We start from the raw sequence: 144,179 nt of genomic DNA, 5'->3' as shown, positions 1-144,179 counted from the left end.
AACAAACAAAACAAAAAGGATTTATTTTATTTTTGTGTATGAGTGTGACTGTTTTGCCTGTATGTGTGTATGTGTACCACATATGTTTTGCCCTTGGAAGTCAGAATAAAAAGTTAGATTGGCTGGAATTGGAGTTCAGGATGGTTGTAAACATCGTGGGGGTACTGGGGGCTAGACCAGGGTTCTCTGCAGGAGCAAGTGCTCTCAACCACTGAGCAATCTCTTCAGTCCCTGTGCCTGTCTTCTTACATGGGAGGTGGGAGTTGAACTCAGTTCCTCAGCTTGCACCCCAAGCTTTCCTCCTGGATGCACCTTTCCTGCCTGTCTCTTAAGGAACAGGACTTGGATAGGAAGTTGGAGCTTGCTCAGACCACATCCCTCATTTTACTGATAAAGATTCCGAGACTTGGAGCAGGTTAGTGACCACACCAATGTCATGCTACAATGAATGCTAGACCCTGTCCATAATCGGTTGTGTCTGATTCTCCTCTTGTCAACTCTTTTTTTTTTTTTTTGGTTTTTCGAGACAGGGTTTTTCTCTGTGGCTTTGGAGCCTGTCCTGGAACTAGCTCTGTAGACCAGGCTGGTCTCGAACTCACAGAGATCCGCCTGCCTCTGCCTCCCGAGTGCTGGGATTAAAGGCGTGCGCCACCATTGCCCGGCCTCTTGTCAACCCTTGTACTTCTCTCGAAGGTTGTCATCAGAGGACTACTCCCATGATGGAGCTTTGTCTCTCCTGTGGGCTTAGCCAATTTTTAAATCCATGTCTCACTTTTTCCCCCCTTACACAGATAGGTGTTTTTGCCTCAGATTGCCAGTGACTGTCTTTGACTTTCCAGCTGGAACACTCAAGCCTGACCAGAACCTTCCTTTATCCAGCCTGGGGTTTTCTCCCACCCATTTCCATCACTGCGGCGACAGAAAGGGATGACGGTTGCCTGCCTTGACTCTGAGGTTGGCTTTCTCTGACACTCAGCAGCTTCAGACTCTAGACTATCTCAGGCTCAGACTGGACCTGGGAGACTGAAGCCATTCCCTAGAAGGACACTGCTCTTTGCCTTCCTTAGGGTGATGATGTCTCTTCTACTCTCTGGCACTCACAGAGACAGCATTGCTGAGGCCATGAGAGCAACCGTTCCTGGGGAGTGAACCTAACCCTAGCTTAGCTATCTGTGCAGCAGGTGAGTCTACACAGTAATGCCTTTTGTGCCTTGACAAGAGTTCAAGAGATTGGCCGAATGGAAGCGTTACTATGATGATGACTAAGGTTAGGTACCAACTTGACTAGGCGAATGGATGTCAAGATAGTTGGAAGGAAATTATTTTAACATATTGCTATGTACGGTCTGGAGAAGGTGCTACAATACCACATATTCAGTCCCGAATGCGTGAATTTATTAAATATACAGGAAGACAATGTAAAAGACCAAATAACAAGTGACAGACAGACAGTAAAGCATCATCAAATTGGGATCTTCACTTTGTTTCACCCATTCCCACTGTCCAGTCACTCCAAAACTACCCACGCTTCGGCACAGTTGCTTCCACCTCTCCAACTTTGCTGTTAAGGCTCCCTCTGCTGGAAGCTCATGTCTCATCTTTTCTTGTCTCTGCCTCCTTTTCTCCTCCTTTCCCCTTTCTTGCTGGCAGGATCTCATAAAGGCCAAGGTGGTATCGAATCTATTATGTAGAGTCTGAGCTTGTATTTCTGACTCCCGTTTCTTCCTCCTGAGTGCTGGGATTCTCAGTGTGCGTCGCCACGTACAGCTGGCTCTGGTTTTCAAGATTGGTTCCAAGCATCATTTCTCTTCAGCCTTTGCTGAGCTGCTTCTGTTCAGAGTCCACTGTTCCTACTGCGCATGGGAGGTAGGCTGGGATTTTAGGGGGGTTCCTTGAGTCTCCAACAAGTGTTTACTGAGGTGTAGACTATTAGTGCAAGGTTGAACACTTGCTTTTCTTGTGGGAGTCTGTAGTCTTGGCTCATGCCATGTGAATAGTGCCTTTATGGTCACCCTCTGTGAGTCTGAGTCCCGAGATGCTGAAAAGCTTTTAGGTAGACATTTCACACTTGTTAGGACCCATTGCCTCAAGTGTGAACTGTATCCTGCCTGATTCCACTGAGCAAAGACTCTTGGAAGCTTGTACTACTGGCTTCGAGATGTGCCTTTTCTCACTGTTAATTTAGTTTGTGCCACACTGTAACACATCATAGCCACACAGATGACGAGGCACTAAATCTTCCACTGAGGATGAGTTGTCCTGGGACTCTCCGCCACACATCCCACATGCCTCACGCAGATTCCTCACATTATAACCTCATACTTTCCAGTAGTCTCATTGATGAACCTCACTTTGTCACGAAGGGTGAGTCTGTCCCATCTACCTTGTCACTCCTCAGTTACCAGGACATTGAGTTCTGCTGCCCAGCAAAGGCTAGTTTTCTATTTACAGATGTCAGACATCACCTCCAGAAGCCACAGTTGCTACCCATTGCCCCAGAAGGATGTTAGAACACGAAGCTGGTGTCAGGGCAGACTTGGATACCCTTTCTAAGGGATCCCTTGCATCAGTAGTTGCCTATTGAGTTATCTTTTCTCCGGGTGATACCTCAGATACAATGAGATCCACATCAGGCATATTTGGAAATAAGCCTGGCTTAAGAGTCTCATCCCCCCACCCCTCACTTTCTTTTTTCTTTTTGAGGCCTTAAACTCACAGAGTTATGCCTGCCTTCATCTGCCAAATGCTGGAATTAAAGGCACTGTGCCACTACCGCCCAGCATCCATACTTTTTTTGATAACCACCATGTGGGCATAGCTCTCACAGATCACATATGCTTATAAGAGTGACCCCTATCAAGATGGCCAAACCTGTGACTTTTTTGGGGTGATATTTATTTGTGCGTGTGGTATATATGTATACAACATGCATGCACACATGCTACAGCATCCATGTGTTCACAGGGCAATTTGTGAAAATTTGTTTGCTCCTATTACACGGCTTCCTGGAATTGAACTGAGATTATCAGGCTTAATGGCAGGTGCCTTTATCCACTGAGCTATCCTGCTGCCCCAGATGGGGCTTCTTACCAGAGAGTATAGTTCTCCCAGCGAGATGAAGTTGATTAATTAGGGGTTGTGCCATGACTAGTATGTTTGGCAACAAAGTCGGCATGCATCCATGTGTATACATTGAGCATTAACTGGTCTCAGTCAGTTGAGGAGGAGGAAGAAGAGGAGATGAAGTTAAGGGGGGGTGGGTGGGGGGCGTGTAGGAGTAGTCAGGGATGAATGTAACCAAAATACATTGTATCATATATATAATTCTTTAAGGATAGATACATTTTTAAGCCTGGTGGTTGGTGGCACACCCTTGTAATCCCAGCACTCAGGAGGCAGAGACAGGCAGATCTCTGTGAGTTCTAGGCCACCCTGGCCTACAAAACAAGGTCCAGGACAGTCAGAGATTTTACATAGAGAAACCCTGTCTTGGGGGTAAAAAAGAATAAATACATTTTGAAAACTTACAAATTGCCATATGATTTTTTTTTTCCTGAGGCAGGATTTCTCTTTGTAGCTTTGGAGCCTGTCCTTGAACTAGCTCTTGTAGACCAAGCTGACCTCGAACTCACAGAGACCTGCTTGCCTCGGCCTCCTGAGTGCTGGGACTAAAGGTATGCACCACCACTGCCTGGCTTGACATATGATCTTAACATAACCAATCTCCATGACAGCTCCCAGTGTTCCCTGAGTCCCATGTTCATGCCTCCTCACTAGGCTATGGAGGTGACGTATGACTTCTGAGGCTAACTTACAAAGACTATGACAGCTTCTGTTTCCCTCTCTTACTCCAGGCGAGTCAGCTGCTGTGTGGTAAGGATGTGTAAGAGGACCATGTGGTGGGAAACTGAGATCTCCTGCCAGCAGTTGTAGGAGTAAGGCCAAGCAGTCATGTGATGGATAGCACTACCTTGGAAGTGAAGTCTCCAGTTCCATCAAAGCCTTCAGAGGAATGCAGCCCTAACTGGGCTGGACCAAACATTTTCATCTCTCTGACTTTACTTTCTCAGGGCTGCTCTGTAGCTTGTGACTCCCCGCCCCCTTCTGAAGCAGGATAGTCTTATGTGGTCCTAGGTGCCCTCCAGCTCAGAGATCCACCTGTTTCTGCCTCTTGAGTGCTGGGATGAAAAGCATGTGACACCACCTGGCTCATTTTATTTTTTTCCTGTATCCTTAGAGGTAGTGGGATTTATTCTAGATTTTTTTTTCCCCAAAACAATCCCATGTTGATTCATTTACAAACCCAACATTTCCACTTGGTCAGTCTCATAGTCCATCCCCCACCCCCAGTGATTATTTCCATCCTGTCTGCAGATAATTATGTATTTCTCAATAACACCGGATATTTACTGCCTGTGATGTACTTAGGAGGAATGACAAAGAGGAAGAAAAGCAAAGATATTTTGTTCATTTCCTTTGTTTGTAGACGTATGGTATGAGTGTGTGTGGCCATGCATACACACAAACACACACGCACACACACACGCGCACACACACACACACACACACACACACACACACACTGTGCATGCAGTGCCCAAAGAGGTCCTTTCAGAACATCAGATCCCCTGAAACTGGAGTTAACCGTGTTTGTGATTGAACCACGAGTAGGGAACCGAGCCTAGGTTCTCTGCAAGAGCAGCAAGCGCTCTTAAGCACTGAGCCATCTCTTCGGCCCCTCATGTCCCTTTCTGTTTTATGGCCTGTGGTACTTCCTCCTGAACATTTATAAAACGGGAGCTATCTTTACTGAAACCCAGTCTCATGATTTCCCAAAAGTAGATGTAAAATGCCTTCTGGGAAAGGAGGATGCCTTCTGAACAAGGCAGTGCCCAGGTGACTGATTTCTATATACAAACATCTTCCAAGATCTGTTCCTGGAAACAAAACCAAACCAGACCTGGAGCCATATTACTAAGGTATTATTACTCAAAGGCTTGAGGTGAGAAAGCTTGGGGGATAGCAGGCTAAACAGAGTTACGTCAGGTCTTCCAGGAGTGTCTTCCTATCCTTGTGTGGAGACTCTAGTTCACACTTCAAGCCTTCTTGTCCATCTCTCATTTCCCGCTCAGGGCCACACCGCAGCACAGCTTCTTTATGTAAAGCATTCCACAGCGTCTTCACAAACTATCGGAAGGCCTATCAGTGCCCACATAAACATGTAACCCCATGCGGTCAGGCACAGTGGGGCATGAAAGCAGATCATCTCGTTTCAAACTGAAGGCAGTTGGGTTCAAAAAAGGTTAGGTAGGCAGTTAGCACCTGTGGTAAGCGGCTGCTTTGGGAAACATAGAACCGAGGCAAGCCTAAATAACCCAACCTGATGGCAGTGGTGTTTCTCCTTGTCGAGACCTTGGATTTGACATCATCACTCTCCTCTCCCATACCTAGGGTACTGTGACTCTCTCTCATTGCCGTCAGCCCTTGTAGATCGCACTGTCTGCACAATTCTTCTGGGCTCCTAATTCGTCATCATTGACCCACGTCACCTCGCTCATGTCCAGTTCAACTAAAGTATACTGCTAGTTTCTTGGCTTTTATTTATTTAAAGACAAGACAATCTTTGTCTTAGATTCACGAAAAGCAAGCCCCAAGCCACATCCTTTTAAATTTGAGTGTACCATTGTTCTTTATAATCCATCTGGATGTGAGCGGAAAGAGAAGAGGGCCACATCTTGGGATACCGGGAAGACAGCGGCGAGGGAAAGGGAGGCTGACGTGGCGCTCCCTTGCTGCACCCCAATCCCGAAGGTGCAGATTCCCCAGGAAAGGCGCGACCTACAGTCTCAAGAGAGAGCCTAGCAAAGGGTTAGACAGTACAAGGACTAGACACCACCGAACGCACAGCCCCAGCGCGGGGGGGGGGGGAAGGCGAGACCGGAAGTGAGAGGCGGGCGGAAATCCTCCGCAGGAGCTTAAGCGTCCTCTCTAGGAGTGTGGAGGTCTCAGCATCTTCTTGGTTCCCTGGTGGAAAGGACGCCCGAATCAAGCTCCTGGGACTCCTTACCTTTGGTGCCGGTGCACTGCTGTCTGGAGAGGATGGAAGACTAGTGTCATCACTGCTCAAAACAAAACAAAGCAAAAAACATCGACGATACCGGAGCACAGTAGGGCTAACTCGTCAACAGTTCCCTACCCTTCATTCCCTGAATATATATACACACAGATACATAATTTTATTTTAAATTATGTGTTTATGTATGTGCACACGTATTTTAAATTTTTTATATTTTATTATGTGTTTGTGTATGTGCACACATGCTTAAATTTTATTTTTAATTTGTGTGTGTGCGCGCGCGAGGTCAGAAGAGGACCCCTGGAGCTGGAGAGCTAGAGTTATAAGTGGGTGTGGCCACGTGGTGTGGGTGCTGGAATGAGACTCAGATCTTCTGTAAGGGAAGGGGAGTCTATTTTTCTTTCATGCGACACATGGAGGAAAACACTCATAGTCATAATAATCATAAGAGCATAATAATAATAATAATAATAATAATAATAATAGTAATAATTTCATCTGTGAAGCCTCTTGGATTTGAACCCAGGCTGGTGCTGAGCTTCTGGTCTGGACTCTTCTAATAGAACCAGCCTCTTTGTCCCTTCACATCCTGGGCATGAACCGGCACAGCTGTCCCTCTACTTCCTTCCCTGCCCCTACCCAGTGGTTCATCTGTTGATTCTGTTTCAGGTTAGCCAACTTTTATATGTTATCTGTATTTTCTAATCTAAAACCAGGGACAGTTGACACAACTGTAGCTGCTGAATCCAGAGAAGACAGAACTGTCTGGGTTTAAGAATGTGTAGCATCCAGTACAAGAGAGAGTGTAATGAATCTAGTTCATCTGGACGGCGGCTTGTCAATATGTATAAACTTCTCGAGGAGCTGCTTGACATTTTAGAGCAACATCAATTAATGTGCTCATCACTTTTACTCCTGGCTTCCCACTTATGGGAAATTTATTCGAAGCAAACAATACAAGAGAAAGGAAAAGCGACATTTCTGAAGTAACTGAAAAAGTATTTATTCTGCGCATCTGAGTATTTTGCTTGCCTGCTTGTCTGTGCAGCTTGTCTATGCTTCAGTTGGTGCTGATGGAGGCCGGAGGAGAGTGTTAGATGCCCTGGAATCGGAATTACAGTCAGTTAGGAGCCACCATGTAGTGCTGGGGATTGAACTTGGTTCTCTGGAAGAGCGGCCAGTGCTCTTAATCATGGAGCCAACTCTCCAGCGCTCTGATATAAATTTTACAATGGACAAATGTTGATTTTGATTGCTCAAGTTTCAGTTTGCTTTTTTCTAATCGTAACACAAAGATTTTCTTTTCTATCAGAAACCAGTTAGTTACGAATGCATGTCTAGCATGGGTATATGCCTCAGGCCTGCCCAATCAGAGTTTTCCAGCCTGGAAAAACATTAAAGCAGGAAAGGAGGAGCCGGGCTGGAAGGGTCCCAATCCTGTCTTCAGGACAGCAAGATCATGAATTTAAGCTTGTTATATAGCCTCTCGAGGCCAGTGAATTCGTTCACTAAGAAGCAATACTTCATGGAGTTATGGGGTGGACTAATAGAGAAGCAGGTGGAGTGCTCGCGTGCAGCCGTTGTTTTCTACCCGTGTGCCTCTTTATGAGCAGTGCTTCCCCTGCCTCTTACCACTGGGCCTTTCTGTGCTTTTTGTCCTCCACTTGCTCCGGTATCATCTCCTGCATTTTCCTGGAACTTAGGTTTCATGCTTTTCATCAACTGGAAGTTTCCCGAGAACAGGACTCTGTCTTATTCACTTAAAGAAACAAAACAAAACAATCCTTGGGTCTTAAACACAGTTCCCACTTCAGAGATAGTGCCCATCCATTAAAACAAAAACAAAACCAGAAATGAGGCCGGGCGGTGGTGGCGCACGCCTTTAATCCTAGCACTCAGGAGGCAGAGGCTGGCAGAGCTCTATGAGTTCGAGGCCAGCCTGGCCTACAAAGTGAGTTCCAGGACAAAAAAACAAACCAAACCAAAACAACAGCAACAACAACAGCAACAACGAAGATGAAATTGAAATCTAATATAATTATTATATTATAATATATTATAATACATTTTCCAGGGAAAGCTGGAAATTTTTTTTAAAAAAATTTCAATGCACTCTAATTTTATTTTTCAAAAGATAAGTATGGGGCTGAATGTCTTAGCAGTCAGAGCACTTACTGCTCTTGTAGGGGGCCAGGATGGATTCCCAGCTCTCACATGTTGGCTTACAGCTGCCAGTGACTCTAGTGCCAGGGGATGTGGACCATATTTTGGCCCCTGTAGGCTCTGAACACATGCAGTACATATAACTCATGAAGGTAAACACACACAGTAAATGAACAAATGAATAAGTAAATAAATCTTTAAAAAGTAAATAGAACCATACGGAATTAGAAAATTCTCTTCTAAAAAGTGGCTTATCCAACCAGTCCCAGCACTTGGGAGGAAGAGGCAAGCAGACCTCTGAGTTAGAAGCCAGCCTGGTCTATAAAATGGGTTCCAGGACAGCCAGGACGACACAGAGAAACCCTGTCTTGAAACACTGAAAAACAACACAATCAAACCAAAAAAATGGTTAATCCATGGGGATTACAGACCCTATTTTTTCTTAGTCTCAGACTCTCTGCCATGTGTGGTCACATGATTTCTAGGAACAGATTTATCTTCAGCCTTGTTTTCTGAATTTCCGTGTACTTTTCCTGTTTGTAGCTTCTCTTTCCGTGTAGGTTAGAACATTATTATGAAAATAGCCATTCTTTCCAGAGAGGTCAAATTTTCCCTCAAGATAACAGTTATCATTCTATGAGCCCAATAATTCCAGTGTAGAAATTTATACAAAGAATACAAAGTAGAGAGGGCTCCCTTCTTCCCTCTTCCCTCCCTTTCCTCCGCCCCTCCCCGTGTGTGTGTCTGTGCATGTGTGTGTGTGTGTGTGCATGCATACACACATATGTGTGGAGGACAGGAGTCAATGACAGGTCTAGTGAGCTCTGGGATTTGCTTATCTCTACCCTTCCCTGAAGTTCTGGGATTACAGATGTACCACCATGCCTGGCTTTTATACAGATATGGGGATCCAAATTCAGGTCCTAGGCTTGTATGATGATCACTTTGCCCACTGAGCCATCTTCCCAGCCTAAGAGGGATATTAAGATGCAGCAAGACAGTTTATTCATTAGGTGCTCTGAGATGTGAGTAAGGTCAGGCTAGATCAGAAGTCCTTTCTAATGGGTAATGGTTATCTTCTGATGCTGATGTTGGACAAATGACATTGATATTCATTTCTCCTCCATACAAGACGTCCTTAGAAACATGTCTGTCTGAAACTCAAAAATTCTTATACTTGGAAAAGATGGATTAGAACATGAGTTTAAAAACACTCATAGTGTAAATCTCTGTAGCATGGATTCTGATTGATATCAATAATAAACCCAGAGTCAGATATGGGTGTTAAGGCTTAAGATCAGAGAAGCAGAGAGGTCAGTCACTAGAGAGTTATTTTGCCTCTACTAATGCTCAGACCAAAAAGGTGATCCTGTCCTCAGATTGCCTCGTCAGACTGCAACTGTCTCACCAAACCTCAGACTGCAACTGTCTCACCAAACCTCAGACTGCAACTGTCTCACCAAACCTCAGACTGCAACTGTCTCACCAAACCTCAGACTGCAACTGTCTCACCAAACCTCAGACTGCAACTGTCTCACCAAACCTCAGACTGCAACTGTCTCACCAAACCTCAGACTGCAACTGTCTCACCAAACCTCAGACTGCAACTGTCTCACCAAACCTCAGACTGCAACTGTCTCACCAAACCTCAGACTGCAACTGTCTCACCAAACCTCAGACTGCAACTGTCTCACCAAACCTCAGACTGCAACTGTCTCACCAAACCTCAGACTGCAACTGTCTCACCAAACCTCAGACTGCAACTGTCTCACCAAACCTCAGACTGCAACTGTCTCACCAAACCTCAGACTGCAACTGTCTCACCAAACCTCAGACTGCAACTGTCTCCACCAAACCTCAGACTGCAACTGTCTCCACCAAACCTCAGACTGCAACTGTCTCCACCAAACCTCAGACTGCAACTGTCTCACCAAACCTCAGACTGCAACTGTCTCACCAAACCTCAGACTGCAACTGTCTCACCAAACCTCAGACTGCAACTGTCTCACCAAACCTCAGACTGCAACTGTCTCCACCAAACCTCAGACTGCAACTGTCTCACCAAACCTCAGACTGCAACTGTCTCACCAAACCTCAGACTGCAACTGTCTCACCAAACCTCAGACTGCAACTGTCTCACCAAACCTCAGACTGCAACTGTCTCACCAAACCTCAGACTGCAACTGTCTCACCAAACCTCAGACTGCAACTGTCTCACCAAACCTCAGACTGCAACTGTCTCCACCAAACCTCAGACTGCAACTGTCTCACCAAACCTCAGACTGCAACTGTCTCACCAAACCTCAGACTGCAACTGTCTCACCAAACCTCAGACTGCAACTGTCTCACCAAACCTCAGACTGCAACTGTCTCCACCAAACCTCAGACTGCAACTGTCTCACCAAACCTCAGACTGCAACTGTCTCACCAAACCTCAGACTGCAACTGTCTCACCAAACCTCAGACTGCAACTGTCTCACCAAACCTCAGACTGCAACTGTCTCACCAAACCTCAGACTGCAACTGTCTCACCAAACCTCAGACTGCAACTGTCTCACCAAACCTCAGACTGCAACTGTCTCACCAAACCTCAGACTGCAACTGTCTCCACCAAACCTCAGACTGCAACTGTCTCACCAAACCTCAGACTGCAACTGTCTCACCAAACCTCAGACTGCAACTGTCTCACCAAACCTCAGACTGCAACTGTCTCACCAAACCTCAGACTGCAACTGTCTCACTAAACCTCAGACTGCAACTGTCTCACCAAACCTCAGACTGCAACTGTCTCACCAAACCTCAGACTGCAACTGTCTCACCAAACCTCAGACTGCAACTGTCTCACCAAACCTCAGACTGCAACTGTCTCACCAAACCTCAGACTGCAACTGTCTCACCAAACCTCAGACTGCAACTGTCTCACCAAACCTCAGACTGCAACTGTCTCACCAAACCTCAGACTGCAACTGTCTCACCAAACCTCAGACTGCAACTGTCTCACCAAACCTCAGACTGCAACTGTCTCACCAAACCTCAGACTGCAACTGTCTCACCAAACCTCAGACTGCAATTGTCTCCACCAAACCTCAGACTGCAACTGTCTCACCAAACCTCAGACTGCAACTGTCTCACCAAACCTCAGACTGCAACTGTCTCACCAAACCTCAGACTGCAACTGTCTCACCAAACCTCAGACTGCAACTGTCTCACCAAACCTCAGACTGCAACTGTCTCACCAAACCTCAGACTGCAACTGTCTCACCAAACCTCAGACTGCAACTGTCTCACCAAACCTCAGACTGCAACTGTCTCACCAAACCTCAGACTGCAACTGTCTCCACCAAACCTCAGACTGCAACTGTCTCACCAAACCTCAGACTGCAACTGTCTCACCAAACCTCAGACTGCAACTGTCTCACCAAACCTCAGACTGCAACTGTCTCACCAAACCTCAGACTGCAACTGTCTCACCAAACCTCAGACTGCAACTGTCTCACCAAACCTCAGACTGCAACTGTCTCACCAAACCTCAGACTGCAACTGTCTCACCAAACCTCAGACTGCAACTGTCTCACCAAACCTCAGACTGCAACTGTCTCACCAAACCTCAGACTGCAACTGTCTCACCAAACCTCAGACTGCAACTGTCTCACCAAACCTCAGACTGCAACTGTCTCACCAAACCTCAGACTGCAACTGTCTCACCAAACCTCAGACTGCAACTGTCTCACCAAACCTCAGACTGCAACTGTCTCACCAAACCTCAGACTGCAACTGTCTCACCAAACCTCAGACTGCAACTGTCTCCACCAAACCTCAGACTGCAACTGTCTCACCAAACCTCAGACTGCAACTGTCTCACCAAACCTCAGACTGCAACTGTCTCACCAAACCTCAGACTGCAACTGTCTCACCAAACCTCAGACTGCAACTGTCTCACCAAACCTCAGACTGCAACTGTCTCACCAAACCTCAGACTGCAACTGTCTCACCAAACCTCAGACTGCAACTGTCTCCACCAAACCTCAGACTGCAACTGTCTCACCAAACCTCAGACTGCAACTGTCTCACCAAACCTCAGACTGCAACTGTCTCACCAAACCTCAGACTGCAACTGTCTCACCAAACCTCAGACTGCAACTGTCTCACCAAACCTCAGACTGCAACTGTCTCACCAAACCTCAGACTGCAACTGTCTCACCAAACCTCAGACTGCAACTGTCTCACCAAACCTCAGACTGCAACTGTCTCACCAAACCTCAGACTGCAACTGTCTGCTTCCACCTTATATTCCTCTTGCCACCCAGCCATATCACTCCTGTCTCCACCTCCCAAGTGCTGGGATCACCTTTGTGTGGGTTCTGTTTCTCTTTTAGACAGATTCAATCTTGTGTTGCCCAGGGTGGCCTTGAACTAACAGAGACCCCTCTGCCTCTGTCTCCCAAGTCCTGGGATTAAAGGTGTGTGTCACCACCCCCTGGTCTCTAGGGGCTTAGCTTTGCACTGTGATCTTCAGACAAGCTTTATTTGTTAAAACATAAAACAAAACATCACTGTAAATCTCATTTAGAATGCTCAGATCACAACTATCAAAACTACATTTACTCCAAAGACACCCAGTTCCCTGGTCCTGAGATAACCTGTTCAGTTTATGGAACAATTGAAGTTTATAGAAAGAGTCTGAAGTTACAGAGTTGTAACTAGTCTTTATTTATTTATTTATTTATTTTGGTTTTTCGAGACAGGGTTTCTCTGTGGCTTTGGAGCCTGTCCTGGAACTAGCTCTGTAGACCAGGCTGGTCTCGAACTCACAGAGATCCGCCTGCCTCTGCCTCCCGAGTGCTGGGATTAAAGGCGTGCACCACCATCGCCCGGCTGTAACTGGTCTTTATTAACTATCTTCAGTTAGGTTTTGGCTACTCATTATCTTCTCTCATGAGGGTTGATGCGGGACTGGTGAAATGTCTCAGCAGTTAAGAGCACTTGCTCCTCAAAAGATTCAGCTTAGTGTTTGCAGAATGATTTGAATTTTGAGCTCAAAAGGCTATCAAAGATGAGAAGGAGAAAGTAAACTCCCAGAGGTGGTGTGGCCAAGCAGACTAAAAGCATAATCTCAGAGAATCAACTTTCCCTGGAGGATTGCCTTCATTATGCCTGTCTCTTATTCAAGTATCTTCAGTGTCTCTCACTTGAATCTCTAATATAGTTTATTCTTTCAGAGTCTGGTTCAATAGATTGTCTAGCCACGGAGTTTCTCAACATCTAACTCAACTGTAAGCAATAGATTGTGTAGTGGGAGCTGCGGGCTGCGTTCCTGCCGCCCCAGTTCCTGGGCCGCCTGGCTAGCTTATGCCCCAAAATAACAACACACAAACTGTATTCTTTTAAGCACTGCTTGGCCCATTAGCTCTAGTCCTTACTGGCTAATTCTCATATCCCAATCAACCCATCTCTAATAATCTGTGTAGCATCAGTCTTACCGGGAAAGATTCAGCATGTCTGACCTGGCGGCTTGCTTCATTGCATCTGCTCCAGAGAGGAGTGGCATCGCATCTGCCCCAGAGAGGAGAGGAAATGGCATCTGAGCTCACTTCCTCTTCCTCCCCGCATTCTGTTCTGTTTACTCCACCCACCTATGTTCTAACCTATGAGGGCCAAGCAGTTTCTTTATTATTTAACCAATGACCTTCCTCCATCAGATTGTAATGGAGATTTCTCTCCCATCTGCCAATTCCCGAATAACTACTCAAAGACTTAATATTACTTATAAATGTTTGGCCAGAGGCTCAGGCTTATTATTAGCTAGCTCTTACATTTAAATCAAACCATTTCTATTAATCTACCTATTGCATGTGGCTGTGGTGTTACTTTATTTTCTAAATGTCTTACTTCCTCGGCTGCTGACTGGCATCCCCCAGACTTGGCCCTTCTTCATCTGTATCTCTGTTTGGATTTCCCACGAGGCTCTATCCTGCCGTACCATAGGCCCAAGCATCTTTATTTATCAACCAATGAAAACAACACATATTCACAGCATTCAGGATCCCACAGCAATAAATGTCAAACATTTTTCTTGCACGACAGTGGGTAGGGTGGCCTAGGGCTGTATTCCTAGTACTTGGGAGGCTGAGACAGGAGGATTGTTGTGAGCTTGAGATAAGCCTGGGCTACATAGGGGGTTTCAGGGAAGCTTATATTGAAGAGTGAGACTCTGTGTCTAGAAACAAGACAATTGTGGTCGTTAGAATAAGATGGCCCCATAGGCTCATATAATTTGAATGCTTAGCATGAGGGAATGGCAATACTTGAGAAGGAGTAGGAGATATGGCCTTGTTGGAGGAAGTGTGTCACTGGGTGTGAGCTTTGAGGTATCTAAAGCTCACACCAAGTCTCCCTTTCCACTAGTGGACCAGGATGTGGCTCTCAGCAACTTCTCCAGAATCACGTCTGCCTGTGTGCCACCATGCTTTCAGCCACGATGATAATGGATTAAACCTTTGAAACGTTAAGTAAGCCCTCAGTGAAATGCTCTCTTTTATAAGACTTGCCTTGGTCATGGTGTCTCTTCAGACACCAGTTTTGAAAAGTCAGTATGGTGGCATATGCCTACAGTCTCAGCACTTGAATCAGAAGGTGGCTAGTCAGAGTTTAAGATGATCTCCTGAGCTATATGAGACTCTATATCAAAAGCCAACTCTCCCCTCCCCTCAAAAGGAAAATTCTTGTAGGCTATAGTAATTTTTTTCTTTATTTTGCTGGTACGCAATCTTCCCTCGCCTCTCCTACCCCCTAGGAAACCTAGGAAAAAGGAGCTGAAGGAGCAGGGACTTCACTCTGGGAAGCTGTCAGAATGACACTTGTTACTTAAACTATTGTCTCCTGTCTTAGTTACTTTTCTATTGCGGTGACAAAACGCAATAGAAGGCAGCTCATAAAAGAAAGCATTTGAGTGGGCCCACAGTTTCAGAGGGTCAGAATCCATGATGGCGGTGCAAAGGTGTGGTGGCAGGAACAGCCGAGAGCTCACACTTTGATCTGTAAGTAGGAGGCAGAGAGGGAACTCAAAATGCTACAAGTTTATCAAAACCTCAAAACCAGTCCCTAGTGGTAGTCTTCCTTCAGCAAGGCCCCAAATCTCCTAATCCTCCCCAAACAGCCACCAACATAAGCACAGGTATTCATGACCAAACATATGAGCCTAGGGGGGACATTCTCATCGAAACCACCACAGCTCCTTGCAAAGGAAACGGTGGCTTAAAGGAGTCTGTGTGAGTCACAGAGATGCCGAGGACACCAGGAAGATCTTGGGGTCGGTCTAGCAGAGGACATTGCAATAGCTGCTTTTGCATAGGTGTGACAATACCCGACATAGTTTTAAAAAACATTTTAAGAAATTTGTTTAGCGTGTGTACATGTGTGTGCAAGTGCACACACACTCAAGCGTGGCATGGCAAACACTTGCAGGTCAGAGGTCAGTTTGTGGGAGTCAGTTCTTCCACTCCGCCATGTTTGCCCCAGAGATCCAACTCAGGTTGCTAGGCTTGGCAGCAGACAGCATTGCACCATTTCGTTGGCCCATAAACAGCTTTTAAAAGAAGGAAGGATTTATTTTACCTCATGAATTCAGGGGGCTCTAGCTGTGTTTTTCATTTGCCTCTGTACCCTTGGGCAGAAAATCATAGCGGGGGGCAGTGTATGGACTGAGGAGAGATGTTCACAGTATGGAGGCCAAGAAGTAGAGAGAAGAACATGACATCAGAAGTGATCAGGACAAGAAATAGCCCCCAAGGACATGCTCCCAGTGACCTACTTTTCTAATGAGGCCCCACCTACTTCCTTTCACCCCCTCCCAATAATACTGTCATATCGTTTATGATATGGAGCAGAACATAAGTCGACATACAATGTATTCCTTAATCATTCTTTATCTTATTTTTTGAGGCAGGATCTCTCTTCAAACGCAGAGCTTGATGATTCAGTAGAATGACTGGCTTGCAAACTTAGATCCTCCAGTCCTCTTTCTAGAGGGATTATAGATGTACATCACCAGGCTTTTCTTTCTCCTCCTCATCTTCCTCTTCCTCCTCCTCATTCTTTTCTTTGTAATGTGGGTTCTGAGAGAGCAAACTCAGGGCGCGATGCTTGCGCATCAAGCACTGTACTGAATAAGCCATCTCCCCATCTCAATACTATCATATTATGAATCCATTACAGTCATTCATACATTAGGGCAGAGCCTTGATTGATGTGGGATGCCCTTCTGTATGCTGTGAATATGTTTTATTACCATTGGCTAATAAAGAAGCTGATTTGGCCAACATCCAGGCAGAATAGAGCCAGGCAGAAAATCCAAGCAAAGATAAAGGGAAAAAGAAGGCAGAGTCGAAGGAGATGCTGGCTGCCACCGGAGAAGCAAGATGTGAGGTAACAAGCCACGAGCCTCTTGGTAAAATATAGAATATTAGAAATGCGTTAAGTTGTAAAAGTTAGTTAATAATAAGCCTGAGCTAATAGGCCAAACAATTTGTAATTAAGCCTCTGAGTGTTTATTTGTGAACTGGTGGATGGTAGAGAAACCTCCAGGGACATTTTATGATCTAGTTGTCTTTTAGAAATGCCATCATATATATCTCCAGACATATGCTGTGCTAATCTCTGGTCTTATTTGTTCTGATTAAGTTGACATTTTAAATTAATCATCACAGGCTGACATACATCCTGTTTATATATGCTTTTCAGATTGAGTACTTTTGATCAGAGATAGGTTTTTTCTTAATTTTTTTGATTGTTTTTATTGAGCCAAGTTTTTCTCCATTCCTCTTGCTTCCTCCCCACTCCTGTCTACCCTCTCCCATGGTCCCCATGATTCCAATTTACTCAGGAGACTTTGTATTTTTCTATTTCCCATGTAGATTAGATAAATATATGCCTCTCTTAGGGTCCTCTTTGTTGTCTAGGTTCTCTGGGATTGTGAATTGCAGGCTGGTTTTTCTTTGCTTTATGTCTAAATGCCACTTATGAGTGAGTACATATGATAATTGTCTTTCTGGGTCTGGGTTACCTCACTCAATATGATGTTTTCTAGATCCATTCATTTGTCTGCAGATTTCAAGATGTCATTATTTTTTTCTGCTGTGTAATACTCCATTGTGTAAATGTATCACATTTTCCTTATCCATTCTTTGGTTGAAGGGCATTTAGGTTGTTTTCAGGTCCTGGCTATAACAAGCTATGAACATAGTTGAGCACATGTCCTTGTGGTACAATTGAGCATTCTTTGGGTATACACCCCAAAATGGTATTGCTGGGTCTTGAGGTAGATTGTTTCCTAATTTTCCGAGAAATTGCCAAACTGATATCCAAAGCAGCTGTACCAGTTTGCACTCCTACAAGCAATGCAGGAGTGTTTTCTTTAGCCCACATCCTCTCCAGCATAAGTTGTCAACAGTGCTTTTTTTTTCTGTTAAAAAGTCAACAGTGTTTTTGATCTTGGCCATTCTGACAGGTATAAGATGGAATTTCAGAGTTGTTTTGATTTGCATTTCTCTGATGGCTAAGGATGTTGAGCATTTCCTTAAGTGTCTTTCAGCCATTTTAGATTCTCTGTTGAGAATTCTCTGTTTAGGTCTGTACTCCATTTTTTATTGGATTATTTGTTCTTCTAATGACCAGTTTCTTAAGTTCTTTGTATATTTTGGAGATCAGCCCTCTGTCTGATGTGGGGTTGGTGAAGATCTTTTCCTATCATATAAGCTGCCTCTTTGTCTTGTTGACCATGTCCTTTGTTTTACAGAATCTTCTCAGTTTCAGGAGGTTCCATTTATTAATTGTTTCTCTCAGTGTCTGTGCCGCTGGGGTTATGTTTAGGAAGTGGTTCCCTGTGCCAATGCATTCAAGTGTGCTTCCCGCTTTCTCTTCTATGAGGTTCAGTGTGGTTGGTTTTATGTTGAGGTCTTTGATCCATTTGGGCTTAAGTTGTGTGCAATTCAACCGGACCAATTTTCATTCTTCTACATATTGATATCCAGTTATGCCAGCACCATTTGTTGAATATGTTTTTTTCCCATTTGATATTTTTTGCTTCTTTGTCAAAAATCAGGTGATCGTAGGTGTGTGGATTGATATCTGGGTCTTTGACTCGGTTCCATTGGTCCTCCTGTCTGTTTTTATGCCAATACTAGGCTGGTTTCAGTACTGTAGCTCTGGAGTAGAATTTGAAGTCGGGGATTGTGATGCCTTCAGAAGTTCTTTTATTGTACAGGATTGTTTTGGTTTCCTGGGTATTTTGCTTTTCCATATGAAGTTGAGTATTGTTCTTTCGAGGTCTGTGAAGAATTTTACTGGGCATTGCATTGAATCTGTAGATTGCTTTTGGTAAGATTGCCATTTTTACTATATTAATTCTACCTACCCAAGAGCATGGGAGAGCTTTCCATTTTCTGGTGTCTTCTTCAATGTCTTTCTTTAAAGACCTGTTCTTGTCATACAGGTCTTCCAGTTGTTTGGTTAGAGTTACTCCAAGATATTTTATGCTATTTGTGGCTATTGTGAAAGGTGATGTTTCTCTGATTTTCTCAGTCCATTTGTCATCTGTGTACAGGAGGGCTACTGATTTTTTTGAGTTAATCTTGTATCCTGCTACATTACTGAAGGTGTTTATGAGTTGTAGAAATTCCTTGGTAGAAATTTTAGGATCACTTATGTAAAGAATCATATCATCAGCAAACAGTGAGAGTTTGACTTCTTTTTCTGATTTGTATCCCCTTGATCTCCTTTTGTTTTCTTATTGCTCTAGCTAGAACCTCAAGTACTATATTGAATAGATATGGAGAGAGTGGACAACCTTGTCTTGTTCCTGATTTCAGTGGGGTCGCTTTGAGTTTCTCTCCATTTAGTTTGATGTTGACTGTTGGCTTGCTGGATATTGCCTTTATTATGTTTAGGTATGCTCCTTGTATCCCTGCTCTCTCCAAGATCGTTGTCATGAAAAGATGTTGTATTTTATCAAAGGCTTTTTCAGCATCTAATGAGATGATCATTTGGTTTTTTTCTCCAGTTTGTTTATATGGTGGATTTCATTGACAGATTTTTGTATGTTGAACCATTCCTGCATCTCTGGGATGAAGCTGACTTGATCATGGTGGATGATTTTTCTGATGTGTTCTTGGACTTGGTTTGCCAGTATTTTAGCATCAATGTTCATGAGTGAGACTGGTCTGTAATTCTCTTTCTTAGTAATATCTTTGTGTGGTTTGGGTATTAGGTAATTGTAGCCTCATAAAAAGAATTTGGCAATGTTCCTTCTGTTTCTATCGTGTGGAACAATTTATGGAGTATTGGTATTAGTTCTTTTTTTAAAAATCTTGTAGAATTCTGCACTGAAACCCCTGACCCTGGGCTTTTTTTCTTTTGGTTGGGAGACTTTTGATGACTGTTTCTATTTTTTTTTTTAGCAGTTATAGGTCTGTTTAATTTGCTTATCTGGGTTGATTTAATTTAGTTAGTGTTATTATCAAGAAGATTGTTCATTTCCTTTACGTTTTCCAATTTTGTGGAGTACAGGCTTTCGAAAAACGACGGGATGATTCTCTGGGTCTTCTCCATGTCTGTTGTTTTGTCCTCCACTTTATTTCTGCCTTTTGGTTAGCTTGGATAAAGGTTTGTCCATTTTGTTGATTTTCTGGAAGAACCAACTCTTTGTCTCATTGATTCTTTGTATTGTTTTCTTTGTTTCTATTTTGTTGATTTGGGCTCTCCGTTTGATTATTTCCTGTCCTCTAGTCCTTCTGGGTGAGTTTGCTTCTTTTTGTCTCCATCCAATGCTGGAGCTGCAAGTATACTTTAATGTTCCTATTTCCTGAAAAAAAAAATTCTTGCCCAGCAAGTGCTTTACCCATGGTGCTGTCTCCAGTACAGAACCCTTTTATCATTTAGTGTCTCCCTTTCTCCCCCTTCCCATTCCACCCCAGCCCCAGCCCCTCCAAACCGCATCAGCACTGTGATCTGGGGTTCAGCGAACTCCTTGCTGCCACCTCCCAATAATGCTGACTCTGGCCTCTGTATCCTTTCTTGTTTTCTTCTGGTGTCTTTGTTTGCCCATGTCATGGTTGACTCCCCCTTTTTCTTTAAGACCCCTTCTCTGGACTGTCTCTCTGATTACAATTGTCTTCCACTCAGACTAGATGCAAGGTCTTTCCAAAGCCTCATATCGTGTCATCTGGTTTCTGACATGTCTATATTGCATTTTAAACTGGTTTTATGTAATTCTTTTCCTTCATGAAATCAGAAGCTCCTCGAGATAGAAATGGGATCATGGTCTGCTTTGAATACCAGACTTTTCAGTGCAATGCCTGGCATATGATATAATTGCTATTTAAATAGGTTAATGGCATCTATTTCTTTTGCAGGACATTACCTAAACCTTTACTATCAAATTACATATTGGATCATTTTGACAGAAAGGCACAGAGATACAGCTATGTAGGAGATTCACAAAGACACCCTTGCCCTCAGGAAGGCTCCGTCCCAGCTATGCCCCAATAGACTTCTCACTTGCCCCACGGCCCCCTGTTGCTCTCTGTCTGTACGGTTCCTCTTCTCATCTTTGTTGTTGTTGGCTTCCCCTGCTCATCTTTCCTTTCTATCTCCTTCTAAATTCAGCTCTCAGTTCACCTCAGATTCTTCTTGTCTTGATTTTATCTGACTGTAGTTGACATTTGCAAAGGTAATAATCCAACAAGCTCAATTAAACTTTGCAGAAGCACATCACAGGCTGGGGCGTGGCCTCTGGCAGAACTTCTGAGCACCTCTGATCCAGGGAGCTAGGAAAGGGACTCTGAAATGTGATTGCTTGAGAGAGAACCCTGATAGAAGAAGAAATGACAGGGACAGACTGTCTAAGACCTCTTCTATTCTAGAACTGGGAACAATTCCTTGTGTTTTTGCCCTTCTTTATTCCTGAACAATTTAAGTTCCCAATCCTTCATTCCAGGAAGTCACTTCTATTTTCTCTACTCAGAAATTATAGAATTAAGGCATGCTGGTGCTGGGAGGAACCTTGGATTTTGTTTGCTTATGTGTGTTCTGTGTAATGTTAACCCCAGAAGACATTCCATGAAGAAAAGTCAAGATAGTCCAGCTCTTTCCTGGGATCCCGGCCCATAGAAGGAACACACTTCTTGGAGGTCTGCTTTGATTAGCAGGAACTCTGGTCCTCTGCACCCAGTGAAGGGCTTCCTTAAAGGGCTCCAAGGGCAACCAGCCATGAGCCCTTTGACGTTGTTTGCAAACTTGAGTCACTGTTATGTGAATATGTATGTGAGCATGCTTTCTGAGAGTGTCCATAGCTTTCAACAGATTCTTACAAGTTAATCTGACCTGAAAGAAATGGATAAGGACTTATATGCTACAGGGAGTTGACTGAGCCCCACCAGGGCAAATCTCTTTGTTCTCTTCCAAGTTAGACATGTTACGTGCTACGTTGGATGTCCATCCTGCTTATGTAGACAGGAGAAAGTACTCGACGACATGACCAAGTTGGAAAGGTCCTGATGAATAATCAGGGGCTTTGTCCTTTCGTTTTCTAGATATGTGTTAGTATAGGCCCATCAATTGGCAGCACATGGGGGAGGCTATGAATGTGTGTAGTGAACGGATACTCTGGAGGCCTCTGTTCTGCTTCATCTGCTCAAGTTTTAGCTTAATTTAAAAGTACTCTTAAAAGTCTATTAAAGGCAAACGAATGCAATCAGCAGGAATAAGAAATAAAATGTGATTTTCCTAAGGATACATACTAATGAGTACATGCAAACTTCCTTTGCCTTCCTCACTTCCGGCCACACCTCCACCCAACATTTCTTCGAGGCAGGGTTTCTCCGTGTAGCTCTGGCTGTCCTGGAACTCGCTCTGTAGACCGGACTGGCCTCATACTCAGAGATTTGCTGGGATTAAAGACGCGTGCCACTACCACCCGGCTGCTTCTTCCCCTCTTGTAATCAACATCTTACCAATTAGTCTACTTATTGGGTCAATAAATAAAAGTCCACATCTGATATTTTTTCTTAAATATTTATTTAAGAACAACCCCAGAGTTACTCATCTATCTATTAAAAGCTCGATGGACGCTTATACCAGATATCATGAACCTGTTTAAAATGTTACTTCTCCCATGAAAAAAATTGTTAACGGTAACTTATTCAAGGATGCCCAACTCTTCTGCGAGCCGGCACGGGAAAGTCCCGTTTCCGGTGTGCTTTTTTTGGTGAGTGCTTCGTCTCACTTCTGTACAGACTCCTCTTAGGGTTAGCAGGCTCACACACCTTGGGACAGATGCTCTAGTTTCAGCATCCCTAATTGGCCCTTCCTACCTGATGCTTGGTCCAGGTGGAGCGGGACGCCGCCCCCTGGTGGCAAGTGGGAGCCCGCGCAGTGCATGCTAATGAGCGCGTGGCGCTGCTCGCTGATTGGTTGGCGCGAATTCCAGCTGCTTTGCATGTCGGCGGGTGCGAGGGCAGAGTCGAGGGGCGGCGAGCATCCTGGGCCCTGGGCGCTCAGCTCTCGGCGCCTCGCGGTCCACGCCCAGGCTGGCTTGTGAACTTGGGGGTTTTCCCTTTTCGCTCCCAGTCGTGTTGTGGTCGTGAATTCATCCAGGGTCCAGAATGACGATCCGACACCAAGGCCAGCAGTACAGGCCGAGGATGGCTTTTCTCCAAAAGGTACCCCGGGTGTCCCCATCTGGACCCTGGCAGGTGGGCGGGGACCCAATTTGTGGAGTGTCCATGAGAAGATTGGGCAGGGGCAGAGGGCATCCCTCTAGGTGGGTTCACACTGCTCAATTGTACTACATGACTTTTTTTTTTTTTTTTTTGCTATATGTGGTTGCATTTAAAAACTATAATGATTTTCGCGTAAACTGTTTATAGTAGAGAATTTGAATGCAGCCGTGATGGTCGGCTGGAGGCCGAAAACAACCTGTTACTCACAGAGGAGGGTGCTTGAGGCTGCGCGGGGATATGAGAGAGCGGATATTGTTACAAGGTATCAGCTACTAAATGAATATTTCGAGCATTTTTCCCAATACTGAACAGCAGGATCCCCCTCTCCCCGTGTGTGTGTGTGTGTGTGTGTGTGTGTGTGTGTGTGTAAAAGACCAGGGAAATGTTGTGATCTGAGGGTTTGAGAACACCCCCCCCCTTTGAGGATGTATTTTCTGTACAGTCTGAACCTTTTCCTGTCGATGGCAAATGGCCAGCACAGGGTGTCTGTTCACGATGGACATGGGGGAGGTGGAACGCACCTATAGGGTGATGTGTCTGGGGACAAAGTGGTTCATTTTGTTCTGGGCTTTTGAGTTAGAAAGTGTGGGAAGGGACATGCAGGGGCTTAGGTCCCAGGTCACTTGTCTATCCCCCCTCTGGCTCATGCCACTTTTCATGGTGCAGTGTGAAATAGGATTATCCTACTGAGCAGAATTAACCCAATGCTTTGTGACAAGCTGGGTCCTGCCTTAAGCCCCTGGGATTTAGCAACTGAGTGTAGTTGGTGACTAACTGTCCTAATCTACAAGATGATAAAAGCAGGACAGTCCTGGGACCGTGGGGACATTCGTCATACCTAGTTGTCTTCAGGAGGCCAGGTAGCAGAGGTAGGTAGGTGTGAGGGTCATGCCGAGAACAGAAAGCCATATTGTCTCACTCCGACAGGTAAACAGTCAGCTCCCAGCTCCTAAAAGGACAAGAAGCCTGCCGTTCAAAAGTAAAGCATCACCTTTAGATTGTGCCCCAGGACTGTCTTCTCCTCCCATGCAAGACGACCTGGCTTGGAGGCTCAGAGTACCTGTCCAGAGCACTCACTCTCATTGAATCCCAAGCAACCTTTTCCTCGGCTTTCTGAGTGGAGTCTTGTTCTCCGCCGCCATGCCCCCAGTCTCAGCATATCTTATCTCTACCCAGCCCTCCTCGCCCAGTCCCCTCACCTCCTTTCCAGTCTGTCTTCTTCTCCCCTCCATTCCACCTTCCTCACCTCTATCTCAGCCCCCTCCCCTCTATTTCATCTCCCATTTACCTCTACCCTAATCCCCTGCCCAAACCTGGTCTTCCACACAGCCTCTGCTCTCAGCCAGCTGTGTGAACCTCATTGCCTCCCCACTCCTCTATGACGTCCTTTATACACATTGCTTTTCTCTCCCAAACTGAGTGACCTCTTTCACATGGTCCTCCCTATTGGCTTCCTGGGCTCATGGGATACTGTACCCCGCTTTGTAGCCTGGCTTCTTAAGGTCCCTAGGCCACTATCTCTCTGGCTCTGCCTCTTACCCAATTCCCACTCCTGCCCTCCCAGAGTAAGAGCACAGCAGTCCAGGCACTCAGAGCGGCCGCTCATGGATGCTCTTGTTTCTGTAGGAACCCCATACCCTTCCAGACATCCATGGGAACATTCCTTTCCCCCTCTGCCCGACTCCCACCCCTCTGTGAAGCAGGATCTTCTGATTCCAGCGAGAGCGATTTTCCTCTCTGGGTCTACGGACTCTGTCCTTCTCACCCACAACATTGCTTCCTGCATGCCCCGTGCTGGCAAGGATCCTGTCTGCATCCTGTCTGGTGTACACTTGGGTCCTGGGTTGGATCACAGAACCCCTTAGGTCAGCAGACAGAACAGAGCCCTACAGAACCTCAGGAGCCTGTGGTAGGAGATCCTCAGCCATTTCCCCCTGAGCTAGACAATCAGACTTTTAGAGGAAGGCCCGGACCAGCAGAATGTGGACCCAGGTGCAGGTACCGTTCCCCACCCATTCACTGTGTGCTATGAAGTGTGCTGTGTCCAAAGTGGCTGCAGCTTCCCACACATTATCTCACTTATTTTGTCAGACAGTGGCTACTCCCCCTTACAGAGAAGGATACCGAGGCTCAGAAAGGTGAGGCGATTTGTCAGTCATACAACCACAGGTGGAACTTGGAAACAATACAGGAGTGGGCCTGTCTGTGCAGGTGTGATACAGGGGGCAGAGTTTTCCTATGGTGTAGGACAGCTGAGGAGCTTGTGAGAAGGCCTGTGTGCTAGAGAGACACCAAGCTGAGAAGGGAAGGATAAATGGGAGAGTCTAGACAGGTAGAGAGAGAGAGAGACAAAGAGAGAGACAGAGAGAAACAGAGAGAGAGAGACAGAGACACACAGAGAGAGACAGCGAGAGAGCAAGACAGAGAGAGACAGAGACACAGAGAGAGACAGCGAGAGAGCAAGACAGAGAGAGACAGAGATGCAGAAAGAGAGAAAGACAGAGTGAGAGAGAGAGAGCGAGAGAGCAGGTACAGAGAACAACGTGTTCTCAAGTGCGGAGGCACAAAGACACAGGGAATCTGGTGCGTTTGAGGGTATGTTTTTCTGCAGCAGACATATTTTAAGGCACAGGAGGGGACAGAAAGGTAGAAGGAGGCAGAGGGGACAATGATGCGCTCTTCAGATGCCTCGAAAGCAGTTTGATCCCCTTTCTACACCGAGGAACCATGGCAACATTTGGACCAGACAAGTGACATGGCTGATTGGTAATTAAGATGACCACTGGGTGAGCCAGATGAGTAACGAGCTATCTTCATTTCCCCTGAGTTAAGCGAGTCAATTTAAGGGTCTCTATAACCCCTCATAACTCCAGGCACCCTGGAATGGGAGCTCTTCCCAAAGGCAGGGAAAATGATGCTGTTCAGGGGACCTTTTCTCCTCCCGTGAGTCCAAGGATTTCTGTCGTCCATCACCTCAAACTCAATGCAGTGTCTACAGAGAGTGCCCTTTAGCCCAGCTGCTACTCATCTGGGATATCAGGTCTTGTTCAAGGTGTGCTGAGGCCTGGCCTGGGTACGTGGCTCAGTCAGTAGCATGTTTGTTCAGTGTCATGAAGCCCTGGATTTACTCCTCCGTACTGGTTATGGTAGTGCGTGCTTGGACTACCAGCGCTTGGGAGGCGGAGACAGGAGGATCAGAAGCTCAAAGCCAGCCTTGGCCACTGTCTTAGTTAGGGTTCCTATCGTCGTGATAAAACACGAAAGCAACGTAGGGAGGTAGGGCAAGAAACCTAGAGGCAAGAACTGAAGAAGAGGCCATAGAGAGCACTGCACATGGGGTTGCTTCCCAGGGCTTGCTCAGCCTGATGTCTTATCGCATCAGGACCACAGCTCAGGTCTAGCATTACCTACCGTGAGCTGGACCTTCCCACATTAACCCTTAATCAAGAAAATGCCCTAAGCTGGGCAGTGGTGGCGCACGCCTTTAATCCCAGCACTCGGGAGGCAGAGGCAGGCGGATCTCTGGGAGTTCGAGGCCAGCCTGGTCTACAAGAGCTAGTTCCGGGGACAGGCATCAAAAAAAGCTACAGAGAAACCCTGTCTTGAAAAACCAAAAAAAAAAAAAAAAAAAAAAAAAAAAAAAAAAAAAAGAAAGAAAATGCCCTATATACTGGCCTACAGGCCAATCCCATTGACATATTTTCTTTATTAAGATTCCTTTTCCCAAAATGACACTAGCTTGTGTCTAGTTGACATAAAAACTAGCTATCACAGCTACGTAGTGAGTGCGAGACCTTGGCTCAAAAAGATAGGCACTACAGAAAGGTGGAGACCCGCATGCGAGGCCTTTACTGTGGGATTAGCTGACAGCATGTGGTGATCTGAAGAGCATCAGTGAGTCCCTGTGGCCCCACGACCCTTACTGTGGTTCTGGCCCATATTCCTCAGTGTTGCCATAGTCACCATCCTGGTCATGGGGATTCCTTGATGCCATGGCAAGGAGCCCTCTGTTAGGTGATTTGGCTTTTCTCCGTGGCTTCTGGCATCTCCCTTCTGCTTAGCAGGGACTGAGAAACAGAGGCATCAAGGAGACTGAGGAGGAGGAAGGTATCACTCTCTCATGCCATCCTTTGTGTCTGGTATACAAAATGAAGCACTGAGTGCCAGGTGCCAGGGATACCAAGGAACTTTGGGTCCAGTGAGAAAGACATATTGAATAAACAAGGAGACACGTGGTGCATGGTTGTAGCAGACGTTGCTGGAGGATGCACCGGTGTGGGAGAAGTAAGCTGTGTCTGGGATGGGGGGAGTCAGGTTTCCTAAGGAAGCTCGGAAGCAAGTTAGGAAAATTATTAATGCTTTGTTTTTTCCAGGAAGAGAGGAAGATGAGCAACATCTTAGGCTGGTAGGATAGCCTGTCAGTGTGGAAGACTTCCTGAGGCCGGATCACCAGGCCAGAGAGAGCATGGGGTGGGTGGGTGTTGCAGTGGGTGAATGGGAAGGCGGGAGGTAAGAAAGGCTCACAGCTGGGGAGCGTCACGTGACATGGTGAAGATCTAATGCTTCCTGTGTTTAATGAGATGCCGTTTGATGTCTTTAAAACCAGAGATGAATACGGTGGGTTAGTTTACATGCTACGGGGGTGATTCTGATGAGAGAGCTTGAGTGTGTCTTGATACTGGCTGCATCTCAGGAAATGCTGACACCAAGCCAGGGGCTGATGCATCCCAGACTAGCCTAAGAATCCCTAAGCAGTAGGGAATGACCTCAGACTTCTGATCCTCCTACCTCCATCTCCCAAGTGCTGGTATTATGGATGTGTGTCACCATACCCAGCTCATGTGCTGCTGGGAGTCAAACCCAGGGTTTTACCCAGGCACCCTACCAACTAAGATCCATCCCCAGCCCAAGTATTAGTCTTTCTAAAAGAGCTTTTTAGGAGGATTGAACATACATTTGAAATAGTGGCCCCTGGGGGACACTGGGCAGGATTCAGATATATTGTGGGTACCCAATTTGGGATCTTACTAGCATGGAGTACTAATTAGTACTCTATCATGCGCTGAACACATCACCAACAAATAATGATCCCCCTCAAAATGCCCATGGGGCACTCTTAGTTTAAGGACCAGTATGGACATGAGTGGGTACCTAAGCTCATCACTTAGGAGGGTAATCTGGAGAACACCCTGAAGACTCTGGACCAGCTAAGGCGGAGACCATAGTCCAGAGTGGGGTGGAGGACTTTCTAGTGGGGCAGGATTTAGTGCACGAGATGTGCAAGACACAAAAGCAGAATCAATAAAAGCTGGCCACTGCTGTCTTTAGCTGGGGTTGCCTGCAGTGCCTTGCTGATCTAAGAGGAAGGTGGAGAGAGCAGATTTTGGGTCAAGACCACCATGTAGTGGCCAGGCACAGGGTGCTGGTATATGTCTTTAATCTCCTGAGTTGAGCTGTGCATGGCTTATTTGCAAGGTCACATGCTCCTCGGTTAGAAAAACAACCCTGTGGTTTTGGGTCACTTTCCCCATCTCAATAAAGGAAAGAACTGATTATGACTGCCCCCTTGGGAGCATTCTCCAGTGCAAAGGAAAATTCCTGCCCCTGAGATCTTCCCCTGTGAGTGACAGCTCCTTAATTTGAGGAGCAGCGTGGGTGTTGTAGGTGGGATGTCAGAGCAATCAAAGCCATCGTTTCGGATCCCTTTATGATGCCGTGGGTCCCTGGCTCACCCGCAGCCAAGTTTCAGCCTGAGACATGTGCATCTCGGAGGCCAACTCAGGGTCATTCAGGGGCCCAGTAGTGGCCTGGTTTTATGGTGTTTCTGTGTTGCCTGGGAACGAGACCAGGCTGATGTTTCTTTATCTTGAGAGGCACTGGAAGCTGATCTTCCGGGGAGCAGGGTCTAGAGAGACGTCGGGCAGCATGAAATTGTACAGCGGAAGCCCCATGCAGGCTGAGTGGTTTAAATAACAGAAAAACGATTTCTCATAGTCCTTGAGATTAGAAATCTGAGCTCAGCCACGGCAGGGATGGGTTCCTCTGACGTCCCTCCTCTTGATTTGTAGATAGCTGTTCTCTGTCCTCGTACCATCTTCTCAGCTAGGGCATAATCCTCTTCTCATAAGGACACCAATTATCTTGGAGCAGAAGCTATGCATATGACCTCATTTGGTCTCTCTCTCTCTCTCTCTCTCTCTCTCTCTCTCTCTCTCTCTCTGTGTGTGTGTGTGTGTGTGTTTGTGCGCTTGTGTGGTGGTCATTGGGGCTGAATCCAAGGTTTTATGAAAGCTAGGTCATGCTCTTCCACCAGTCCTTGGTTTGTTCTTTCCATTAAAAATATTATTTTTATTTACATTTTTTAGTTTATTTGTGGAGGTGCGCCATCGCTCCACACACATGTAGAAGCAGAAGGACAACTTTTGGGAGAGAGTTCCCTCCTCACAGCATATGGCTCCCAGGAACTGAACTTGGGTTGTAAGACTTGACTGCAAGCACCTCTACCCACTGAGCCATTTTGCCAGACCCAGCCCTTGGTTTTTTAATACAGGGTCTTGCTGTGTAATGTAGGCTGACTCCAGCTGCTTGATCCTCCTGCCTCTACCTGTCGAGCACTGGGTGGAACTGCATACGTGTCCTCCCACACCCGGCCCTTACCATCTCTTTAAAAGACCCCACTTCTCAAATAAACTATATTCAGAGATGGTGAGGCTGAAGACTTCCACATATGAATTTGGGGAATAGTCTTCAACCTGTAACAGTCTCTCGGAGTTGGCACCACCAGCCGAAAAACTCTGTCAGTTTTAAGTGATGGGGGAGACCCCTCAGAGGGATTTCTGAGGGGGAAAGTGAGAAAAATTGATCGGAATCCCAGTGTGCTGACTTCCTCACAATGTTCCCTGAGGCGAGTGTGATGAGCCCCCTCCCACGGGCTTCTCCTTTTTGTGAAAAGTGTCACACCTGCTAGAAAGAAATCTGACTCCCTCATTGTGGCTTTTAAAATAGCTCTCATTATTCCTCCTCTGAAGGTTATTTTCAATTTCTTAATAACTAGGTTTTTTTTTTTTAATGCAAAGACTGCCGGCTACACTCGGTTTCTAACTTTTTTTTTTTTTTTTTTTTTGGTTTTTCGAGACAGGGTTTCTCTGTGGTTTTGGAGCCTGTCCTGGAACTAGCTGGTGTAGACCAGGCTGGTCTCGAACTCACAGAGATCCGCCTGCCTCTGCCTCCCAAGTGCTGGGATTAAAGGCGTGCGCCACCACCGCCCGGCCCTCGGTTTCTAGCGTCTAAGGTGGGATCTGGTCTCTTCTCCACCTTGTGGGCCCACGTTTGCATCAAACACCTTTGTTTCATTTAACAAAATGATTTTGAGGGTGGGGACGATAACTCAGTCAGTGAAATGCTTGGTTTGCAAGCGTGAGGACCAGAGTTCCATACCCAAAACCCACCTTAAAAAAAAAAAAATCCAGGTGTGGAGACACACAGTTGTAATTTGTAAGGGGAGGCATTGACAGGTAGATCCCCGGGACTCAGCTCAACATGATTGGTGAGGGAGAGGACCTCAAAGACAAGGTCGGTGTGTCTGAGAGGCAACGACCAAGGTTGTCCTTTAGCCTCATAACGTATACACCTACACACATAAACATACATGTGTGCATGCACGCATGCATACAAGTGTATACACACACACACACACACTTTAAGTGAATCTGGCCTTTCAGTTTTGCAGCTAACATGAGAGAAAAAAGTCTTGGGCTTTGACTTCAGAAAACTGAAGAGAACTCTGAGTTTCTGAGACGCACAGCTCAGAACCCTGGGAAGTTACACTAATAAGATATTGCATCACATGTTATGATCCCCTCCCACGTTTCTACACCTTTCTATTCATATGTTTTCCTTGGTCCCCTGACCAGCTCCGCTGGCTGCAGCTATGTCCCAGCCCCATCCACAATCTCTACTGGGGCCTCTGATTCTCTTCGTCTCTGCTACTTGACCCCTCTGGCCTGAGACTTTGCTAAGGCCTTACCTCACTGAAGGCCAAATACTGAAGCTCTGGGTGGATCTGATATGTAGGTGCGTGTGTGTGTGTTTGTGCATGTGCATATGTGTTTGTGTGTATGCGTGTGCAGATGCGTTTGTATGTGCGTGTGTAGAGACTGGAAGTCAGCCTTGGGTATTGTTCCTCAGGACCCATTCACCTTGCTTTTGAGACAGGGTCTCTCACTAGGATTTGGGGTTCACACGTTAGGATAGGCTGGGGAATCTGACTTCCCAGCTCTGCAATTACATGCCCAGAGTTTTACATGGATGGTGGTTCTGGGGATTGAACTTGGGTCCTCGTGGTTTTGTGGGTTAGCACTTTATAGGCTGAGCCATCTACCCAGTCCCTGGAATGCAATTTCTGTTCCTGATGGTACTGTGAGCTTGGCAAATGTCTTTGCAGACAGAAATGTGTAGTACAGGGACAGACCCTGATGCTGCTGGCTCTCGCCTTCAGGTTGAACTTTGGCCTTGGCTGCACCCCTGATCCCAGCCTGTGTCTTGAGATGGTTGTTTATCTGCAAATTCTAATTTTGCAATAAAGATGAAAAGCACCCGCTACCCCTCAGTGTTGAATGAGGTCATAGGCCCACGCTCTTGAGAAGGTGGGGGCCCTCCAGCTTCAGAGCAAGGTAGCTGAGGGGGTGGTAGCGGGGAGAACTTTGCAGTTCAGGGCTTCCCTGGATGATCTCTAACCTCCGCGGCGGCTGGGTTAGTCTCTCTTTATTTTATTTTTAATTTTATTTTATTGTGGTAAGACTTTACATGAGACCTGGCTTAAATTTTTGTGTGCGCAGTGCAGTGTTAACAACAAATGACCCCAATATTGTACAGCATGTTTCTAGGACTTCCTCTTCTTAGCTGAAATTTTATAGCCATCAATTAGCAAATCCCATTTCTTCTCTTAGTGCCTGGCATCCAGCAGTCTATAGGCTGCCTTTGCCTGTAAACGGTTCTTCGTATGAGTGCCCTGTCTACTTTTGTGTCTGACTTCTTTCATTTACCAAGATGAATTAATGTCCACTGCTCACCCGAATCCTTAACTATTGCAGCCTTGTCTTCTGGCAAGGGTACATCACATATTACTTATCTTTTAACTTATTGATAGCTACCTACATTCTTTCTTCATCTTGGCCATTGTGAATAATGAAGGGGTGAACTTGGGGGTGGGGTGCAGATTTCCTCTCAAGACCCTGATTTCATTTCCTTTACATGATTATCTGGGGGTGGAATGGCTGGATCACAGAGGTCCTTAAAGTCGATTTTTAGTTTTGTTGAGCAATGCCTATACCACTGTCTGAAGCAGCATTGTGATCACCAGAGTACAAGCGTCAGCCTCCTCATGTCGTCGTGCGGAGGCTCAGTGTTCTTCATTACCATCAGCCTGTTGGAGTGCAGCCTGGTCTTCACGACTAAGGGCAATTCCGCCCCCCCTCCTCGCAGAGTTTTGGTAGCCCCCTTCCTCTCCCAGTTCTTAAACCACCAGCATTGTCCTTATTTTTTTGGGTTGTAATTCAGTGTGTAATTTTGATCTCGTAAATACTACAGTGTATCCTAAGGCTTTCAATGCGTAACCACATTGAATCTTTGCGGTATCCCCATGATGATATAGATGGTAGGCTTTAGTTTATGAAGAGTCAAATAAATCAAGAAAATGTTCGACTTCAGCTTTGCATGTGTTTGTTTTGGATTCTGGGTGTCAAACTTAGGATGAATGTGTGCTCTACCACTGACCCCCAGATTTAGCAATTACTTAAGACTTCTCACTTTTAGACTGGAGCAGAGCTTTGAGCTGGGCTCTTGCAGCATCCAGATTTTTTGCTTTGGTGCTAGTAAACTCATTTTCGTGTAACTGTTTCTGTCACTCTCTGAGGACTCGTGGTGTATCTCTGCTGTCTAAGAGTATAGCTTTCACTTTTTTGTACCCTGCCAGAGCTCAATAAATATCTGAATTTGTTTCAGTGGTGGAGTTGTGATGTGGGATTCCTCTTCATTTGCTGTTAATACCATTGGTTAAAAAAGAAGCTGCTTTGGGCCTATTGCAGCACAGAGTAGGGCAAGGCAGGAGTTCCAAGCAGATAGAGGAGAAGAGAGTAGGTGGAGTCAATGAGAGGCCAGGTAGCCGTTGCAGGAGACAACTGGACAAATGGAACCTTACAGGTAGGTGATATGCAGATTAATAGAAATGGGTTAGTTTAAGATACAAGAGCTAGCTAGCAATATGTTTAAGTGATTGGCCAAATATGAGTAATAATATAGTTTCTGTGTGATTATTTCAGGTCTGGGTGGCCAGGAAACAAATGTCTGACCTTTGACTACAAAGTTGGATTTTTGTCCCTGGGTTATCTAAGCACAGACCTGTTGCTAAGTTCCAAAGATGCATTAATTGCATGCATGCTACTAATATAAATGAATATAAGCACGGCAGCTCATGCTCCCAGCACCCCTAATCAAAACCAAACCAAACACTAGAAATATGAAACCAAACACTCCAGAATTAGGAGCTTTTTGAGTATAGTGTGGTGCTACAATCAAAAAAGTTCACACCAAAAAAAAAAAAAATCCAAAACCAAACCAAACAAACAGAACAAAACAAAAAGCAAATACCATCACCACCACTTCTAACAACAAAACAAAATAACAACCAAAAAAAAAAAAATAACCACAAAAAACAGTTCATGTGAAAAAATAATATAAAAAATTCCTATGGTCACGTCAGAAACAGTACATGCAATAAAAATGAATTTTATGTTTAGACATAACAGGGTTCCATCTCTGAGATGTGCTGTGTATATGGAAATATCCCAGATCTGAAATTCAAAGTGCTTCTGGTATCAAGCATTTGGATAAGGGATATTCACCCTATATGTCTTTCTTTTTATAGACCATGTGCATATGCACATACATGTTTCTATAGATCACTCTAACACAGTTGCGTCATTAGATACCATACTGTTATCAAACCATATGCATCATGGAGGCACAAATTGCCGTAGTCTCATTTTAGAGAAGAGAAAGGACTCCCATACTCTTAAATGGGCTGTCCCAAGTTCTTCAGTTAAGAGAGAAAGGAATCCCAGGGTAGTGGGGGGAGCAAGAACTTGTTGGGGTTCATTTAGCTTCTGACCACAAGCACCTTCAAGCTGCAAAAAGTCCTGTTTATCATAGTGGCTGCACAGTGTTGGAGGAGATCTCCTTGGGTTAAGTCACAGGAAGGCAATAATAATAGAATCAAGTTTGTTAAATTGAGAAGAAGCAAGTGAACTGGAGAGCAGCTTGCTTTGGGCGTTAGCAAGGATGTGTGCAGGCTGGTCCAGGTGTGAGCAGCTCCCAGGCCTCAGGATCGAGCTGTGGACCAGGGAAAGGCTGAGGGGGTTCTTTATTCTCATGAGTTGGTTCCCTTCCTGAGCTTGTGGCTCCAGTTGCTCTTTAGCTGGGATACCTGTATCTACCATATGATCTTCCTCCTGCTCACCTTCTTCCTGTCTTTTAAGATTCGCTCTGGGAGCGTGGCATACGATCTTTCGGACACGGTCTTCATTGTATCTCCTTTTTTTTTTTTTTTTTGGTTTTTCGAGACAGGGTTTCTCTGTGGTTTTGGAGCCTGTCCTGGAACTAGCTCTTGTAGACCAGGCTGGTCTCGAACTCACAGAGATCCGCCTGCCTCTGCCTCCCAGGTGCTGGGATTAAAGGCGTGCACCACCACTGCCCGGCATTCATTGCTTTTTAATCTGTCTCCTGACTCTTGCTTTTTCTGTACTCAGGGCAGTCCTCTCCAGATAGTGTGGCTCTCAGCAGCGCTTTCCAAGAGTGCCAGAGCAGGAATGATGTGCCTGCTTCTGTCTTTCCCTCTTCCCTATCTCTCCTCTTAACCTCTCCTCTCCTCACCCTTCCTTCCTCTACTTCCCCTCAAGTCACTGGGGGCTGAACCCTGGACCTTCATAGTGTTAGGCCGGGCTCTAACACAGAGATACATTCCTAAACTTTCTTTGGGATTTTTCTTTTCTGGTAACTTACCTACATGGGTCAGCTAGGTCACAAACCTTGGCATCATGTCTGCATCTCTCACTCAGCTCCCCGATCTCTTACGAGTACAGCCATTTCTCACTTTACCGGAGTGTTCAGAGCCCTGTCTCCTAACCACCATCCCCACACTGCTTTCCTTTGCTTATTAATTTATGTATCTGATGCGTTTAGCATGACCTCCATGTAAGACACTCCTCCCAGGATTCGGAATGCAGCAGGAGACTTCGGCAGAAAAAGACCAGCCTCCAAGAACTGAATTTCCAGGTGCAAAGGGAGACAGCATGTAAACACTGTACGGAAGCCAATTGCCTTGTGTGTTAGAAGTTGAATGCTATAGAAAAAGCAACTGGGGACCAGGAGATCTGAGGGTGTAAAGTTGTAACGTTGAGTAGGATGGCGAGAGTAGACCTCCCAAAATATTAGAGGGAAATGTGAGAAACGGACCCTAGAAAACGTTCTAGTGGAATCCGCCATTCATCAGCTCTCATGCTGGGATGACTTGAGGGTGTGGTGACAAGGGAAGGAGCCTCACGAAATCTTTCCTGGACGGTTGCAGTAACTCTGAATAGACCATGGACCACCTCGTCTTTTTCTACCTTGGAGAAACCTCTTTCTGCCTCCATGTTCTTGTCTTTATTATGGGCACATTTCCAAAAGGCTCCCCAGAAACAGCTGCTGGACCAAAACCTAACTCAGGAATGGCGTGTAAAGCCCATTATGACCCGACCTCTGCCTGCCATTCCCACTTCAAACAGCACCTCCTCTCCCTCAGTTCTTTGTCTCCCAAAGTCCCTGGGCATTGCCCCCCACCCATGCCTCCCTCACTTTCTGTCTACCAGAATCTTTCTTTTTGAGGGCAGTGTGATCTTGAGCCTTTGTACATTTCCTGTGCCAGAATTCATCCCATTGAGGCCTTCCAGCTAGGGAGGTGTTTACAGAACTCACTTGTGGTTCCTGTTGTACCATAGCTGCTCAGTGTCCATTTGGCTCCTGGGCCAGGTTGGAAGCCCCTGGGTTCCCTTTGCATCTTCGGATCCTGCTTGCACTGTGGGAAGCTTCTGGGATGACTTTTCTATTCACCAGGCTCTTCCTGTTCTGTCTTGCAGATTGAAGCACTGGTGAAGGACATGCAGAACCCAGAGACAGGAGTCAGAATGCAGAACCAGAGGGTCTTGGTCACCAGCGTCCCTCACGCCATGACAGGTGATGTGGTTTTGTGGCTTAGGTCATGATTTGAAACAAAACCCACAAGGGAATTGGCAACCTTGAGCCCACACGATGTCCTGGTTGGTTTATTATGTTTTTGTTTGCTTGTTTGTTTGCTTGTTTTTGTCAATTTGGCTTAAACTAGAGTTATCTAGAAAGAGGAGACTCAGGTAGATTGCCTGTAGGCAAGGCTATAGGGCGTTTTCTTGTTAAGTGATTGATGTGGGCATGCCTGGCCCGTGGAGAGGGGACAGGCCACCCCTAGGTCCTGAGCTGTATAAAAAGCAAGCTGAGCAAGCCATAAGGAGCAAGCCAGTAAGGAGCTCTTCTCCATGGTTTCTGCTTCAGTTCCTGCCTCCAGGTTCCTGTCTTGGCTTTGCTTAGTGGACTATGACCTGAGATATATAAACCAAACAAACCCTTTTCTTCCGAAGCTGCTTTTGGTTAAGGTGTTTTATAACTGCAATAGAAACCTAACTAAGACACCTGCCAAACTGCCCACAGCCCGTGTTTCTAAGTAAGGCTTCACTTCTGTTATGTGTCATTAACAGCTGTGTTGTTGTTCCAGCTGCAAAGGTGGGATATATGGCTGTGTTCAGACCGCATTAGATTTACAAAACTAAAATGTTTACTACTGTTTGGCTGGGAAACCAAGGCTTTTGTCTTTCTTCTAATTTACTCCAGACCCTTCGGAGCTTTCCCATGGGGATGGAGCCCCTAGTTCCTCCTTGCAGGAGTTTTAAGGGCACTCCAGAGCATCACTTGGGGAGAGTAGTGTGTTGGGGGTGCTGGGTTTGAGCGTGAGAATGCATTTTGCTTGGTCTGTTGCCTATGTCCTATGATTAGGGTTTGTATTAGAGAAGACGTCATGGCAGGGCCTGGTGCCTGCAGAAGTCAACTGTGTCTCTGAGCCAGGGATTTGTGGATCAGCACTCTTGACCCTACCCATGGTCTGAGCGTGTATCTCTCTCTCTCTCTCTCTCTCTCTCTCTCTCTCTCTCTCTCTCTCTCTCTCTCTCTCTCACTCTCTCTCTCTCTCCTCCTCCTCCTCCTCCTTCTTCCTCTTTGTCTCTCTCTCTCTCCTTCCCTTCCCTTCTCTCTCTGCACATACATGAAAAGGATCAAGGGTCATCCACCTTGTATTTTGAGACAGGGACCCTAACTGGACTTGAACTTGCCTGTCTGTCTCCCCAGCCTTCTTGTTATCACACTTGGCTCTAAAAACAAAACAAAACAAACAACCACCCCAAAATGGGTGTTGCAAATCAAACTCGGGTCCCCATGTTTGTGTGTGAAACACTTCAACAACTGAGTGGTCCCCAACACCTTTACTGTGTATTCTTCATATAATACACAGCTGTAGAGATATTCTGATGGCTTTGAATGTGTCCCTGGTTAAAAGCAAAACAAACAAAGCAAAAAACCCACCAGGGTGGTTATACCTGTCCTACCTCACGGGTGCTGTGAGACATGGGGAGGGACAGAGCACTGGCAGGTGATCTCACTACTCATCAGGCATCTGCTGCCTGCAGGACCCAAGGGCAGCACAAGCTCAATCACATCTAAGCCATCTCTCAGGCAGAGGTCGCCATTCATGCGTTACAGCGAGAAACCCAGGATGGGGGCAATGTACCGTCAAGGGTTTCTCCCACGCAAGTAACCAAAGACCCACTGTGGCTTGTTGGGGCAAAATAGGAATTGATTGAAGTGCTTTGGAGTAGTTCAGGGGCACGTGGGAGAGTGGGACTAGAGTGGCCCTGGGCATCTAAAGGGTGGAGACCTTGGGGTAGGATTTTGTTGGGTATATCTGTTCTTCGCATTGTTTTAAGAGGCAGCTATCCTTGAAGGCATCCCGGTGACTGTCGGTCATTTTTGCCTTGAATTTGCTAATTTTGGACTAGAGGACCCTTCAGTGGGAAGTTCTTGGCTTGCTGGTTGGTAACCCCAGTGCTTGGCGTGGTTGTCTGTGTAAGGATGTCTAACAGAAGCTCACTGAGGATGTGGATTAGTTCTGAGTTCGCTTTGCAGAGAGCCCTAGACGTGAGTGGGACGCCTGGGGCTTAATCCCTCAAATACACCTTTCCTAGCCCTTCTCTGCCTTTCCCACTTTAGAGTGGCTATAGAAAGCCCTGTCTGAGACAAGGTGCAGGGATGAAAGAAACCCTGGTGCTCAAGGGCCCAGCATGTGGCCGCTGATTCACAGCTTGGGAAAGTTGGCAGTTTCCTCCTCCGTGTCTGCCAACAACCAGGATAAAGTTAGGGGTGGGTATGACAACCCCTGTTTGATAGAAGGGGCTATAGATATATAAAGAAGTCCTAGAAGGCTGTAGCTGTGGCTCAGTGGTACAGCTCTTGCCTAACATGGAGGAGGTCCTGGATTCAATTCCCAGTATTGAAACAAGGAAGAGGCTAAGAACTGAGTCCCAAAGCACTGAGCCCATTCATGAGGGACCTTGAATTTGAGTCTGGCTTTGAGACTTGCCTCCATCTTATCCTCTGTCAGTGTGTGTGTGTGTGTGTGTGTGTGTGCTTTCTTTCTGTGGACACGGGTTATACGTGGTTTCTAGATTTGGGTGAGGCTACCCATCTGCCCTATCTTCTCCTGAGTTCTACCTTCTGTAGAAACAGATCACGAGGAAAAAAAAAAAAAGAAACAGATCACGAGGGAGGAGCCCCCTCCCTGCCAAGGCAGAGCCAGTGATGGCAAATGTGCATCCAGGTTCTTTCACTGCAGGAAGCAGGGCTTCTGGGAACGGTTGGCTGTGGAGTCTGCACAGCCAGCCTGCGGGGCTGCCAGCACAGTCCCCGAGGTGCAGATGCTAGTGGCGCCGTAAATTCGTTTGGTCTATTTCAGGAAGCAGTTAAATGGATGAGAAAGCCCTGGGCTCCTTAGTGGAGAGTGCTAACCAGCCTGATGGCTGCCTGAGGCAGACTTGCAAGCTGCATGCCTTTAAAGAGAGGAATGGAGAGGAATGTTGGTTGATACACAGAGGCCTAGGATTTTAGATGATGAAGCGTCTTGCTTGGGAACTGCCAACTGGGGGTGAGTCAAAGCTGAGAGTCACAGGAGGTGAAGACATTGGAAGCAGCAGTGGTGGCGTGTGGGTACCGACAGAAAATGGTTGGTTATCCATCGCAGCCTACAGAATATATAAGGAAGAGGTGCAGGTTGTTCATACTTAACCACAGCTAGCTGTGTCAGATAGTTAGGTCCAGACAAGTAGGTCATAATGGACCTCTTTGGAAGGCTATAAAAGAAATGTCCTTTCCTTACCTCTGAAGAGGGAAGTATCATTTATGACGGCTAGCCGCAAAGATGCCAATGACAGGACCTTGAGTCTCTGACCTTTGGCATACATAGGTCAGTACCTATGCAGGTAGGGACCAGATTCTTAACTTTTGGGAATCAGGCTGAGGATGTGGAGAATGTGGCCATTGGCATTTACCAGGTAGTGTCTGATTTGGGGGGAGTTGGTTCTGGGCACCTTGTTTTTCTTTGGAGTTGCCACGTTCTTGTACAAGAGTATCTGGTAGTGAGACTAGAGGCCTCGGGCTGAGAAATGAGCTCAGAACTCCCACAGGTTCTACAGTTGCTCCAGACTTCTCTAAACGTATTTTTGTCTCCATCCTTAGATAAACCTAAATGCTCAGGGATGTGTAAATGGGTCCATCGTCTCTCTTGACTCATTTCTACCTGCCTCTTTCTCTCCTGCCTTTTGTTTTACACAGTCTTAGCTCTGTGCAGTGCCCCTCCATAACCTGAGACGTGCAGGGCCCGAGGAAAGAGCACAAAGGGAGCCCACATTCTACTTTCCAAAGTTTCGTATCAACCTACAAAACGTTACTAAAATAGGTCCCTCCTCCACTGGCATAAAAGTACCTTTGCACAAACTTTAAGGTCTGAATTTAGAATTCTCTGGCTCCTAAGTGTTATACCTAGAAACTTGGATGTAGGAGGACCATCACTGCTCTCAACCTTTCTTCAATTCCATCCCCAGGTTCTGGTTCACTCTTGTGTGTGCAAACTCCATTCAGAACCCTAGCTGACCTTGGACCTACTTTTTCTTCTCAAGTAGGAAGACTCAGTCTGTTTACTGTTTAATTGATGAGTGGTGGTCTTTAAATGATTTTGTGGTAAAAAGATAAAGATAGGGAATGAGGTAAAGACTGAGCAGGAGATAGAAACAAGAATTAGGAATTCAAGAGGACATTGACTAAATCGAGCGATTTAACTCTCAGCCTGGGCAACTTAGTAAGACTGCCTCATAATAAAAACAAGCAAATGAATGAATAAAAGACCATGTATAGTGGAGGTTAAGCTGCAGATCTGAATCAGGTCACAGGGGATCTGAATTGTGGGGTCTCTCAGGGATAGGATCACCACCAAGCAGTGAGGAGGCACAGCGTGGAGGAGAGTGTTGTGGTCCTGGGCTACATATGCTGAGAGGTCTTGGCATAGATCAATTACGTCTCTGTTTTGCAGGAGGTGATGTTCTACAGTGGATCATCCAGCGCCTTTGGATCTCTAACCTGGGTGAGGCCTTGGCCTATGCAATTACTGATTGCTGTGCATGCAGTACTAGAGGGGAAACCAAAAAGGAGTGGACCCAACTCCCAAATAAATACATGGAAATTTATTTTTACTTATGAATGCCCGGCCTTAGCTTGGCTTGTTTCTAGCCATCTTTTCTAGCTTAAATTATCCTGTTTCTCTTTAACTGCATTTGCCTCTGGGCTTTTTACCTTTTTTTATTCTGTATATATTCCTTTCTTTCTTACTCATGACTGGCTGTGTGTCTGGGTGGCTTGCCCCTGGCATCCTCCTCTCCTCCTTTTTCTCGCTCCTCCCTCTTCTCTCTTCCTTGAGCCTAGATTTCTCCTTCTATTTATTCTCTCTGCCTGGCAGCTCCACTCCTGCCTCACTATTAACTATTTGCTCTTCATCAAGCCAATCAGGTGTTTTAGACAGGCAAAGTAACACAGCTTTACAGCGTTGAACAAATGCAACATAAAAGAATACATCACATCATTAGGCTAATATTGCATAGCATAAACAAATGTAACACATCTTAAAATAATATTCCACAACAGAGGAGGCTTTGCAGGAGACATTAAGAAATTTGCATCTCAATCGGAGAGACAGGGCCTTCAGGAATAAAAAAAAAAAAAAAAAAAACTAGAGTCAAAAGCAAAGGCAAGGGCTGGGCTGACTCAATTGGTAAAATGCTTGGTGTACAAGCATGAGGATCTGATGAATTAAAGCTCCCAGCACTCATGCAAAAAGCAGCCCAAGTCTGTAAACCCCGCCCTGGGAGCTGGAAGTGGGGCAGGAGAGGCCCTGTGGGTTCACTGGCCACTGCTCTATCTGAAATGATGAACACTGGGTTCTGTGAGAGGCCCTGTCTGAAAACAGTAAGGTGGAGAGCAGTAGAGGAAGGGACCTGATGTTGGCTTCTGACTTACATGAATGTACATGTTCCTGCTCACACACTCATGTACTGCATGTATATATATATATACATGCACATAAAAATCAAATAATCCTTGAAAAAGAACCTCTTTCCCAGTCTTCAGGTCTTGTGTTATAAGGATAGGGTACTCTCTTGGAGTTTGGGGAGGGGGGGGCGGGCTGAGCCATGAGATTCGAGTTTTGGCCCCACTCCTAACTTTTATCTGGAAACCCCTTCTCCACAGAGGCACAGAACTTGGGCAACTTTATTGTCAAGTACGGCTACATCTATCCCTTGCAAGATCCCAAGAATCTTATCCTCAAGCCCGACAGCAGTCTCTACCGGTTTCAGGTGAGCTTTGACCTTGATCTTAAATGCTAATGTGGGGTAGACCAGTTGGCCTTATGTTCTCACAGATCCGGGATTTAGAAATGGTACAGCGGGCTAAGGTAGTGCTATCTTTCTCGTTCTAGGGCTGAGGGTCCATGAGGTCCCAACCCTGTGGGTAACCATGGTTTTCTGCTTTCTTTCGTAGACACCATATTTCTGGCCCACTCAGCAATGGCCAGCTGAAGACACAGACTATGGTAAATACTTCACTACTTGTATGCCTCTGCCCTTGCCTAACACACTGCTTATTTGCATGCTACATTTGGGTGACATTTGTCTAGCTGTCATCGTGACCTTTATGTCAGTTCACATCTGTTTTGGAAGTATCCCTGCAGGCTGGGATGGGGAAAGGGGAAGAAATCTAGTTGGCTGAACATCTGTTTCGACTACCTGGGGGTTTTGGAATATGAGAATGATGGGAAATACCATTGCTTTCTTTTCCAGCCATCTATCTAGCTAAGCGGAATATCAAGAAGAAAGGGATTTTAGAAGAATATGAAAAGGTACGGAGGCATATTCAACTAGAGTTTTATAATGGAATGGAATGTAGGTCTGAGCTATGATTCTCTATTCCCTACATTACTACATCTTCTATCCATCATTCGTTTATCTACCCACCTGTCCACCATCTTTCCACCATTCTTCCACCATTGATCCATCTATATCCATCTATCCATCTACCCTCATTCATCTATCTATCATCCACCATTATCCATCCATCCATCCATCCATCCATCCATCCACCCAACCATCATCTTTCATCCATCCATCCATCCATCCATCATCCATCCATCCATCCATCATCCATCCATCCATCCATCCATCCACCCACCCAACCATCATCTTTCATCCATCCATCCATCCATCCATCCATCCATCCATCATCCATCCATCCATCATCCATCCATCCATCATCCATCCATCCATCATCCATCCATCCATCATCCATCCATCATCCATCCATCCATCCATCCATCCATCATCCATCCATCCATCCATCCATCCATCCATCTTCCACCTATTGTCCATTTATCTGCCCATTCATTGATTTGATTACAGCTTACTGAAACATTCTTTTTCATGTGTTGCTTCTGTTTTCTCCTGCTGTGATTTAAGCCCTTGCCTTGGTGATTACTGGGGATATTGAGGCTACTCTGTTCCTTTTTTTTGTACTCAAATGATATAACTTAATATACATGATAACACACAGCCCTGGATGAAAAAATTTGAACTTAAATTTATGGTGTCAAAACAATAGGAAAGAGCCGGGCGATGGTGGCGCACGCCTTTAATCCCAGCACTCGGGAGGCAGAGGCAGGCGGATCTCTGTGAGTTCGAGACCAGCCTGGTCTACAGAGCTAGTTCCAGGACAGGCTCCAAAGCCACAGAGAAACCCTGTCTTGAAAAACCAAAAAAAAAAAAAAAAAAAAAAAAAAAACAATAGGAAAGACTTTTAAATTTTGGCTTAGTGGGTCAGATTTCCCAAAGAACATGTCTGAAACGTTGGAAGGTATCGTAGTTTTATTCTGTTGCTGTGATAAATATCATGACCGAAAAATCAACTCTGGAAAGAAAAGGTTTATTTAAGTTTATATTTCTAGGTTACAGTCCATTATTGAGGAAAACTGAGGCAGAGACTGAAGTAGAAACTATGGAGGAATAATGTGGTTTACTCTCTTTCTCACTGACTTATGCTCAGCTGGTTTTCTTACATAGTCCAGGACCACTGGCCTAGGAATAACACTGCCTGGAGTGGGCTGGGATTCATACATCAATTAACAGTCCCATAAGACAATGTCCCACATTATGCGCCACAGCCAATCCGATCAAGGCAGTTCATCAATTGAGAGTCCCTCTTCCCGGGTGTCTCTAAGTGGTGTAAAGATGACCACAAAAGCTAACTCAGTACATAGGTTGACATATCCGGCAGAGGGCAATAATCTTTACAGGTTTTAATTCTTTAAAAACTTGTCCTTACCCATCTACATCCATCCATCATATCAAGTCAGGGTTAATCTTTGGGAATTCTTTATTAGCATATATTAATAGCGCAAAATACTGGATTTCATTGTGATAGTTTCAGACAGTTTGCAGGCCTTCCTTCCTTCTCTCTCTTTATAGTAAGCAAAATTCTGAGCTGTACTCTCAGCTCTTTTAAAAGGTTTTTTTTTTTTGTTGTTGTTGTTTTGAGAAAGGATCCCACTGTACTACTCGGTTTGGACTTGAACTTAAGATCCTTCTGTCTCAGCCCCTTGAGAAGCTGGGATCACTGGCCTGTGCCACCGGGCCAACCTCACTTTCTAGATTCTGTTGTTGAATATACTTTCTACTGCCACCCTCCACCTATTTTTCTCCATAATCAGATTTAAGATACATTTCTCTTAATTTATTTATTTTTGACACAGGGTTTTGCTGTGTAGTCCTGATTGTCTTGGAACTCACTCTGTAGACCAGGCTGGCCTCAAACTCAGAGATTTGCCTGCCTCTGCTTCTTAAGTGCTGAGATTAAAGATGTGAGCCACTACTGCCTAGATTTGTTTCTTTTTTGGGGGGATACATTTATTTTAAACAAAGCAAATGAAGCCAAGGATAGTGATGCTATGGGAGACACTGGGCTGTGGGGAGCCAGGGTATCCTTTTCTGACTTGAGGCATTGTTCCTTGCTATTTGTGGCCCATTCTGGGAGACAGACTGTCCTCATTTTGTTTTTCTCTTCTAGGAAAATTATGATTTCCTGAACAAAAAAATTAATTACAAGTGGGATTTTGTCATTATGCAGGCCAAAGAGCAGTACCGGTGAGTGGAATGTAGTCCCAGGTCTTGTCTACATGCTGTCTCTCCTCTCTCCTTCTTTCCTTTTGTGTTATTTAAATTAAATTGGGGCGGGGGTATGTGGTGTGTGTGTGTGTGTGTGTGTGTGTGTGTGTATGTGGTATGTGTGGTGTATGTGTGTGTGTAGTATGTGTGATGTGTGTGTTTTTGTGTGCTCTGGTTAGAAGATAACCTTGGTGATGCACGGGTGCCAGCCCCCTTATCCCTTGAGACTGAACCTCTCGCTGGCTTGGGACTCTGCAGTTCTAAGTGATCCAGACTGGCTGGCCTGAGAATTCCGTGGATCTGCCCCCCCCACTTCTCTCCAGTGCTAGAATTACAAGGATATGAAACCATGTGTAGTTTTAAAAAATATTTATCTATCTATTTATGTGGGTTCTGGAGGATCAGACTCAGGTCCCCATGCTTGGGAGGCGAGCACCTTACCAATGAATGCATCGTCCCATCCCACTGTTTCCTTTGATTAAAACCAGACCATGGTGACCTCAGGACCCAGAACAACAAATCTAGGAGCTGAAGGGAGACCACAGTACACGAGAGTGGAGGATTTTGGCCCACAGTTTGGGGGTCTAGTCCATGATGGCAGGGGCCCAAGGCGCCTGGTCACATTGCACCCACACGCAGGAAGCGTAGCAATGAATGCTGGTACTTGGCTTGCTTTTGCCTCTTTGTTCAGTCTAGCCCATGTGATGGTGCCGTCTACAGGATGGGTTTTCCCACCTCAGTTAAACCTTTCTAGAAACGCCCTCACGGTCATGCCCAGATATGTGCCTACTAGGTAATTCTAAACCAGTGGCATTGGCAATTAAAGGTTCACCACCATGCCCCCATGGAGCACTGATGAGAGATCTCACTACTCCTTCAGCCAATGTGTTCCTGCCTGACATGTTTGAGACAAAGCAACACAGAGGGAACTTGCTAACATGCCATTGATATTTGCTTGCCAGACTTCATTTGGTGTTCACAGGTGCCCTCTTATTTTATATAAGATGTGCGTGGCATGAATGTGTCAGCCATGTTATCTTCTGTCTTTATCTCTTTAAGCTGGGAAACGGAGGCTTGAAGAGGTTAAATCTATTTGATCAAGCTTACTCGGTTGGTCTAGAATGATTAAATTCTATTCAGTGTACAGTTTTGCATTCCTAGTGGGTTCCAAACTGGTTCCTAAGCTGGTCCCAGGAATACAGAGATGGAATTGTGTTTATCTCCCCAGAGCCCTCCATGCCCTCCCCTCTACGTCTGTCTTCCAACTGGGATAATCCCAGCCACCCACACACCCTGACATAACCCTTGCAGGCACTGCAGCTCAGAGGCAGTTCTCAGTGGCTCCCACTTCCTCCTCCACCAGCTCTAGATAAATCTCCGAGTACCCAGACTCCTGGGAAATTCTCTCCTCTCTTCACTCCCAGGTGCAGTGGGATGGGGAATTCCTGAAAGGTTTATTTCTTCTGAGACACCAGCCTCCCCTTGACTCCATGACTTAACTCAAAGACTACCTCTGATTTCAGACTTAGGACTCTGTCACAAAACAAGATGGGCAGTGTGGGTTGACCCATGGGGTAGTTTTTGTTATGCCGAGCCCCTCCTTCTGCCCTCCTCCTCCTCTTCTCTTCCTCTTGTGGCAGTGTGGCAGCTTTCCTTTTGTGGCCCAGCCATTGCTCATGCTGCGCCTGACCCTCTTTTGGTGAAGGCCAGCACAAATCCCACCTGGTTCTTAGGGAAGGGGAAATAGACCCTTCCACCAGTGGAAATGGCATGGAGACAGTTCAGAACCACTTCAGAGACCATCCTTGTTTTTGCTTTATAGTTTCTCATAGTAAAAATGCGGTAGCCAAGTCTATATTTACTTCTTGAGTGTTCATGTAATGAAAGACTGAAAGAAACTCGAAGGCTGGGGCTGTTTTGACTCCCGGTAATTGGAACGTAGTGGGAGATCAATAAATCAATGAGTGGACAAATGCTGTTGTGGAGAGAAGTAACGTGATCGCCTAAATGACTTTCTCATTTACTGGCTATTTTGAATTGCGTCTGTCACGGCTCTCCTGCCATCGTATGTATCACATAGATGCTGTTGAGCAAAGCCAGAAAGGCCTGCTGGGAGCATTAGAGACTGGCTCTATTTACAAGACCGGCTAGCATTATAGAAACCGTGCAAGCCTCAGGCTTCTCGGGGTCCATCCTCCTGAGGAGTCAGCCTGGTTAACCTGGAGGAAAACCCATTAGGTTGTTACGGGAGAATGGGGGCAGCAGTGTTTCTATTTAATTTCCAGAGGAGGTTGGTAAAACACCCTGCCGAAATGGCAGTGCTCACCCATCTGGCTCTCTGGATGCTATTATGTTATTCACAGAACATTAATGGGGAAATAAATCCACCGGCTCTGTCGTGAGGAGGGTGCGTGCGTCATCTCACGTTGCCCGTTGCCTGGTAAAGCCGACGTTAATAAATGTGAGCAAGGCTAGTCCTGGAAGTGGGATTGGACGGTGCCCTTGGTGTGGTCATGAGTGCTTCTCCCCTTTGAGAGGAGGCGGCCTGCATTATTTCCTCCTGCAGCGGCCACGGGGAGATGGTTAGACAAAACAGGATAACCTTTAAGTCCTCAGCAGGGCTGAAAATAAGCTGAGTTGTCTCCAACTCACTGGAGGGACAGAGAAGGACAAACAGGTAGGGAGAAAATGGGACACTCTGAGACCCCACCATTGCTGTACCACATCTCTGCTGGGGACTGGCGTCTGCCTGTCCCCATGTTGATCATGTTGTTGGTCAAAGCAAGGAACCCAGTCTGAAGCCGGGGAGGTCACATTTTGGCCCACGTGGTCATCATCTCCGCTTCCCGCAGTAGGGAAGATGGTGACGGTGGTACCCGGAACAGAAGTGTGATGTTGGCAGCGCTTGCTGCCTGTTGTCATTATGGCTCTTGGGAGATGTCTGAGCAGACGGGGAAGGTGGTTTAAGGCATCAGGAACGGATGCTATCTTAGACCAAGAGATATGAAGTACTCCCGGCCTTGAACGTAGCTTTTTTTGTTGTTTGTTTGGTTTTTTGTTTTTTAGGACTGGCAAGGAAAGGACCAAAGCTGACAGGTACGCGCTGGATTGCCAGGAGAAGGCGTATTGGCTGGTGCACCGAAGTCCTGTGAGTACAGGTTCCCATCCCTTCTGAGCTTCACCACTCTCCTGTCTCCGCACTTTGCCCCAGCTACCTCTGGCTGCCCCGCTCACTAGGGTTAGAACTGGACTAGCTGGAGGATCTGTTCAGTGTGGGCGACCTGGATGAAGAGGCCTTGTGCTGTGTCTTGGAGGGGTGCTTGCGGCTTGTCGGTCAGGGTTAAGTGTTGCCCTGGTCTGAGTCACCGGAATCAACTCATTCACGAGGGCTTGGACATCTTCATTGTTGTCATTTCTTCCTTGGGAAAAGAATATAAGAAGAAAATCTGTGAGAACAGACGGTCTGCAGAGCCAAAACTGCAGTTCTATCTTTTCCTCTTCTGGTTCAGGTCAGCAGCTGGAATGGGAGGAAGATGGAAGGACTAAGCAGGCTTTCAAGCATCTCATTGCTTGGAGCACCTTGCTTCTTTGGCATTGGGACTTCTTTTTATTTTATGTGTGTGAATGTTTTGCCTCCATGTATGTATGTGTACCAGGCGCATGCCTGGTGCCCTCATAGGTCAAAAGAGGGTGTTGAGTCCTGTGGTACTGGAGTTACAGATGTTTCTGAGCAACCTGTGGTGTTGGAAGTAGAACCTGGGTCGTCTGCTAGAGCAGCCAGTGTTCTGGACGACTGAGCCATCTCTGTAACCCTACTTTGGGACTTCTAATAGTTCTAAGAGATAGGCTATGTGCAATGGATGTAGCCTGCCCCAGCTCAGTATTAGGACATGGCAGTCTCATTCCCCAGCATCCCGCTAGAGTGATCTCTGCTGTCTCAGTTTCCTCCTGTGTCAAGGTCATGTGCTCTTCCCTTGGGGTTACAGAAAGTGGGAGAGGGGACAGAGATTCAAGACAGTGGAGCATTCGGAACACGTGTCCTTTCTCCTCCTCCTTTACTGACCTTGCCTCCTGAAATGGCCAGAGATGCTCAGAACAGGAAGTGAATGGAGCCGGGGATGGTGCTAAAACCCGCCATCAACCCACCAGAGTCTGGTTATTTACTTACCTTTGTGTGTCGCTGACATATTTTTCTTAAGATGTTGCCACTGTGGCACATGGTTTGGATGTTGTGTTGCTGAAACAAGGTTCTGGGCTTGATTCTCAAGTAGCTTATTTGGATTATCTCTGCTTCAGGGCAAAATCAAATCTTAGGTGCCTGTCGCGGAGCCTCAGTGTCTCGGAGGCTTTGGAGTGGGATTGTTTTGTGAACTTCACATTGCTTGTGTGTTCTAAAGCAGCTTGCTGAGGATGAGGAGGAACGGTGGGTTCACACTTACTGAGCCGGCCCTGTGCCCTGTGGCACCAAAGCCGAACGCTATCCCTTTCAATGTGAGAATGACTTCCTTTGTGCTTCCTGTGTGCTCCTCCGTGGGTAGGAGGAGGCCACTGTGGCTGCAGCCCTTACAAAGCACCCAGTAGGGTGCTCAGTGAACTGCACAGGACCCCTCCCCCTGCCTTGGTCTCCTTACCCAGAAGGCCAGAGGAGAGAAATGCATAATAGATCGTCTAGGTCCTCCTTAATTTTCCTGGTGTAAGCTCTCAACCTCCACTGGGGAAGTGTCTGAGGGGGTCTTCACAGCCAGATACAGGAGTCCATGTGATGTGGTCTCTGCAAAAGCACCTTTCCCTGCCTCCTCCCATCCCTATCAACATGATATATCTTGTCTCCATGACCTCCTTCACCTCACATTTCCACTACTAATACCATGACCACCATCACCACTACCACCAGCGTTGCCACCACTCCCACAGTGACCACTACCATCACCGCCGCCATTACCAATACTGCCGCCAGCATGGCCACCATGTTATCATCATCACCGTCACCACCACCTTTACCGTCATCCCTGTTGCCACCAACATAGCAGACCTGAGTTGACAACTCACATCTCACCAAACATTCCGCTCTCATTCCTTTATCTACTCTTCGCAATCCTGTGTGGAAAGGCGTGTTATTCCCCTTTTACTGATAAACAAACTGAGTCTCAGGGATGTCCACCTATGCCTCTCATATGTGCTAGAGGATCTGAATGCACACGCTTAGTTAACTACGAGCACTGTCTCTTAGTCCCTGAGCTCCCTTTGCCTCCTCTGACAATGTCACCTGATGTCCTTGTGTATTTTAGTTCGCACGTAACTTTCTGAGTCACCGGTGCTCCATAAACGTAAACATTCGTGTTCAAACAAGCCTGGCCACTTTGTTAGTGTGGGGGAATTCTAGTTGAGTTTGATATGTTTGGGGCAGTCTTAAAATACAGAGGACAGGCCTGGAGACATGGCTCAAAGGTTAAGAGCACTGACTGCTCTTCTAGAGGTTCTGAGTTCAATTCCCAGCACCCACATGGTGGTGGCTCACAGCCATCTATAGTGGGATCTGATACCCTCTTCTGGCATAAAGTTGTACATGCAGACAGAGCACTCATGTATAAAATAAATAAATAGATCTTTAAAAAAAATGTGGAGGACACAAAACGCTCCACCTGTCTGGTCCCCCTCACTGCTGGCTTCTTCAGGAATGAAGCAGGACTGTGTCTGGGACCTGCTGTCCCTGACACCCCTAGAACACTCTTCACTTTTTGCTGGCCAGCCCAGGGAAGACTGTGTTCTATCCAAGGAACATCTCTGCCTGGAATAGAGCAATCTGTCTGACAAGCTTCGGAAGCCCTGGAGCCCACAGACTGCCAGACTGTCTCCAGGAGACCTAAACAAACCCTCAGCGCTATGGGAACAGAGCCAGCCGTAGCAAGCCGAGCATTTGGCTCCTTAGCTGCTGAGCAGGAGTTCTGGGGACCCACTGTGGCCACCTGGTAGATTAGAGTGTGACGTGGCCACAGTTACCAGATGAGCTGTTTACTTGTACATTACTCTGTAACCTTTTTTTCCTATTCTTTCCAATTTCTTGTATGCTTACATTGTTTGTGTGTGTGTGTGTGCACGTGCATGTGTGTGTGTACATGTGCATGTGTGTGTGTGCACGTGTGTGTATATTGTATATATGTTTGTTGTTTGCAGGTTTGGGGGCACACGGGTGTATGTGTGCACGTAGAGGCCTGAGGCTGACATCAGAATCATCCTCTGCTTTCCTACCTCATTCACTGAGTCATGGGTCAAATCCAGGGCTCGCTCATGTCGCTAGTCTCACTATCCAGCTTGCTCTAAGGATCCCCTCCCAGTCTTCTAAAGCTGGAATTATAGGCTGGCTGCTACACCCATCCATCATTTATGTGGTTCTAGAGATCTGGGCCCTCGTGTGTGCGCAGCAAGAGCTTTAACTACCGAGGCATCTCCTTCGCCCCTCATTTCTCTCGTTCTTAAGCCTTAAATTCCTTATTGGGCTTCGACCACCAAGAAAGGAGTGTTGGGCATCTAATACCATCTAGACATCACTGAGTCCGTACTGTGCACTTGTGAAGAAAGAGCATCTCTTCAATAGTGTCCCCAGAAAAGCATCCCTAGCAGAGGGTGAGATCGGACATGGATTCAAAACAGACTTAAGCATGATACAAACAGTATAAATGAGCACAGGGAGAAATGGCTTCCTTACGTAGTTAAGGACAACCTTGAACTTCTCTGCCTGCCTTTCTTACCCAATTTACGTATTGCTAGGGATGGAACCCAGCGCTTCATGTATGTTAGGCAAGCACTCTACCAATTGAGCTACAGCCCTAACCCGAGATGTGATTTCTTGCACAAACTGTTTTGAGGTTTCCCCGTGTCTTCACTGAACCACCTGGGCACCACTGGTGACTCAGTGTCTTCTCAGAGTACAATCCATTACTCAGGCCTGGTTTTCTGCGGAGAGGCCTTTTTGTGGCCTTGTGTTCTAAGGCGAGTTGTCACGTGAATAAAAATTCAACAAAGCAGTCTTCATTACAGCCACATACATAAAACTAAGAAGGTGTCTGCTCTCCACTTCCTGCTGAGGTTAAGCTAAATGCCCTGCAGTGGAGAGCGACAAAATAATTTAAGGTATAACCAATGTGATGGGACATTGGGAAGCTATTTAAATGATAGGGTCAAAGGTCATTCATTAACCCAGGGAAATAGTCTGAAATATAGTGCTGCATCATAAAACTGTATAGAACACTTGATAGATGCTGGTGGTGATTAAAAAAAGCAACACAATTTTTGGATGTTTATTGTATGGTTGGTGTTCTTGAGCCAGTGGGGATATCTGGCTTACGAGCTGGCGTAGACATGGTTCATGGTCTCAAGGACAGTGAAGGAAAACGTGACTACATCTGTTATGCAGATGAATGAATGAGTTACAGGATGCTGAGTAAGCTTGTAGAAGAAAGGAATCTCCCATCAGACCAGGCGCCAGGAGATACCTCCGCATGGAAGTGACGTCCAAGCCGAGCTGTGCTTGGAGCAGACTTTTCCAACTCTTCAGCCTAAAGCTATCTCCCCATTCAGCCTCATTTTTCTTCCCCTCATTCCTTGCTTCACTCTGTTTACAAAACAAGTAGTGTTTTGTCGATCCTCTCTGACCCAGGGGTTGTCCTGTGAGAGAGAACTAGAAGGTGCTCACGGGTGACGAGGTAGAAGGCCCTTGTCCTGGTGCCACCCTGGCCTGCTAATTCCTGCTGATGTCATTGTCAGATTACCAGGCATTTAGCAAATGGCCCCTTTTGTTTATGCCCAAGGGATCTAATTGAGATGTCACATCTGGTGCTCACAGCTTCTCCCGTTGAAGGAGGGAAACTCACAGCTCAAGCATCCCTGAAGGACTTTCCGTGCGGAGACACCAGGGCAGAAGGCATCTGCGGGCAGCACCTCAGCCGGTTGCCTTTAGTTCTTGCACATGGGCAATGAGCTCTGGATAACCTTAAATTAAATATCCACCCATGGACCAGAATGTGTATCTGCAGAAGCCCTGGTAGTCAATACAGTAGGATAAAGGCTATAGTAACTGCCTGATAGATGAATGGATGAATGAATGAATGAATGAATGAATGAGCCTCGGAGGCTTTCTGGGGGAGTTTGGACAGACAGTGGTTGGGATTACAGCTTCTTCAGCTGGGACTTAAGGGGTTGCTGCCCACAGAGAGGCCAAGAAGAGTACAGCCAGAGGAAGGTGTCTGGCTGTTTGGTAGAGCTGGTGAAGAAATCTGCAGGGGTGGGGGATGGTGGTGAGCAGGAACTGGAGAGGGTGGCAGAGCGATAAAGGGCAGAGGTGGCCTTGGAACTGGTTTCAGCTATGCACTTAATCCAACTGAGGCCCCAGCTGCCTATTTGCTGCCGTCTGTGGGGCCAGTTCAAAGGAACAGTTAAACAGCCACCTCAAGCCTGGAGCAGATGACCCCATGGGGCTACTGAGGCAGCTGGTGCCAGTGAAAGGGGCTGGACCGCGGCTGTAGATCACTGTGGGGTGAGCTCTGAGTGTGCACTGAGCGTGTATGAATATGGGTACATGTGTGAGAACCTGTGTAGATGAGTGTCAATGTGTAAGTTGAGGGGGTGTGTCGGTGTGTTAGACCAAACACTGTGAAAGTGTGAGTGTATGTGAGATCCGTCTTCAGTGACACTGGTGGGGGTGTCTCTGTAGCAGACATCGGGGGAAATCCCTGGAGGCAATTTTAGGTGAAAGCATTCGTGGGATGGCCACATCCTTCTCTTCTCCTTCAGATGAGGTTAGATCTTCTCGGGAGCTGATTGGGACTTCTGTGGTGTCCCTTTGTGGCATTGATCATTATTGTCCTTTATCGTCTTATGACGACTAAGGGATTTCCCCATCCCAAGACCGGAAATGTCCCTGTATATTTTCTTGAGCGGGGGGTACCCTCAAAGGAGAATTCTCAGGTCATACTCACTATCCTCTCAAGATTTAGCCCAGTGTCTAGAATACAGGTAGCATTGATCGTAGTCCACGGGTAACAGGGCGAGGGTGGGGACTCCATTCCCTCACCCTCCTCTCACACATCTTCTGTTTTGCTTCTCACCTCTTCCTGTATGGTCTGTAGGCCCCATATTTGCCTCTTTGGTAGCCTGCTGAGCTAGGATGTGGTATCTAGCAAGTCGAATACAGGGTATCCATTTTTTAGTGATTCGCATTGTGTGTGTGAGCAACAGACAGACAGACAGACACACACACACACTTGCCCCAGAAGGGGCATGGAGGTCAGAGGACAGCATTTGGAGCTGGGTTTCTCCTTCTATCTTGTGTCTGTCCCCCTAGGTTTCCCGCTGTGAGCTTTGGGCTGATTCTCCCACACTTGCCAGCCGTCATGCTGGAGGAGGGCTGTGATTACAGATGTGCACCACACCATCAGACTTTTTCACATGTGTCCAGGGCGTGAGCTTGGGTTTTCAGACTTGTGCGGCAAGCACTTTTACCCACTTCCCTGGCCTCAGTGACAATTATTTTGTATAAATAGTTGATATCAGAATTTATTTTCTATCAAGATCTATTTTATGTTCTTAATATAGATATACAATAAGTGTAAAATTATTGGACCTAGGCGTGGTGATATGAGCCTGTAAGCTCAGGCCGAGGCAGGAGGATTGTGAATTCTAGACTGATTTGCGCTGCATTGTGAGTTCAAGGCAAGCCTGGTACATAAAGACTGTTTCCCATGCTCCAAAATCCAAAACCAAAACCAAAAAATAACAACCAAGCAAGCAGTTTATTTCTCGACTCCTCCAAAATGGCTGGGATCTAAATTATTTGTGTTTATCTGAAGTTAACCAGATGTCCTAGATTGTAATCTAGCAGCCTGACCTCTGACTGAAAATGTTCTCAATTCTGCTGATGGGGTAAGACCTGATGACGAGAGGGCCGTCTCGCTGCCGCATAAAGCCAGAATCGTTAATAATACGTGCCGACACTTGCTTGTACAGAAGGAAGTGAAAAACCTCAATTACTGGTCTCAAGTACATGAGAGAGGCCAAGAAGACTGGGTGCCGGGCAGGGGGTTAACCAGAGGAAGTGGGCACTGACAGATTGCTGACGCAGGTTTGGTTCCACCTTCGCATGCGTGACCTTAAACGGCAGTCCAGGCCCTTATTCAGTGACAACTATTCTCTGTTGGTGGTGTCATGTTCTATGTCATAGTCTATCTTGATAAATCCTAGAAGTACCTTTCAGGTAGCAGGCATGATCTCTGCTTCTCAGATGGCTGGGCCAGTGAACCCGGATGAAGTATCTTCTAGCACAGTGTTCTCAACCGTCATAATGCTGCACCCCTCTAATACAGTTCCTCATGCTGTGCTGATTCCCAACCATAACATTATTTTTGTTGCTACCTCATAACTGTAACCTTGCTACTGTTAAGAATCATAATATGAACATATGTGCTTTCCGTTGATCTTTAGCAACCCCTGGGAGAGGTCGTTTGACCCTCCAATGGATTGAGAACCGCAGCTCTAGAGGTTTGGCACATCTGGGAAACAGCAAACTAGGAGCTGGAATGGGGTAGTGCACGACTCACGCACTCCTTGCTTCCTTCTCACCCAGCCCAGGCAGCAGCTGCAGAGTGTGGTGAAGGAGAATCCATAGGAGGAACCGGGAGTCTCATGTGCTAATTTCAGTGGTCTTACTGTTTCAGGGCTCTCCATCCATCCATAATCTATACCATCTGTCATCTATCCATCATCTGTCTGTCCACGACGTATCCCATCTGTCGTCCATCCATCCTTCTGTCTGTCCACGATGCATCCCATCTGTCGTCTATCCATCTATCCATTCTCCTACGGTGATGCACAAACATCTATCTGTCCTTCCCCTCCGTTTCTCCCTCTCCCCTCCCTCCTTCCTTCCCGCTGTGTTGAGTGCTGGGTATCTGCACTAACAGACAAATAGCCTTGGGGAAGCTCTCTAGCTCATTTGGGGGTTTATATACCCTCACATTTCCTTCTGGGCTAGACCACTGGCCCTTCTCAGCCTTGCCTCTTAATTGTCAGCTTGGCAAAGTTGATCAGAAACTAGAGACTCTTCCTGCCATGACCCTTTATTGTTTTCCTTCCATTCAGCCTGGGATGAACAATGTACTAGACTACGGCCTGGACCGCGTGACCAATCCAAACGAAGTTAAGGTAAACCAGGTAAGTTTGATGTGTTCCGGACAGGGCCTGGAGAGGTTCTGAGGTTGGGAGGGTATCCCCACGTCTATCTGTCTGTGAGGCAATGTTATCCCTCCTTGGAGACTGATGCTAGTATCGGGATCTGATTTATGGCTCTGTGGCCTAGGGGTCAAGGGAAGAGGAGGCCATTGCAAGGGTCCTGGGTAGAAAGTGGTCACAGTGAATGCATGAAGGCTGTAGAGCAGGCCATGTGACGCCTGAGTCGCTCACACTCTGGAAATCAAATGAGATTTTCAACCCAGTGTGTCATTGCTAAGGCTTGGCTCTAGGCATGAGAAGGGACCTGGAAGGGTGTGTCTGGGTGGTGGTGGGAGGTGGAAGTGCACAGTGGGGAGAGAAAAGAGCAGGATGCAGCCGTGAAGTAGCTGAAGTAACACTGCGGTGTGTGGAGAGGGACTTAAGAGTCCCCAGAGAGCATCACCTGGGGACATCGTTAGGACTCTTGTCCAAAATGACCCTTCCTTTGATACATTTGGGGCATATCAGCCAGCTTTTGGCTACCATTCTCCCAGCAGCCTCTTCTACATTTTCTTGTCAGATAGCAGATCACTGCCAAGGTCTTGTAGGCTCAGTTGCTATGGAGACAGAACCATCTAGTAAAATACAGAACCCGGGTGGGAGAGTTTTTTTTTTTTAATGGATAATGTACTGCTCTGGAAAACTCTCTCCCGTGGAGGAGGGGGGTGGAAGCAGCATGCCCTTCACTGGCTCTGACGTGGGTGGGGTGTGGGGACTGGCTGGGGCTCGGCTGTGTGGATGTGGGGTGTGGGGAGGTGAGAACAGGGCCTTCACACTGTCTGTTTTGGGGGGTGGCCTTGGAGCTGTGCTAGCCCATTGTAGATGCCATAGCTGGAGGACTTCTGGGGAGTGTGGCCAATGGGCCTTCTCCCTGAGGAAGCATCTTCATGCCCTCAGGCCACCCCGGAGTGAAAGAGCTGTGCCTTCCAGCTTTCATAAACCTGGGTGTGCCAGCCATTGGCAATGCTCTGAGCAGGGAAGTAGAGGCCAGACTGGGTGCATGGCGTAGCACAGGCTCATGGTGGCGGGTTCTGCATGGGCTGTGTTTTCTTTGCTGTGTACTCACCTCTCTCTCTCTCTCTCTCTCTCTCTCTCTCTCTCTCTCTCTCTCTCTCTCTCTCTCACCAGCTCTCTTTCTCCTGTGTGTGCACTCTGACCATTATGGAGCCGTAAGAAGAAGCATGACACGGGCTGCCCTTCCCTCTCCAGCAGCGCAGGGTCCATGGAATCCCTTGTGGAGGGCGGGGCTGGGGCCGGGGATGAGTGTTGTGACTTTCTCATGAGCAGGTGACCCTGTTTCCTCCTCTTCTTTTACCTGCACTGAGAGGAGAGGGTCACACAGAGAGCTTGGAGCATCTTCCGCGAGGCCTTAGGAAGGCAAAGGTTTGCTTTTCGTCTCAGTTCAGGGAACTCACGGTGAAGAACGGGGTCGTTTCAGAGAACGAGGAAATTCTTGACATCTGTTTCCCCTCAACAGAGGCAAAAGCTCATTGAGCGTGAGAATGGAGGCTGTTAGGCTGGCAGGTGTCCAGGGCCTTGGGTAGTCAGCTTCATCAGACATGAACACTGGGTGGCAAGGTTTCCCAGCCCTGGGAGGATCTGGTTGGTCTGTCTGTCTGTCTGTCTGTCTGTCTGTCGTCTCTTCTTTCAGTTCCTATACCTCAAGGATATACAAAAGGTCAAGTGTGTGTCTCCCCGCTCCCTCTTTCATTCCAAAGAACATTTGGCCCTACAGGGGGAACCCTGGGTAGGGACTGAGTCTGCCTCTGGGCCCGGTTGTGCTCTGAACTAACCCTTCTGTTCCGGGTCCTCCGCCCCAGGAGGGGTCACACTGCCATCTAGTGCTGCTCACGACGACAGGGTCACACTGTTCCCCAGCGATGAGCGGCCACACAGGCCCTAGGAAGGAACCCAGCTCTTCCAGTTTTGGTCAAACTCCTGGGCCATTCAGAGCTTGAGTTTCCTAATCTATAAAATATGCCTAACATTAGTTCTTTAGGGGATTAAGCAGGATCTTTTGTACAAGTGTCTAGAGTAATATACAACATGCGAGGTATCTAAGAATAGGTGTTATTCTTACCATCATAACGTTATGATATTGTGAGGGAGGTGGGTTATGGGGTATCATCTTTACTTATGTCTTTGCTATTATTCTGTTTAGTTTCGGTTAAGTTTTAAAGTTAGCTTACAAAGTGATGGGTTTTAGTATGCCCTTTTCACAAACACACACACACACTCACACACACACTCACACACACGCTCTTGATTCTCTTTCTCTGGAGCAGGGGCATTTTCATTTTGTACTGGGGCCGTGCAGGCTGTGAGTGGGTGGTACTGCCTCTCCTTGCTCAGGAAGTATTAGACAGACAAGTATCTGCTCAGATGTCCCAGCCTCAAATCCTGGCTCCCCCGACAGCTGCCCTTGCTCTCTTTTTTGTGTACATTGTACTAACAATTTCAGTTTCTGGATCTCCCAGTTTGCAGCCTCTTCCCCACCCCCTCTCTCTGCTCGCGTCCTCGCTATCTTCCCAGCTAGTGTTCCCTCACTTCTCCTTAAAGACTCCTACCGGGCTACCTCATCCCCAGCCCTCTGCTTGACTGTCTTCTGGCTCCCTTTCTTCTGTCTGGCAGAGATCCCAGGGCTTCTCAGGCATAGCTCTGACCCCTCTAACCTTCCCTGACAAATTGTCCCTAGCCTCTGAGGGCCACAAGATGTATAAACAAGTCTGTCGCTATTTGGGAAATCCCACAAGAAGATAACAACTTGTTAGAATGTCAGGAATGGAGATCAGTCAGATTCCCCAGGCAGCGTAGCCTCAGTGTGGGTAGTCCTTCAAGTGTGGGTATAGACTTGGCTTCGCTCCAGAAGAGACCACATCCAAGAGGAGGGTACATGTGTGAGAATTCCATGGTTAAAAAAAGAGCTGTTGTCCTGCTCTGTCACCAGGTGGTTGTCTCTGAACTGCACAGTGTGTGTGTATTTTTAATAACTTTAGCATGATGTTTTTATGACCTTTTGGCTAAATAATAATAATAATATTGATAGTTAGGTTTGCAAGATTTAGCAAACAACCCCCCACACACACGATTCCTAGTTAAATTTGGATTTCAGATAAACAGTGATAATGTCTTTCAGTATAACTATGTCCTGATTATTGCCTGGGACAATATTCTGTCTTGTAACAAGAGCTGATGTCACATTCTGCATGTGCCATATTTTAGCAACAGTAATTTTAACCCTAATTAAGGACCGTTATATATTGAGTCTCTGCAATATGCCAACTGCCTATATTATTTTTTTAGCCCCCCCCCATATTTTCCTTTTATAAATGAGAAACCAAAGGCTTGGAGATGTCAAAGAACTGTCCAAGATCAGATAGCCAGTAACATGCAAAACCAAGATTTTAACTTTTGTCTAGACCCAAAGCTCATATGCTTCTTTGAGTCACCCCCATCTCACAGGCCAGATGTCACTCCACCCCTTAGAAAAGTCCTGAACCTTTTCCCTGCACTGCCTCGTTCTGCACACAGGATCCACGTGTGTCACTCCTGAGGCAACTGATCCCGTGGACAGGTATAGGTAGGAGCTAGAACTAAAAGCTGAGATTCGCATGGACAAGCCAAGATAGAAGTGAGGATGCCTGGGATTCAGCTGGGTCCCATCATCAGCTGAGCATCCCCAACTCAAAATTCTGCCAAGTGTGAAATTTAGCACACTAAGATGACATCACAGGTGGGAAAGCTTACATTGTGAACCGTTGTTTGGGCTAGATGTGCCTTTAATTCCAGCACCCCGTGAGTTCAAGGCCAGTCTGGTCTCCATAGCGAATTCCAGGCCAACCAGGGAGATATCACAAGACCCTATCTCAAAACACAAAGTTTATTTTATGTATAAAATTGTTGGGAATATCTTATAAAATTATGCTTAGGTCATGTATAGAAGGTATAGACAAAGTATAAATTGATTTTCCAGTTAGACTTGAGTCTCAACCGCAAGATTCCTCATCAGGTATGGGTAAATTTCCAAAAATCTGAAAAAAAAATCTGAAATCAGAATTGCTTACAGCTCGCGTTATTTGGAGCATGCAGTCCCTCCCCCGTGCTGGAGGGCGCAACAAAGGCCGGACCCCAGAAAACTACTCGTAATTCTAGGAACCAAAAGAAAGACTAGAAACTGCACCAGGGGAAGCGTTCTGAAAAGATGCTAAAAACAAAGAAAGTGAATGATGTGGAAAAATGGTTAAAATTCTGAATATGGAGACAGTGGCTCCATGGGCAAACGTGTAAAGCCACAGAGAGATCAGCAGAGGTAGAAACGGAGCGTGTACATGTGGCTGTCACTTCCAATGACGCTCCCTGTGGGGCCTAGAGAATGCAGGACAGCCAGAGTCCTACTCCTTTCTTCTGGTGTGTGCACTGAGGATCCCTGAGCCACAGGACTGGCCGTGGGGCAGTGGATGATGGGAAGTTTGATGGGGGTCCTAGGGTCTCTGAAAGAGGGCGTCTAAGATACTGACTGCTGGGCATTGAACTAGCTGTGGATTGGTCTTTACACCATTAGTGGGATGAATCGTGTTTCCTGTCCTTACGTCTCATCTCATGGCTGGGGATTTTGCTCTGTTTGTCTCAATCGTAAATGGAAAGGCTGGACAGCGTTCCATTTTGCAGCAGCCTTCCTAGCGCAAGGCAAAGAGAGGCTGTGGTGAAGACAGCAGGTGAGGCCGAGAGAGGCCACAGGCCCATGTTTCCCGTGGCTCACTCCTCAGCCTTGCATATGGCGGAGGTGGCTTTGAATTTTGGTCAATGATTGCCCAGAAGTGACTGCGGCAGGTATTAATGGTGACGACCAGCCAGAGCCTTTATCTTCTCAGCGCAAAGTCAGTCATAAACTCTTTCTCCTTTGAGCTTTTTAATAGTTCAGAGAAGTGTAGATTGCTTTATATTTGCAGAGGGGTAACCACGTACAAGAGCCTAGCTCCTCCTTTAGCAGAGGTCCCATGTTGTTAGATACTATTCCGAGGAACCACTTCAAGAAAACTCTAACAGACACATTTGATTATAGTAATTTGAATGCAAGTCTATCCCGGTCCCCTGGTCCCTTTCTGTCTAGAGTGCTTGTCTTCTAAAGCAAAGCCCCATGTGGAGAAAGAATGGGAGCAAGGATAGGCGTGCTTACCCTGATTGCCAAGACGCTAGATCAGTGGTTCTCAACCTGTGGGTCGAATGATCCTTTCTCAGGGGTCACTCATCAGATATCCTGCATACCAGATATTTACATTGCAATTCATAACATAGCAAAATTGCAGTTTATGGTAGGGGGTCACCATGACACGAGAAACTGTATTCAAGGGTTGCAGGATTAGGAAGGCTGAGAACCACTGTTCTAGAGAGTCTAGAGTTGCTGAGTGTTTTTAGATTTTTTTTTTATAAGAGGTCATTTACAAAAGGTCTTTATCTTTCTAAGCCCCTAAGCACACCAAAGCCAGCCTCGGTTGGGTGTTTGTCAAGGATCTACCCTGTGTGAGGCAGGATTCTAAAGGAAGAAGCTATGCTCTGATGGTAGTGTGTACACTATAAAATAGTTACATAAATCAAACTTGTGATGACTTATGAGAGAGGAGATCAAATGTGGGAATTAAAAACTGAGAAGCTTTCTAACCTTTACTTGAGATACCGCCCCCCTTTGCACTGTCCCAGGAACAATCCATAGATTTCCTGTGAAAAGCAGTGATTGAAAGCAATCCAATGAGGGAAAATGATACCCGGCATGAAGGAGAGAGAACTGTGTTCTTGACACTCCATATTCGGCTTGCGACCTCCTGCACCTCTGAGTCAATGGACCAATGGCTCTTTTTGCGCTGCCTAAGGAGAAGCAGGGTCCTTCTTATCCTATTTCTTTTTGTTGTTGTTGTTTTTATTTTTTGAGACAGGGTTTCTCTATAGTTTTAGTGCCTGTCCTGGAACTAGCTCTTTTAGACCTAGTGGCCTCGAACTCACAGAGATCCGCCTGCCTCTACCTCCTGAGTGCTGGAATTAAAGGCGTGCACCACACCACCCAGCCTCAGCCTATTTCTAATGAAGATTTGATTTAATTTAGCAGCATCAACAGTAGGCAGCCAGGAATTACGAGGCTCATCTTTCAGGATTAGAGTCAGCACCAAACAGCCCCTGGACATAACCACATGTAAGAAAACCAAGACTGGGATTCCCACAGTGCCCAACTTCAAAGGATTGCACGGGGTAGAAAGGTAGCCTGTTCCTGGGGTATTTCAGCTGGAGATTGATCTGAGTGTCTCAGGGAATCCCAAGAGCCTAATGAGAAGCCTGCTGTGGACCCATCCTTCTCTGTATTTATTCAGGAGGTCCAGGGAACGCCCTGTGGCTGATCCCCAGCGTGAATGTGAACTTGCTTTCCACAAGGGCACAGGGCCCAATGTGGTCTCCCACATTACAGCCCAGCTCTGAGACTTGGCTGTGTGTTTTATTGATTTTTTTTTTAATTGCGTGATTTTTAGAAACATGGCTATGTTATTTTTTTCAGTTTTGGTGTCAGTCAAATTGTTATAAATGCCTGAGATTGAATCTCACAATTCATTCAAAAACTCCTCCTAATGAGAAAAACGAATGTCCAGGGCCCATGCTAGTCTCTCCATCTTCCATCTTCATCCCTCCTTCTATGTCTCAGTGAGAGGCGGCTTCCCTTTATTAACAATATCTGTCTGTCTGTCTGTCCGTCCGTCCGTCCATCTATCCACCCATCCATTTATTTATTTTTATCGTGCGTGTGTAGATACATACTTTCCATGGTGTCTTAGGGTTTCTATTATTTTGATGAAACACTATAACCAAAAGCAACATGGGGAGAAGAGAGTTTATTTTAGCTTAAGACTCTCAGGTCACCGAGGGGAGTCAAGGCAGCAACTCAAGGTGGGAGTGCTGGAGTGAAGCCATGGAGGAGTGCCTGCTTCTACGGCTTGCTTAGCCTGCTTTCTTTTACACCCCAGGGGTGGCACTGCCCACAACAGACTGGGCCCTCCCACATCAATCATTAATCAAGAAAATATCCCAGAGGCTTGTCTATAAGTCTTGCCAATCGGATAAACACCTCTTCTCAATTGTGGCTCCCCTCCCCGTTCAGATAACTCTAGCTTGTGTCAAGGTGACAAACCAGCCAACCAGGACACATGGCCTCTCTGTGGAGGTCAGAGGATAACTTCGTGGAGTCAGTTCTGTCCTTCCATCTTTGCGTAGGTTCTAGGGATCAAACTCAGGTTGTCAGTCTTGGGATGGTAAATACTGTTATCTACTGAGCCGTCTTAGCACGGGGTTTCCCTCGGCATCTCCCACTTTTTAGCTGTTTCTGTAGATACAACGGGAGAGCCGGGCCAGCCTTAATTCACATTGGTTTTTAGAAAGGAAGAGACAGTGGCAAATTCCTTCCCTTGGCCCACACATCTCTAGTGGCTTTATGGAGGGGGCAGAGGTGGCTGCTGAGGAGATGCTGCTTTCTGAGTATGAGAAGATGAGCAGTTTTCTCATGAAGAGTGTTTTTATTTTTCAAATGGACATTTGAACTGTGTGCATTTAATGGTGCCGGTTTAATGGGTTTTCTTCTTTGTTTTCCAGAAACAAACGATCACTGCTGTCAGAAAAGAGGTAATTAGTCTCCCACTGCCAGTGGTGCTTGACTTTAAAATCTTCTAACAAATTATGGGTACTTTGGCTTGATGCTCCCCACTCAGTAATGAAATGGAATCCATGTGTAATGTTCAGACAACTGCTTCCAAATTAACGAACAGCAAAGGATCCTTGGTAAGGTGGGAATGGGGCAAATGCCGACTCTCAGGATATGAAAAGTCGCTTGAAGCCACACATCTGAGGGATGGTCAGGGAGGAGTGTCCACATCCGTGAACTGGACCCTGCTCTCACAAATCCATCTGGAATCTGTCCTGGGCTCCCCATTTTGGCTGGTCTCTGCAGGACTTAAGCATATACTTCCGTATCTCACTTCAGTGTTCCTTGGGGCAGTTTTTCCAGCTGTCCACTTTTCTCAACCGATACATGATGGGTTAAGGAAGATGCTAAGTAGGAGTCTGAGGTGTGGGCCTGAGCCCTGTTGTCGCTGAGGCGGCTGACTTGAAGGGGCAGAGCACACTGTTGATAGAGACAAATGACCTGTGTTCTTGGATCTGTGTGTAATGCCGTGGTTAATGGCCTTCAAGGGCGGGGAGTTGGAGATCACATTAGTCATCTTTTTCATTGCTGTGATAAAAGTCACTTAGGGAAGGAAGGGTTTACTTGGGTTCACAGTTTTAGGGGATACAGCCCACCGTGGGTGGGGGAGGCACAGCAGCAAGAATGTGAGGCGATAGTCACATGACATCCACAGTCAAGAAACAGAGACGCATGTGACTACCCAGCTGACTTTTTCCGTTTTCCTCAGTCCTGGCCCGACAGATTGGATCCTCCCATCTCAGTCCAATCCAGAACCCCCTCATAGACATGCCCAGTGTGTCTCCCAGGGGACTGCAGGTCCTGTCAAGTTGACAGTCATGACCCATAGCCACAGACATCTAACAACGATCTCTCTTCCAGATCATGTATTACCAACAGGCTCTAATGAGGTCCACAGTGAAATCTTCAGTGTCCCTTGGAGGGTATGTGTCCGATTTGTTGGCCTTGCTAAGGTGTGAGCAACAGGTGCGTGAGAGATGTCCGCTTAAGTTGAATGTGACAAGCCATGGGTCGAAGGACTTTAGGCTCCAGTGAACCGTGTTTTGTCTGCACTTACTTCCAGTACTAGGTCAGGGGTCAGGTTCTTGAAAGAATCTTCGAATAGGTTTCACACCTCCCCAATTCACAGTTTAAAAACAATGTGACATCCTCTCCGAAAACGTGTCTGTGGCTGTGGGCAGAGTTTGTGGCAGGAGCCCATGGTCCTTCCTCATACACAGATAAGACATTAGGAAAAGCATTAACTCAGAAGGTCCTACTTAAGGACCCACTGAGGTCTTAAAGGGGTTGGGTAGTGACTTGAAGTTCCTAAGCACAGGTGTTATCCTGCCAGAAGTGGACTCTAAAGGGTCGGTGGCCTCGGCTTATCTGTGGCAATTACAGCTTCCAAGAGGGCCACCAAGGCACGGACAAACTGAGTCAACTTTGAAATATAAAATCTGATGACACGTGAAAAGGCCATGCTTGAACTGGGAACAGAAAATTGACAAAGGGACTGGATTGGGAAACAACAGCATTACTTCCCAAGTATAACAGAGCAGGTCTTTCCAAACAGCTGCCTGTCCCAGGAGCTGCTGGACGTTTTTTCAGAGACTAAATCAATGCCAGAAGAGAGGCCATGCTGGGCAACTAGCCCAGGGGTTATCTGGTCTCTCTGGGTTGCGTTGCTAGGAGCCCTCTTTTGTCTGCTTTTCAGAATTGTCAAGTACAGTGAGCAGTTCTCATCCAATGACGCCATCATGTCAGGCTGCCTCCCAAGCAATCCTTGGATAACAGACGATACCCAGTTCTGGGATTTAAATGCCAAACTGTACGTATTTCAAATGTTGGGTTTTTAATGGATCTGCTTATATTGTGTGTGTGTGGCATGTGCTTGCATGTGTGGAGGAGTGTTTCTATGTGTGTGGGTACATATGCTCATGTGTATGGAGGCCTTAAGTTGAGTCAGGTGTTTCCCTTGGCCCACCGACACCTTAGTCATTGAGGCACTGTCTCCAATTTCGGCCTCTCTAGCTCGCTCGCCTCCCCTGGGGATCCCATCTCTGCCTCTGAAGAGAGGCCATTACAGGTGGCTACCACAGCTGCCTCATTTTTACATGGGTTCTGGAGATCCAAACTCCGGTCTTCACATTTCCATGATGAGCCGTCTTCCCAGCCCAAAATGTGCTTCCTTTTTAGGACGGATTGTAGTTTAGGTTGTAAGTGCCTAGAATTCACAAAGCCCTGGGTTCAACCCACACACAGTATAAACCAGGCACGCCTGTAATTGCAGCCCTTGGAAGGCGGGAGGATCCCACGTTCAAGGTTCCTAAACTATACGGCAAACTTGAAGGCAACTTGGTATACGTGAAGCCCTGTCTCAATTTTTTTCATTTTTGAGTTGTAACTCATATGTCATACAATTTATCCATTTAGAGCATACAATTAAATTTTGTTATATTGGCAGAGTAGTGTAATCACTACTACAATTATTTTTAAAAGAAATCTGTGCCCTTTAGTGTCAACCCCTCTCCCTCCCTCAAGCACCTCCTTGGATGATCCTTAGTCGATCTATATCCTGGTTATCTGTGTTCTCCTGTTTTTCCTGCAGATGAACTCCTAGGTTATGGGGTCTGTCGTTAGGCATTTTTCGCTCCACGCTAGACTTTCAAAGTTTGTTCACGTTGTAACATGCATCAGCATTTTGTTTCAATTACAGATAAAGGATGTTCCCTGTGTGGATATGCTGCTTGCGCGTCCGTTTGTCTGCCGAAGGACATTCGGGCTTTCCTAGTTTTGCAGTGATCATGAATAACACTGCCACAAACATTCATGTACTTTGAGGGTGAAAGGGAAGTCTTGGGGAGTGACAGGTGCCTGGCTGCCGGCCGTGACCACAGACAGCATCTCTCACCAGTATGCCACTGGAGTTCTATCCTCACTTGAAGGTGGCAGCCTGACCCTTCACAGGTTGTCTCCAGTCTGAGTTCTTTGCCCCTGGAGGTTTCTGGCACAGGGCTCTCCAGGGTGGCCCTCCCTCACTTCTGGGAAGCCACATCTTGGATGTGACCTCCAGGAGACTTGTTAGAGGCTGCATCTCCCTGGTCAGTGGCTACTTGGGTTGTGCCTGTGCAGAGGTTGAAGGGTAAAGCAAAATTGAGAGCAGGTGGCAACATTGGCTAAGGACCTCACGCTGGTGGGTGGAGGCTGATGCCCATCGCTCCCACCCAGACCAGCCCCGCGCGCAGCTCCTGTCTCCTAAGGAGTGTTGTTGCATTTACCTCTCACCGTCCTTGCAGGGTGGAAGTTCCAACTAAGATGCGGGTCGAGCGGTGGGCCTTCAACTTCAGCGAGCTGATTCGAGATCCCAAGGGTCGACAGAGCTTCCAGTACTTTCTCAAGAAGGAATTCAGTGGTGAGCTCTCTTTTCTTTCCTTTCCTCTACCCCCACGGGATTCCCTGTAGCCCAGCTAGCTTGAGTTCTTTATGTAGCTGAAGGTGACCTTTAATTCTTGAGTCTCCTGACTTCCTCCCAGGTGCTGGTGTTACAGGCATGAGATACTCCGCTTGGTTTATTAGGGTCCTGAGATGCGAAGGTCCTGAGGGTCCCGTGCACACTGGGCCAATACTCTTAACTGAGCTGCCTCTCCAACCTGAGGTTTTTTTTAATTATTATTATTATTTTTAAAGCAACTGTCCCTTTAATGTCCAATCGAGGGTTTCCCAGTGGGCGTTCCCATGCCTTGTGAAGGCTTTTCTAGGGTTTCTTGCTTTTCCGAATGTAAGAGTCCTACCTCCATAGGCTCAGAAGGACACTGCAGTCCGGAGGGGTCAGGGGTCACATTTCTAGAATCTGCATTAGTCTCATTCACAGTTCCCAGAGCTCCATCCCTTCTTGGCTTCCCTCATTTCTTTGCTCAGGTCCCTTTAACCCACTTCCTGACCCCTGACCTCTACCCTCTTGTCAATACAACTCAGAGGTCAGGAAGGCAGACGAGCTAGCTTCCCCAGATTCTCTCCCAGCCCTACTGCCTTTATCTTAGAGGTTCTGCAGATTCAACCCAACATTTTTTTAAAGATTTATTTTATCTTTACTTTATATGAGTGAGTGTTTTGCCAACATGTATGTCTGTATACCATGTGCATGCCATTCCCAAAGAGGCCGGAGGGATTGTTATATTTCCCTGAAACTGGAGTTACAGAGGGTTGTGAGCGGTCATATGGGTGCTGGAAACAGAACCGGGGTTCTCTGGAAGAGCTATAAGCGCTCTTCACCACCGAGCCATCTCTCAGTCCTGCAGGGATGTCTTTAAACTCGTGTTTACCTAGACCCAGCCCAGGGACGCCTTTTTAAATTGGATTGAGTTGCAATCCCTGTGGTCTAGAAAGTTCTGCAGGTGACTCACAGTGGTTGAGACACACAGTGTACCCTGCCATGGTCTCTTCCAGGCCTTCAGAGGGTGTGGACTTTTGTGGAGGTCTGTCTCTGAATGTCTCATCTACTGAGAAACATCTGGAAACACGATGAGGCCAGATTAGAAACAATTACACATTCAATTCCTTCACCACCTTTGCTGAAATACTGGCTTTTATGGAATTCATTTGTCTGTTTATGGGGTCCCGCCTTGGGAGCGCCTTGATTGGGTTTGTGGACCTGCTCCTGAAGGAAATCTTACTAGACATGCCTTGAGTCTGGATGACGACTCCACAGAGGGCATTGCATTAGAACATGGATCGCTGTAGATCATTCTCTGTAATCATAATCAATCCTAATTGCTTAATCTACTAACCCTCAGAAAGGAGTGGGTGTGGGGCTAGCGCCCGGTGACTAAGGGGAAATAGTGCCATCTAGTGGCCAATATATAAACTGCATGCTGAGCTTCACCATTCTTTCATAATCAAGCATTCTGAAAAATTTCCTTGCATCTTCGAAACCATATTATCGACGTCTCCACAGGAGATTCATAAGTATTCATGTGTGAATGTGCAGTAGAAACCAGTAATTTTCTTTTTTAATTAAAAGCTTAAAATTTAGGTATGGTCAGTGTGAAATTTATCCCCTCCCATCTTAAAATATTGTTTCACGTAACCCAGGCTGACCTCAAATTCACTGAGTAGCTGAGGATGATCCTGATGTCCAAATCCTCCTGCCTCTGTCTTCCAACTGTTCTTAATTTTTCTTTTTGTTTTGTTTTGAGACAGCAGGTCTCCGTGTAGTCCAGGCTGGCCCTGAATTCATGATTCTCCTGCCTCAGCCTTTAAAGTGTTAGAATTATGTTCCCCAGCACCCTGAACCCAATTCAGTGGTTCTGTTGCTATTTGGCTTTGTTTTATACATTCACGGAGCTGTACAACTGTCAGCTCTAACTAATCTAGAACAGTTTCGAGAGAAACACCCCATCCCCCTGTATGTAATTTCCTGCTCTCCCCTGGCCAGCTTGCCACCCTTTACTCTCCTTCAGTCCATATCAATCTGAGTGTTCTGTATGATTTTTACGTTGGGGATCTTACAATATGTGACCCTTTCCTGTTTAGCATGCTGCACACTTCTGTAGGGCTGCAACAGATTCCACTGTATGAGCATACGTACCGCTTTTGCTCATCCCCCATCGGTTTATGGGGATTTTAGGTTTTGTTTTTTAAAGATTTATTCATTTTTAAAAATTATGTGAATATGGGTGTTTTGCCTGCAAGTATATATGTACTCCATGTTCATGCCTGGGACTCACAGAGGCCAGAAGAGGGCATCAGATTCCCTGGAACTGGAGTTGTAGATGATTGTGAGCTGCCATGTGGGTGTTGGGAATCGAACTTGGGACCTCTGAAAGAGCAAAAATGCTCTTAACTGCAGAGCCATCTCTCCAACTCCTGAATTTTAATCATGTTGACCTTTGGGTTCATGAATACTTCAGTGAACATTTTTGTATTGTTTTAATGTGTTTGTTTAATGTTTTTAAATGAGTGTGTACATATGTGTTCCTGTGTGTTTATATGTGTGCATGTGGGTGCTTGCTTATACACATGCCTGCCCTTGAGTGTCGAGGCCTGAGAGGGTGGCCTCATGATTCTTCCTTGATCTCTCTCCATCTTATTCATCAAGGCAGGGGCTCTCAATTAAACCCAGGTCTCATGGATATGCCTAACCTGGCTATCCAGCTCTCTCTACGTCCCAAACAGTGGGATTACCGGCAGGCTACCATGGCCACTCAGCGTTGGGTGGGTTCTAGAGATTCAAATCCCATTTCTCACCTTTCTAAGACAGTTGCTTTACAGACTGAGCTATTTCTCCAACTCCTCACTTAAATTTTTTTTCTTAGGAAAAATATGTAATATAAAATTTACCATCGTAACCATCTAAGTGCACAGTTTGGTGATTAGGAAGTACATCCACATTTTCTGAACCTTTCCATCATGCCAAGTTGAATATGAAATTTAACGAAATATGAACTTCCCATCTTCCCAACCCACAAATTCCTCCATTTCTCTGCATGTCTCTGTGAGATTGATTGCTCTAGGCACCTCCTGCAAGTGTAAACACAGAATTAGTCCCGTTGTAGCTGACCTGTCTTAGTGTTCTGTTGCTTTAAAGAGACACCATGACCGCAGCAACTCTTATGAAGGAAACATTTAATTGAGGATTGCTTACAGTTTCAGAAGTTTAGTCCATTGTCATCATGGTGGGAAGCCTAGTGGCTCACAGGCCCACAGGCTGGAGAGGTAGCGAGTGTTTGATGTCTGGATCCACAGGCAGCAGGAAGAAAGACAGACTCTGGGCTTGCAATGGGCTTTCTGAAACCTCAAAGCCCACCCCCATTGACACTTGCTCTAACAAGGCTAGGCCTCCTAAGCCTTTCAAATAGTGCATCTCCCTGGGGGCCATTTTCGTTAAGACCACCATAGTGCCTTCAAGGTTCATTCATGCCGCATCGCATCGTGTTCTAATCTTCTTTCTGTTGCTGTGGTAAAAACTACCTCCAAAAGCAACTTGGGGAAGAGAGTTTATTGAGTTCACTTTTTAAGGCCACAGCCCAGCACTGAGGAAAGTTGGGGCATGGACCCAAGAGCGAACTGAGACAGAAACCATGGAGGAACGCTGCGTAACTGACTGGCTTCTAGGCCGTTGTCCTGTTAGGTTTCTTAGTCAGGGCTGATCCAACCATGGATGGCACCAGCCACGTGGACTGAACCATCTTCTGTCAATAATCAGCCAAGAAAATATCCCACAGACCCACCACAGGCCAGTCTGATCGAGGCAATCCCCCAGTTGGGACCCCTCAGATAAGCAGTTGGTAGCTGAAACTAATGAAGAGATTCTCTGTCCCTTTTTACAGCTGAAGGTATCCCATGGCAAACGTATACCACATTTGTTTACCCATTTCTCCTCCATGGGCAATTTTGAGTTGTTTGCAATTTTTGTCTTTTGTGAACAATTGCTCATATAATTTTAGTCCTAAGCATTGACTGTTTTTTTTTTTCTTCTCATAATCAAGAGGTCTTGATGTCAGACCAATTGGCTGTTGAAGAAAATCACTGGCCTGTGACTTCTGTCTGAAGACTGATCCGCCTCAGGAGTTACGGGGCAAATTCTGGCTAGTGTAGAATTGTGCAGCCTCTGCTAGTCTGACCTAACTGGGCGCTCTCAGGAAATACTGCGGACGCAGAGGAAGGGTTCTCTTGTTCATTAAATAACGCCACAGCACTTTAGAATGTGTATGTGCATGTGTGTATACACATTCTCTCTCTCTCTCTCTCTCTCTCTCTCTCTCTCTCTCTCTCTCTCTCTCTCTCACACACACACACACACACACACACACACACACTCGCTCATTGGTGACACTATTGTTATTTTCTCAGGTAAAATCTCTCAGGTACTTGGAACCACTGTACCAACGTATTTGAATGACTGGGGAATGATCGTGAAACTGGGAAAAGATTAAGGATTTCGAGGGCCTGTTTTTTTCTTCGCTCTCTCAGTCTAGAGGAACAAGATCCCTCTGGTTCTTGTGACACTGGGTGCCCTTTGTACCCATGTGTCCTGTAAGCTTCCCATGCCATCAGCTGTCAAACACCAAGGACGTTTTGCCTGGAAGATGCGTGGGAATGAATACAGAAGGTGGGGGTCCCTGTGCACAGTCAAATAAAGCAGGCAGAGGTCACACGGCCGCGAAACACGGCAGAGGGCAGGAAGCTCAAGAGTGGAGTCATAGATAATTACGAGCCCGTGTGAACCGTTCAGGCAGGGTTTGCTAAAGATAAACTCTCAGCCAGGAAGAGTACGGGAGCTGCTGGTGAGATGGCTCTTGGGGCTAAGCCTGATGGCATCAGTCCCTGGGACCCCCCACATGATGAAGATAGCCTACTGCACAATGTTGTTCTTTAACCTCCACACCTGTGCCCTCCCCAATACACAAACAAATGTCCATTTAGAAGAAGAGCATGACAGCCCATGGGAGTGGGGTATTAGAAGCTCTGTCCTGTGCATTATTGAAGGGCAGGATAGCATCCACTCCGTGAATGGATAATTGCTTCAAGCGTGGTGGAGGCCAGTCCGGTTTTTGACAGAGGGTACTCATAAAATGAACCATTGCTGGGTCCCGAATCCTCCCACACCCCAGAAGTGGCTCTGTCTCTCCAGTGACACTGGTGTTCGTTGTGCCGGTGCTCAGTGTCTCGTCTTGCGGGAAGATGCTCAACAAGTGAGTTGTGCCCACCTGACCTTTATCTTTATCTCCTCTTCTCTCCACTCTCTTCCTGCCTGGCTTACATCTGCATGGACCTGTCTTCCCTGTGCAGGGGAGAACCTGGGATTCTGGGAAGCCTGTGAGGACCTGAAGTACGGAGATCAGTCCAAGGTCAAGGAGAAAGCCGAGGAGATTTACAAGTGAGGATTTGCTGTGTTTGGGGAAAAGCCTCCCTCGTGGGTTGGGGTGGAACGGGGCTGAGGGTTGGCTCCCACATCCTGTGGCTGCCTGGGCTCTGGCCAGCACCAACCACTGGCCCTGCCATTCCATAAACTCCTCCCTGAGGTTTGGAAAATTTGAAGGTTCCTCTGAAGGAACCCAAGTGAGGTGGACAGTGACATTCTCCCGTTCCTATGGGATTGTTGTCCATGAATGAAAGCAAGCTACCCAGAACCACAGTGCAATGTTTTTGGTTTTCTGAGACAGGGTTTCTCTGTGTAGCTTTGGAGCCTGTCCTGAAACTTGCTCTGTAGACCAGGCTGACCTCATACTTGCAGAGATCCACCTGCCTCTGCCTCCCAAGTGCTGGAATTAAAGGCGTGGGCCACCACAGTCCACCACAGTGCAAATTTTTGTGTTCTGTGTTTGACTTTTCCTGTTTTTGTTTTTTTGGTGAGTGTGTGTATGTGTAGGGGAGTGGAGGGGGGGAGGGGAGGCTACTCCATAAGCCATCGACAACAAGGGAATGGGATGTCTCCCGTGTGTGAGACTGTGAGTGTGCACAGATCTTATTCCCCACTCATGGCTCTAGGAACAGTATATCCCTGTCTAGCCCTGCCCTTCTAAGTCACCCCAGAGCTGAGGGTGGTTCACTGTGGTAGATCTGCTCCCAAGGGCCAGGTGGAGAGGATGAGGAGGCTGTGGAACGCGACAGTCCTACGCTTGTTGGCCTTCATCGTAGAAGCTTGTGTGTACCCTTGTCCTGCTGTGGTCCTTTCCCTAACGGTCCCACCAGTCTAGGGCTCTGAGGGCACAGTGTTTTTCATTCCCACTCACATGCACCGCTGGTCCCCCAGGTTTCTCCCCATGGGATGGGAAGCAGCCCTTGGCAGCTCTGGCTTCTGTTACTGATCCTTAGGCAGCAGCTCAGCCAGCCCTTTCCACCCAAGGACCCAATATTCTCATCGGCATCCTCCCTTCTCATAACTCAGATGGACTAGTCCACATTTCAGAAAGAAATGAGATTTTCAGAGAAGAGCAGATATCTTGTTTCTCCTCGGAGACCTGTGTGTTCTCCTAGCTGGCTAGCTCCCTACAGGGAGGTGTCCCATGAGATGCAAGGGTAGGGACGTATGGCCACTTTCTGTAGAGCAGCAGGCACGTGCCTGGTTCATGACATTCCACAGCTCCTAAGGTTAAAACTCGGCTAGGAGGTGGCTCGCTAGCCTCACAGCACGTCAGCTTCCCACCACCCGGGCCTCCACTTACATAAATATTAGTTTGATTGACAAAATTTGGATGTATAGCTTAGGAGTGTGGGCAAATACCCCGTGAGTCTTTCTAATCTGTAGCCTGGGGGATGCCCCTGTGCCAAATCCTAGACCGAGCTATTAGGACTTGAAAAACTTGATCAGTCTTAGGGCTGCTGGCCTGGATGCTAAGACAACCACACCCTGGGAACTGGGGTTATGGCTCCCTTGCTACTCAGCATTTGAGATTCATCATCAGACTTGTCTAGTCCAGGCCATGGGAGAGCAGAGGTTTCAGAATGCCATTTTGGAGGTCTCAGGTTGGCCCTAAGATGTCAGTGTGTAAGGAGAAAGGTTAAGCTGGAGGTGGATGTTTTTTAAAAGATTTTATTTTTAAGTGTGTGTGTGTGTGTGTGTGTGTGTGTGTTTAAATGTCTGCAGGATCCAGAATTGGGTTCTGGACTTCCCTGGAGTTGGAATTACAGATAATTTTGAGCCACCCGATATGGGTTCTGGGAATTGAATGCTCGGTCCTCTGCAAGAGTAGCAAGTGCTCTTAACTGTTGAGCTATTTCTCTAGCCCCTCTAGAAGTTGACTTTCCCCCCAAACTGCAAAGGCCTCACCCACCTGGGTCTACTCCACCAGCTTCTGACTTGCTCTCCTAGAATGTCAAGGTTAAACATTCCATCCCCAAGGCTGCCATGACCTTATTCTGGCTTCTGGGAAAAACTGATGGGCAAATTTCAGACTCTTCAGCGTTTCTTAGCTAGCCTGGGCCTGTTGTGTGGGCCCTTTACCCTTTGTACGTGTGCACCCGAGTTAGCTCCTTTGATGGACTTTTCCCTCTCTTCCCAGGCTGTTCCTGGCACCGGGTGCAAGACGTTGGATCAACATAGATGGTAAGACTATGGACATCACCGTGAAGGGGCTGAGGCATCCCCACCGCTACGTGCTGGATGCAGCGCAGACGCACATCTACATGCTCATGAAGAAGGTAGGCAGGCCTGTGCCGAGGATGCTCGGAGACCAGGAAAGATCCTTGGATGTGGGAAGGGTGGGGGAGTGGACATGGATACTGCTCTGCCGATCCTGTGAGGTAGAATGGCCTGCTGTTTCTTTCTCTTATCCTCGGGCTAGACCTTGCTTGAACCCCTAGCCTCTGGCCTTGGGCATCACCATAGAAGCCGTGTGTGTCTATGTCTATGGGCTTCTTGTGCTGTGGTTAGGTTGCAGGTAATATCAGCGCCAGCAAGACAGATGAAAATAATTGCTGTGAGCTCTTGAAAACTTATAAGGCACAGTCTCTGTGCAAAGCAAGACAGCTTGTCTCCAAAAAGATCCCCGGGGAGGTTCCTCCAGAGTCTGGCTGGCCTAAGCTCTCAGCAGGGATGGAGATAGGATGCCAGCTTCTGCTCTGACAGAGCCAGAGGCCGAGCAGGTAAACCTCGTGAGAATTCAGGTAGCTTCTGGATCATTAGTGAGACGGTAGCAGGGTGGAAACTTCCAAGGAATTGTCATGAATCTGAGAGAAAAATAACTTTCTGAAAAAAATTCCAAGAAATTAATTTTTTCCCATTTCTTTGAGTGTGTGTGTGTGTGTGTGTGTGTGTGTGTGTGTGTGTATGGAGGTCAGAAGACAACTTTGTGTTCTCTCTTTCCACCATATGAATTTCCAGGTCATCAGCCTTGTTGGCAAGTACCCTTAGCCACTGAGCCATCATCCTGGCCCAGACATACCTAATTATTTTTTAAAATTTTAAAATTAATTGACTGTGTGTGTATGTGTCCGTCTGTTCTCTCCTTCCACCATGCGAATCCTGGGATCAGACTCAGGTCACCAAGCTTGGTGGCAACCATCGTTACTCAATGTGCCATCCTGCTGGCTGCACAAAAACTCCCACCTGAGTTCCAGTGGTCAGCACCCCACGTCAAAAGCTGGGAGACAGAGACAGGAGAATCCCAGGGGCTTGCTCTCCCCCTAGCCAAGGCAGATGAGCTCCAGGCGCAGCAAGAGACCTGTTGCTAAAGTAAAACGGAGAATGATCAAAAAAGACGTGCCGTGTCACCTACTATATGTGTGTGCACAGATTCACATACCTTCTCACCACACGTGCACACTGGCCAGGAGGAGGCGGAGGCTTCTCGTGATATGATGTATGTCTGCGTGGGTTCTTTACAAAAGAATGCTGTGTGTCTGGAGTTGACTCTACATCTCTTAGAAGCCATATCTTGTGGTGACAAGTTCCACATGACCTGATGGCTTCGTTATCCCTATTCCCAGATTCCACCCTGTTTCTCATAACCGCTACTATTACCAACTAGTCTCTAGGATTTAGCAAACCTTTGAGACTGTTCTCCATTGCTGGGTTGCCATGGTGAGCACTGCCTATATTAGCTGTGAGTGAAGTTTTCAGGTAGCAACCTTCCTACCCTGCTCAGCTCCTAGGAAGCACCCCCATAAGAGAGGCCTAAGTCCCGGTCCTTTCAGTATCTTGCATTGTCCTAGCTCACCTTTCTACCCTGAACTCCAGGGAGAAGTGGGTGGTGATGGGGTTAGAAGTGGGCTCCGTCTCCACGACCACTAAGGGTGAGAGTTTAATGTCTTCTTATCTCTTGTTGGCTTTACAGGCTCACAGCTCTGAGGATTTTAGTGTTGGGGGCCTATGAATTGTGGTCCTATAGACTCTGGTGGTTGTCCCACCCTTGGAGGTCATGATTAGGTAGGACTGGGGTGACCCCAAGGACGTACATTTCTGAGTTTTCTGGGACAACTTGGCCCTGCCTGGTCTTGAGCTCCACGCCTGAGACCCACAGCTCGCAGCATCTCCCGAGCATGCCTCATGAAGGGAAACAGATTTTTCTTATCTTGCTGTCCCAACAGGGGACAGTGCTCGGAAGTGACAGCCATATTCCACTCTATCGGATGCATCCCCTCTCCCTGGCTCATCACCACTGTTTTCTTTCCGTTCCCCCCAGGATTCTTATGCTCGCTATTTAAAATCTCCGATCTATAAAGAAATGCTGGCCAAAGCTATCGAGCCGCAGGAAACCACCAAGAGAAGGCAAGTGGAGTCTCTTTAATCTCTGGCCGCCCGAGGACCCCGTGTCGCCAAATGGCTGGAGTGGAGATTTGCTTGACGGCATTGTTGGGGGCTGGAGAGTGGTGTGCGGTGAACGTGGGCCTCATTTGCTTAGAAATGCCCTCCAGCAAGATTCTCTTAGTAATTGCCTCCGGTAAGTTTTGTTTCCTTGATTCCGGCTCTAAAGGGCCCTGATTATCAGACCGGTAATTATGAGTATCACAAATGGAAACATCTAATTTTTTTTTTTAAAAAAATCATCCTCCCTCTCTACCTCCAAACTGATGGATAGGAGCTAATTAAGGCACACCCTTTATATCTCTGTTGTTCCAAGACCTGGGGGGCGGGGAATTGCACACCAAGAGAAAAGGCTAGATGGTTGAAAGAGGCAAACAGTAACACCCCAACTGTTCATGGTGCCTCTGGAGACGACTTTCTAGAAGTCCATTAACTAGTTGGTAATTTCTATCGTCCAGTGTCTTACAGAGACACTGGGATAATGGATGATGTCATACTCCAAGGAACAAACTAAACTTTTTTTTTTTTTTTTTTTTTTTTTGGTGGAAATGAGGAGGGGTACTCGAGCCATAAAGATTATTTAAAGATTTAAGAGTACAACTGGGTGGTGGTGGCGCACACCTTTACTCTCAGCACTCAGGGTTGGGGGGTGGGCAGGGGCAGGCGGATCTCTGTGAATTGGAGGCCAGCCTGGTCTACAAGAGCTAGTTCCAGGACAGGCACGAAAGCTACAGAGAAACCCTGTCTCGGGGGGAAAAAAGATATAAAAGAAATAACAGCTTAAACAAAACTGGGAATTCTGGCAGAGGTTTTATTTTGAAACTACCCCTGTGGTCAGTAAATGCTCCTATTTGTTCAGCCAGTGCTGGGCCATATTCAGTTCAGTCAATTCAAAGTGTGTGTGTGTCGGGGAGGGAGGTGGGCATCCTTTATCAAAGGAGCTAATGAAAGAATGTGCCACCTTGTCCTCAAGGGCAGCAGTCCTGTGAGAGGAAGTGGGCTTGTGGCACCGTTCACAGGTTACTGAGTAAAGAACGGAGTCCAGTGGTCCTGGGAACTCAATAAAGGCCGCAGTGAGGCCAGAGATTCAGAAAGGGTGGAGGTGGGCTAGGAGATAGTTTGTCTCACACTAACGTCCTAACGTTTTATGAGTTAGGGCAGGCACGGGAGTTCAGAGAGGCTCCTTCCTGGGTACAGATGGGGCATGGAGTGCCTTGTGGATGGCAGAGACCTCTGCTGGTTGTACTTGACTTTGGCAAGGGACATCACAGTCTGGGAGTGCAGTCGCCCTGTTGTGGGTGGGAACAGGTGTGAATGCTTGCATGCATGGTGTGTGCCAAAGGAGGGGACGTAGTGGGAGGAGCCCATTCCTTGGCTCACAGGTAGAAGCGAATCTTTTAAAAGTTAAGGTGCAAGCCTTCCAAACTTTGGCAGAGTTGGTTGGTGGCATTAGTTAGTGCCCAGGGTTTTTTTTTTTTTTTTTGAGTATCCTGCCTCTCTGCATAGAGACAAGGGCTCGGGGCTCACACAGTCCAGAAATTAGGGATTGGTCCCCTCTGTCTTTAGTCTGTTGTTGCTTCAGAAATGCTAGCTCCCCAAATCTATGTACCCCATCCTTTAGTCCTGAGGCTGTATGTCTCAGCTCTGTTCCTTAAACCCTTCAAACATTGTCCTGATTTCTAGAATGTGGTAGCCAGTTTGGTCACAGAAATCCATATTTGGCTGCGGAATAAGTTTCTAACTTGTCCTGAGATATGGAATGTGAGGAGGGTGGTTGAAGCTCACTAAGCCTCTGAGGAAACTTCCCTGGGGGCCAACCAGCCTTTGGGGACAGCTCCTCTCTCTCTCTCTCTCTCTCTCTCTCTCTCTCTCTCTCTCTCTCTCTCCATGTATGTGAAGGTCAGAGGACAACCTTAGGTGTTATTCCACCCCCTTTTCTACCTATCTATTTATTTATTTGAGACGGGGCCTCTCTTTGGCCTGGAGCTAATCGAGTAGGTCAGGCTGAATGGCCAACAAGCACCCACTTTCCACATTGTCTCTCTTCCCAGCTGGCATTACAGTTGTATACCACCATACTGGGTTTTTTACATGCTCCTGGGGATCAAGTTCTGGTCCGTATGCTGTCAAGGGAGCTATCTCCACACCCTTACACCTTGTCTTTTTTTTTTTTTTTTTTTTGATTTTCGAGACAGGGTTTCTCCGTAGCTTTTTTGGTTCCTGTCCTGGAACTAGTTCTTCCAGACTAGGCTGGCATCGAACTCACAGAGATCCACCTGCCTCTGCCTCCCGAGTGCAGGGATTAAAGGCGTGCGCCACCACCGCCCGGCACACCTTGTCTTTTTAAACACATACTCTGAGGCATGACTCTTCCTCAAGACTCAAGCTCTCAGGGGCCCACTATCCAACCCCACTGTGCCCACCATCCAACCCTGCTGTGCCCACCATCCAACCCTGCTGTGCCCACCATCCAACCCCCACTATGCCCTCTTCTTTGAAGATCCTTCAGAGAGAGCATTGAGATCTTGACGACCTTGTATTGACACAACATATTGAATTCTAAACACTGTAGAAGGCGTGTCTGTCACCACCACCATCATCCAAAGAGTCTTCCTAGGGCCTCACCTGAAATCTGGTGGCAGCTGAACTCACTCATTGTGGCCCCATCCTCCATGAGGGGAAAGAATGAAGGTTGGGCATGGTTCTGAAGGTCCTCTTGAAGTTCACTGGCAAAATGAAGGGTCATGTCCCAATTCTGATATTCTAGCCCCAACCTCCACCAGGCATGTCACCTGGCATGTCAGCGTCTCCAGGCAAGCTGTCTATTTTTCTATCAAACACTCATCTCTCTTTCCTTGTAGCTCCACCCTCCCATTTATGAGGCGTCACCTGCGCTCCAGCCCGAGCCCTGTCATCCTGAGGCAGTTGGAAGAGGAAGAGAAAGCTCGCGAAGCGGCCAACACAGTGGACATCACCCAGGTCATGAGCAAGCTGGACCGCAGGAGCCTACTCAGAAAGGAGCTGCCTCCTAAATGAGTTTCTGATTCCTAGGGTGGGGCACGTGCGCTTGGGAGAGGCAACAACGTAAAGGATTAGTCTTTAGAAAGTTCATTCTCTATCAGCAAAATGTAGGGTTGAGTGGACTTCTAGACCAAGAGTTACATGGCTTTGTTTTCCTATTCCAAGTCACCAAGGAGCAGGGCTGGTGATGGTAGAAGGTTGTCACATGAGGGAGTAGCCATGCCCACCCACATAGCTCTAGGGAGCTCGTATGGTTGGAAGCATAGGAAAAAGGGCTATATTATATACTTCCTTATCAAGAAACTGACTGTCCGTCTTCCAAGGCTACTTCTCTGAGGAGTATTTGTTTAGAATAGCTTTGTGAGACTTCTCAAACCCATCTTTCCAGTTCAGATGCCACTTCCAAAGCAACCTGAGATCCCTCCACAGGGCTCTTGTATACAAGGCCCATCCCTGGGCTCCTCTGTTACACCTGCCTAAGAAGGCATTGCCGGGACACAGTTCTTAGTGAGCTTGTTCTTAGCCACGGTTACTTCTCTATTTTCCTATTCCCTTGTGTATAATGTATGGATAAAAAGCTTATGGGAATGAAAGACTCAGTCCAGAGGAGGCAAGGAGAAATGTCCTGTTGAGAATATCTCCTTGGTTAAAGAACAAAGGCACTGGTGTTTGTACGCAGGAGGAAGGATTGTGGCCATCAGATATCCTTTGGACAAAAGACTTTGATGCTACCTTTCTCTATCACTATAGACTAGGTTCTCTCAGTGTTCGGGGGAGAATTCAGCTCAGTCTATGACTTTAAGGCCAACAAGGTTATTCTTGAGGATAAATAACCCCACATACCTGTATGCAAAAGAGAAAGCTACCAGTGTAGGGGAGCAGTCTTCTAAAGCAGGAACCTGCACACATTCCACAAACTTACTGAGTTCCTTCTATGTGCAGGGCATGGATGAACAAAATTGACATTGTTCTTCTCTAATAGAGCTTGTGGTCCAGGACTGACCAAAGCAATTAAACAGTCAGGTAGCCTTGATGGTGCAGCACTGGGCCATAAACCAGAGTGATAGGAAATAGTAAGCATTTATTGTTCATACACAGGGGATCATCTGGGGGGCTCTGTTGTTCTTCGCTTGATTGCTTTCTGTGTCTGGAGTTTGGCTTACTGAAGCTTGGGCTGGGATAAGTGGGACATGTCTGCTCTGCTTCATGTGTCTCTTCTCTTCCAGCTGCCCTGCCCAGGCATGGCCTTAGGGTGGTGGCAGAATTGCGAGGGAGAAGGTAGAAGTGCATATGGCTTTCCATGGCCTCATTTCATCTTTTCTTGGCCAGAGAAAGTCACAGATTCCTCCTAGATTAGGGAGCGAAGAAACAGGGCTGGGGATGTAGATCAGTGTGTAGGGCACTTGCTTGTAAGCATGGAGTCATGGGTTCAATCCCCACCACCACATAGAACCAAGCGGGGTGGTACACACCTGCAATCCCAGATCTTGGGAGGCGAAAGCAGGAGTGTTATGAATTAAAGTCATGCTTACATACATAATAAATGTGAGGCCAGCCTGGACTACATAAGATCCCATGTCCATGAGGGGGAAAGAAATAGGGAAATAGACTCTATTTGTTTTAGTAAAAATATGTCAGAGTCTGTTTAAAAATATGTGGATACAGGGAAGGGTATAGAATTGAGTTAATTGTAGTAATTGCTACAATTACTAGAAATAGGATTAAAAACCTGTTGAATAAGTTATAAGGGAAATGAATCTGATACCATGATAAGGAAGTTGTGTCTGTGTAGACTTAGCACCTCTTGGAAGCAGTGATAGAGGAAGAGAGGATGATAAATATTCATCATGGGATGTGGACCAAGCAAGGAGAATGCTCCATAGAGAGAGGAACTCTAAGGACAAAGCCCCAGATGTGGGAAATGGTTTGGAGTGAACGGAAAAGCCAGGTGGATGGAGCCTGGTGGGTGAGGAGGACATGGTACAAGGCAGGGTGAGAGAGGTGGGCAGGGCCACGTCACTGAAGACTGTCTAAGCCCATATAAGTAGCTTGTGGTCATTGGTTTCCTACTAGCAAGATAATCCCAACTCTAGAGGGGAAACAAACACTTCCCAGTTTCACGAGTTCCTCTGAGATGGCACCACAGATATGGTTTTTAAATTTTCTTTTGAGAGCCGGGCAGTGGTGGCGCATGCCTTTAATCCCAGCACTCGGGAGGCAGAGGCAGGCGGATCTCTGTGAGTTCGAGACCAGCCTGGTCTACAAGAGCTAGTGCCAGGACAGGCTCCAAAACCACAGAGAAACCCTGTCTCGAAAAACAAAACAAAACAAAACAAAATTTCTTTTGAGGAATTTTGGAGTCCCCAGGCAGAAGCTTCAGGTTATGAGCCATGATAAACTGAGTGGAAGGTGGAGAAAGGAAAAATCTAGCTTACTGCTTGAAATCTAATTCCCCAAATTAGGAAGTTCTGTACATGTGTGTTACATGACTGAATGAATGAACAAATGAGCTAATGAGTGAATGAATGAATGAATGAAAAGAGCTCTGGATTTGGAGGATGCCTCTTAGACCTTGGTCCAGTTCTAACATAAGCCATGTTGTCTTGAGCAACTCACAGGCCCTCTCTGCTTAGTTATTTGTGAGAAGAGAGGCTGTCAGAAGACCAGCTCTGGAACTAGGATAGCAATTTTACTTGAATATTTAGAATAGGAGGAGATTTAGGTAATTTTTAAAAATTTACATTCAAACAACCATAAATATATTATGAAATGGAATGCAAAATGCGCATGAATTTTTAAGGCTGACATTGGAGACATCAAAGTCATTTCATGCTCTGCTCTGCAGGTTCAGGCATTGCCCTCCTAAGACTCCTGGGGGATGTGTGTTTACCCGGCTCTCCTGCTGTTTGGCCTACTTTAGGGGGAAAGTTGGAGAAGCTTGAAACTGGAGAATGTTTGCTGCCCCTTCTGATCACCTCACAACTGGAGAATGTTTGCTGCCCCTTCTGATCACCTCACGTGAGCTGTGATCACGCCAGCAGCGTGGTGGCTAGAGTGTTAGAACCACAGGGTTCTTCAGGCACTCCTCAGGGCATCCATGCCTAGATCTGGTTCATCTTTGGCCTGCCCATCCGCCACCCCACTCCCCAGGCTTGTGCTTGTCGAGTCCGTCATTCTCTGGAAGACCACAGTGTGCTGCTTCGGGTTCTTCCCCACATACATGGGAATCTACTCAGGGTCTGAGACACTAGGTCCTGCCCTCAGTGAGAGCCACAGGCAATAGACAGTCAGTGAGCATTCACTTCTGTGAATGAAGAAATAAAGGTCCGAACATTTCCCACACAAAGGAAGGTACAAGAGAAATAGCTTCACTCTGGATTGCTATAACAATCCATGATGTGTGTGTGTGTGTGTGTGTGTGTGCAAGTAGAGGTCAGAAAAGTATGTATTAATATGTAGTCCTGGCTGGATTAGAACTCACTGTATCTACTAGTATGGCCTTGAACTCACAGAGATCTGCCTGCTTTTGCCTCCCAAGTGCTGGGACTAAAGGCATATACTACCACAAATTTTCCCAAAATGCTGATTTTTATAAGAATCAGTAGAACCGTGGGGGATAAAAATATGCAAAGTGGTCTTTTCCCTCATGGGTTGATGAAGGTGTGGGTTCAAATGGCTGTACCGTGAGGCAGAGGATGGTTAGGGAACTACCAATTAAACATGTGAGAGCTGCCAAGATTGGGAGAGAATAGTTTGGCCTGAGAGAAGCTTTTGGAAGATGTGTGGTTAGAAGCATCAGGCTTAGGCCGAGCATGGTGGTACACACCTTTAAACCCAGCACTCAAGAGGCAGAGGCATGCAGATTACTATGAGTTTGAGGCCAGCCTGGTCTACATATGAGTTCCAGGACAGACAGAGCTACATAGTGAGAGCCTTTCTCAACAGACAACAAACAAAAAGAAGGGCCAGGCGTCAGCACAAGTCTTCTGTGTGTCATGACCACTTAACATTCCACAGTGATAGTCAGCCTCTGTTACATGCTGGGCATCGTCCAGGTGCTGCAGTCTGGGCCTGGGGTGGAGGGGGCAGGGGAGAAGAGAGGAGAAAGACACCCCTCCATTAGCTACTTACAGTTAACAGGAAAGACAAGAATGTGGCCAGTAGAATTACAGGGAAGTCCCATGATGCTTTGGGAGGTGATAGTAAGAAGCACTAGCTTACGGAAGGGTGGAGACTCTAAGGAGACTAGAGGGGTCTTGGGTTTGGTAGTTGGTGTACATGATTAAGACCAACGGGCAGCCTGGACCACCCATCCTAGAAGGTTCTATTCATCATCCAGCTTGTAGGACTTCATATGTCTGTGCGGCATCCCTGTACCTCAACACCAGACGTCAGCTCTTTTCCTCTCTCACTCCTGCCTTGTCCTTAGTGTCAGAGTCTGACAGTGCCAGCTCAAGTCCTGAGATCTACAAGGAGATTCACAGGTTTGGTAACAAAGGGGCCAGAGAGCTCTTTCCAATTCTGAGGTGTTGAAAGAGCATCTGTGACTGCTGTCACGGCTCTAATGGGGGCAGAGGCTCCCGTTAACTTGTTAACCAGGAGCAAACATAACAGTAGCTCCTCAGGGCCCATTTGCATCTCACATGACTTAAAAATAGTGCATATTTAGATACTATTATTGCTATATTTAAATCGTTCTCAGACACCATCTTCATTTCTTAGTACTAGGATTTAACCACATAACAAGCTTCTGTGCCCATGGAGTTTAACTATGCTAGATTATATTATTCTATAAGGCTCTAGGATTTCCTTTGTAGAACTCTATTTTCCTGTTAGATTTTTATAGAAATCATTACTTTCGTGATGGGTATTAGGTGAAAGATACAAGAGCCAGGGGCAGGAAAATAAGAGTAAAGCACTTAGAACCATGCCCAGCACATCATAAATGCTCAATAAATGCTGGCCACTGCCACCTTCTCATTATCACAGTCCTCACCTTTGCCATCACTGCCATCGTCATCATCATCGCCGTCACCACCATCATCACCAGTCCCCATCATCATCATATCCCAATCACCATCATCCCACCATCTTTACCATTATCAGTACCATTTCCATCATTACCACCACCACCACCACCACCACCACCACCACCACCACCACCACCACCACCACCACCACCACCACCACCGAACACCATCATCTTTACCATTGGCATCACCATAAGCATCATCTCCATTGCCATCATTATCATCACCACCATTATGTCATCGTTATCATTATCGTGGTCAGCACCATCACCACCCTATTGTCATTCCCATTACCACCATCATAGCAATCCTTATCACCATCACCCTTCTCCACCATTCCCGTCATTCTCACCATCAGCATCAACACCACCATCCCTTCCACCACCACCATCACCATGGTCATCATCACTACCACCATCACCACCATTATCGTTGAACTCCCTAGACCCTTCAACCCTTGAAGTAAGCACCCGCTTTCTTCTGTCAGTGTTGTTCAACACAATCACCCATTATTCTTTCTTGTCTAGGTGTTACCTTAGCAATATTTAAATCACGATTGTCCCAAACCATCTCACTTCTCTACTCTCTCAGCATCCTCTGCGCTCTCTAGACAGCTTTAGGTTATATTCGAGGTATACAATATATTTCTATGTCCTCTAGCTTCTAAGAGAAGGCTGATTAGTAACAGGGTAATGACCAGCAGAACCCGTGACCCCAAGTTTTATAACTGAAGCGAGGGTCATTTTCAGCTAGGAAGGTCTTATGCCAGACTGTGTTCGGTGGGGTGACTAACCAGAGAAATGATGTTCTCAACTATGCTGACTTTTCCTTATGAGACCAACTTTACTTGCTTTTAGGGAAGAGGGCACGGGCACAACAGGAAGGGACATTAGGGGGCCTGGGTCCTTGTATGCTGAACGTGGCCACAGGTCTTTGATTTCTCAGCCGGTTTCTGATGGAACAAAATGAGTAGAGATGCTGCACCATCTGCTTTGCCTTCCATTAAAGATCCTGTGATTGTGTCTGCCTGTTAATGTACCATCTCATTTCATGCTCCTGCCCTCCCTCTTTGGGCTTCCTCGCACAATAAAACAAGCTGCTCACAACAAATCTGAATCTGGTTCTACTCGTCTGTTTCCTGCCACATTTCTTCACCACTTGTCTTGCATGCCACTTGCTTTGCTGCTCATGGTCATTGGCAGAGGGCTGGGTTACAGAGCACAAGCCCAGGCCTCTCTGGCAGGAACAGAGTGGGGGGAACTCACGGCTTCCCTGTGAGAAGGAACTAGAAAAACAAAAAACAAAAAGCAAAAAACCAAACCAACTGGAAGAGTGGCTGTTTGCCCAGAAGGGACCATCTCTGCCTAAGTAAGTGAGAAGGGAAGGCAATGGCACTGTCATTCATCCTGAAAAGGAGAAGGTTCTGGGGAAGGAGTGGGATGGGTAAGTAGGGAGGAGGGAACGGGGAGGAGAAAGGGATGGTCAAGCCATATGGTCTTGGTTAAGTCCCTTGATCTCCCGGAGCCTCAAAGTTCTTATCTCGAGGGTGAGGTGATCTCAGGAGTTTGTGACACTTTCCAAGGCAGTGAGGTTGACGTGAACTTAGTAGGTACCTCACTGGTACCCCGCCCAGAACATAGAACCCACACAGGCAATAGGATAGTAGCGCATGTTAGTGGAACCCCAGGGACTCTGGGGTCAGGCACCTGGCTCAGAAGCACATTTAGTCATTGTCTTTTTGTTTTTTTCAAGATAGGGTTTGTCTGTAGCTTTGGAGCCTCTGTAGACCAGGCTGACCTCAAACTCACAAAGATCCACCTGCCTCTGCCTCCCGAGCGCTGGGATTAAAGGTGTGCGCCACCACCGCCCGGCTTTAGTCATTGTTTTAACTCGCTATTGCTGCGTAACAAATGAGCTCATTCCTCTCAGTGGTCCCTGAGTGTACCTCACTTTACACTGGACCTGGATCGTTTGAGTGACCTTGAGACCAGGCCTCACTCTGAAGTCATTAGACTGCTCAGGGCAGCCTCCTTCAGTCTGAGGGTCTGACAGAGCTATGTGGTTATTGCAGAGAAGGTTTCTTTCTTATTGTGGTCCTTTCTAGGCCTCTCTTGGAAGCAATAGTGGTTCAGCAATCCCTAAGACACCACCCACATCTCCTCAGAACTTCTGCCCATGCCTGGCTTTCATGTAGTATATAACCATAGCAGGCTCTCAGGAGGAACCCAGCCGCTCCTACCCATTGACTCTTGTGGCCTGCAAAGGAAGAGGTGACAGTGAAGAGCCTGAGCAGAGATCTCAGCTTTAATTCCGTTGCTCAACTTGGACAAAGCTCCTTCGGCTTTCTTGAGCTGAGTATATACCAGACCCTCCCCTTCTGCCCCAACACGCTGGACACTGGGGCCATGGTGGCCAAGGCAATGAGATACTTCCCTTTTCTCTGGGAATCACAGAACCACCTCCTCTAGAATTGCCTGTCTCTCTACTGCAAACTTCTCAGGTTCCACACTCAGTCCCCGCCCCAGCTTCCTTGCCCAGTCTGAGGAGAGGTCTGGGCAGGTCCTAGGATTGCAGCCCCTAAATCATTGTCAGGGTGGACACAGGAGGTGGATGGTTGTGGTGTCAGGCATGGAAGCTCAGCAGGGCACCATTGCAGGTCTCTCTCTGTGCAGAGCTGTGTTAAAATATTAAATGCCTTCCAGGTTGATATATGGCTCAATGACAAAGCACTTGCCCGGCATGGGCAACATCATGGGTTAGATTCCCAGCAAAGTGTACACACACACACACACACACACACACACACACACACACCAAACATCAGCAAACTAGTGTCAAATGCCTCCAGGTCTAAACCTGTGGTCAACGGGAAAGAAGAAGCGACATAGGGTAGAAAGGACAAAGGTATTTGGAGACTTGAGGAGTAACCAAGTTCAGCATGGTCACACTCCAGCATCCCAGGACTGAAAGACGGTTGGTTTGTGACAAATGAGTCCTGGCAAGAGGCCATTGTTTGGCTATACTATTATCACAAGTACCTCGGGGTAACCTTTTAAATCAGTCCCTCCAGAAGGCAGCCAGAGCAGGTCGGCACTGTTGCCGTTGGAAGATGGTTAAACAAGCTGAGGATGGACCTCAGCCCTGGTGGCTGGAGACTCCTCATTCAACTTTCTCTTTTCCTTCTCCACAGCCAGGTCAGCACTTGGCACCCAGCCCTCACCTGGCCGTGTATACAGGGACCTGTGTGCCTCCCTCTCCTTCTGGTCCCTTCTCCCCGGCCTGTCGCTCCCCCAGGAAGCCCTTTCCCTCACCAAGCCGCTTCATCCGAAGACCCAGCATTGCCATCTGCCCCTCGCCCATCCGAGTGGCCCTGGAGAGTTCTTCAGGCCTGGAGCCCAAGGGGGAAACCAGCTGGTCTGGTGCCAACAGTGGGCCCTCAGTCACTGAGAGCAGCGAGACCTCTGTTGACCACTCAAGATCACATAGCCAGCCCAGGGCCCCTCCCAAGACCCGTGCAGCTCTGTCCCTCGGAAGGTTCCTGAGACGGGGCTGTTTGGCATCCCCGGTTTTTGCCAGGCTCTCCCCCAAGTGCCCTGCTGTTTCACATGGGAAGGTGCAGCCTCTGGGAGACATGGGGCAACAGCTGCCCAGGCTGAAAGCCAAGAAAGTAGCCAAGTAAGAAGCCGCAGGGGCTGGTGTTGTGCACGTGGACAGTGGACGTGTGGGTGTGGGCATGGACAGTGGTGTGGGTGTGCACTGTGTCTTTGTGATATTGATGGAGCCTTGGACTTGTGGAGACCAGACACATCTCTAAGTCACCAAATGCCCCAGAAACTCAGTTCCATTGTCTATCCCCCTTCCAGAGATGGTAAAAGGGCCGTTTCTTTATTTCTCTGCTCACTCTCCTCCACACACTTACCCAGCCCCTAGGCTACTAGTCACTGCTTTTGTGAAGGGCCTCAGCAGTAACCACAGGCTATGATGTCCCTAAGACATGATTCCCAGGAGCTCCCACCCTTCTCCATCCCATACCCTAAATGCCATGGTCTCCTTGGTCCTCACAGATACCTGTCTGCTATCCTAAAGGGTCCCCCAAAGATACTTGTTTCTAGGGTGGTCTGAAATAATGAGTTTCAACTTCCACCCGAGCTATAGTGGCTCCTCTAAACTCCATTTTGGGTAGCTCTAAAAGTCTGAAATCTGAGAACCTCAAGTGCCCCGAGGCAGCGGCTATGTGCAGAGCAGAGTCTGGAGTGTTCGAGAGTGCCTGGGCCCACAGCAGAGAGCCCACCGCAGCTTCATCTTTCCTGGGATTTGGAGGGGACAGTCAGAGTTACCTCCAGACCAATTGACATAGTCCTCCATTTGGCCCTGCCTGAGCCCGGAGAACGTTGCACCACGGAGACCCAGAGAGTGTGGTCTCTTCAGCGCAGTGAGTTGAGGGCACAGCAGGAAGCACTGACTACTATCCGCTTCTTGCCTGTGTGACTTGGAGGAGGAGATTGGCTCTGTTGCTTTAGGAAACGATGAGGATTTGGTGTGAGTCTCTTGATTGTCCTCAGCTGGTTCTGCTGAGAGAATATTCTAGCTCTTCAGCTACGGTCCCACTTCACGTGTGGGAATGAGACTTCTGAAAGGCTGCCTTTCCAGTGTCCTCAATAAAGAGTTCAAAGGGGCTAACACACCACAGGGACAGGCTGAGTTCATCCAAACCATAAAGACTTAAAAATCGATAATAAAGCCTATTTGGGATCGTCTTTCATTCCACAGAAAAAGCTAGGTCCCAGTCAAAGGAGTCTCCAGAGCCCGTGGCTGTGCCTGTCACCGTGGGCCAGCGTCCCAGGCATGCTAGTCTTTGAGACTGTTGGGATCATGTGGGGATTGCCTGCCCTTCCTCTCTCTCTTCACTTGCTTTTGTGTCCGCAGCTTCTTCCAGATCAAAATGGAAATGCCTAATGACAGTGGGCCCTGCCTGATGGACTCCGATGACACCGGGGCAGGAGAATCTGGTGACCAGACCACGGAAAAGGAAGTCATTTGCCCTTGGGAGAGCCTGGCCGAGGGGAAGGCAGGCTGAGCAGACCCTGGGGCTAGGAAGACAGTCCTGGCATAGACCATCAGACCTGGGGCACACTTGCTCCGACCCAAGTGCATTAGAGTGGTATTGGAGGACTGGAAGGAGCAGACGGGGCAGAGTGCAGGGACATGTGCTCTAACTGACTCCCAGTGGCCACCTTTCCCCTTTCCTGACTTTCCCTTGCTTGGCCAGAAAGGCATGCGGGCCAGAAGATATCTCTTGCTGCCTTAAAACCAATAAAAGGGTCATTTGAAAGATTCTCTTGGGCTGAGGTACTGGCATGTGCCTGGTGTGTTAGTATTCCTATGTTATACTCATGCCTTCAGTTTTGGGGGCAAGGGGACACTGAGCCCCTTCAAAGGGTTTCCCCCTCTCTAAACTGGCTAGAACATGACGATTTCATTAATCAAGGTCCATGGCAGTCTCCCGGAGGGGCCCTGCATAGGAAGGACAATAGCTAAGGACAAGGGTCACATGGAACACTGAATTCTGTTCACAAGATAGAATTTGTTTAGGGAGGGTAAAGCAGGTGTAATAAACCCATTCTCCCTCCCTTCATCCCCCCCTCCGTTCCCTTACCTCCTTCTCTCCCTTTCTTCCTCCCTTCCTTTTTTAAAATTATGTGTAGATATGTGTGTGGGGCTCTGCATGTGTATGTGTTAACATGAGTGCACGTGCCTGAGGAGCCCAGAAGAGGGCGCTGGATCCACTGTATCCAGAGTTGGTGAGCGGTCTGACATGAGTGCTGGGAACCAGACTTGGGTCCTCTGAAAGAGCAGCAAGGCCTCTTACCATTGAGCCATCTCCCTAGGCCATAATCGCTACTCTTGTTTTGAACTAAACACCTGATCAAAGCAACTTAAGGAAGGAAGGAAAAGGGTTTATTTTGCTTCATAGTTTGTGGATGCAGCTGGTCGTGGTGGAGAGATCGTGGGGGCAGGAGTTTAAGGCAGCTGGTTGCGTCGTGTCTATAGTCGGGAACCAGAGGGCAGAGAGATCTGGATGGCAGAACTTAGCTCATATCCTTTATTTAGTCCGGGATCCCAGACTATGGGGCAACATTGCCCTTGCTCTTCCTCATTCAGTTAAACTTTCTTTAACTGTTTATTTATTTAACATGAGCTCCTCTCATGGATACTCTCCTCTTTTCCATCAAGTTGATATTTCAGGTTAACCATCACAGAATGGATCTGGGGGAGAATGGAAGGGCTACTGGTCTTGATGCAAGGGACAAGGTCAATTTCAAGAATGTTTTTGGGGCTGGGAGGTGGTGGTGCACACCTGTAATCCCAGCACTCGGGAGGCAGAGACAGTTGGATCTCTGTGAGTTTGAGGCCAGCCTGGTCTACAAGAGTTAGTTCCAGGACAGCCAGGGATGTTACACAGAGAAACTCTATCTTGAAAAACAAAAAGAAAAAAAAAAAATGTTTTGGATAGGCCATTTGTAGGGCATCCTCGAGTCAAAATCTTTGTTAGAGAAGTCATATAGGGCCTAAGAATGATCCTGTATTGGTCCTCACCTGTGCATGGTCCTTGACTGGAAGCTGCAGGGTTGCTGGAGGGTTCTGTGCTGCAGCAACATGTCTTCAACCATCCAGTCCTTGCAGTAGGAGTGTGAAACACTCGGTTTTTCTCATCTACTGCACCAGACCACAGGTGTGGCTCTTAGTATGCTCTGCCCACCTCTCCCTCTGTTGTAATATGAGCGGCAGGGCTGTGTCCCCAGCACCCAGCCGCCCACATGGCGAGCTTATGCACCAAAATAATTACACGGAAACTGTATTCTTTTAAACACTGCTTCGCCCATTAGTTCTAGCCTCCTATTGGCTAGCTCTTACATATTGATCTAACCCATTTCTAATATTCTGTGTAGTTCCACGAGCTGGCTTACCAGGAAAGATCTTAACCTGCGTCTGTCTGGAGTGGGAGAATCATGGCGACTCTCTACTCGGCTTCTTTCTCCCAGCGTTCTGTTCTGTCTACTCCGCCTACCTAATTTTCTGTCCTATTAAAGGGGCCAAGGCAGTTTCTTTATTAAATGAAAGTAATTCCTCCATCATCCCTCCATGTGCTTGCCCAGCAGGTACTTATTAACCAAGTCCCTACTAGGTGCCTGGCACCATACCAGCTCTGTGGATTCATCTGATGGTGCCCAACCAGGTCAGTTTTGCTCCCCGCTCCACTGAATGTTGGACAGTGCCTAGAAACAATTCCCAAGGTCAAGATTGGAGTGGGGAGTGGGCGTTGCTACTGACAGCTAATAGGCGAAGAAAAGGCCAGGGATGCTGCTTAGCATCCCATAACGCTCAGCGTGCCTAACAAAAGACTATCTGCCCAAATTACCAGGGGCACCACTACTGACACATCTTTGGTCTTATTGGGGAGGGTGAGGAGGGGACACACAGCCCAATCTCTTTGTCCCTCTTCCCAGTGTGACCATATTGAATAATCTCCTTTTTCTGATTCCTCCCCCCCCCAAAAAAAAAGATAAGAAAGAAACTTGGGGGTGGACAGAGACTGAGAACTAAGTGCTGAATAGAACAGCCCTTGACCTCACATAGAAAGTACTTGAAGGAGAAGAAACTTTCAGTGGTTTATCAAATCACTTCTTATGTTCTTCCCTTTTAACCCTCAAGTGCATTGGAATTCAGTCAGCAGAGACACACCCCTGACTTGCTTTTAGCCTCTGACAGTTTATTATATGTAGGGCATAAATACTGGGAATGCTCAGTAATCTCTCCATGCATACACTTTTAAAAATGAATATTGGGCCGGCGTGTGAGCAAAACTTGGGCTTGCCAGTCCTTGTAGGGCAACCATTAATGCTTCATCTCTTTAGGAGTGTTTCTCATTTTAGATTCTGCTAAATCTACACCACCGGGCCCACGAGGCAGTTACTTATTATCTACTGTCTCTGAAATAGTCTGGGTGTCCCTTTGAAGGTAAAGGGGGCGAGGACTGATTTATTTGATGCCTTTATTTGCAGGACTACCTTAAAATGAGATTACAGGCGAGGCCAATCCAGACCCGCAGTCTACCACCAACCAGTGTGAACAAGGGAAATCTCGAGTCTGGGTTTGGGTATCTGTGAGGAGAGGGCAACACTTTTAAGACCTCATGATCCTGAAAAGAACTAAGCTCATCCGGATTCCCAGAACCAGTGACAGAAGGCTCCAGAATCTACTGATTGTGCTGATTGTGGTTTAGAGTTCAGTCATATACAGACCTTAGGAAGTAGGAGGTGGTTCAAGTATAAAGAGTTTCCATCTCACACATGTGGTTACCCAAAGACAGGAGTTTGAGGGCAAGAAGAGTCAAAGGAAGGGAAGAAACGCAGGGACCACTAGTTTATGTCAAGTTAACAAAATTCTGACCAGCATAGCTGTTGTTTTACTAACTTGGGTTGCATACAAACCTGTCAGATGGCAAACCCTGAGCGAGGGTCTCCCCCGATCCCTCTTGGAACTGCTTGTAGTGAGTTAGCTCGATATGGTAAATACGCTTAAGGATAACAATTATATTTTTAATGGTTGTAATGGGAAACTCACGGCACAAGAATGGGGAGTCCAACTTCCTCTGCGTCTGGCGGGAATCGTGCAGAGAGCGCGCATCTGGGTCCTCCCAGTTGCTGTCCTTGCTCTGGAGCCAGCTGGGGAACTGGGACCTGTGAGTCTCTGATGGAGCACGAGGTCTGACTTCTTTCCAGCTTGGGACATTGCTTTACCTTGCTCATCAGTGAGCTGTGGTGTGTCACTGGGATTGCTTGGAGGTGTAGAAGATTGCTGGGAGGTATATAAATGGTTATGTCAGCAGACATAAGAGAGGGCGATGCACCTCTTTCTCCATGAATGAGTTTGTGAGTAACTCTAGACTTCCGTCTTGGCTAGGCCTGCTCATTAGGGGACAAGTGGCTGCTGGCACCTCCTGTGTGGTCTTAGTTTTCAGGTCCCAGCAGGAGAGGCAGAGGAAGAGCTCAGTATGTAATCCCATGTGCCAGAGCCCTAGAGAGATGCTTGTTGCCCCTCTCTTGACAACTTACAAACACAGCGAGTTTCTCAAGGGGGCCCCAAAGCAATCGTCCCTTTGCCTTCTGGGAATGGGACCTTTGGATGGTCCCTATAAAACTGTGAATTCCTTGAGCTGAGTGGATGGTGTGCTTGTTTGCTAGAAATAAGCTGAATGCAGGGAGCCTGTGGTGGCTATATTTTGGGCTCTCTGGGTTGTCTGGGGAGGGTGAGAGGATTGGGGACACTTGAATACTTCTGACTTAGAAGCCAGCCTGCTATAATGGTGTTTGTCTTCACAGCTCACCAGAAGAGGGAGTCTCCAGCTCACAGATTCCCAAAGAGAGGTAGCTGGGATTTCCCCTCTCCTGTTCAGAGCTCTGTGCTGGAAATGGAGGACGAGGGAGGAAGAGTTGTCTGTCCTCTTCAGAGGATGGACAATGAGAGGAATGGCCTCTGCAGTGTACTCCGTCATCTTTGTCCTCTCTCACTAGAGCCCTTGCCATCAGCTGCAGAGGGAAATCCATGAGAGGAAGCTGCCGGCAGGGCTTCCTTACCACTGGGACATAGAGTATCGGGGGAAGAGACTCCATCCCTGGTGGCACTGGATGAGAGTTGAGGACTGGAAAATCTCCAGCAGAAAGAAAGCTCCCTCCATCTTTCCCCGGTAGCAGCCCAGCCTTGGAGAGATGGGTAACATTTCTTTGTGTCCAGCCTGAATGCCTTGGACTGAAGACCAGCAGAGTCTCCTTCATGGTTGGCTTCCCAGCCTGAGGGCTTTGCGAGCTCTTCTATTGAGAAGGGAAGCTGGGGGACTGGGATAGCCAGGCAGCCAGGCCGGCATAGCGCGATAAGGATGGAAAAACATGTTTCCAGCTGATGGGAGGAACTCCCTGTATAAGAGAGGGTTGGGGAGCACAGGTTTATTCTGTTCTTAAGGAGGAGAATTCAGAGCCCCTGCCAAGCCCCTACACAGGGGAGGCTTGTGTACATAGGCTTCCTTGTCTATGTACACATGGAGTACCGATGTGTCCCATGTGTGGGAGGCTGTGGCTGTGAACCTAGCTGGTATTGGCTTCAGCAGTGATGCTGTGTAGAGCCCTAGGCAGCAGTAAAAGGAGAAAGATTCATATGCTCTCTAGAGAGACAAGAGTACCCTGAAAGACAGCAGTCACTCTCGCTGATGAAGCTGGGCACCAACATGCACTTGGTGAGCCTGAGTCGGGAGTCTAGAAACTCACTGATGACAAGGGAGATGCTGAGGTGACCTGGGATTCAGCTGATGTGACCATGGCGTTATGTGGTTCAGTCCTGAGCAGATGACAGCATCTGTCGGCACAGAATGTGTAGGAAAGAACAGTTATCGATAGTCCACCTCCTGACTTCTAGTCCCTCATCTCTGCCTGTGGGGAATTACCAAGCAGTCTTGTCCTGCGGGACTCGATCTCAGGGAGTTAGGGAGCTAACCAAACAGCCTGTAGGCTTATTGCAAGAGCCCCTCACGAATTCCTGTGTAGATGTGTTTATTTCTCATTACAGCGTGGGACAACAGCATCACCACCCTATGGCCTTATGCTGCAGCCATGACATACCAATCTACTCACCAATCATAGAAATTCTCCAATGGAAGTTTATAACTACCTGTAGCCTCAGCTCCGGGGGATCCAACACCCTCTGCTGGCTTCTCAGGCTACGTGCACACATAAAGTAGATACACACACACACACACACACAGAGGCGTGCGGGGGGGGGGGGGGAGAAATAAAATAAAAACAAATCTTTTTTTTTAAAAAAAAAAAAAAAAACAAAAACGATTCCCTAAGCCTATCGTGGTGGTATGACAGAAAAACAGGCTGTCAAGTGAGGGTAAAACTCCCATATAAAAGAAACAAAACTGGAAACCCCTCCCCACCCAAGACTGGCATGCAACAGAGCAGGTGCAGAAATGGCTGGGGCACTATACCAATGAGCCATAAAGGGCACAGTCTGAGAGGCAAGGGTGCTCTTGAGCCTCGAACTTTCTCAGCTTTAAGCCATTTCCTTCATTGGATGCGCTCTTCCCTTCCTAAATCGCCTGTGGTTCTACTGCTTTCTGTGGACCCCTGCCTAATCCCCGAAATGTTTCAGTGGGCTCCACTGAAATTTTACCCGTAACTGTGATTCATGCCTGTGTTCCTAGCTCTTGGGAAACCGTGGCAGAAGGGTTGCCATGAATTTGAGGCCAGTCTGGGCTACATAACAAGTACTAAGCAAAGCCAGGGCTACATGGGCAAGATACTATCTCAAAAAATAAAATTCCTATGGTGATAGTAGTGAGCCAGGAGCCATATCAGATTAGGGTGAGTCATTGTGAGCCGTGAGCCACTCTGGATTAGGGTGGGTCCTCAGACTAAGGCCAGCAGCCTTGTTAGGAGGGAGGAAGACAGAGACACACAATGGCCAGGAGGCTGTGCACAATGGAAACTGATTTCTCTCATCTTCCAGAATAACTTCCTGTTGTTTTATGCCACCTCCTATGTGGCACTTTCTTAGGGCGCTTCTGGGAGATGAATGCAATATTCATGTGGCACCAATTCATCATCCTTTCAAAGGCGAGTGCTGAATTGTTCCCAAGTTTTCATGGAAACTAATAATGCTGCAATGAGCATCTCTGTGCACGCTTCTGTGTCTTCCCAGGATAGAAACTAAGGAAAAGGATCAGCAGCTGTCAAAAGTCCTGCCTGTTTTAATCAAGCCACCACAGCAAATTGCCTCTTTGGAAATCTATACTAACATTCTCCCAATGACAGATGTGAGGGTAACTGGTATCTTACATCTTGGTCAGAACTGTCACTACGACATGGATAATGTACCAGCATCTACTGTAGCATGCAAAAACTCGGGCTTGGGCATGTCCCAGTAGAAGCCAACAATGCTAGGGTCCTGGTCCCCCTGTCAATTCTTAGACTTAGGAGGACATAGAGAGTGCAAACAATCAGAGAGACTTTTGGCCACATGACACTGTGTGTATCCTCTGGGCCCCTGCATTAGTTTCTTCTTTGTTACGGTGGCAAAATACAAGAAGCAACTTAGCAGGGGTGGGGGTGGAGTGGGGGCGAGGTGGGTAGGGGTGGGGGTGGGGCATTTCATTGGTTTACAGAGAGTCCATCATGGATGGAAGATGTGGTAACAGGTAGGCCAGGCATGGCAGCAGCAGCAGGAAGCTGGCTGGTTGTATGTCATTCCCCCAGGGAAATGGAATGAACAAGAACTGGGGCCAGGCTACAAAATCTCCCATCCTACTTACCCCTAGTGATGTACTTCCTCCAGCAAGGCTCCGCCTCCTTGAGCTTACATCAGCTTCTTACACGATGCTGCCATCAGGGGGCCAAGTGTTCAAACACATGAGCCTGTGGGGGACATTTTACACTCCAATCACAAGGGCATCTGAGCCCACAGAGGTGACCCAGCCTTGGTGGGGCTCTGGGTGAATGTTAGGCGTCACTGTCATTCTTGATCCCAGTATCCAGCTCCACAGACAGGCAGAGAATCTTTGTTATGCCAGTTACATTGTCTGTCTCCTCGAGAGAGCGTGGACTCATTGAGGTGAGAGACTTTGAAGACCCCACAGACACAGAAGAGCCTGTTTCTGAGGGGAGAGAGGTGGGACCTCTATCATCAGTCTCCTTATTGGGGTCCTGCCTCTGAGTCTGCTGGTGCCCCTGTATCCTCCCTAGTAATGGTGCGTCTCTGGAGACATAAAGGAGAGACCTTTCCCCTATCCAGTCAGGCTTTAGATGTCAGCAGTGAGGTGAGCTGGCCTGCCCTCAGAAAATGCTTCAGATGCCTGGGGCCCACCCTGTCTCTTCTTGTGGGGAGTCCCACCTGGAGAGGCTGGCTCTGAGGGCTGCTGAGATAGAAGGGACCTGTTCCTTTGGTTACTGCTTAAAATTCATGTTGCCATGGCAGCATGGCATTCGGCCATAGTGATCCTGCCATAGGAAGCTTTGATCTCAGGAAAGGGGGGGGTTTCTTTTGCTCTCTGGCTGCTTCTGAGGGGACACTGCCTTGGGACCAAGCTTTGTGCCTTTGCTCCAGAGCCCGAGGATCGGTCTCAGAAGCAGAAAGCTGAGGACGGGCAGTCGGAGGAGACCCTCAGAAGTGTCTCAGCCCTGAGATTCTAGTCTGAAGGAGTTAGCTCAAAACCCTTGAGGGCAAGCAAATCAGGGGTGAAGGAAGGGAGGTCAGATGGCTCTGTAACGAGATGTGCGCACACAGACAGCTCAGATGAGATGTCTGTGTGGGTTGTGAGGAACAGTGCGAAGGAAGGGAGGGCTTGATAAATGCGTGTGGGTTGGCTCAGCAAGTCTCAGAATCACTAATTGTTGACCCGCCGTGGAGAGATGGCTCAGTCATCGAGTTCAGAGTCACAGCACCAAGGTAAAAAGCTGGGTGAGATGGCGTCCGTAATACAGACACGGGGGAGGCAGAGACAGGTATGACCCTGGTGCTCGCTGACCTACCAGTCTGGAAGAATCAATGAATTACATAAAAGAGGCAAAGGGGAACCGGATAGACTGAGGAAGCTAACCCATGTCAGCCTCTGGTTTCCACATAATGAACACAAGTACACCTCTCTCTCTCTCTCTCTCTCTCTCTCTCTCTCTCTCTTTCTCTCTCTCTCTCTCTCTCTCTCTCTCTCTCTCTCTCTCTCTCTCTCTCTCGCGCACACACACACACACACACACACACACACACACTGATCCATCCATCCATTCAACACCCATTAGTTAAGGACACACTGTGTGATCGTGGTGGGAGATGCAAACGGCTCTCATGACCCCAACCCCAACTCTCAAGGACTTTCCCAGTCGCCAAGGGAACTAAAGTGCGTTCTGGAATGATACCGTGCAGACTGTGATCATTTGCTGGAAAATGTAGCAACTCAGAGTGGGAAACCAATGCTCTGGTGTGGCCAAGTCTTCACAGGCACATTTAGGTCAAAACATAGATAGCATCAAGAAGAGAGGGAGGCATTCCGGTTACCCAGAACAGCTAGGTGTAGCATGGCTGTGGTCAGCTACAGAGCGGAGTGTGTTCTAGACCACGAGGAAGCCAGTGTGTTACCAGGATGCTAGGAGAGAATGCAGTCATTGAGGTGATCTCAGAACTGAAGAGGCTGAGTTTGACAGATGACAAGGAGCCACAAGGGGGCTTTTGAGCCAGACAGTGGCTGGCTGGAGCCAGGCTTCAGGGCAAGGATGCAGCAGCAGAATGAGGGCTGGCCTGAGATGTGAAGAGGCAGTAAACTCAAAGCTCCCCATAGAACCAAAGACAGAAGGGACTAGGAAGACACAACAGCTCTGGAATTGGAAAGGAAAGAGGCCAGCGATCAGGGACCACAGTGTGGGCTCTGCCAACAGGGCTCTCAGGAAAGAGAGCGATGTCGGTGGGAGGGAAGACTGAGGTCTGGCCCATTAGGGAGTGTGGTGCTGCCATTCCAAGGGGTGAAGAAAATAAAGAGGAGTGTAGCATGATTAATAAGAACCCAGAGACAGATATTGGGATTCAACCTGAAGGTCAGAAAAGCAAAACGGTCAGCCACTCATTCTTACCTCTACCTCAGTCCTAAACGGCCATCCTGCCTCCAGGAATCCTCAGAATGAGACTCTGTGAGGGCTGTCTTCTCTCATTTTAAAATCCTCTCTAGGGCTGGGATTAAAGGCGTGCACCACTACGGCCAGGTTTCTATGGCAAACTAGTATGGCTACTGGGATTAAAGGTGTGTGTCACCACTCCTGGTCTGTAAGGCTCACCAGGGTGGCTGTTTTACTAGCTGATCTTCAGGCAAAACTTTATGTATTAAATACAAATAAATATCACTACAGAGGAGAAAAAAGTTAGGGAGACACATTCATGGCCTTGTGCTAGGGAACGCTGAGTTGGTTCCCAGGAAGGAACACTGGGCTGGAGATGGGAGGGCCTTGAGGAACACTGAAGGACGTAAGGAATAGAGGAGTCATTGGAAGGTTGTGGGGGATCTGACTAATAGGAAAGAGGAGACTATGCATAGAAATCAGACCTAACCAGGCGGTGGTGGCGCATGCCTTTAATCCCAGCACTCAGGAAGCAGAGACAGGTGGATCTCTGTGAGTTCGAGGCCAGCCTGGTCTACAAGAGCTAGTTCCAGGACAGGAACCAAAAGCTACGGAGAAATCCTGTCTTGAAAAACCAAAACCAAAACCAAAAAAAAAAAAGAAAGAAAAAAAGAAATCAGACCTAGAAGAAGCCGATGGGAAAGGCCATGGTGAAGAACACAAGAGATGAACTCTAGAAGCTCATGAAGATTTCTCCAAGAACCGTCTACTCCTCGCATAAACATGCATCTCCAGTGGGGAAGGGAGTCAAGGGGAGCGAAGATAGGAAAGGCAGCTGGTTGTGCACACTCAATCTTCCTGTCACTTAACTTGCTGTCTCCCCCACGGCCTTTGTACAAAGTGAAAAATGGTACCCCTTCCCGGGATGTGTTTGCTCTATCAGATGTGGGCATGGCAAGAAAAAAAAAAGACCCCTCTGCAAGTTCCAGAACACCAAGTACTGACTTAAGGTAAATATCAGAAGGGGATCTGGGAGATAGAGATAGGGGCATGCATGATGAGTCTGGTTGATGGATCTGGGAAGACATCTCCTAGACGACCCGTTTGAGGAAAGATGTTGTGGATCTGAGGAGAGGGCAGCCATGGAGAAAGTCATGCAAGCTGCTCTCTCTCTCTGGCTGCCGTGCAGAGACTGGACCGTGAAGACAGAGTGGAATAGGGATCAAGCCAAATGCCAGAGTGAGAAATGATGGTGTGTTAGAACTGAGAGGTGGCACCCAAGTAAATGAAGGGGCAGGATATGTGTGGGAGGGGGGCACCTGTGTGGATATGTCCACATGGGTATGGAGGACAGAGGACAGCCTCAAGCTCAGTTCTCAGCTGTCCCTCATCTTGTTCTTTAAGAGAGGGTCTCTCATCAGCCTGAAGTTTGCTGAATAGGCTAGGTTGCCTGTCTAGGGTCCCTAAGGATCTGCCTGTCTCCTCCACTCAAGCACTGAGATCACAAGCATGCATCACCACGCTGGGCTTTTTACACGGGTTATAGGGTATTGAACTCTACATTGAACTCTTCGTGCATATGCTGGGGCCGTTTACCAACTGAGTTGGTGTCCCAGGTCTTCATTTTGTTGTTAAATCCCAAGCTATCCCTTGGTGAGTTGTCTATGGGATATGAGCACAAGGAAGGCTGAAGAGTAACTTCATAGTTTGGGGAGGATCAGAGAAGCACACTCATCATGACTTGGCCCTTTGTGACATGCGGGGATGCGTCAGAAAGAGCACTTATTAAGAAGACGAGATCTGGAGTTTTGCGTTACATGTGGGTCTGCAGTTGACACTCAGGTGGGGATTTAGTGTCAGGCCAGGCTCAGAGGAGTGCTTTGCCCTTGAATTAAAAGCCTGGGAATTTCTCATATGTAGACAGGATCACCAAGTGAGTATTTATTGGACAAAGGGTCTCCGAGGATGCCCTGAGACACTCTGCAGAGGTCAGGGATCACTGGCAAAGAATATTGGCAAAGGACAATGGTGGATGAGGAGGAGAGCCACAAGAACAGTGAGCTGGAAGTTCCTGAAGGTAGTGTTTCATAGAGGAGGTAGTGATGGCTGTGTTCGATGTTCTTCCTTTTTTTAAAAAAAATTATTTTCATTTTTTAAGGCAGGGTCTCATGTATCCCAGGTTGGCCTCCAACTCACTCCGTAATCACTGACTTTGAACTTCTGATCCTCTGGCCTCCTGTGTGTTGGGGTTATGAGTGTGCAACCATCACAGTTAGGGATTGGCCCCAGGGCTCTCTTTGTCCTGGATAGGTATTCTACCAACTGAGCTATACCGTCAGGCCTGTCCAGTGCTTTTGGAGGTCAGGTAAGGTACGGACCCATTCACCATGGGTTGGCGATGAAGAGGGCATTGATAATCGCAGTTTCAGTGGTGGCGTGATCGACATGAAATAGCCCAGAGGACTTTTGTTCTTAAGAGAGCGAGGGAGAAACAGAAGATGGTGCATCAAGAAAACTTTCAAGAAGCTTCGAATTTCGTGGGAAAGATCCAATAACGAGGCATAAGAAGAAGATACAGGAGGGAGATGAGGCCTGCTGCAGAAGGGGAAGTGGGCCTCTGTTGGAGCCCAGAAAGACTGATCTCAGTGAGAATCGAGGAGGCAGAACTCACAGGCATCTCTGCAGAGAGCCACATGATGCTATAGCAGCATCCTGGAAGAACTCTTTTCCGGGGTTCTATTTCCTCAGGGAGGAGGTGTACCGGAAGAATGGCTGATGGCATGGGGAGAGAGGCGATGTAGAAGAGTCTTGGAGTTGAGCAGGAGCCAGAGTAAGCAAGGTGAGTGTGAGGGTCGCTTGGGGGCATCCATATACTTAACATGAACTTTCAACGAATGGCTTCTCATGTGGATGAGCATAGAAATGTATTTTAATTACATGCCCTGGGAAAATCTAGACATCACATGTGATTGCTGGGATGGCTTCTAAGTGACTGACAGATTGTCTTATCAGCTGCTATGATAAAATGCCCCAACGAAAGCGAGCAAGGGGAGAAAGGGCTTATTTTAGTTCCAAGTTCGAGGTTACAGTCCATTGTGGCAGGGCAGTCACTGTGGCAGCTAGTCACATCCACAGTTCAGAGAGGGGGAGAGTTTGTTGTCTGCCACCTTTGGTATGAAATCACATGACAGCAACAGTGTTGTGGGTGTTGCGTCTGTGTCCCCTCGGTAGACACTCCCCTGCAGTGTGGCAGGGATGCTTTGGGCCCTGTATTCCTGCCCGAGGGAAGTCTCTGGCCATGTGCACATTTGGTCCTTGCGATGTCAAGCGTTGGAACCTAGGCTAGATTCGACTCAACAGAGGATGGAGTTTGAGGAGCAATGCTTCAACCCTCTCGCCTCCCACGAGACAGTCCTGACATGCGTCCCCCAGTCTCAGAAAGGGTCCCTGGTGAGCCTCGTCTCTAACAGTACCCACTCTGCTGCCTTTACTCCTTCTTGCCTCATCTCCTCCAGTCCCGTGCCACGCTTTAGTATCTTCTGGGGCTGTCCCCATACCTGAAAGGGCAGGAAACAGGGTAAGATTCATGATCCAGAGTGAAAATGTCAGTGACCCGTACTTAGCCCAGCTCAGGCAAGTCTCTCTGCCGATGCTGCGTCTGTCGATTCAACTACTCTCAAACTGGAGAGCACTCAGAAGACAGCTGTGCCTGTATTGAACATGTATGGAATTCTCCTGGCCATTACTCCCTAAACAATATGGAGGACAAGCATGCATGCTGTATTTCTACTGTATTGGGTATTAGAAGTAACCAAGATGTAAGAGCCAGAAGCGTCGTGAAAACATTGCTTTCCAGATATAGCAGGGCAGATGAACTCACAGAGACCGCGACGGCACGCACAAGACCTGAACAAGCTGAAGACAGATGAAATCCCAGCATGGGGAAAGGAGGAGAGTTATGAAATCCCACCCCTTGTCATGAAGCTGTTCACAGCCGACACCTGCTGGGAGAGGGGGAAAATCAGTTCTCTTCATTGGAGAGACAGTGGATACAGTGACCACCCACCAGATCAGGCCTCATGCTCTCTGGAGGAGTTAGGCAACACAAACTGGATCCTGTGGATTTTTTTTTTTTAAGAGAAAAGGACACAGCAAATAAACTTAGGTTGGTAGAGGAGGTGGAAAATCTGGGAAGATTTGGGGAGGGGAATAAATATGATCAAAGTACATTGTCTGAAATTTACAAAGAGTAAATAAAGTCATTATTTTACCAAGTTACTAGAGATGGGTTAGGCTTGCTTGAGGTTTTGGAAGGATGTGTGCAGGCTCTGACAATACACTACTTCATTTAGGGGACACGGCTCAGAACAAGTCCTTACAAATCTAAAACAAAATCGGAATCATATCAAGTGTATATGGGACTTTGGATATCCTGGGGCTTCTAGGAGCAGGTCCCTGTAGCTTTTGAGGAATGGCTAAGCATCAAATGCACTCTGGCCTCTCTTCCTTTCCCCTTTCTCCCCTCCCCTCTCCTCCTCCTCCTTTCCTCTCCTCCCCTTCTTCCTTTCCCTAATATAACCTCCTAGTTTTTTTTTAAAGATTCACTCCGGGGTGTTTGTCTGTAGTTTCAAGATGACAGCCCAGAAGGTACCACGCTCAGGACCACACCGGCAATCTGAGAGAGGAGCCGTTGACGGGGATTCACAGCGAGCTGCTGAGGGCAGCCGGAAGGGCTTCCAGCGGCATGGCGTTTGGGCGCCGCTGCTTCATTGAGTTTCAAACTGACACTTCTTGTCAAGGGGCTGCTTCATTGGTCTCCGCTGACCATTTTGGCACGAAGCCCAGCGGAAACAATGGTGCTCTTTTCTCTGAACAGTCCTTTGGGTCACCTCAGAGAAGATCAGGGCCGGGGATTGAGGGCGGAGAGAGCAATTAGGGAGGAGGAGGAGGAGTGGGCTTTCAAAGGTCAGCCGGAGTATGATTAGCGATTGCCCGGAGATTTATTCCAAGTGCCTTTCCTAACTGGAAAAACAACAATAAAAAGGAAGAAGAAAAAAAAAAAACCACGCAAGCCCACAAGTGGGGTAGAAGTTGAAGACCACTTTAATTCATAAGGAAAAGGGCTTGAATAATTGATGCTGCCGCCCTGCCAAAGATAATTTCAGCCTGCTCCCTCTATCTCACAAAGACATTTAGCATTGATTGAGATCAAAGTATCAGGAACCCCTGCTGCTAGGCTGAAAGGCAAAACTCGCAGCGGCCTTCCTCTCTGCTCTGATAATGTCGTCTTTATGTAGTTAATAAACTGTACACTTCAGTCAAACTATATCATTACAGAAGACTTAGGGAGCTAATAATTTAAAAGCAAAGAATTGCCTCTGTTCCTCACTTTGAACTAAACAACATTCTGTTGAATGAGGGGGACATCAAAGTCTTGTCACTATTACCAGTGTGGCTCTAGCAGAAGGCCCCACAGAGTGGGTACTTCAGTCATCAAGGGGAAAAGCAAGAGAAAGAAAGGGGGGCGGGGAGATTAAAGACATTGGCTTCTCCGCCCAAAGGCGGTACCAGGTGTTTTGATTATTATGATTTGTACCGGGCAAGCATCAGGTGGCTCTCGTATCAATGCGTGTCCTTGTCCAGCTGACGCCCGTGAACCGGGTCAGACAGTTCGCTTTTCACCTTGGCCCTGCTCTGAACTTTGTCCTGATGATATCTGTCTGCCTCTAACCTGCCAGCCCTGCAAGTCACCCTGGCTTCCCTGGGGCCTCTTTAGGTGGCTTGGCTTCTCTCTGTGCTGGGTCATGGGGCGGCACACTCCCCTTTCAGCGTTGGATTACTATCGGTCATTTCGTGGCTTCCTCCCAAGCTCCGATTTTGCTGGATGAAGATATCTGAAGCCTGTGCATCTGAGGGTGTTATAAGCAGGGTGTGGTGGGACCTATAACTCCATCTCACCCTCAAGCTGCTGGGCTGTATTGCTTGACATGAGGGACAAGGGACATCGTTGTAGCCTCATACACTTCATATTCTGAGGGTGGAATCACTCACTCAAAACAGGGACTTGCATGCAAATGGTTTGAGAGCAACTCCGGGCAAGAAACCTCTATAGACACGAAGGAAGTAGAATAAACAGAAGACCCGATTAAGAGAGGCCTCCAGTGATGTCAGATCTTTCTCTGGCTCCATGGGAGCTTAGCAATGAATGGTGATCCCCTTGGAAGGGGGCTGTCTTATGTACTCTATACCAATCATCTGATGCCTGTGGCTACTGGGGTCCGGGGTGTGTGTGTGTGTGCGCGCGCGCGCGCGCGCGTGCACATGTGTGACATTTCAGATCTGTCCTACCTATTCTTTAGGCCAATGACAGTTTTTAAGACAACAGTGGGGAGCCCTGAGCCTTTTGCAGACAGCACATTCAACAGCTGGGAGATGGTGTGTCAGCCTGCAGAAGGGATCTGGGCTGGGTGGTGCTGAGGGCAAAGTGAATTATTTACCAGATAACTAGAAACTTGCAAAGTGTAAGCGTGAAGTTTTATCTCGAGGAAAGCATGTATTTATAAGATGCTCTGCTGTCTCCTGGGAACAGTGGTACGCTCCTGTTGTCCCAGAATTCAGGAGGTAGAGGCAGTAGAATAAAGAAATCAATCAAAACTAGTCTCAGAGATGTGGTGAATTGAAGGCTATCACCTGGTCTAATTCTGTCTCAAGAACAAAATAAAACAGGTTCTGTTGTTTTTATTCTCCGCCTTAGCCGCCTCCACCATCCTGGGTCCATCATGTTCTTTCTGGACACTTTCCATATACAATCTTGCTGAGTTCTTTCAAAGCGAAGCCCAGGGACATTCTGAATGGCTGGAGCAGGGATGGTTATTGCTGTGTTGTTTATAGTGGTAGACCCTTGGGAACAAGAATTTCTCCAACACCGTGCACATCAAAGTAAACGCTGTCTCTGCAGAAGGGCATGGGTATGCAGTTAGTAAAGACTCTGGGATGACACAGGGATGGATCCATAATGCATTGCTGGATAGAAAAAAATAGGCCCTGGAGTTTTGTGATAGCAGTGTGGCTGAGTGGGTAAGGTGCTTCCTGAGAAAGCATGGGACCTGAGTTTGGCTCCCAGGCCCCCACATAAATGCCGGGTGGGTGTGCAGCAGCCTATACTCTGCTTCTTGAAGGGCAGAGGAAGAGAAACCTCAGGGCAAGTGGTCTAGCTACATACGTCAGTGTGAGTGAGCTCTGGTTCAACTGAGAGACCCTGCCTCAAAGAGTAAAGTGTAGAACTGTGGAGGAAAACTCCCCATGTCAGCCTGGGGCCTTGAGAAACACCTGTATGTTTTTATCAATGTGCCCCCATATACGTGCTAATGCACTCGTTCATATATGCATACCACACATACGTACTTGTTAGAAGTGTGGATGTGAGTTCCGGGGCACCTGCTGAAATATCCAGGTTTTTGTGTCCCGCAGCGATGAATTGCCCCAGGGACCCGTGGTTAGAAGTAGGAAGAGAAGCAGTTTATTAAGAAAGGGAAAACCTTCTGAGAATGGGAGTGGACTAGTAGGTAAGCAGGAAAGCCCCGAAGGCATTGAACCACATGATCAGTTATAGGACATTTACATAGTATCCGCCCTTCCCTCATTTGCATAGCATCTGCTTGTCTTTTTTTTTTGTCGTATGAAGCCCTAGAGGGGAAGGGCATCCAGCCTTTCTCTACCAACTGGTTTCTTTCATATGTTAAGGCCATGCAACTTTTCTCCGGGATTTATTTTCCTGCCGCATACATACATAAAAGAAAAAAAAGTAACCAATGGTGTGTGTGTGTGTGTGTGTGTGTGTGCACGCGCAAATGTGTACACATGCAGGCGCACATGTGTGTGAAGTGTGAATGCACATATGTGTGAAGGCCTGAGGACAACTTGGGTGCTATACTAGGAACATTGCTCATTCTTTTTTTTTTTTTTTTAATATTTTATGTGCCTGGGGCTTGCAGGTCAGAAGAGGGTATCATTTACCTGGAATTATAGATACAGGTGGTTGTGAGCCACCTTGTGGGAGCTCGAAACCAAACCACAGATCTTTGGAAGAGCAGCAAGTGTTTTTAGTGACTGAACCATCTCTCCAGCCTCCGTCCACCTCTTTTGAGACAAGGTCCCTCTCGTGACCTTGAAGCTCATCATTTGGCAGGTGTGGCTGCTCAGTGTACTCCATGGATCTTCCTGTCTCTACTTCCCAAGCACCAGGACTAGGAGTGTGGATCACCTTACTCAACATGTCCATAAGTCCTAGGGATTGGGCTCAAACCTCTATGTTTGTGAGGCAAGCACTTTATTAACTGAGCAGTCTCCTAGACTTTGGTTTCTTTTATGTGTATTTCACATTTGTTTGTTGGTTTTTTTTTTTATTTTCAATAAAACACTGATTTTGAAGTTGGGAGAAAAAGGCTAATTTGAGATCTTTCTCCTCTTCCAACTCTATTAACAATGACAGTAGCAATGCTAACTCATGTTTATTAAGGACTCTTCAGATGGGATAGATAAGGTCATTACTGTATTCTATGGAGAGAAAAATATTGGAGACTCAAAAAAGTCAAACACCTGATCCAGGGTGGGGAGTCAGGAGGTGTGAGATTTGGAGTCCTGTGATCTTTCTGTTTCATCCACTGTCTATCAGCCGAACTTTATCTGCTAAGCACAAACTAGCTGAAGCAACTGGGGAGGGGGTTAGCGGCTGGAAATGAGCAGAGCTGGCCCTGTCGATAAACAACAGAATGCACACAAAGGGCCGGTCAGCATGAGGCGGGAGGACACAGCTGTCTGTAGGGCGGGAAAGACAGCCGTGCCTGATGGATGACATTGATGTCACACGTTTTCTGAAAGAACGGAAGTGTCGTTAAAAGGCAAAGGCACACGAATCACAGCAACATTGATGTGCTCAGTGTACTTTCTGAACAGGCAGTATTTTTTAAAGGGACGTTTGAATTGAAGTCTGACATAGATTAAAAAAGAGAGAGAGAGAGAGAGAGAGAGAGAGAGAGAGAGAGAGAGAGAGAGAGAGAGAAAGGGAGCACAGAGCAACTGGGGTACAGCTTGGTGGGTTCTCCACAAAGAGAACTCTCTCTTGTAAGTGGCTCCCAGCTCTTTTGGGTTCTCAGCCAATAATGTTTCCCTTTAAAAAGTAGCCATGACCCTGACGTTTAATACTTTAGATTAGTGGTGCGGGAGAATTGTCTGTATTCTGTCAATCATGTTTTAAATAAATGCTGATTGGCCAGGCAGGAAGTATAGGCGGGATGATGAGAACAGGAGAATTCTGGGAAGAAGGAAGCCCATTCCTCCCAGTCCTGTCCAGATCATGGAAGAAGCAGGATGTGACCTGCCCAGCTGAAAAAGGTACTGAGCCATGTGGCTAACATAGATAAGAACAATGGGTTAATATAAGTTACAAGAGTTAATAAGAAGCCTGAGCTAATGGGCCAATCAGTTTATCATTAATATAGACTCTCTGTGTGATTTTCTTTGGGAGCTTACCGGCTGTGGGAACTGGGTAGGACATAAACCCCAGCAAGCCCAGCCCTCATGTTACAGAATGGCACCAAGGTGTGGACAACTGCATCCGCATAAAACCTGAGACAGCTTGGGAAGTAATTCTAGAACAAAATAACAGCATCACGCATGGTTTCTTGGTAGCAGCAATTTCTTGGATCTGCTCTGCTTGCAAGAGGCAAGCACTCTCATTGTGTGCCTTTCCATAGCAGCCCCCATCCCATCGGTCACACCTTTCTATTTCTCTCTTAAGCCTCGATTTTAGCAAGTGTATAAAACCGTAAATGAGTATGTGCATATCCAATCCACCAGCATATTGTCCTTTATCACTGTATGTTCTTGGCAGACTTGTCAAAAATCAATTGGGAGGGTGAGGCAAGCACATCATCATGAGTTCAAGGTCAGCCTAGACTACATAGTGAGTTCCAGATCAGCCTGAGCTGCAGTGTGAGACACTGTTTCCGAAAGAAAACAACAAAATGCTCTCCAGAACCTATGAAGAAAAGAAATTATATATGCGTGCACTGGCTCCTGTGCCCATTCTGTTCTGTTAGCTCATGCATCTTTTTCTGTGTCGATACCATGCTGCTTTGTTTAAAGTTTCCTTTTTCATCTATTTTTGACAATTCCTTTATGTGTATCATGTATCTTTATCGTACCCACTCCTAAACCCCCTCCCTCTAGATGCCCCTGACAAGCCTCCCACCTTCATGTGCTCTTTTGCAGTTAGTGCTGCCTGCCTGCACGTAGGTCTGGAACTCTCTACTAAGCATGGATAACCTACCAGGGGCATTCCCCTAGGAAAACCTAACTGAGGGGTTATTCTCCCTTCCTCGGTAGCCACCAGCTGCCAATATCTCCTCATGTAGAGGGCAGCTCAAGAGTCCTTCTTCCATCCATGCTAGGATGTTGATGGCTTAACCTTTTAAAATATATTTTTAATTGATTTTTATTGAGCTCTACATTTTTCTCTGCTCCCCTCCCTGACTCTCTCCTTTCCATCAGCCCTCTCCCAAGGTCCCCCTGCTCCCAATCTACTCAGGAGATCTTGTCTTTTTCTACTTCCCATGTAGATTAGATCCATGTCTGTCTCTCTTAGGGTCCTCATTGTTGTCTAGGTTCTCTGGGATTGTGAATTGTAGGCTGTTTTTTTTTTGTTGTTGTTGTTGTTTTTGTTTTGTTTTGTTTTTTGCTTTATGTTTAAAAACCACTTGTGAGTGAATACATATGATAATTGTCTTTCTGGGTCTGGGTTACCTCACTCAAAATGATGTTTTCTAGCTCCCTCCATTTGCCTGCAAAATTCAAGATGTCATTATTTTTTTATGCTGTGTAGTAAGTACTCCATTGTGTAAATGTAACACAGTTTCCTTATCCATTCTTCAGTCAAGGGGCATTTAGGTTGTTTCCAGGTTCTGGCTATGACAAACAAAGCTGCTATGAACATAGTTGAACCCATGTCCTTGTGCCACAATTGAGGTTCCTTTGGATATACACCCAAAAGTGGTATTACTGGGTCTTGAGGAAAGTTGTTTTCTAATTTTCTGAGAAATCACCACACTGATGTCCAAAGGGGCTGTACCAGCTTGCATTCCCACCAGCAATGCAGGAATGTTCCCTTTACCCCACAACCTTCCCAGCATAGGTTGTCATCAGTGTTTTTGATTTTGGCCATTCTTACAGGTGTAAGATGGAATCTCAGAGTTGTTTTGATTTGCATTTCTCTGATGACTAAGGACGTTGAGCATTTCCTTAAGTGTCTTTCAGCCATTTTAGATTCCTCTGTTGAGAGTTCTCTGTTTAGGTCTATACTCCATTTTTAAAATTGGATTATTTGTTCTTTTGATGACCAATTTCTTGAGTTCTTTGTATACTTTGGAGATCAGCCCTCTGTCTGATGTGGGGTTAGTGAAGATCTTTTCCCATTCTGCAGGCTGTCATTTTGTCTTGTTGACCATGTCCTTTGCTTTACAGAAGCTTTTCAGTTTTAGGAGGTCCCATTTATTAATTGTTTCTCTCAGTGTCTGTGCTGCTGGGGTTCTATTTAGGAAGTGGTCTCCTGTGGATGGCTTAATCTTATGTGGGTCTTATTCAGGTATCCACAGCTGCTGCGAGTTCATGAAGTGCATCAGCCTTGCCCTGTTTAAAAGAGTGCACTTTCCAGCACTCCTCTCCATCCTCTGGCTCTTATATTCTTTCTGTCCCCTCTTCTAAGATGTTCCCCGAGTATTGGGGGTGCAGTGGGGGCATTGATGTGTTTCATTTAGGACTGAGTACTCAACAGTCACTTATTCTCAGGACTTTGCCCATTTATGAATCTGTTTTAGCTGTTGTCTGCAGCAAAAAGAAATTCCTCTCTCCAAGATTGAGGAAGCACTAATATATTGCTATGACCATACATGTCTACTTACTTAGCTTTTTTATTCACATGTTTGTCTCTAGGAGTGTATGCCACATGTGTGTGCAGGCCAGAGAAGGGAGCTGGAGTTACAGGTGTTTGTGACCCTATCAATGTGGGTACCGGAAAGAAAACTTGGGCCCTTTGGAAGAAAAAGGAAATTCTCTGAACGAGTGAGCCATCTCTCTAGCCTGTAAACATACATATTTAAAAGGCAGTTTGACAAGTTTGTTTATAAGAACAACAGTAATAAGTGTTCCCCTTGGGACTATAACCTCCCTAGTCATGGTTTGTTGGCCAGGTTTATAGTACTAGGCCTCATCTTTCTTATCTAATAGGCCTCAGAATCAATCGGAAGCCATTTGGTTATCCCCATAACAACCACACCATTATTGCATCAATTGGCCACACATTGCTTGGAAGGTTGGTATTGTAGCATGCAAGGTCCATGCACTTGTTTTGATTGTCATCTTGATACAACCTAACACCATTTAGGAAGAGGAAATCTCTTGTGGCCATGTCTATGGAGAAATATCTTAGATAATTAATGTGGGAGGGCCCAGCATACTATGGGTGGAACTATTCCTCAGGCAAGTAGTTCTGAGTTAAATATATATATATATATATATATATATATATATATATATATATATATGATTGAGCTAGAGCTAGCAAGCCAGTAAGCAATGTTTCTCCACAGTCTCTTGTAGTGGTTTGGATGAGGAATGTGACCCATAGGCTCAGGTTTTGAACATCAGGTTGGTGATGCTCTTGGGGAGTGGTATGGAACCTTTAGAAGGTCCAGTCTTGCTGGAGGAAGCACATCATCACAGTAGAGCTTGAAAAGTTTATATCATCGCTCTACTTCTAGATCCCTCTCTCTGTTTCTTGTCAAGATCGAGATGGTATCTCTCAGCTTCCTGCTCCAGCTGCCTGCTGCCACGCCCTTCCTTCCTTTATTCTCTCTCTCCCTCTCCCTGACCCTGTCCCTCTCCCTGTCCCCCTGTCTCTCTCCTCCTGTCCTTCTCCTTCTCTCTCCCTTTCTCTCTCTGGAACTGTAAACCAGAATAAACTTTTCCTTCTATGAAACTATAGTATTTTATCACAGCAACGAAAACATAACTAAGATATCTCTACTTCAGTTCCTGACTCCCGCTGGGTTCCTGCCACGACATCCCTCAGTGATAGACTGTAATTTGTCTTTTCCTGTCCAGGTTGCTTTTGCTCACAGTGTTTATTGCAGCAACATATAGAAAACTAGAATGTTCCATCCCTGGATGCGACCATTGATAACAGCTTTCCTACCAGGATTTATAGCACCTCCGACACTGTGGGGAAGTCTCCAGGTCAGTTCCAGCTTGATTCCTCTATGTCCTGAAACCCAAAATGTGTGTTATCTTCAGCAACAGAGCCTTGTCACCTAGTGATGGTGGGCCACTAAGCATACTCGTTGCCTACTATAGTTTTGTAGTAGATTCTGAGATCAGTTAGTGTGGAATTATCAGCTTTGCTCTTTTTAATCCAGATTGCTCTGACTAGTCAGGATTTTTCTGGTTACGATCAAATTCTACAGTTGCTTCCCCAGCCCCATTTCTATGGAAAATGCTATTGGAATTTTGACAGGGAGTGCCTTGGATCTAGAGGCTTCTTTAGGTGGCAATATAGACGTGGCTGTCAACATGGACGATTTTTCTATTTCTCTGTCTCATCTTTAACTTCCTCTGTCAATTTTCAGTACATAGAACTTTTCAGCTTCCTAGCAGACTGTGTGTGTGTGTGTGTGCATTTGAAGCCAAAGCCACATGTGTGCTAAGGAATCCTTTTACGACTGAGTTAGAGCCCCAGCTCTCTCCACTCACAGTGCTCCTAAGTCTTGATGGCTTTTGTGAAGGCGAACATACAGAGGGAGAATTTGTAGAACATGTAAGTGGCTGCAGCAGCCAGAAAGTGTTCCCTTCTGAATGGTGCATCTTCCCTTTCTCATCCTTATAATCACTCCCTGTTCATTCTTGATCAACCATTGCCACTGATCTGACCTAACCAATCAGAATACTCCTTCCACTTTCCCCCTTGTAGTTACTGGTTCAGGAATAGGCACCGGACACAAGCCAGGCCTATAGAGTCAGTGGTGAGACTTCAGCTGAGAGCCACTGGGAAAGACTCCTATTCTTCACCACGGTCATTGCCTGAGAGGAACAAATACTCAGTGCTATTTGCTATGCAGCATCTTTTTGGGGCTGTGTGCTTAACACCCCACCTGAGAAGGCCAAGCTGAGAGGAGCAAACCTGGGGGAGGGGCAGACAGAGTTTTCTCTTCAACTTTTTAAAAAACTGTATTTTATTTTGTGTATGTGCATGTTTTACCTGCATTTAAATTTGTGTAGCCCTGGAGGTCTGGAGCCCAAGGAGGTCAGAATACTGAAGGTATTGGATCCCCTAGAACTGGAATTACAGACAACTGTGGTCACTATGTGGGCGCTGAGAATCAGACCCAATTCCCCGGCTGAACAGTCAATACCTTTAACCAATGGGCTGCTTCTCCAGCCCTCAGAGTTTGCTCTTTAATTGTTTATTAGCATGCGTTTGTTGTACACACCAATCAACTTCAGTGGGATAGTTCCACACATGCAAATACCATGTGCTGGTCAAACTCTTTTTTTCTACCCATCCCTGACCACTATGTGGTCATCCACATAGTGACCACAATTATCTGTAACTCCAGTTCTAGGGGATCCCATACCTTCAGTATTCTGACCTCCTTGGGCTCCAGACCTCTAAGGGCTACACAAATTTAAATGCAGGCAAAACATGTACATACACAAAATAAAATACAGTTTTTAAAAAAGTTAAGCTTCTGTGCTGTTCATAGATTTTAATTCAGCTATACACAGACCCAAATTTATCCCTGGGCTTTTGGTTTATGTATAGCGACAAATTCTTATGGGGCTTCAGGTAAGCTGTTAGTCTCTGATAAGCAAAAGTGTTCTGATTAATACGCCTTGTTGTACACATAAACATGAACGTGAAGACCCTAATCAGAAGTTGCAAAGTTCTCCTTGGCATTTTTTCAAGGTTCTAAGCACATGAAATCCTTGCAGAAAGTGTATGTTCCTCCTCTGAGTACACAAAGTGAATCAAGACTGGGCCCTAAAGAAAGAGAGTTATGGTTTAGTAAGATTTTAGATGGGGCATCCTGAGTTGATTCTGCTTTGTTTCTGACAGTTAATTCTTGGTGCAGGAGGGTCTTCTTTCTATGTGTTGCTTTCATTGGTTGAATAAAGATACTGCCTTGGCCTTTTGATATAGCAGCCCTTAGGTGGGTGGAGTAGACAGAACAGAATGCTGGAAAGAAGGGAAGTGTGGCAGATGCCATAATTCTCCTGCCTGAGACGGACCCTGGTTAGACTCATGCTGGTAAGCCACAGTCAAGTGGCAATACACATTTGTGGAAATGGGTTAATGAAGATATGAGAGTTAGCCAAGAAGAGGCTAGATATAATGGGACAGGCAGTGTTTAATACAGTTTCTGTGTAATTATTTCGGGGCTAAGGTAGCCAGGCGGCGGGACACAACCCGCCACTCCTCACTATTACAAATTCTGGCCAACTTTATCATTCCATTGTCTTAGAGCATTTTAGGCTGCTACAAGAAAATACTCATGTTGTAATAAGAGCGGCGGGGCTGCGTCCCCGGCACCCGGCCGCCCACATGGCTAGCTTATGCCCCGAAATAATTACACAGAAACTGTATTTTTTTAATCACTACCTGGCCCATTAGTTCCGGCCTCTTATTGGCTAGCTCTTACATATTGATCTAACCCATTTTTAATATTTTGTGTAGTACCACGAGCTGGCTTACCAGGAAAGATCTTAACCTGCGTCTGTCTAGAGTGGGAGAATCATGGCGACTTTTGACTCGGCTTCTTTCTCCCAGAATTCTGTTTTGTTTACTCCACCCACCTAAGGGTTGGCCTATCAAATGGGCCTAGGCAGTTTCTTTATTAATTAACCAATGAAAGCAACAGATTAATATAAGACCCACCTCCATCATACTCACATTGTGTGCCACACACTAGTAGGTAGGTTCACCATAGGAATGGGAAGGTAGGACTAGCAGATTTGGAGACTGGGAAGGACAGAAAATAGTTGTCTAGTTGAATGGTGTTTTCTTCCATCCATCCATGCATCCATCCATCCGTTTAAGGGCTAAATATAAGGTTTCCTAAGAAACAGGGTTGGGCTACAAGGTCAAAGCACTTTTCTGTGTAGAAGATCAGGTCCATCCAGGTGCCCCCTTTATCGTTTGCAAAGTGATGGGATCCAGCTGAGTTACTGAAGCACATTCCTTTGAACACCATTACCTGATGATTCAAATCAGTTTCAGAATGGAGAAAACCGCAGAGGGTGGCCTGGTTCAATTTTCCCCTAAAAATCCAAACTTTGGGGTTTTCTTAAAGACCTGCCATTTTCTTCACTCCTGAGGTGGTACCTGAATCAGTAGCGCTGTGGTGGCTGATGGTCCTGGACCAAGAGGATCATGGGCAGAGCCTCCAGGTATAGGCAGCTGATGCAACTAAGACCAGAAGGAGCTGGCTTGGTAATGAGCACTCTGGGTGCCCACCCGGGTGTGGGAAGTAGGGAGAAAGGTGAAAGGGCATAGGAGCTGATATTTCCTTCCTCAACAGCTAATCTTCAACAACTTGCATGGATTTAGAATTACCTAGGAGACACACCTGGGGGTGTGCCCGCAAGAATATTTCCCGAGAGGCTTAACTGAGGAGGGAAGATGGAGCCTGAATGTATGCTCCACTACCTCATAGGCTGGGGTCCTGGTGCTGAATAAAGGGGGAGGGGTGGGAAGGAGAAAGCAAACAGAGTACCAGCGTTCCTCTCTGGCTGTTTCCTGACTACAGAGGCAATGCGACCAGCTGCCAACTGCCCCTGCAGCCATGCCTTCTCACCAGGATGCCAGGATAGACAGAATCCCCTCAAACTATGAACCCAAACCTACACTTCCTTCAAGCTGATTTTTGTCAGGAATGTGACGTAATAATGAGAAAGTATCCAGTCTCTGCCGCTCTGCTCTGCCTCACTCTCGCTTCCTCCCCTGCTTCCATTGTTCCTCTTCCTTTTTCTCTCTCCCTCCTTCTTTCCCTTTCTTTCTTCCCTCTCTCTCCCTAGCTTCTCCTGCTTCCTCCCTCTTTCCTCTCTTCCATTTCCCAGCAGTTGGAAGACAACACAGCTCTGTGTGGGCTTCTAAAGGAACCGGGTCCAGCTGCCTTGTAGAATGTGGTTTCCAAGAGATACTCCCACCCCCAGCTTGTGAAATACAGCTTCCCGGAGGGCTCCAGGCTGCTCTACCCAGGAGCTGTTTCCCTGGTTTCTCCCTTCCAGAGAGGAAATGGCAGGCGTGTTTCTGCTCTGCTCAGGTCTAGGGATTATGGATCTTAAACTCTCTCCTCCAAGCCATGTTCAAGTTTGTGACTTAAAAGGGAAATGTTTCATTTTCGGCCAAATGTATCCCCCTCTTTCCCCCTTGCTGGAAGGAGAACAAAGCAATTCAAATCAGAAAACACAGGGAACTCCCAGCACACTGTCCACAGGGACCGGGCTCCCAACTGGATCCCACGGCATTTGATTGAAGTAGAGCTGAACCCCTCCGCGTTTGTTCAAATGTCATTTAAATAGAAATGTTTCAAATCTCTGCCAAGGGACTGCCCAGGGAGTGACATGGGATAGAGTCAGCCCTCTCTGCTCTGCAGGCAGCTGTAGGCCCGGACTGCAGGGGCGGGACCCAGGCCAGGTGGACTCAAGGGGTGCGTGGAGAAAACAAAATGGTGGGAAAAGAGGGGAGAGGGGAGAAAGGGAGTAAAGGAAAGGAGGCAGAGGGGAAGATCCCTGGGCGATTTTTACCCTGAGGATGGCAGCTACAGATGAGGCAATGAGATGCTTGTATTCTGACCCCCACCCCTGTGTGTGTGTTTCCATACCACCCCTAACCCTTTTCCTTTCTTTCTTAAAAACATACAATATACAGACATTCAAAACCAGGTTTGGTGACCAAACCCCACTGAGGCTCACTCAAATCAGAGCAGGCTAATGTAACTGCTCAACCAATTTTTATTGTTGTTACCAGCTGCTTGCCAGGGCTCTGCCAGGGAAGATGTATAGGATTTGCTTTGCAGTTGGGCTGGGGGGTTACAAGTGTTGGTTTTCTGATCCCACATGATCAAGGTGGCCATGGGGTCTGGGATCTGAGACACGGCCGGAACTTGTCTTTGGGAATCATCATCCAGACTTGGCAGCGAGTACCCTTCAGATGTCCAACAGGAAGGTGTCAGGTCAGTCACCCGTTGTTCCCAAGTTGCAACCATTGATTATTTTCTTGTTTTGTCGTTCACATAATGCCAAGTGGGTGTGGCGGCCTATCTATAATCCCATCACTCAGGAATTGGAGACGGGGTTCCCCAGAGAAGATGGGCTAGCCAGATTAGCTGTATTAGTGAGCTCCAGCCTCAACTGAAGACCTTGTCTCAATGAATAAAATGGGGAACAGTCTAGAAAGAAACCTGATACCAACCTCTGACCTCCGTACACATGCACACACACACGTACACACACACACAACTCCACATATGCAAACACACATACATACATACCACTTACACATAATACATAAAATAATTACTATCAACACAATCACTAGAGTAGTTATTTTGAAGGGGTTAATAGTTCTGGCTCTCTACATGATCAGAAGAGGCGGCAGCTATGATGGTTAGTTTTGACTGTCAGCTTAACAGTCTAGAATCACCTGCAAAGAAATTCTCCATGAGGGACTGTATAGATCAGGTTGGCCTGTGGACGTGTCTTTAGGGGATTAACTTGATTGTGTTTATTGGGATGGGAAAACCCACCCCCTGTGGGTGGCACATTCCCTAGGCAGGGCATCCTGAACTGTATGAGAAGGAAGAAAGTGAGCTGAGCACAAGCAAGCATAAATGACTGCATTGCTCTCTGCTTCTGACTGTGGACGTAATACGACCAGCGCCTTCACGTTCCCGCCTTCCTGCAACGAAGGACTGTAACCTGGAGCTGTTGGCCAAATAAACCCTTTCTCCTTTAAGTTGCTCTCCTTTGGGTCTTTTATCACCACACTGGAAAGGAAATTAAGGTAAGAGTGGAGGCTGTCCCTTCATTTCTGGGGGTCCATGAGCATGGGATCAGGTTAAACTGCTGCACTAGGAATATCCCAAGACAGCTGCAGTACGTCTACCTGGTTGCAGAAGAACTGAACACTGTAAATGGAGACTGCTCTCTTGTTCCTAGCCATGCAGACCCGAATAATGACATGGAAACTGTATCAATTACAACACTGCTTGGCCGATGACTCAGGTGTATTTCTAGCTAGCTCTTGCATCTTAAATTAACCCATTTCTACTCATCTGTCTCCCCGACTCTACCTTCTTTCCTCTTCTATATCTGCTGGATTTTCCGTTTTGCTATATTCTGTCCTGTCATAGGTCAAAGCAGCTTCTTTATTAGCCAATGGTAATAAAACATATTCATAGTATACAGAGGGGAATCCCACCTCAGAATGCCAACCAGTATGCAGCATAGAGAACCTCTGTCTTCCGGCTTGATTTATATCAAACCACTATCCAGTGACCACATTCAATACCTTTCTCTCCCAGCCTTTTCCAATGGGAAGACTCTAAAGCAGAGGTCTTCCGAATTTCTCTAGATGAGAACAGGTTTTGAATTACCAGAAGGTTCCTGTAACATCTTACAGATTGGTAACTGGACTTACTTATTACTATATCTACTTGTACTTGAAAACCATTGTGTGCTTATGTAATAAAGTCAGATTGGCACAAAATGCTCACCTACTGTGTTGACTCACATAGAGGCACTTATGTCATTCACCAGTCTCTGTGAGTCAGGGCCCCGTTGGCGTTCATTAGCCTCTGTGGGACCATTGCCTTGCAGGACAATTGAATTTCAAATATCCATCAACTGCAGAATTAAAAAGATGTAGTAATGTCTATAATGAAATAAATTTAAGTCATAGAAAGAAAAAGAAATGAGGGCTGAGGAGATGGCTCAGTGGGTAAAATGCGTGCCATTCGAATGTGAGGTCCTGGGTTTAGATCCCCAGAACTTACATAAAAGTGCATGTGCCTCTATGGGGAGTGGGAGAGGAGCTGGGAGAACCCCTCGAAGCTCATGAGCCTGTAAGCTAGACTGGTGTAAACAGTGGTAAACAAAAGACCCTGCGTCAAAAAGACAAGGACTGACACTATCCTGGAGGTTGTCCTCTGCTCCATGGAAGGTGTATGCCAGTGCTGAAACACAAACACGCACACATACACACACACACACACACATTAGAGTGAGAGAGAGAAAGAGAGACAGACAGACAGACAGAGACAGAGAGAGGGAAAGAGTACTTTTGTACTACTTGGGTGAACCTTGAAAACATTATAAAAAGTTAAAAAAAAAAAAAACCAGACACAACCAACTGCATTTATAGGGAAGGTCAAGAGTGGGCAAACCCCTGGGAACTTAAAGGGGATTGGTAGTTTCCAAGGACTGCGGGGTTGCGGATGAGGTAGGATGACGTCTCATAGATACGGGATGTCTTTTGGGAGCAATAAAAAGGTCCTGTTATTATCGGGAGTCTCACAACCTCCTGAGTGCACTCCACAGGGAACTGTATACTTTCAGCAGCTAAATTAAATAGAACGTGAATTATGGATTGATTTTAAGAAGCCATGGAGAGGGATTTGGGCTGTGGCTTTAGACCATCAGCAGGGCCTAAGAAGAGCTTAAGAAGCATCAAGACTTGGTCTTGGTCTCTCTAGCATCTTCCTTAGTCATCCCATTTAGACAGAACCTGCCCAGATTTGTCAATAGTGTTCTTGGCCCAGACTCATTCTTTGTCATCTCTTTCCTGGCTGGGTGGCTTTCGTGTTTCTAGACATCTTATAGAGAAATCTTCACCCCCGTCTCTGTGTGTGTGTGTGTGTGTGCTCGCGCGCGTGCATGTGCATGCGTGCACTCACATGCGCACGCACATATCAGTGCATATGTTTGTGTTAGAATGCAGGTGCACACATGCCATGATACAGAGGACAACCTCCTCCTGTGTCAGTCCTTGTCTTCTACCTTGCCGGACACAGACAGGGTCTCCTGTTCACTACCGTGTATGCCAGGCTAGCTCCCAGGCTCACCAACTGCCTCCTGTTTCTTCCCCCCATTTTGCCAGAAGAACATATTCTGCTTTTTCTGTGTGAAGAGAAAGAATGCAAGTCCCAGAGGCTCTGGCTGGATTTAGGTCCTCTCTGTTCGCCAGAGGACTTTGCTCTCCTGAACTCCCCTATCCACACCTGTGACAACGGTCGAGAGAGGACTCAGTGCCAAGTTCCAGGCAGGTGGCACCTGTGCCCTGTTAGCGCCTTGCTTTTCTCTCCTCTTTTTCTTCCGGGTGGTGAGAGTCTGGAGTCCATGAGAGAACATGGGTACCAGGGAAAACTGCTTGAAGACGTAACATTCATCTCCTCCACTCCCTCACTCAGAGTGTGGTTACAGCCAGGTCCCTTGGGTCTAGATTCCGCCTGCTGACAGTCCTCTGTGGGTTTTCCAAGCCGGCTTTTCTAGTTTCAGTCCTGTTGCTGTGGTAAAACCCTCAGAGCAAGGGCAACTTAGGAGAGAAAAGGGCTTATCTGGTGTATTAGTGAGGGTTTCTATTGCTGTGGAGAGACACCATGACCATGGCGACTGTTATAAAGGAAAACATTTAATTGGGATGGCTTGCTTATAATGTGGAGGTTTGGTCCATCGTCATTGCATTGGGACATGGCCGAGTGCAAGCAGACACGGAGCTGGAGCTGAGCGTCCTACATCTTGCAGGCAACAGGAAATGGTCTGGAAGTCACATTGAGAGAAGCTTGAGCCAGAGGCCTCAAAGACTATCCCCACAGTGACACACTTTCTCCAGCAAGGCTACACCTACTTCAACAAGGCCATAATCTCCTTGTGAGATTATGGAGATCAATTACATTCAAACTACCACATCTGGCTAACAACTCCAGGTTTTCATCTATCACAGCAGAGAAGTCAATGGCAGGAGCCTCAAGTAGCCAATTGCCTCACATAAACCGCCAAAAGCAAAGATAAATGTGTGAATGCCCTGTGCTTGCTTGCTCTCTCCTTCCTGACACAGTTCAGGACCCGTGCCTAGGGAATGGTGTGCCCACAGTGGGTTGGGTCTTCCCACATCAATTAAAAATCAAGACGATCCCCTACCGACAGCTTGATCTAGGAAGCTCCTCAACCATGGCTTTCTTTTCAATTGCTTCTGGGTTGAGTCAAGTTGATGCTGAAAAGCCAACCCTCATGCCAGGTAACGGCAGGTGTTCAGGTACCCCCACCCTGTTACCTTCCTTCTCCTTGAAATGAGAATTGCTTGCAAGACTCCTGGATACCTTTATGAATGTGTGGCTATCACCTGAATTATCTAGGGACTTCTTTGACTTTCCTTCCTTGATCAAACACACACACACACACACACACACACAGAGAGAGAGAGAGAGAGAGAGAGAGAGAGAGAGAGAGAGAGAGAGAGAGCCCTCATCAGAGGCAGAAGTCAAGCGAGACACTTTCTTCCAGAATTCAGTCTTGTTTCTTTGTCCTCTCTCCCTACTCTGTCCTACAAGCTGACTTTTATTCTTTTGGTCTCTCAAATGCAGAGTAACCCTTCCTAACACTTGTCAAAAGTTAAAGTGGGACCTCCCTTCAAACATTGTCTGTCTTTGCCGAGAAGGCAAGTCTTTCACCAAATAATTCACGTTAATATTCCAAATATGTACTCCCCCGAGACAAAGTAATGTCTTCTGCTTTTAAGCCGGGTTCGGGTGACCTCTGGGTTTTAAGATTTTCAATGATGTGTCACGTGACAATGTAACTGTATTGAGAGAGAGGAAAGGGAACTCCATAGATATCTGGACTCTATTGCAAATGGGATAGGAAGATGTAGCTCAGAGCCAAGTATATTATCCATTGCATCTGTGATTTCTGCTTTGCTTAAGCAGATCAAAATGAGGTATGTAGGGGGGGCATGTACATACCACCATACAACTGTGGAGGTCAGAGGATAATTTTGGAAGTCAGTCTACTTTGAGACAGTTTGACATTGTATGATGGGCTAGAGGGCTTTCATGCTTCTGGGGAGTCCCCTAAACTTGTTCCCATCTTACCATAGAAGTATTGGAATTCTAGTTGCAGGGTATCACACCCAGCTTTGTGGGTTCTGGGGAGCCACACCAACTTTAAGTGGGCTCTTGGGACTTGAACTCGGATCCTCACTGTTGCACAGAAAGTGTTTTACCCAAAACCATCTCTCTAGCTCCAACATGAAGGACACTCATACACCTTGAATGAAGACGAAGGGTTTTTCATTTCCTAATACAGAAGCATGCCCAAGGAGGGGCTTTTCTTGTCTCTCTCCATCTCTCCCATCCAGCTTAGTAGCCCAATGTTATCTCACTCCAGCTCCCACCGGGAGGGAACCTCATTACAGCCAGGTCCGGTAAATCTTGCAAGAATGAGGAGTCTCTGCTCTTAGCTACAAAGGAGTGGTGAACGGACCCCTTCACAGGCAAAGCAGAAATCACAAATGCAGTGGATAATGGTTAAAGTACTTGGCTCCGAGCTCTATCTTCTCATTCCATTTGCAATAGAGTCAGGGCATCTATGAAGGGACATTCGCCAGGGAACCCTTCAGGCCGGGAGCGCTGAGGCTGCTGCGTAGGGCGCAGTCCCTCCAGACGCCAGGAGGGGGGTGTCTTGTGCTGCAGAAGTCCGTGCAGTTGGGTAGCTTGTCTTCTTGCGGCTCTCCTGTCTTCTCTTGGCTGGACTGACTCCATCCTGACAAATGTGTGGCATTTGCTCCCTGACAGCCCGCAGATCAGTTTGCCACAATAATCAACTCTGCCCTAGGCTGCGCCACCCAGGTATTTTTGACTTAGAAGTCAGCCGAACTGTGAGATGTCTTGTAATGGGTTCACTCATCACCCTGCCGGGCCATGGGCATAAGATGGGGGCGCGTTTACACAGATGTCTGGCACTCTGAGCAGGTGTCCGCTAACCCCTCTCAGACAACCCCCCTTCCTGGTTTTGAGGGATGATAGGTCAGTCTTTGGAGTGGTCTGTAGGGAAGTATGCTACCTGCCTGTCATCCACCAGCTAGCGGGCCTGGGAGGTCCTGAGCAGATGCTGGGGACAGAACACCGGCTTTAGTTGACACGGGGAACTTTATACAACACTGCCCTGATTTGTCATGACGACCCTGAGGTACTCCAGGGCTTCTCAGTTACACACAGGAAACAGGCTCAGATCGATGGCAGGCCTTGCCAAAGGTCACCAAAGCAGCAGGTGGCAGAGAGGTGGCCTGCTCCGAGGCTGGCTGAGCCCTGGCCCATGCTGGTGAATCTGCCCCACCTGAACAAACAGATGGACCCTCGGAGGCTGAAGAAATATCCAGCCCCCATAAATGCTTATTTCATTCAGCAGAATGTCTTCAATATTTATCCATGTTGTCGCCTCTGTCTGGATTTCCTTTCTGTTCGAGGCTGAGCAGTATCCCACCGTGTGTCTGTATCTTCTTTTGGTAGCCTCTCAACTCTTTCTTTCTTTTATAGTTTTGAGACAGAGTCCTACTCTGTAACTAGCTCAGGGTGGCCTCAAACTCACTAAAATAGGCCAAGCTGATTTCAAAGTCACAGCAATCCTTCTGCCCAAGGTTCCAAACGAGCTTGGACTATAGGAATAACCTGCCACGCCTTGCTTATCTTTTTTTTAATGAAATATATTGTTGTTTACTTAATTAAATGCTTTATTAATGCTGTAATATAGGCTTGGAATCCATAATCTTATCTTTAAGGACTAGGTAGTAAATACTTTAGGTTTCACAGACAGTTTGGCTTCTGTGGTAGTCAAACAACTGACCAACTGTAATGTGGCACCACAGTTACCCCGGAGTATATGTAAATGAATGGGTAGGGCTTCATAACAATAAAAATATATTTACAAAAGATGGCAGTGGGCTGAAGTCAGCCCAAGATCAGTGATCTTCAGAGTCTGTGTAGGAAATAAAAGCAGTGAATGGTGTAGAACACAAGCTTTCGTGTCAGGGGGTGAGGTTTTCTTTAGTTCATTAAGAATATGCCTCTCTGGGTTGTGATAGAGACATGTAATCACAGTACTCAGAATGCTGAGGCAAGAATAGTGTAGGTTTGAGGCTAGCCTAGGCTACACGGTAAGACCCCCCCCCCCCAATGCCTTAAAACACTAAGCAAGCAAACATTCTGCTTCTCAGTGGCCATGTATTAACTGTGGCTCTTGAGTGGCCTACTCTGTCCAGGACCACTCACCTGGTCCTCAGGACCCAGAACAGAGTCTGAGTCCTCTGGCTGAATTTCTCCAACAAGACTGAGTCTTCAGGGGCCCAGCCCTCCATTTCAAGTTGACCCTTAGTTGAGGGCCCCTTAGTTCTTATATCATCCCAGGTGGGGCCACATGGTGAGGGAGGTCATTGAATGTTCAGATGATGTGAGTATCTGAAGCCCGTGGTCACTCTGCCCCAATGCAATCTTTGCAAACTCTCCATTTCCTTCTTGGAAGGTGGTTTAACTCAAGACCCCTGACATTTACCTGCCCCAGAGAAACTGACTCTGAGCCAAGATTTTAGACCTTTGCATTTGGTGCCTGATATCTCAGAGTAGGAAATGAGAATTTGGACGCCGGATAAATTATACGACCTCCAAGACAAGGTTCTGAAGGGTGATTTTTCTCTTATCATTCTATTTAGAGTCTAAAGACATTTTTAAAAATGGCTTTTTTGAGGAATAATTTATATACAATAAACTACACATAAAGTCTACAATTAGACAAATTTTGACAATGTATACCTTATATAGAGTGTGCTTATGCAAGCATATGTGCCATAAAACTCAACGTATTAACTCTATCTATCTATCTATCTATCTATCTATCTATCTATCTATCTATCTATCTATCTATCTAATATATTCATCCATCTATCTCTCACCTATCATCACTGATCAATATCTATCAATCTATCATCCATCACTAATCAATATCTATCATCTAGTACTCATTTATCTCTCATCTATCTATCTATCTATCTATCTATCTATCTATCTATCTATCTATCTATCTATCCATCCATCCATCCATCCATCCATCCATCCATCCATCCATCCATCTATCTATCTATCTATCTATCTATCTATCTATCTATCTATCTATCATCTATCCATCCATACTTGAGAACTCAATATACTAGTCAGAATAATCAAGTATTTACCTTCTAAAGTTTTCAAGCTGCACAACCCACAGAATCCCAGTTTTTCTGTGTGTCTCTGTCATTTCTTGATTCCCTTTTCATCTGAGTCAAGTTTCCTGAATACAGCGCCTCTGTTCTGGAGATTCTGTTGAAAGCCAGGTTTCACCTTTACAGTTTTACACAGTTCATCCAGGGGCTCCATGCAGAGAAATGGACTCTGACACACTGACTTTCTGAAGCCATGACCCAAGTCTCCTTGCTCTTGCATCTTGCATGCCTCCAAAGCCAGTACCTGGTGGATGCCATCAAGATCTGCTGCCAGCTTGAGATGCAGCTTGGTTGGTCCCTTGGAAGACAGTTGTAGCAGCCTTTGAGAGTCTTCCTGGGAGAATCTGAGAAAACATTTCCTGCTTGAACAAAACAAACTGAAGGTGTTGTCTGTTTAGGTATTCTCTTTGCAAATGAAGTTTTTTTTCAAGTGATTTATACCTGGAACTTTCGGTGGATGAGGTCTTTCTTTTTCCTATTATCCCAGTTCAGAGTGTGAGATGAAAAATTAATTGCATTAATTTCTAACAATTATGCTGCTTCGTTTGAACCAGCATTGTGCCTGCAACTTTAACCTTGTTCACACATTTTTCCTCACCAAACTGCCCAATTTTCACATCTCTCTGGTCTACGTTCTCACTATATGCAAAATTCATTAAATTCGCTGAGCAGTAACCATGCCACTGCCTGGATGTTACACTATGTTGAATTTTTTTCTGCCAAATGACTTTTCCTATTGCATTTTATTTCAGCTTCACCCAGACTTTAAGGACATGTGCAGAATGTAGCCAGATTCTTTTCCCAGAATGCGGCACAAATGGCCAGTAGTCCAAATCTCTGACAGAGTCTTGGTTTCCCTTTGAAACCTCCTGAGCTTGGCCTTTGCTTCCTGCATTTCTCTTGACGTTCTAGTCCTCCACACTCCCACCGAAGTGACTCACCGAGCTCTGCTTCTAGCTTATTAGGACTTCACTAGCCTTCCTCTCCAAACTCTTCTGCAGTCTTGTCCCAAACTAGTTCCAAAGGCCCAGGAATTACATGGCAAGGTGTATCCTATCAACTACCTCTGTTCTCAGTATCATTTTGGGAGTACTAGTTTTCTTGTCATGGAAGTCAAACATATAACAAAAACAATACATGGGAGGAAAGATGTACGGAGTATATTCCATCATGGAGGGAGGGGTGGTGGTGGGTAGTTTCGTGGTGTTAGGAACATGTAGCAGCTGGTTACATGAAGCTAGTATCCAAAACAGCAGGGAGACCAGGTTGGAACCAGGGCTGGATCATAATTCACAAGGCTTACTTTATATCAACCGCTTCCTCCAGCTCGACCCCACCTCCTAAAGGTTCACAATCTCCCCAATCACTCAACCAACTGATTGCTCAAACACATAGGGCTGTGGGAGACATTTTGCGTTTAAACCATAACTACAATTGATCAATATTTGCAAAAGAGGTATTGAATCTCTGATTACAATGGTGAATGTATTGAATCTCTGATCACAGTGATGATTTGTCCATCTCTTCTTATACTTCTGTTAGATTTTGCTTCATGTATTTTGAATCTCTGTTATTAGGAAAATAAATGTTCTGAATTGTTACATCTTCTTGGGATAGTAGTTGATCCTTTTATCATTAAAAAAAATGGTCATGTTTGTCCCTGATTTATGGCTTATAAGACATCATTCTGGTTGCCTATGTCTGCTTTGACCATTGAGATGACAGGTGACCCAGATGAGTTTGAGTCATTGTGGGAGGTTGAGTGACAGTGGTACCCAGTCCACTCTGATGGACTCTGCAACCTACCATCTCCCTTCTGCACCCTGTGCTTTCCCCAAGGACGGAGTTAGTAGAGACCACATGCTTAGCCAGCTAGAGTGAGAGTTAGGGGTCCAGCATCTGAGATATCATGGTTTATCAACAGACATGTGCCCTAACGTGGTGAAGACCCAGGGTGGCAAAGAAATCCTGGTGACCTTGTCTAGACTCTAAATATAGATTTTAAGAGACAAATTTGGAAGCATGGCCCAGACGGTTCAGTATGTTCTAAGATGGTGTTGAAAAGAATCTACTGTACAGGGGCGATGTCCTGGGTTTACAGTTTCCTGACTAATTCCATCATAAAGTTAATTGCCTTTGCTTTGGCTTTGAAGCCCAAAGACTCCCTTGGCACAAGACTCCCTCCTACACACACACCCAGACTCCTGGCAGGAAGTAATGACTCAATATCCAAGTACCAGGGCTCCTTGATTCATTTTCCAAACGGTTACTTCTGCCTGGCCAGAAGCTGGACTCTCCCTCTGCAGGGGGTGATGTCAGGATGAGCCATTCTGCCAACTCCACACTGGTGCCTTCTGAAGCCAATGCTTGGGCGTTGTTACTTCCAACCCCTCTTCTGAGAGCACTGGGGTTTCCAGCTTGTTGCTTCCTCCCTCAAATCCACCCTCTGTGTAGTAGGAGTTCTGCCAACTCTTCCAGATGGCTTAACCTGTGTTATTGCTACCTTCGGACTCCATCTCATTCTCTCTACAGCACAGAGAGCCGGGAAATAGTACACACTATTTCTCTATGGAGGAAGATGCTAAGGATTGTTGAGGATAAGGGAGCTGTGTAAGGACCCACAGCAAGGAAGTCTATGGCCAGGCTGCAAATCTGAGTCATTTGATTCTAGGTAGAGGGCTGGTTCCATTAGTCTATACAAGTTTGTATTCATTTCCTAGGCCCGCCATAACAAACCACCACAAGGCTTAAACCAACAAGAATTTATTCTTTCAGCGCTCTGGAGGCCAGACGCCCAAAAATCAAAGCGCTGGCAAATTAAAGCAAGGAGACTCTGTTCCACACATCTCTCCAAGCTTCTGGTGACCACTGGCCCTTGCGCATTGGCTCTTAGAGGCATTTTGGTAATCCCTCTCTGTCTAAACATGAACCTTTTCATGGCCTTTGACAATAATGAAGGAAGTTGGACAACTGGGGACTCAATGGAAAGGTGATCTAAAGTGGAAGGAAGACTTTGAGTCCAGAGCTTCTGGGTGGCGGTCCTGGCCGGTTAATCCTGCTTGTTATACTTAAGCTTCCCCATGTATAAATGGAAGACAGCAATGATCTTCCTATAAGGCTCTGTAAGAGTTAAGACTATGTGAAGTGCTTCATCCAACACCCGGCAAGAGCCCAATTAACATTATTTATCAACAGCTACAATTGGTCCTAGGCCACACATGGCACTTTCTATGGAAACAACACCTCTGTCTATGGGCCCACAGCCTTCTACGCTCAGATTTTACCCCTGGCCCATTTGCTCTTCAAATTTTAGCCGCTCTGGTTTCTTGGTGGTGCCTGCTTGTGCCCATGGACTTTCAACTATGGCTTTCTTTACTTGGCCAGCTCCCCTGGGCATCTCTGCCTGTCCTGCTGCTCATTTTATTCTCTTCTCTTAAAGACTGCTCCATTTGAGACTTCTCATGCTATCCCTACTTAAAAGGCCACCTTTGTCCTTTATGTTTCTTTCGGCTCCATGAATCATCTTTATCTTAAGATCATCATTGATACGCATGTTTATCTATCTGATTATTTATGCATGTCTCCTTCCTTTAGGACACAAGCTCCCTGGGACTGTGGCTCATCACATAATCTTTCAAACCTGCAATACTGACTAACAGATAGAGGTTATTTTGATAACTTTTTGTTGAATGAATGAATGAATGAAGGAATCTTATTGATCTAGTCCAGTTGGTAGTGTAGTCTATATCTATATCTACAATGATGTCTTATCACCTCCCTTCCTGTGTGTGTGCATAGTTATGGTATGTGCAGGTGCACAAATGTGTCAACGCAGATGTAGGTGAGAGGTCAACCTTGAGTGCCATCCTCAGGTGCCATCTATCTTTGCTGTTTTGTTTTTTAAAGATAGATTTCTCATTTACATGGGGCTCACCCACTAGACTAAACTGGCTGTGGAGTGGGACTCAGGATCCACCTGCCTCCACTTACCTAATGCTTGGATTCAACGCATGCCACCACGCCAGTGTGGGTTCCAGGTATTGAACTCAGGTCCTGGTCCAAAGACAAGTACTTTGCACCTCCCTGGTCCTTTGATTTCCAGGAGAGGAAAATATGGGTAGAGATGGAATTTGCCCCCCATCAAGGGTTTCCGTGAGAATTCCTCCCACCTTGGCTGCCAGCAGGGGGTCTTGCCTGGAATTCTTGGCAAGCGTCCTGAGATGTGCCCAGACCCTCCTGTCCCTGATCTTGAGGAAGTGTCTTCAGAAACCCTTTTCATCTAAAATCCCCTGCGGCTCGCGGGCACCCACATCTTAAATCCAGTCGGCAGAGCCCGCTCATATTTGACATTCTTTCTCCAAGTTCCCGACCCCAGCATTCTTCAGCAAAGCTGTCTTCTGTGCACCCACCTCTGTGTTTAGGGAGCACGGGGCAGGGAGGGGCAGAAGCACCCACCTCTGTGTTTAGGGAGCACTATGGAGGGAGGGGCAGAAGCACCCACCTCTGTGTTTAGGGAGCACGGGGCAGGGAGGGGCAGAAGCACTCACCTCTGTGTTTAGGGAGCACGGGGAGGGGGGAGGGCAGGAGCATCACAGATAGGGAGACTTCAGCCACTCAACTGGAGACAGGAGCAGAGATTCTTCTGCAGCTTGTTGAAGAAAGTCCATCTCCAAGAACATTCTTGAAGTGTCCATGAGGTGTTTGGGGAGAGGGAGGGTTCCTTCTAGAGATGTCTTTAGTAAGAAGCCACAGGATTGTGGCTCAGTATATTCTAGTCCAACCTCAGGGGTAATTGGTTCATCTCTTAGGCCTGCAGTCATTTTCTCGTTATGGGTGGGTCTGCTCTCAGACCTCAGGACCCCCATTGTGGGTTTCTGAGTCCATCCAGTGTAGCTTGGTACTCCACCAGAAGAAGTCAGGACCAGCGGACAACTCGCCCCTTCATGCCCAGCTGGAATGTCTGTCTCACTTTCTCTGTACATTCGCGCCCAGACCCTGGTTCAGATCTTACCTCTTCTCCGAAGTCTCCTCAGGTCAGAGCCGTTGTGGAGAGATCCTGTATTGTCAGTGGGCACACTGCTGGGCAACTGTTGAAATAAGAGCGGCAGGGCTGCGTCCCCGGCACCCGGCCGCCCGCATGGCTAGCTTATGCCCCGAAATAATTACACGGAAACTGTATTCTTTTAATCACTGCCTGGCCCATTATTTCCAGCCTCTTATTGGCTAGCTCTTACATATTGATCTAACCCATTTCTAATATTCTGTGTAGCACCATGAGCTGGCTTACCAGGGAAGATCTTAACCTGCGTCTGTCTGGAGTGGGAGAATCATGGCGACTCCTGACTTGGCTTCCTTCTCCCAGCATTCTGTTCTGTCTACTCCGCCTACCTAATTTTCTGTCCTATTAAAGGGGCCAAGGCAGTTTCTTTATTACTTAACCAATGAAACAACAGATAGAAAGATGACCCACCTCCATCAGGCAACCTTACTAAAAAGGCATAGCACCCATTTCTGGGTTCCCTTCTCTTCCCTGCACTGCCCTGAGCCTACATGTCACCAACAAAATATCAGTATTTTCTTAATTTATGCAGACTTTGCTTTCTAGGAGGCCTCGTCTGAAACAGCGGTCAAGTGAGATTAGAAACCAATGAGATTTTCCCCTATTCCCTGCTTGGAAGGAGGGGTCGCAGTGAACTTAGCCTTGTGAAAGGCTCTGAGAAGTTCTGCACTGGGAAAAAAAACTTAAACCTATCTTTAAACACAGCACAGACAAACATCCATTGAATGTTCACTCTCACAGGAAGCATGATTCCGGGCTCCTCACACATACTAGTTTTGTAAAAAAAAAAAAAAAAAAGAAAAAGAAAAAGAAAAAAAAAAAAAAGAAAAAAGCTCCTCCTATAATCATCTGGGGATAAGAATGGCTATTTTTCCACTTTGCAAGCAGGGAAACTGAGTCACAGGATTCCTCAGTAACTTGTGACACAGAGAGGGTTGGGGGCTTCTTATTTTTTTTTGAGAGAAGATCTCACAATGAGAGCCCAGCGCAGGGTCTTTCTGCTTGAGACTCTCTCCTGAGGGCTTGGATGACAGGCATGTGCTGCAGTGTAAGGGAAGAGAGCATCTAATCTGTGAGTCTGGCTTCAGACTCAGCTAGTGAGCACTTCACTTGACCTCGGAAATGCCCTTTTTTATGATGGTTGCTTTAAATTGGGTCACCTGTTAATATCGACTGAGCTGGCTCTACTGGAAATGGTTTGTTCTAAGTTTATCTCGGTTTCCTGCAGAGCTAGCCATACAACACGCATTGATCTTTCTGCCTTTGTTTACCCGATTGCTTTATAAGCTAACAATTTTACAATACGATCAATATTTGCAGGAATGAGAGGAGGGAACAGTTAGTGTGTGTGTGAATCTTGGCACTCTAGTATCGTACCCTCCTGCCGAGGTCAGAGGACAACTTTACGGAGTGTTAGCCAGTCAGGAGTCTCTTGCCACCATGTAGGATTCAGGGACCCAATTCAGGATGTCAGGCTGTCATGACAAGTGCTCTTACCTGCCAAGCCACCTGGCCACTCATCTTAACAAATAACCCTAGATAGACATTCAATTCCATTTTTTGGTTGTGCTCCCCAGTTGAAAGTGAGAGACTCTTTTCTGGTACGTGTCTGGTCGTCAGCTGCTTGACTTCTGAGTGCAGCCACGGCCAAGAAAGACGATGTGAGGAGAAAACAAGGTGCCTTATCTCTGGGAATGTAGCTGCTGTGCACAGTTATACAGGCTGCGGGCTTTCCAACTGCAGGCTGTCCTGTTCCCATCGCTCTCCATCAAATGGTTGCCCTGCACAGGAGCCACAGTGTATGGCAATTGCCAAGTTGAAGTTGGGTGGGGTGGTGTGAGGGTAATTGCAGGACTGTAATCATTACGGACACAATCTGGCTTATCTGAGTGGCTCTGGGTGTAGCCCTGTGCCATATCACGAAGCACCAGGAAGTTCTGACAGTGGCGCCTGGAAGCCTGCCCTGTCTGAGGCGGGTTCTTGAGGGAGTGTCTGCAGAGGCATCACCCTGGCTACATGGCCCTGATCATCCTCTAGCGTGGTGGGGAACATTGACTTCCCTGGTGACATGGATAACCCTTATCACTCCTTGTGGAGTGTCTGTCCTGTGCACACCTCATCTCTACCCGAAAGAGACCAATAGCACCGTTCACTCTGAAGTATGAGCACCCAAATTGTCCCCATGGTTCCCAGGGACTGAAGCTGTTAAGGCATGAAAGACAATGCTATAGAGGTTAGCACCCTCTGCTCTGTGGCCAGTAGTCCCACGTGGGTCAGATCTGGTCCAGCCTGAGACGGGTGTTCTAAGAACAAAACACACACAGACTTTGGTCAGTCAGTCTGAAGATATATGTAATGCGTCTCAGAGACAATGTTAAAGCGTTGATTCCACTTTGAGACACTATTTTGCATCTACTGCACTAATTCAAGTATTCTACAGTGCTCATTTCATTTATTCCTTTCAATTGCTTTGTGTGTTGAGGTGTGTGTGGTGGGGTGTGGGCATGCATGTTCCTGTGTGTGTGTATGTGCATGCATGCAAATGTGCACACCTGAGGAGGCCGGAGTTGGATTCCCTGGAGTTGGAGTCAGCGGCATTTATGAGCTACAACTGCTCCACATGGTTGGTGGGAACCAAACTTATGTGGGTGTGAGGAACTGAGCTCAGGTCCTCTGCAAAAACGGGACATGATCTTTACCATTGAGAAATCTCTTTGATCCCACCTGGTCTATTTAACCTTTTGAATCAGGGTTTCTCATTGGCTCAAAACATCATATGGAATAGAAGGAGCAGAAGGTTATCCTTATGAAAGTGTGTGTGTGAGGGTGTGTGCATGCGTGCGTGTGCTTGTGTGCGTGTATGTGTGTGTGTGCGTGTGTGTGAGTGTGTGCATGTGTGCACATGTGTGGTGTATGTGCATGTGCATGAGTGCGTGTGTGCATGTGTGTGTATATGTGTGTGTGCATGTGTGTGTGTGTGTGTGTGTGACTCATCACACACTGGAAATCAGCCTGCCTCTGTCTCAGCAGGACTGGATTGTAAGCCCATACCATGATGCCCAAACTTTTGTTTCTATGTGGGTCTGGGGCATGGAACCTGTGTCCTCATTCTTTCAAGACAACACTCCATTGAGGCATCCTTCCAATTCTTTTTTGCTTTGTTTGGATGTGGCACCAGAAGGTTCAGATAACACCTACATGCTCCTACATGGTAAACAATAGCCTTGCTGGACAGGTTATTTTGTCCCCACTTCCATTCAGCCTCTGAGCACTCTGTGTCTTTCTGGCAGCACTCCACTGACCAACCTTAGTCCCCGTTTTCCTTTCAGAAGTACCCCACGTTTGAAATTTCATCCTATTCAAAACACCAGGGAGGAGCAGTCAAACAGGCCTTTCCCTCCAAACTGATTGGACACCATGTAGGCCCGCCCTATGGGCACCCAAATTTCTGTGACAGCTGGTTACACAGTCCTACTGTGTGACTTCCCTAGAGCTGCCCCCATGAGGTGTTTGGCCCTGCTCTTGGCTTCTGTCTCTTCCTCTGGAAAACTCTGGGTTTGGTGCTTGGATTCCTTTAAACCTCCATTGAAAAGAGGCATCCATTGTGACCTCCTGATGCACCAAGGAAGCCCAGTTGGGTCCTCACCACTTAGTACAAGCAGCCTACAGCCAGGGCTCTGGCCTTTGGAGACCTACCTTCACCTCCTCTTCCAATCAGGGGCCCTATTCTCTCATTGCCCCACCCATTCTCTCGTTTCTACTTGTCAAACCCATGAAGGCCTTTTAAAGTCCCTCCTTAGAGGCAGAAAGATTGTAAGAGCCAGAGACGATGGATGAGCAGTGTCTTCCAAACATAAGACTGATATCCATATGAATTCATGGAGCCTGGCAGTATGTACAAGGCCTGCGTAGTCGAGGTCCCAACACTGAGTGTGGGATGCAAACATGGATTCCCAGCTCTACCCGAGAAACTAAATGCAATTGATACCTCTGGATTATGGAAAAACCAGTTTTTTCAAGTGGAGTCTCAGTGGACAACATTAACCATAGCCCAAGACAGGCCCCATGGCAGGGAGTACTTGACCAAGACAAAATGATATTTTTGTAGGCCTGGAGGAATGGCTCAGCCGTTAAAGGCTAGGCTCACAACCAAAAATATAAGAGTTCGGTTCCCAGCACCCATGGTTATCCCTCCAGGTACCAAAAAAATTTGTATTTTTGTAGACTTTTTGTCTCATTTTGCTTTGTTTGGGAATTTTTTTGCCTTTGGTCTTGTGCTTGTTTATTTTGATTTCTGTTTTTGTTGTGTGTGTTTGTTTCTTGTTTTGTTTATTTGTTGGTTGTTTGGTTTTAAATATAGACAGAGAGAAAAAGAGCATAAGGTTTGGTGGGTAGGGAGAAGGGGAGGATCCTGGAGAAGCTGAGAGAGGGAAAACACATGATCAAAATATATTGCATAAAATACTTTTTTCAATAAAAAAACAAAATCTTTCCTCCTCCTAGAAGCCTTTCCAGTTGCCATGGTGACTTAGACAACTGTAATTGAGAATGTCTTGAGGAAAATCACGAGTGCTGGCTCTCCTTTGCTCCCCATGTCTTTGTGAAGGGTCTTTCTGTGTTCTAGATCTATGAAGAGCTGTGCAAAGTCTCAGTAATGGGACTGATTTTTTTTTATTGATTTCATTGAGCTCTACATTTTTCTCTGCTCCCCTTCCTGCCTCTCCCCTCCCCTTCAGCCCTCTCCCATGGTCCCCATGCTCCCAATTTACTCAGGAGATCTTGTCCTTTTCTACTTCCCATGTAGATTAGATCCATGTATGTCTCTCTTAGGGTTCTCGTTGTTGTCTAGGTTCTCTGGGATTGTGATTTGTAGGCTGGTTTTCTTTATTTTATGTTTAAAAACCACTTGTGAGTGAGTACATATGATAATTGTCTTTCTGGGTCTGGGTTACCTCACTCAATATGATGTTTTCTAGTCCATCCATTTGCCTGCAAATTTCAAGATGTCTTTATTTTTTTCTGCTGTGTAGTAAGTACTCCATTGTGTAAATGTAACACAGTTTCCTTATCCATTCTTTAGTTGAGGGGCATTTAGGTTGTTTCCAGGTTCTGGCTATGACAGACAATGCTGCTATGAACATAGTTGAGCAAATGTCCTTGTGGTATGATTGAGCATTTTTTTGATATATACCCAGAAGTGGTATTGCTGGGTCTTAAGGAAGTTTGTTTTCTAATTTTCTGAGAAATCACCATACTGATATCCAAAGGGGCTGTACCAGCTTGCATTCCCACCAGCAATGCAGAGTGTTCCTCTCCAGCATAAGTTGTCATCAGTGTTTTCCATCTTGGCCATTTTAACAGGTGTAAGCTGGAATCTCAGAGTTGTTTTGATTTCCATTTCTCTGATGGCTAAGGATGTTGAGCATTTCCTTAAGTGTCTTTCAGTCATTTTAGATTCCTCTGTTGAGAGTTCTCTGTTTAGGTCTGTACCCCATTTTTCATTAGATTGTTTGTTCTTTTGATGACCAATTTCTTGAGTTCTTTGTATATTTTGGAGATCAGACCTCTGTCTGATATGGGGTTGTGAAGATCTTTTCAATGGGACTGATGTCTATGGCTACATTTCCCACCATTAGACAGGCTGCTCAGACAGTGGTGGCCATGTTGATTCTTAGCTCGCCATTACTTCTCAGCACTGCCCATGGTACTGCTGGGAGCTGTGATGGTTACCAGTTGGATGAATGAATAATGGAGCCCCAGGAAGATGAATGAATGAGATTGGAGGTGGTTCAAGATGGCTAGGCAAAGGGTGGGTTCTCTTTAGAAATAGTTGTCTACCAGACCTGAGTATAACCTGCCTTGGCTCTGATGTCTTCCTCTGAGGATAGGGAGGGATAATGGGGCTATGATGGGGGGTATTCATTCTTTGTCAAGGCCTCCAGGAGACTATCTTTTTGTCTATTTTGTTTTAAAGTAAGTTTCGTGAGTTCTTGGGATGTGGTTGTTTCCCTCTTCCTGATATTCAATATTCAAACTGCCAAATCTTATCAGTTAACTAAAACAGTGGGACATCAGTTAACCAGAACGATGGGACATCAATTAACTGGAACGATGAGGCTCACTTCTCTGCATCAGAGGCACAGGATGAAAAAGCTATAAACTGTCATCAAGGGGAAGGAGAGAGACAACAGAACCTGGAAGACTGGTCTTCCCATTCAGAGCACAGTCCACATCAGGTCGACCTGCCCTGAACCATCTTGTTCCTCCATCTGCATTCCAGAAAAGTCATTCTTCGTTCATCTGGCTGTAAATGGTTCTGCCCAGGGCCTTCTGGACATTTGGGCCAAGCTATGATCAACTTCATACAGTACTTAGTGCTTTGCCATCCAAGCTATCCCATTCCTTTGACTTTTGTCTTTAGGGTAGGATGGGAGGAAAGACAAAGATCTTCTTAGCTTGGGTGGAGAACAGGGAAGAACAAAGAGGAAGGTTTATAAAATGGCTCTCTGTACTAGGGTTAAAGGACATCAGTAGGTTCCACGGTCTTCGGGGGTTCTCTGCTTTGGACAGCCAGTAGGTGGCTCTGTTACACAGTTAGGTGACATGAACCAGGCAGGAGACAGGCTCTGAAACCTGTCACAGGCTGCCTGAGAACTGTTTTTTTTTGGGGGGGGAGCCTCCTTCTGCCTTCTTGGGAGAAGACAGGAGGGACATTTAGAGATCAGAGGAGGAGTGAAGACTGGTGAAGTGTGGAAGGACAGAGGGACGAACAGGAGTGCACAGTGGAGAAGAGCCAGCAAGTTAAGGAGGTCCCAAGAGAGGGCCATTTCTGTATGGAACTGGGGAAGATCAAAGGTACAGAGGAAAGCACAGGTCTCAGGATGGCAGGGTCTGGGTCTCCTTCCCCATCCTAACTGCACTATCCGTGGGACGCTGGGGAAGGCAGCAGTCTCTCCACTACCTTCTTAGTCTGTGAACTGAACATCTAATGCCATCACAGGGTTGTTGGGCCACTTAAATGCTAGTCCAGGAGACTGGTACCTCCCACCATACAGATGGTAGAACCATCGCTTGCTATGGAACCTTGTTGAACATTAACCACATGGACTAAGCAGAGTGCACTGTGCTATAACGTGTATCCTGTGACCACAGGAGCTTGATTACTTCATATGCAGGGAACCAGGTCATCAGGAGCCACGGGCTACAAACCTGTGTGGCCTCCACCACTCACTAAAGAAGACACTGTGGAACTCTGAAGGCAGGTTCTCCTCCTGGCAAGATGTGTGGGAGGGAGCATCCTTTAGGGGAGCACAGGGGCCTTAGATCTGAACTCTAACCATGCCACTGGCCACGTGACTGTAGGGCAAGTGACATTAACCCCTTTAATGCTTATTGTTTGCCATGAAAAAGTTATAAGCCATGGGTGAGTCAGCTTGGGTAGTGCCAAGTGGAGCATGACATCACCATGAGACAGGAGGAAGGAAGTGAACAGCCTTGTTAAGAACTCATTATCACAACCAAGTTCATTTTAATTTACCTTCATTTTCAGGGAGGTCACAGCAGGTCAAAACTAGGAAAGGAGTTTAATTCACATGCACACCAGCATCACCACCACCACCATCACTACTACCACCACCACCACTACCACCTCCCACCACCACCACCACTACCACTCCCACCACCACTACCACCCCTACCACCACCACTACCACGACCATTATCTACCACCACCCACCAACTACCATGACCCCCACTACCACCCACTACCACCCCCCCACTACCCCCACTACCACCATTACCACCACCACCACTACCCAACCCCACCCACCCACCCACCCCCACTACCACCACTACCTACCACCACCCACCAACTACCATGACCCCCACTACCACCCACTACCACCACCCCCACCACCCCCACTACCACCCACTATCACCACCGACCAACCACCACCACCTTCCTCAGAGTTATTACTCATGGAGAGTAGGAGAAGGTGGAGACTTATCTCTTGACTTTAAGTCAAATATTTCTAAAAATGATCATAACTCAAGACAGTGGGTAAAGGTTGGTTGCCTGAGTCAGCTCCCCAGCCTCCACATAAAGATGGAGAGACAACCTCATCAACTTGTCCTCTATACACCGTGACACACACACTCTGCCCATCATGAACACACACACACACACCAGCAACAACAATAACACTAAATGAAATAAAAATTTAAAAATCATTGTCACTCTATTCTGATACAGAATTTCTCCAAACAGTTGTCAAAGGAATGGACACGGATTCTAGAAACAGAATTTTATAGATAACTAAATTTGGGAAGTGTTGAATAGAAACCGACCAGAGTTTTTTTTTTCATCTATTAATCATTATTATTTTACTGTGGAAATGATGAGAGCTCTGACTAGTTTTTAGGTTTGGTGGTGCTCATGAAGGCCAGTGTAGTGAAAACTCAAAAACCTTTAAGTTACATTGTGTGTGTGTGTGTGTGTGTGTGTGTACAGGTGGGCATTGCTATGGCACACCTTGAGTGGAGGCTAGAGGAAAACCTATAGGAGTTGCTCCTCTCCTTACACCATATGGATCCTGGGGACCACACTCCTGTTGTCAGGCTTGGTGGCAAGTGACTTTACTTCCTGAGCCATCTTCTCGTTCTGAGAAGTCCTTCTATTTTGTTGTTTTGGAGATGGGGTCTCACTGTGAGGCCCTTAGTGGCCTGGAGCTCTTTGTGTAGAGCAGGCTGGCTTTGAACTCACAGAGATCTGTCTGTCTCTGCCCCCCCAAGTGCTGGAACTGAAGGTGTGCACCACCACACTCCACCTGAACTGCTATTCTTGTAGAAACTAACTGCCCTCCTTGTTTTCTTAGATGCTTCCCAGAGCTAGCAGTTGGGGAATATGGTTTGGGTTGCCAATACAATCATTATATGAAAGAAAGTTTTCACTTGGGATATCTGCGGCGTGGTAGTCAAGTGTGAGTAACTAGCTATCTGGACACGCTACGTTATCAGGTTCATAAATAACTCTGTCAGTACAATACATGCCCCTTAAGCCATGCTGATTAATCTATACATATTTAACATAGATCCACACCAAATGACAGTTTTTACATCTGCCTGGTGGGAACACAAACGATTTTTACTTCCTGCTTGGGCTTATCTGCACTCCAGGACTGTTCCCAATGAACACACATGTCTACACTCCCGAGGAGATCACTCTTATTGCGTAATCGGTGATGAAACATCTACTTGAAAGAGTGCTTCTTCTCTGGGGATTAGCTGCTGGGCCCGTCTAATGCCTTAAAACAAAAGGATGGGGGGGGGATGTGCTCATCAGATCTTCACACGATACTAAATTTGGTGGGGTGGCTCACACTCAGCGAGCCAAGAATAAAATTCAAAACAACCGTGACAAATTGAAAACATGGCCCTACAGAAACCGGATGAAATTCAATAGGACAATTATAAGGTGACATTCAGCTAAAAGCAGCCACCATATGTCAGGGATGAAAACAGGTCCAGCTTCCAATGATCGGTCAGCAACCAGCAGGTGAGTCCCTCCCAGATTCTGTGCCAAAATTGGGCAGAGGCACCCTAAAGAGACTGGTGAAGATCGTGTCCACATACTGAGGAGAGATGAGCAAGATTATGCCAGGGAGCCTCATTTCTGAGTTTGAAAACTAACTAGAATATTCTGGAGCCTACTAAAATAGTCTTGTATGAGGCATGACTTTTAGTTCATTTAGGGAAAAGGGCCCTGAAACAGAGCAGCCTTCCTGTTCCAGGACTGCCATTGTGTGACCTTACCATGTTAGGATGTCATCTGCTCCTTGTCAGGCTAGGAGAACATGTAGTGTTTCATCCATGTGTCGGTGGCACTTTGGGACCTCCAGTGTGGGGCAGAAAAGTTAGAACTTCTGGGACGCTTTACTGGTTTATGGCATCAGTCAAGAAGATATTTGAAATCTGAACCAGCCCCGAGAAGCCTGTCCTACACAATCTGGGGCATCTGGTGGTAGTCAACGCAGCGCCTTGCCTGCTTCAAAGCTAGCTGGATTCCGCACACATGAAAGGGCCACGATGTGCCACGAGACCCAAGTCATCCCCATCGCCGGTCCCATGTCAGTTAGCTCCTCATTACAATGCCGAGTGGAGTCTGTGTCACCCCCTCCTGAAAAGGCTTGAAGAAGCTGGAGTGGATCCAGGCAAGAGCCACAGACACGCTCAAAGAGATGGAAACTGGGCCCCGTCCATGTAGAAAGGCTGAAGGAATGAGAATTATTCTGCCTTGGGAAGAAAAACATAGGGAAAGTCTGAATAAGGCATACCCAAGTTGAAGAACATATCTGCTTAACGCAGGCCTGCAGTCCAGCTGTGACCTGGCCAGGAGTCACCCGGAAGTAATAAACAATAGATTGCACAGATTGTATACTTCATATGGCCCCCTCCAGCTTTCTGTAGAAGTGGGCTTGTAACTTTCCTGCCTTTCGTATGAAGGAGCTGTGGTCTAACACAGGAGTTAGGCTGTTGCTGGAGTTCATCACTTGCAGGTGGTAGACAGGGCTTCTAGCTTGGGTAGTCTCAAGGTATTTCAGCCATAGCTCCATAGTAAATGTCCTTCATGGGACCAAGTCCTTGAAAAAGCCTTTCTCATCTTCTGGTGCACTGAATGACCCCTGAGGATGTCATTAATAGTGAGAACTTTTGTTTTGTTTTGTTTTCAAATTTTGGAGACAGGTAGCCCTGGCTGACCTTGTATTTGCCATATAGTCAAGGATGGCCTTGAACTCCTGATCCTCCTGCCTGTACCTCTCAAGTGCTGGGATTACAAGTGTGTGCCACCATGTCTGGCTTGAGAACTTGCTAAATGACAAAGACCCTGACACATACTAGACTTAATTTCAATAGTTCATCCTATGTAATATCACATGGCTACCCCCTACCCATCCCCGTACCCTATCAGGGTTTTAAGCTGGGTTCCATCACCTGTCCCCACTCATATACTGAAGTCTTAGCTTCTGAGTCCGCAAGTTATAAATGTATTTGAAGAGAAGTCTTTGAAGAGGCATTTAGTGTGGTCCCTGGGTTGGGTCCTCACTGAGTGTGACAGGTATCTTTGTAAGAAAAGAAAAGTACATTAGGGCATGGGGACCCTAGCAAAGACTGCTTGAAGCCAGAAAGGGAAGATGGACAGCTAAATTCAGGAGTGAGGCCTCAGAAGAAACCAGCCTTGCCCAGGTTTGACCTTGAACTTCTAGCCCTAGAGCTATAAGACAGTCTGTTTCTGTAGTTAAAAGCACCCAGCCCTTGTTAGCTTGCCAGGGAAGCCTCAAGAAATCTACAAGCTTCTTAATTACCTACGGGTGTAAGGACAAGATCCAAACCTGGGACCTTTGAGCACCTTTGCTAGAACCAACAATAGAGAACCTGGCAAGGCACTCTTGAAGAGCCTGTCTGGAAAAGCTCAACCAGCCCCATCAGGGACTAAAAGGGTAAACTAGAGAGTGGAAACACATATCTACCCCATCTTGATTATTCTTATAGATCAGAGAACACGATGGCTATTGTCAGAGGAGGGGACTTGTGGAGTCAGGCTTTTGTAATCAGATCTCTGTTTTAGTATATAATATTTAGCAACACATTAACAGAAATTGGGGATTAAGTTCTATGGACTCAGCCCTGGATCCCTATGTGGAGGAAGAAGAAAGTACCCCTAGATGTGAGGGGCTCTGAAGGGCTTTCAGATATGACCCTTTGTAGAATGGTGTTTTCTAGCGGGGAAGCAGCATTGAGAGGGTACTATAGGTCTTACTTAGCTTATGAGTCTTGGCTCAGAGCAGTTGCAATGTCTCTGATTTCTGTCCATCAAGGACATGGTCTGAGTACACCTTAATAATGGCTCTCATCTTTGGCAGGTGCTATGGGGACCAAGTACTTTACTTTAGGGTTGGCAGCTTCCAAAGTATCCTATTTTACCTGGGAATAAATGGAAGCCCACAGAAGCGGAGCAAGAGGTAGCGGCCAACACATCTTCAATCCAGGTCAGTCCTTACTCTAAAGCTCATACCTTTCCCAGGTACTTGACTGTTTTCTCCCAATCCTTTTGCTTTCCTTTTGCTTTTGAACATTTCTAGTGTTCAGTCTAGCACTCAGTACCTTGTCTGGAAGGCCAATTCTGTTGGACCAGATGATAGGCATAGCATCTAAAGGAGCTACCTACCTCCCCATTGGACAAAGGCATCATTGAGTGCTATTCTAAGTGCATGCGTGTGTGTGTGTGTGTGTGTGTGTGTGTGTGATATGACTCAGGCCATATGGGTGTGGGGAATGGATCGTCTGAGGACAACAGTGCACATCACCAGACAAGCAAGGGCAGAGAATACCCTAGACACCACTATATCCCCAACAGCCAGGCCAGCATTTGATCCAGAAGGTGTCAAGGAAGTATTTATGAATCAAAGGAGTCAAGAAATGATTGAAGTTGTAAAAACATGTTTGGTTTAATAAAGTATACTTGTTTCTGGTAGCTTTGACAACAAAACAATGGTGCCAGGGTAGCTCAGACAACTGAAATTTAGCTTCTGAGGGTTCTGGAAGCTGGGAGTCACGGTCAAGGAAGATGGGTGATTTCCTGTAGGAGAGCAGATGCTGCCTTCTCAATGCAGCCATTGGACTCCTCCCTGTGTGCAGAGAGGGCAAAGGGGGCGGGGCAGGAAGGGAAGGAGGAGGAGCAAAGACAGAGAGAGGAGAGGAGGAAGCGAGAGCTCTGGAAAACAGATTGATTTTTTTTTAAATAAGCATACTAATCTTACAGGGTCAGAGTCCATCTCATTTGATCTTAATTACCATCTTAATTACTTAGGTTCCAAACACAGCCACTCTGTGG

At 46.7% G+C, this 144,179-nt stretch overlaps 1 protein-coding gene across 2 annotated transcripts; it reads left to right on the top strand.

Annotated features, from left to right (window-relative positions):
• Window positions 1-22,766: 22,766 nt before the first annotated feature.
• Window positions 22,767-90,523, top strand: Rgs9 (regulator of G protein signaling 9). Of its 2 annotated transcripts, none has more exons than XM_057774612.1 (19): window positions 22,767-22,953; window positions 36,186-36,282; window positions 40,769-40,819; window positions 41,980-42,086; window positions 42,271-42,322; window positions 42,570-42,628; window positions 44,845-44,921; window positions 48,009-48,090; window positions 56,076-56,138; window positions 63,831-63,860; window positions 64,801-64,862; window positions 65,636-65,749; window positions 67,218-67,333; window positions 72,712-72,799; window positions 74,925-75,063; window positions 77,046-77,131; window positions 80,029-80,146; window positions 88,409-88,893; window positions 90,145-90,523. In XM_057774612.1, exons 1-19 carry the CDS (start codon window positions 22,897-22,899, stop codon window positions 90,293-90,295), a joined length of 2,034 nt encoding a protein of 677 aa, XP_057630595.1. In that variant the 5' UTR covers window positions 22,767-22,896; the 3' UTR covers window positions 90,296-90,523. The 2 variants fall into 2 exon arrangements, with proteins under 2 accessions (XP_057630595.1, XP_057630594.1); XM_057774611.1 differs by having other exon boundaries at window positions 56,076-56,147.
• The last annotated feature ends 53,656 nt before the right edge of the window (window positions 90,524-144,179 follow it).

Source organism: Chionomys nivalis, chromosome 7 (assembly GCF_950005125.1).
Source record: "Chionomys nivalis chromosome 7, mChiNiv1.1, whole genome shotgun sequence".
In the NCBI taxonomy this organism is placed as follows: domain Eukaryota; kingdom Metazoa; phylum Chordata; class Mammalia; order Rodentia; family Cricetidae; genus Chionomys; species Chionomys nivalis.
This window is presented reverse-complemented; position numbering and strand designations above follow the sequence as displayed.

Excerpts from the sequence above, each read along its gene's own strand:
- Rgs9 (XM_057774611.1), top strand. The coding sequence starts at position 22,897 with ATGACGATCCGACACCAAGGCCAGCAGTACAGGCCGAGGATGGCTTTT. Across the intron at positions 67,334-72,711 it reads TCTCAAGAAGGAATTCAGTG|GGGAGAACCTGGGATTCTGG; the intron begins GTGAGCTCTCTT and ends TTCCCTGTGCAG. Across the intron at positions 72,800-74,924 it reads AAAGCCGAGGAGATTTACAA|GCTGTTCCTGGCACCGGGTG; the intron begins GTGAGGATTTGC and ends CTCTCTTCCCAG.